At 35.0% G+C, this 136,220-nt stretch overlaps 19 protein-coding genes, 1 long non-coding RNA gene and 1 pseudogene across 33 annotated transcripts; 11 read left to right on the forward strand and 10 right to left on the reverse strand.

Annotated features, from left to right (window-relative positions):
• The first annotated feature begins 1,421 nt into the window (after positions 1 to 1,421).
• Positions 1,422 to 2,742, forward strand: MLP423 (MLP-like protein 423). The gene is made up of 2 exons (XM_012991134.2): positions 1,422 to 1,785; positions 2,326 to 2,742. Exons 1-2 carry the CDS (start codon positions 1,599 to 1,601, stop codon positions 2,595 to 2,597), a joined length of 459 nt encoding a protein of 152 aa, XP_012846588.2. The 5' UTR covers positions 1,422 to 1,598; the 3' UTR covers positions 2,598 to 2,742.
• A 1,804-nt stretch (positions 2,743 to 4,546) lies between these two features.
• Positions 4,547 to 6,899, reverse strand: LOC105966569 (Serine/threonine-protein kinase WNK (With No Lysine)-like protein). Its single transcript, XM_012991136.2, has 7 exons — positions 6,520 to 6,899; positions 6,370 to 6,423; positions 6,086 to 6,250; positions 5,883 to 5,988; positions 5,682 to 5,723; positions 5,518 to 5,574; positions 4,547 to 5,372 (listed from the first exon to the last, which is right to left on the reverse strand). Exons 1-7 carry the CDS (start codon positions 6,654 to 6,656, stop codon positions 4,731 to 4,733), a joined length of 1,203 nt encoding a protein of 400 aa, XP_012846590.2. The 5' UTR covers positions 6,657 to 6,899; the 3' UTR covers positions 4,547 to 4,730.
• A 12,869-nt stretch (positions 6,900 to 19,768) lies between these two features.
• On the forward strand, positions 19,769 to 21,939 carry LOC105966561 (WAT1-related protein At3g28050). Its single transcript, XM_012991125.2, has 7 exons — positions 19,769 to 20,149; positions 20,256 to 20,318; positions 20,428 to 20,541; positions 20,627 to 20,858; positions 20,949 to 21,107; positions 21,328 to 21,479; positions 21,570 to 21,939. The coding sequence occupies exons 1-7, from the start codon at positions 19,947 to 19,949 to the stop codon at positions 21,703 to 21,705; spliced, it is 1,059 nt and encodes a 352-aa protein (XP_012846579.1). The 5' UTR covers positions 19,769 to 19,946; the 3' UTR covers positions 21,706 to 21,939.
• Positions 21,940 to 22,318: 379 nt separating this feature from the next.
• Positions 22,319 to 24,476, forward strand: LOC105966539 (WAT1-related protein At3g28050). Its single transcript, XM_088826760.1, has 7 exons — positions 22,319 to 22,620; positions 22,770 to 22,832; positions 23,080 to 23,193; positions 23,288 to 23,522; positions 23,603 to 23,761; positions 23,856 to 24,007; positions 24,113 to 24,476. The coding sequence occupies exons 1-7, from the start codon at positions 22,418 to 22,420 to the stop codon at positions 24,255 to 24,257; spliced, it is 1,071 nt and encodes a 356-aa protein (XP_088682886.1). The 5' UTR covers positions 22,319 to 22,417; the 3' UTR covers positions 24,258 to 24,476.
• Positions 24,477 to 24,618: 142 nt separating this feature from the next.
• On the forward strand, positions 24,619 to 26,775 carry LOC105966545 (WAT1-related protein At3g28050). The gene is made up of 7 exons (XM_088826762.1): positions 24,619 to 24,954; positions 25,052 to 25,114; positions 25,205 to 25,318; positions 25,449 to 25,671; positions 25,769 to 25,927; positions 26,039 to 26,190; positions 26,330 to 26,775. Exons 1-7 carry the CDS (start codon positions 24,773 to 24,775, stop codon positions 26,493 to 26,495), a joined length of 1,059 nt encoding a protein of 352 aa, XP_088682888.1. The 5' UTR covers positions 24,619 to 24,772; the 3' UTR covers positions 26,496 to 26,775.
• Positions 26,776 to 26,836: 61 nt separating this feature from the next.
• On the reverse strand, positions 26,837 to 36,850 carry LOC105966543 (AP-1 complex subunit gamma-2). 2 transcript variants are annotated; one of them, XM_088826758.1, is made up of 18 exons: positions 36,478 to 36,807; positions 33,871 to 34,173; positions 33,545 to 33,686; positions 32,962 to 33,135; positions 32,667 to 32,846; positions 32,337 to 32,491; positions 31,851 to 31,941; positions 31,287 to 31,450; positions 30,771 to 30,825; positions 30,258 to 30,380; positions 30,071 to 30,166; positions 29,729 to 29,856; positions 29,286 to 29,390; positions 28,923 to 29,176; positions 28,424 to 28,672; positions 28,168 to 28,343; positions 27,690 to 27,794; positions 26,837 to 27,359 (listed from the first exon to the last, which is right to left on the reverse strand). In XM_088826758.1, exons 1-18 carry the CDS (start codon positions 36,507 to 36,509, stop codon positions 27,264 to 27,266), a joined length of 2,628 nt encoding a protein of 875 aa, XP_088682884.1. In that variant the 5' UTR covers positions 36,510 to 36,807; the 3' UTR covers positions 26,837 to 27,263. The 2 variants fall into 2 exon arrangements, with proteins under 2 accessions (XP_088682884.1, XP_088682885.1); XM_088826759.1 differs by lacking the exon at positions 27,690 to 27,794 and having other exon boundaries at positions 26,837 to 27,323; positions 28,217 to 28,343; positions 36,478 to 36,850.
• Positions 36,851 to 37,420: 570 nt separating this feature from the next.
• Positions 37,421 to 39,816, forward strand: LOC105966562 (NHL domain-containing protein). 2 transcript variants are annotated; one of them, XM_012991129.2, is made up of 6 exons: positions 37,421 to 37,583; positions 37,655 to 37,831; positions 38,128 to 38,292; positions 38,507 to 38,704; positions 38,870 to 38,967; positions 39,049 to 39,816. In XM_012991129.2, exons 1-6 carry the CDS (start codon positions 37,514 to 37,516, stop codon positions 39,154 to 39,156), a joined length of 816 nt encoding a protein of 271 aa, XP_012846583.2. In that variant the 5' UTR covers positions 37,421 to 37,513; the 3' UTR covers positions 39,157 to 39,816. The 2 variants fall into 2 exon arrangements, with proteins under 2 accessions (XP_012846583.2, XP_088683075.1); XM_088826949.1 differs by having other exon boundaries at positions 39,053 to 39,816.
• Positions 39,817 to 40,940: 1,124 nt separating this feature from the next.
• LOC105966559 (uncharacterized) lies at positions 40,941 to 43,799 on the reverse strand. Its single transcript, XM_012991123.2, has 7 exons — positions 43,325 to 43,799; positions 43,084 to 43,164; positions 42,811 to 42,987; positions 42,418 to 42,588; positions 42,129 to 42,344; positions 41,941 to 42,032; positions 40,941 to 41,850 (listed from the first exon to the last, which is right to left on the reverse strand). The coding sequence occupies exons 1-7, from the start codon at positions 43,410 to 43,412 to the stop codon at positions 41,185 to 41,187; spliced, it is 1,491 nt and encodes a 496-aa protein (XP_012846577.2). The 5' UTR covers positions 43,413 to 43,799; the 3' UTR covers positions 40,941 to 41,184.
• Positions 43,800 to 46,632: 2,833 nt separating this feature from the next.
• LOC105966555 (putative alpha,alpha-trehalose-phosphate synthase [UDP-forming] 8) lies at positions 46,633 to 55,117 on the reverse strand. Of its 2 annotated transcripts, none has more exons than XM_012991118.2 (5): positions 54,760 to 55,117; positions 54,447 to 54,493; positions 47,744 to 49,809; positions 47,398 to 47,665; positions 46,633 to 47,300 (listed from the first exon to the last, which is right to left on the reverse strand). In XM_012991118.2, exons 3-5 carry the CDS (start codon positions 49,699 to 49,701, stop codon positions 46,977 to 46,979), a joined length of 2,550 nt encoding a protein of 849 aa, XP_012846572.2. In that variant the 5' UTR covers positions 49,702 to 49,809; positions 54,447 to 54,493; positions 54,760 to 55,117; the 3' UTR covers positions 46,633 to 46,976. The 2 variants fall into 2 exon arrangements, with proteins under 2 accessions (XP_012846572.2, XP_012846573.2); XM_012991119.2 differs by having other exon boundaries at positions 54,435 to 54,493.
• Positions 55,118 to 57,686: 2,569 nt separating this feature from the next.
• On the forward strand, positions 57,687 to 58,250 carry LOC148766640 (uncharacterized). The gene is made up of 2 exons (XR_016034962.1): positions 57,687 to 57,822; positions 57,928 to 58,250. It is a non-coding gene; the product is annotated as an uncharacterized LOC148766640 (long non-coding RNA).
• A 4,064-nt stretch (positions 58,251 to 62,314) lies between these two features.
• Positions 62,315 to 66,150, reverse strand: LOC105964853 (potassium transporter 6). Its single transcript, XM_012989366.2, has 8 exons — positions 65,521 to 66,150; positions 64,950 to 65,436; positions 64,800 to 64,853; positions 64,429 to 64,689; positions 64,287 to 64,339; positions 64,070 to 64,193; positions 63,727 to 63,981; positions 62,315 to 63,540 (listed from the first exon to the last, which is right to left on the reverse strand). The coding sequence occupies exons 1-8, from the start codon at positions 65,557 to 65,559 to the stop codon at positions 62,477 to 62,479; spliced, it is 2,337 nt and encodes a 778-aa protein (XP_012844820.2). The 5' UTR covers positions 65,560 to 66,150; the 3' UTR covers positions 62,315 to 62,476.
• A 2,809-nt stretch (positions 66,151 to 68,959) lies between these two features.
• On the reverse strand, positions 68,960 to 72,994 carry LOC105964826 (Potassium transporter family protein). The gene is made up of 9 exons (XM_088827131.1): positions 72,298 to 72,994; positions 71,809 to 72,037; positions 71,478 to 71,726; positions 71,295 to 71,345; positions 70,939 to 71,199; positions 70,775 to 70,827; positions 70,594 to 70,708; positions 70,228 to 70,482; positions 68,960 to 70,127 (listed from the first exon to the last, which is right to left on the reverse strand). The coding sequence occupies exons 1-9, from the start codon at positions 72,577 to 72,579 to the stop codon at positions 69,109 to 69,111; spliced, it is 2,514 nt and encodes an 837-aa protein (XP_088683257.1). The 5' UTR covers positions 72,580 to 72,994; the 3' UTR covers positions 68,960 to 69,108.
• Positions 72,995 to 74,003: 1,009 nt separating this feature from the next.
• SPDS1 (spermidine synthase) lies at positions 74,004 to 77,158 on the reverse strand. The gene is made up of 9 exons (XM_012989364.2): positions 77,000 to 77,158; positions 76,147 to 76,223; positions 75,803 to 75,925; positions 75,279 to 75,383; positions 75,100 to 75,172; positions 74,940 to 75,011; positions 74,645 to 74,840; positions 74,427 to 74,556; positions 74,004 to 74,308 (listed from the first exon to the last, which is right to left on the reverse strand). The coding sequence occupies exons 1-9, from the start codon at positions 77,091 to 77,093 to the stop codon at positions 74,243 to 74,245; spliced, it is 936 nt and encodes a 311-aa protein (XP_012844818.2). The 5' UTR covers positions 77,094 to 77,158; the 3' UTR covers positions 74,004 to 74,242.
• Positions 77,159 to 78,991: 1,833 nt separating this feature from the next.
• On the forward strand, positions 78,992 to 82,621 carry LOC105951146 (Mitochondrial transcription termination factor family protein). 6 transcript variants are annotated; one of them, XM_088826955.1, is made up of 6 exons: positions 78,992 to 80,230; positions 80,601 to 80,681; positions 81,466 to 81,652; positions 81,901 to 82,052; positions 82,141 to 82,206; positions 82,317 to 82,621. In XM_088826955.1, exons 1-2 carry the CDS (start codon positions 79,234 to 79,236, stop codon positions 80,615 to 80,617), a joined length of 1,014 nt encoding a protein of 337 aa, XP_088683081.1. In that variant the 5' UTR covers positions 78,992 to 79,233; the 3' UTR covers positions 80,618 to 80,681; positions 81,466 to 81,652; positions 81,901 to 82,052; positions 82,141 to 82,206; positions 82,317 to 82,621. The 6 variants fall into 6 exon arrangements, with proteins under 6 accessions (XP_088683081.1, XP_088683080.1, XP_088683078.1 ...); XM_088826954.1 differs by having other exon boundaries at positions 79,031 to 80,230; positions 82,141 to 82,476; XM_088826952.1 differs by lacking the exon at positions 80,601 to 80,681 and having other exon boundaries at positions 79,051 to 80,230.
• A 4,475-nt stretch (positions 82,622 to 87,096) lies between these two features.
• On the reverse strand, positions 87,097 to 88,396 carry LOC105951181 (uncharacterized). Its single transcript, XM_012974571.2, has one exon. It carries the CDS (start codon positions 88,372 to 88,374, stop codon positions 87,295 to 87,297), a length of 1,080 nt encoding a protein of 359 aa, XP_012830025.1. The 5' UTR covers positions 88,375 to 88,396; the 3' UTR covers positions 87,097 to 87,294.
• A 2,180-nt stretch (positions 88,397 to 90,576) lies between these two features.
• On the forward strand, positions 90,577 to 93,189 carry FSD3 (Fe superoxide dismutase 3). Of its 2 annotated transcripts, none has more exons than XM_012989365.2 (9): positions 90,577 to 90,808; positions 90,932 to 91,067; positions 91,158 to 91,265; positions 91,387 to 91,578; positions 91,950 to 92,121; positions 92,384 to 92,457; positions 92,554 to 92,580; positions 92,718 to 92,741; positions 92,855 to 93,189. In XM_012989365.2, the coding sequence occupies exons 2-9, from the start codon at positions 90,957 to 90,959 to the stop codon at positions 92,978 to 92,980; spliced, it is 834 nt and encodes a 277-aa protein (XP_012844819.2). In that variant the 5' UTR covers positions 90,577 to 90,808; positions 90,932 to 90,956; the 3' UTR covers positions 92,981 to 93,189. The 2 variants fall into 2 exon arrangements, with proteins under 2 accessions (XP_012844819.2, XP_088683171.1); XM_088827045.1 differs by having other exon boundaries at positions 90,636 to 90,808; positions 91,146 to 91,265.
• A 2,325-nt stretch (positions 93,190 to 95,514) lies between these two features.
• STE14A (S-isoprenylcysteine O-methyltransferase) lies at positions 95,515 to 96,965 on the forward strand. 3 transcript variants are annotated; one of them, XM_088827046.1, is made up of 3 exons: positions 95,515 to 95,660; positions 96,157 to 96,240; positions 96,379 to 96,965. In XM_088827046.1, the coding sequence occupies exons 2-3, from the start codon at positions 96,159 to 96,161 to the stop codon at positions 96,963 to 96,965; spliced, it is 669 nt and encodes a 222-aa protein (XP_088683172.1). In that variant the 5' UTR covers positions 95,515 to 95,660; positions 96,157 to 96,158. The 3 variants fall into 3 exon arrangements, 1 of the variants encoding a protein (XP_088683172.1); XR_016035005.1 differs by lacking the exon at positions 96,157 to 96,240 and adding an exon at positions 96,241 to 96,295 and having other exon boundaries at positions 95,524 to 95,660; positions 96,389 to 96,528; XR_016035006.1 differs by lacking the exon at positions 96,157 to 96,240 and adding an exon at positions 96,241 to 96,295 and having other exon boundaries at positions 95,524 to 95,660; positions 96,379 to 96,471.
• An 8,221-nt stretch (positions 96,966 to 105,186) lies between these two features.
• Positions 105,187 to 108,676, forward strand: LOC105964845 (benzaldehyde dehydrogenase, mitochondrial). Of its 3 annotated transcripts, none has more exons than XM_088827044.1 (11): positions 105,187 to 105,359; positions 105,552 to 105,623; positions 106,209 to 106,346; positions 106,440 to 106,582; positions 106,662 to 107,045; positions 107,143 to 107,232; positions 107,344 to 107,517; positions 107,604 to 107,741; positions 107,843 to 107,980; positions 108,086 to 108,147; positions 108,239 to 108,676. In XM_088827044.1, exons 2-11 carry the CDS (start codon positions 105,563 to 105,565, stop codon positions 108,510 to 108,512), a joined length of 1,602 nt encoding a protein of 533 aa, XP_088683170.1. In that variant the 5' UTR covers positions 105,187 to 105,359; positions 105,552 to 105,562; the 3' UTR covers positions 108,513 to 108,676. The 3 variants fall into 3 exon arrangements, with proteins under 3 accessions (XP_088683170.1, XP_088683169.1, XP_012844814.2); XM_088827043.1 differs by having other exon boundaries at positions 105,352 to 105,410; XM_012989360.2 differs by lacking the exon at positions 105,187 to 105,359 and having other exon boundaries at positions 105,431 to 105,623.
• An 11,864-nt stretch (positions 108,677 to 120,540) lies between these two features.
• On the forward strand, positions 120,541 to 121,605 carry LOC148766641 (uncharacterized). Its single transcript, XM_088826718.1, has 2 exons — positions 120,541 to 120,587; positions 120,983 to 121,605. The coding sequence occupies exon 2, from the start codon at positions 120,997 to 120,999 to the stop codon at positions 121,501 to 121,503; it is 507 nt and encodes a 168-aa protein (XP_088682844.1). The 5' UTR covers positions 120,541 to 120,587; positions 120,983 to 120,996; the 3' UTR covers positions 121,504 to 121,605.
• Positions 121,606 to 123,345: 1,740 nt separating this feature from the next.
• On the reverse strand, positions 123,346 to 125,742 carry LOC148766642 (putative receptor-like protein kinase At1g30570; annotated as a pseudogene).
• Positions 125,743 to 133,148: 7,406 nt separating this feature from the next.
• LOC105964824 (putative LRR receptor-like serine/threonine-protein kinase At1g07650) lies at positions 133,149 to 135,615 on the reverse strand. The gene is given in 7 exon segments (XM_088827130.1): positions 133,149 to 133,457; positions 133,535 to 133,795; positions 133,869 to 133,984; positions 134,086 to 134,304; positions 134,386 to 134,499; positions 134,608 to 134,718; positions 134,842 to 135,615. Coding segments are annotated over 7 exon segments (1,764 nt in total). The 5' UTR covers positions 135,560 to 135,615; the 3' UTR covers positions 133,149 to 133,232.
• Positions 135,616 to 136,220: the final 605 nt, after the last annotated feature.

The raw sequence follows: 136,220 nt of genomic DNA on the forward strand, positions 1-136,220 counted from the left end.
AATAATAATAATAATAATAATAATAATAATAATAATAATAATAATAATAATAATAATAATAATAAATCATGAATCAAATTAATAATTTAGTGTACATTAAATGTGGTATTTTCAACATATATTGAATTATTGATATAACACTAAAATTTGTAAATAATAGATTTTCAATAATAAAACAAAAAAAGGATAACATATAATAATAGTGTAACTAGCTGAAATACAGTTTTTGTGCACGCCATTATAAGAAATATTTTAATAAATTGACTAATTATCCATTTTACATAATTTCTATAAAAAAATCAAATTACTTGAAATTGTTAATAAATTATAATAAATAGGTTGCATTTGTTATATTATTCTATATTTTTTATGGTTTCAAAATATAAAATAAATAGGGCCAGTTAGTGACATAATTGGGATTTTAACCAACATGTAAATAACTTTTTTTTTTTTGAGTAAATAAATAACATTTTTAAAGCGATATATATAGCGAACAAAGGTAGTGACAAACTATGAAGAAATTTAGATTGTGATGGATCTATGACTAATAAATATTAGTAAGTGATTAATGAAGAATTTAAAATATGACGGAATTGTGAATGGATAATACGTGACACATTTGTGACGAGAAGGATGTTGTGACGGATCAATGGCACAACTCAAGAATATGACGGATTTATGACTGAATTTTATGTGACGTGTTTGTGACAAAAAGGATGTCATGATGGATCAATGACATAACTTAGAATGTGATGGAGTTGTGACAAAAAAAATTGTGACGCATTTGTGATGAAAATGATGTTGTGACGGACCAGTGACAAAACTTAGAATATGACGGTATTCGTGACAGAATTACATGTGAAATATTTTTGACGAAAAAGATATTGTGACAGATTTGTAACTCATACTAATTAAATTACATATCCATAAACAAATTATGACAAATACTATGACGGAATAAATTTTTGTTACAAATTATGTGATTGAAATGTGACCGAATATTTATTGTCACAAAATTCGTCACATAATTCATAACAATTGCGTCAAAAGCAATTGTAAATTGGTTTTATAAGAATCGATCACAAATTTGTCACTAATTCAGTCATTCATTGTGACAAATTTAGCCTGTCACAAAATTTCTGTTACAAAAGCCTTGTTTTTTGGTAGTGATTGTTCAAATTTATTTGAATTAGCCACGGCTTTTCGAAATCATCATTCAACTAATTGGTTTAGTAAGGCAATCGAATCGAGTTCGAATGATATATTTAATCGAGTCGAATACGAATCGAGCAAGAGTAGCTGATAGATCGAGTAATTTAATTGAGTTTGAACGAGAGAGAGGGAGATGGTAGTTGGAATATAATTCTTTTCAATAAATGCTTACAGTACCATATATCATATATCTGACACATACATGATACATGGCTAATCGGAGCTGCCAGCTGTCAAAAAAAGAAAATAGAGAACAACCCTAGAAAGTATGCCTATATATACGTGCAGGGGTTCGTCTTCACTTCGACACAAACACAAACACAAACACAAACACAAACACAAACACACACTGTAGATTGTGTTTATATATATAATTAGTTTAAGAGATGTCGTCGAAGGTAGAAGTGGAAGTTGAGGTGAAATCGAGCGCAGAAAAGATTTGGGAAAGCATCAGAGAATCGACCACCGTCTTCCCCAAAGCGCTGCCCAATCAATACAACTCCGTCGAGGTTCTCGAAGGCGACGGAAAGTCCGCTGGCTCTGTTCGTTTGATGAAGTATCCACCCAATGCAGGTATATTTATATATATCATATAAAGGGTTTCTTGCAAGAATTACGTATGTGTAATCTCTAATTGTGTGTGTTGTACGCGCGGATTCCGCGACTCAGGGTATGTTTTTTTTTTTTAATCTGAAAAGACTGAAATATCCTTTAAAATATAAATTTAGAAAATTATAAATTCACCCCCGTGATTTTTGTATGATCCAAGATAAAAGTTTCATAATTTTGTTATACATTTAATATAAAAAAATCATTTTGTTTATTTAAATTGAAATATTTTTTTAAAAATTATTAGGGGTAACTTGGTCATTTTATCAAAAACCAATTTAATGTAAGTAGCTGTGTGCTTTGTAAAATGTATTATGTGTTTTGTAAAACGTAACATGGGGGTGGTGCTATATTTTTGCACAACGTGTTTTTTTGACAATTAGAGACTACATAGGGGGTCTTTGCTAATTACTCTAGATGAAAAATATATATATACACACACACACACACACACACACACACACACACACATACATACACGTGACGTTCGAGATGATGATGCAGGATCGACGGAAATAACGAGTTCGAAAGAGAAGATAGAAGCGGTGGATGAAGAGAAGAGAAGCCTGAGCTACATTGTGATCGACGGGGATGTGTTGAAATACTACAAGAACTTCAAGGCGAGCCTTGGTGTGAACGCGAAAGGTGATGGAAGTGTGGTGAAATGGTGCTGTGAATTCGACAAGGCAGACGAACAAGTTCCCGATCCAGATATCATCAAGGATTTTGCTATCAAGAGTTTCCAGGATTTGGATGCTTACTTACTTTCTCACTAATAATTTCAGTAATATATATAATAATAAATAAGAAGTGTTCTTGGTTTATTATATTGATTCTGCAGTCGAGTTTGTAATGTTTTTAATTCAATAACATATGCTTTTGCATATGAAATAAATTAATTAATACTAGTTATTTTCTCTATTGTTTGTATGACATCTACTAAGGTAGTTGACAATTATTGCAATTTCTTTTAAAATAAAAATTAGTGAAAAAAAAACAATTGGAATAAAAACAGTAGCGCAAATAAAATGCAGGCTTCTCATTTAGCCCATTCCAACACAATACTACTGGGCTTTAACCATGTAAATTATTTCTTGGGCTTGGAGCCTATATTTAAAATATTATTTTTTCCCGGCTTTAATAAACTTTTATTACTGAGGTAAATTACTAACACCCCCTCTGAAATAAAATTAAATGGGAAACTTACGGATTACAAAAAACATATTTGGTCCCTCATGATACCGTAATGTAGTACTTTTGGTTATTTACGCTAATTTACCGTTAATTCGTCAGTTAGTACAGTTAGGGGTGGGTTTTTTTTACCAAATTGCCCTACCAACCCGTTGCCCTACCGAGCCCTACCGATTCTCTACCGAAATATTTCTACCGAATTATTACCGTGCCCTACCGTACCCTACCGAAATATTTTGGTAGGGCAACGGCACTCAATATTATTACAATGGTATTGCCCTACCGTACCGAAATATTATTAATAAATAAAATTTTATTTTAACAATTAATTTATTATATATAAAAAGTTAATATAGTATCCTAATTCCTAACTAACTACTATAAGTTAAAATTAATTATACTCTTTATGTATATCAAAAACATTTTAAATTGCTTTCATTAATAATGATATAATTGATGTTAAAAGTTTTTATTTTTTAATTGTATTTATGAAATATTTCATATTAGGTAAAGAACATATATTTAGAATACTTATATCATAAAAAACTAGTTTGAACATTTTAAACACGTATTAATGTATATACCTTGAATGGTTTTGAAAAAAATGATATTGAATTTAGATTTAAATAATACTTCCTCCGTCCCAATTTAAATGTCGTTTTGGGTTATTTTGCACATATTAAGAAAATCAATAAATGTGCATAGATTATAGTAAAAAATAGATAAAATTACTAAAATATCCTTAATATTAATTGATTGTCAACTAATTAATTATGAGTGATGCAGGGTAAAATTGAAAATAATGCAATTAATGCTTCATTGAAAATCTAAAATGGCAAATAATTTGGGACAAAAAAAACTCTCTAAAAAGACATATAATATGGGACAGAGGGAGTAGATAATATAGATTGGTAATTACCATTACCATACCCTACCGTACCGAAATTTTGGTATGCCGAAATCGGTATACCAAAATTTTTGGTAGGGCAATGGTAATGGATTTCATAATACCGAAATTTCGGTAATGGTAGTGATTCGAAGGATTTGGTACGGCTGCCCTACCAAACCCACCCCTAAGTGCAGTGATGGGCACAAGCTTGATTCCGTTAGTACTAACGGAAATTTGACGAAAACGACTAGAAAAATTGAATTTTTAAAATATGAGGGATCAAATGTGTTTTTTATTAACATTGAGGGCCAAAAGTGAAATCAGTGCAAACTTGAGGGATGAAAACTGTATTTTTCTCAAAATTAAATTATGTCAAAAAAAGTAAAATTGTCTGTACAATTACATTTGCCCTTTAAAAAATCCTTCGTCTAATATTTTTCCTTAACAATATCATAAATAATATTCTTATTTAGATTCCAATAATATTCCTAAAATAAATCAATATTACTCATTTCCGTGGCCAGAGTAAATACTCTGGTGTCTGGTGTGTAATTGTAAGATTTTTTTATTTATTTATTAAGGGGCTTTTTAGATAATGTAAAATTTAACCAATTGTATAAAAAAAAATTATTAAAAAATAAAAAATTGAAATCATCATAATTATTGATTTAATTAATTATCCTCCCTTATTCTCAAACTACATCATCATCATCATCATAATCAAACAACCTTATAATAATTAAAGTACTACATACAACGTTAAACATACATACATATGATCATATATATAAATATATATAGGATATATATATCAATCATGAAAACATCATCAGCATCCATTGTTGTCCATGCTGCTACTTACATTCAAGTCATGGTGATAACTATACTGCTGCTGGTGGTGGTGGCGGAGGTGGTGGTGGTGATAGCCGCCGCCGCCGCCGCTAGTACTCTCTCCTCCTCCGGTGACACCATCATTCTCCTGCATACCACCCTCCTCCTCCTCCTCGTACTCTTCCTTAGCAACTTTCTCGATCCCCATTAATTCCAAAGACCTAGTTGCAGAAGATAAGTACAGCTGATTCTGAGCTTCGAAGTGGGCCCCACCAGAAGCAGCTGTTGTACTTCCTGGTACAACCGACGGCAGCTTCGACAGCAGTGCTTCCAGGCTGCTCATCGACGGCGCTATTTTCATCGCTGGATTATTATTATTATTGTTATTGTTATTTAAATTGGAGAAGTTATGCTCGTAGAATTGATGATGCTCATGATTTGGTGGCGGCATATGGTAGTTATTATTCCATGCCTCTAGCGGCGGCATTACTCCACCGCCGCCGCCGCCGTAGGGATCGCCGCCGCTCTTGTAATTGGGATATGCCGATGAAGATGGGTGCGGCAGTAAAACTCCTGGTATGCTTTCTATGTAGCTCAGTTTCTTTCTTAGCAGCACAACGTAGCTCAGATCTTCAATCACCTTTTTCATTTTTATTTTTTATTTTTTTTAAATATCAAAATTAGTACCAACAGTGTGTGTTTGTGCGTGAGAGAGAGAGAGAGAGAGAGAGAGAGAGAGAGAGAGAGAGAGAGAGAGAGAGAGAGAGAGAGAGAGATGTAAGAACCTTGTTAACAGCGCCTAACTGAATGACACCTTCTCTAACAGCAATCAAAGCAATGGTCTGCAGTTTGATTAAATTGAAATCAATATATAAAATTAATGGATTTTTGATTTGTATATATATATATTTATGCATTTATTGGATCGATTTAACCTAATTAGCAGTACCTTAATACCGGACTGAAACTGAGCTTCCCAAGTTCTAGGGTGCTGTTTGTAATTAATTGCAAAAAGGATTGGTTAATGAAATTACAGACAGTGATCTAATTAACTACTTTATTAATTAATTAGAGTAGAATATAATATTTTTATATATAAAAAAAAATAGTATGTATGTATGTGTGATATATAGTCATATGTATGACTTACTGAGTCAGCTGAGTTATGCCATGCAGACAAGAAGTTGATTTCTTGATCATTTGGTTCTTTGTGGATCCATTTGTGGCTGTGATCAGCAGCCACTTTTCCAATCAAACTGCCAAAATTCAATTCAATTCAATTCAATTAAATAACATTAAAAGGGTAAACCCCTTGATTATTTAAATAATATTAAATCCCTCTTAATTAATTACCCTTCACCATAATTGTAGATTTCATGGGACATTTTGAAGAAGAGCTCAGGCTGAAGCCCTTGATAGTGTTGATACTCGTATACCGACGAGTTTTCGCCCCCGCCGCCGCTAATCTCACCCGTTGAGGCAGCAAAATTGCAGAAACCATCTTCCCAAACCAATATCCTGCCCCCAAATTTAAATTAAAAAAAATTTAATAATAATAAAATCAAGAACTAAAATTTATTTTCATAAAGTGTTACAATATATACATATATGGACCCTAATAATTTATTTACACATACCAGTTCCTTCTAACCCCTCTTGACCTGTCATATACTCCTCCTTGGCTATCCCACCTATATATACACATACATATATGTGTATATACATATGAATTTAAAACCAAAAAATATAGAAAAACAAAAAAAAAAAGAATAATAAAAAATAATTACTTGGGAGGAGGATAATTTCTAGGCAAAATCCTCCAGAAAACAGCATACACCCATTGAGAGTTGTCATGAATACATAGGCTTCTAAGTGTGTGTTGAAGTAGATGCGTCACAGCCAGTGAGTTTAGCTGCTCCTCCATTTTCTTTTTCTTTTTTTAGCTGCTGCTGCTGAGCTTATTTAATTTCACTTGTTTTTTTTTTTTTGATGATGATGATGAAGATAGAGTACTTCTCACTCCTCTTTTATTTAATTTATTTATTTTCTATGTTGAGCGAAATATAAAAGAAGTAAAACCCCAACATCTCTTTACTCTCTTTATATAAGGCCACCACCAATCGAATCTCACATAATTAATTTTTACTCTCTCTCCTCTCTCTCTCTCTCTCATATTGAATTTTTGTGCTTTATTTATTATTTTACCAAAATTATTTCAAGAATGGCCCCACACTTTTTTCCCTGTCGCATTTCCTTTATTATTATTATTATTATTATTATTATATTTTTTTTAAATACCCTCAAATATTTAGATTGAAAACTATATTTTTTCAATAATGAATGATGAAAAGGACCGGAAAAATTACTTATATTATTCCACAGATTTAATCAGTAGATCCTCTGTGGTGAGCTTCTCCATTAATATCAACCCCTTCTTTTTTTCCCACTGTTCTGACAGTTTTACCACTCATTTCAGTCCCATGAAAATACATACACATGCATGTACATATACGCACACACACACACTATCCCGCGGTGTTTGACTGTAATTGTTTACGTGGCAGATGCTCGTTGGTGGTTGAGCCGTGAACGTTTGTATGCAATTAAAGAAATTAGGGCAAATCATACAACGATCCCTTCTTAAGGTAAGACCTAGTTACAAATTTCGTACGAGCACTTCCTGAAGTATTCTTTCTTCTAACAAATTTACCCTCACATAGCTAGTCAACAATGACGGAATCTAGATTCCATGGAATATCTATTTTATAATGACCATAATACCCTTAGGGGTCCAATTGTAAGGTTTAGATAACAATTGTAATTCTCTTTAACAATTCTTTAAAAAAATTTCTTTCACTATCGACTAGTCATTTTTGTGTCGGAAGGGTTTATGTGTAATCTTTTACATTGCATGAGGGGCCAAATGTAAAAAGAAATCAGATCTTTGAAGTTATGACCCTTTTTTTTCTCTTTCATTTAATTATTTGAACACATGATGGATATTTTAGACAGTTGGTACATTCTGTTAGAGTTTCGAGCGAGTGCTCGTAAACAAGAAGAGTGTTTTTGTAATTAGGTTTTATCTCAGGGATGTACTTATAATTAGGTCTTGCATCATGGACTTTCTTGCAATTTGTCCAAAAAAATAAATAAAATTAAACACTAACACAAATTGCCTTAACAAGTGAATCTGAAAGTGAGTGTACACTCTAGTATAGCTAATCCAAATGCATTATAAACACTAGTTTCTATCTAGCATTGATGAATGGCTACTACTAGATCAAAAAGATTGAGCAACAAAATAAAAAAAAAATCACGTGATCGATCATTGCTTCTTTCTCTCACTGAAATATGTTTCTTTTGTTGACCAATCCAACTTCCAATCTTGCCACCTAACTCATCATCAATATTTTTATATATATATATATATTGCAAAATTAACAAATAAAAAAATAAAAAATAAAATGAAGTACTAGAGAAGATGTTGAAGGATAAATAAATAAATAAATAAATAAATAAAAGTAGTCATGATCAGTACTAAAAATTAACAGTTTATACATCACTCTCAATCACACTGACCCATCGTGTGTACAATTTTATTTTATATTATTACACATCATCATCATCACAGTTTTATTATCAATAACGACTCGTCCAATTCCTTACTGTACTTTTCCTCTTTCCCTCTGTCTTTTTTATTACTGTTTTTTTCCCACATACTACTGCTGCCTGAAAATAACAGCTGATCATCGTGTATATATATATATATACATACACGCACATACGTGTGTGTATGTGTGTTATATGTCATCAACCAGAATGTGATGTTACTTTATTTAAAATATATATATTAAAAAAAAGAGAAGAATTCTTTGTCTTATGAATTATATATGATCATGAGTATAATATATGTATATACATATATGTGTGTGTGTGTGTGTGTGTGTGTGTGATGAGGAAGGAAAGCTAAATATGGTGAGAGTGATTTCATATATAGAGCAGAGGCTGACAAAACAAGGAAATTTTTGACAGCCTTTTTGACCATTCATCATTTTACGACCATATGTACTTGTTTCTTTTTTCTTTTTCATTTTACAGTACGTACACTATTTATTGAAAATTCATTCAATATATATATATAATAAAAAGAACAGGATTCTATTCTATTCTATTAATTTCTTGATTTTTTTTTTATTATATATATGTGAAAGCCTCTATTATTACCCCTAGCTCCTTGGCTTCTTCTCCTATATATGGATGGCAGCCCCCCGCGGCCCCCTTTCTCTCTCTCTCTCTCTCTCTCTCTCTCTCTCTCTCACACACACACTGTTGCCACACACACACACATAGAGATGCTAGAGAGAGAAAGAGAGAATAGGGTTGTTGTATAATTGTATACACACACAATATGATTTAGTGCATGAATGTAGGGACGAAGTCTGAGGAATGTGACGTAAGCAAAATGAAGTGAATAAACTTTTTCTTTTTTTTTTCTTTTTTTAATTGGTGTGGATACTGGATAGTGATGGTTCTACTGATATTGGATTTTGTTCTTAATAGTTTCTTATATTATTTATTTAACACAATATATAATTCCTTTTTTATTTATTTATTTATTTGGGGGTGGGGGGCATAGAGGAGTGGCAGAGAAAAAATGGGTGAAGATAACAAAGTGTGGAGGGGGGGAATGGCCCCCATCCTTTTCCCTCATCGAGTAAGTGGAATCTCTGCCCTTCCCATCCTTTTCAATGTTACTTGTCTCACATTTTTCTTTTTCTTTCTTTCATTTAATTAATTATTATTTCACTTAATTCCAATATTTATTTATTTATTTACACTACTTAATTTTCTATACATTATTAATAATAAAATCACTGTCGCCTCAGATGCAACGACCAATCATATGGCTTATGGCTACTAATATTGAAGTTTTTTTTTTCTATAGAGAAATTATTGGGTTTAAATACATAACTAAATAATTATTAGTTTTCAAAAATTATATAAGAATATATAATAAAATTGTTTTTTTACTTGATATACCCCCATTGGCCCATATTAATGGGCCCACAATATAACTCATTTACAACGAATTAGATTAATGGACCAAATTGATTACTTTATAGTTATAAGCCTACTGTTATACGGATTAATTTATAATCGAAAATTTTCCCACTGTACGGCCTGATTTACGCACTAAATCAGTTAGCCCACTTAACAATTCTTCACACAAAAGTATTGTACCATCGTTATATCAAATGAACAGCAACAATCACAAGTATGCAGTGGAAATAGAACAACACAAGCAATTTACGAGCAACGCTCAACCTTTATTGATTCACTCACGAATAATACAAGGAAAGCCCTTGAAGCACACAACAAATCCTCACAACAGATGCTTACAATTGCAATATGAGTTCCTCTATCTGAATGGGTTGGATTTGTGCACTCAAGGGCCTATAAATACAAGGTAAAATGCAGTTTACACACTAAACTGCCAAGGGACACATGGCGGCACGCAGGCCAGCCACTTGGCTCACTAATACAACATAAAAGGGACGGTTTCTAAGTCATTGCTGGTACCAACCGCTCCGCAATTGCCTTCCGAAACTTCCCAAGTCAATTAGCTGCCCGGCTTGCCCAATCGGCGCGCGCGTGCGCCCAAGGATCGATTCAGCCCGCACGCGTGCTATTCAGCCCGCTTGCCTTGCCCACATTTGCCATGCCTTTCTCGGCCAAGCACCTCAATGCTTGTCAATCACTCGAAACTCTTGCCTTGTTGTTCTCGGCCAAGCACCTCTATACTTGCCCATCTCTCGGCCACCGTTTGGCCCATGTGTAGTATGCCTTGTGCCAACATTTCTTGGCATCACTTCAACTATAACTCGGCCACACTCGAGTTATAGTCAATGTCTCCGTCTACGGGGGTAACACCTACTAAGGTGCTTTGCTCAATTTTTTGTAATAAAAAATTCTATTAATTCAGTTATAAATAACTCATCTAGCTTACTTTACAATGTACGTTATAATATATGATCCACTCGTTGAGATTATTTGGATTCCCTGAACAGGTCAACTGACTTAAGCGTCGGAAGGAGTTTCAGTCGGATTAATCTCGACTTAATTTATGTGTGTTCATCTCTCAGGTTTAAAACTTTGGTTCAACTGTTTCAGTCGAATTAATCTCGACTTAATTTATGTGTGTTCATCTCTCAGATTAAGACTTTGGTTTAGCTTTCACAACTCCCTACGAAATTACGCATTCAATATTACATGCTCGTGTGCAGCGAAATGACGCTTTGCGTTCAACGTTAGTTGCTCCAAATAAGTGATGCAACAACAAATTCATTTTTAAGATCCATTATAATTAACAAAGTACTTATAGACTAATATATTAGTCATTTTATAGGTGTAAAAAAATGTTAGTATAACTAGAATACACAAATTTAATTAATCTAATGTAACTAAGATATAAAAGGTCAAAGAAACGTTTTTATTTAAATTTAATTAATTTTATATAATATATTAATGAAAAAATAAAATGCCTCAACTCATCATTAAATTTATGCATATTTGACATAATAATAAAAACAAATAAAATAAATATTTATACCAGGTAGGAGACACGGTTGCTGTTTTTCCCTTGATTTCCGGTTGAAATCTTCCTAAAATGTAATTAATTAATGATGATGGTCTGACATGTTTCCATACTTTTCCTAAGTTTTTTTAAATACGATGAATTAGAATGTTCCATCGCAATTTGTTCTCATCTGATGTTGGATTTAACGAATTCATTAAGATCATACATCATTTCACTACCTAACTATAACGGTATTTTTATATCTAAGAGAAAAAAATACTTTGACATAAATTTCAGTGTTTTTTCTTGGGGTGATAAATTATAATCTCCCAAAAATAGTAGATAATTAAATAATTTCTACAATTTCCAATACGCCCTCTCTGAATCTTTTAACCTTCCAAAATTAAATAATATATCTTGTATTTATGTACAGATACAATTAATATACGACTGGTTAGGTTATTTCAGATTTTCTTTCAAAATTAAATATAATATTAAGCTCATTTTTTTTATTACTTCAAGACCTCCAATATAAAAATACTAATTTACCCTTAATGAAATTCAAAACCAAATAAAAAACATAAATCATAAAAAAAAATTAGCGTTACAACACCGATTTTAACTTGTAAAGTCGGTGTTGTGTTGCCGATTTGATTAACAAAAATCGGCATTGTGACGCCGATTTTTGTGTACAAAATCGACCTGGAAAAACCGATTTTGGAAACGAAAACACACAAAAAAATCAATTTCAATCTCAATTTTTTTCCAAAATCGGCTAAAGCATTGCAACCCAACAAGAAGTAAGCATAGATTAATGTTCATCCACGCATATTTATCAAAAATCAATGCTCGATTAATGTTTTTGAATTGACAAACAAAAGTTTAGTAAAAAGGACTTGTTGGTGGTGGTGGGGTGGTGGTTGTTGGCACCAAATTTCCGTTAGTGAAGATTGAAGAAATCCGCCATATGTGGAAATTAAAGATTGGCAAAGATTTGTTTTCCATGTTTATTTTGGAATTAATTAGAGTCCTATTTTTGTAATATTGTTATTAGGACTTAGATTTATTTCCATGTATTGTATTCTAGTTAGGTATCTTTTGTATTTATCTAGAATAGAAGTAGAAATCGACTAGGATTCTATTACCTAGTTAATCGATTTCTTAGGGCTCAAGTTAGGTTAAGGGTGGTGGATTTCGTGCCTATATAAGGCCCTCAACCTCATATGAGTCCGACGGAGCTTTACAAAGAAAAATCCCAGCATAAAGGCTTTGAAGGGTGCAGCCCGTGCTGCAGCCCTGTCTGCACGGCAGGTGTGGCAACAGAACAGGTTTCTTCTACCAGGCCATAAAGAAGATCGGCGTTTCGGGAGAAGTGCTTAAAAGATCTCGGGAGAGGTCGATCCGCCGTTTGAAGGAAGTTCAACATTGGAGGAAGTCCAAGAGTGCGGAGGAGGAATTGCTTTGATTATCAACAAGTTCGAGTCGTGTGCAAGAACGGCGTATCACATAAAGAGGGAGTCTTTAGTGTTTTATTAAGTCCTATTAATGTACACATAAATCTGAACTAGTTTTGCAAGTCCTCGTGGATGTAGGGTACGTTTGTATCCGAACCACATTAAATTCTTGTGTTTTTTATTCTGCTTTTAGTAGGTTAATTACTGTGATAACACAAGAATACTGTTGCCACTCCTAATGGCGTAACACGTAGTCTGTCTCAACAGATGAGTGGACTTTGATAGGCATTTAAATTTAACAATTGGCATCAGAGCGGGTCACTAGATATACTTAGTGTCCGATTTTGGGTTTTGATTTATTTGTTTTGCTTATTGGATGACGTGTGTTCACAAGGACGGTTGAGACGGTAGTCTGTCACGACATTCACCCAATTCCGCTGCGTTGTAACGTGCCCCGTGATGGGACACTCTGATAGAAGATCAAGACGGGTGAAGAAAAGTGACATCTTTGTTGCAGGGGGAGTAAATCTCATCTGCAGGGGGAGTTCTTGTTAAACATGGATTCTAACCAATCTATGCCAAAGGGGGAGATTGTTGGCACCAAATTTCCGTTAGTGAAGATTGAAGAAATCCGCCATATGTGGAAATTAAAGATTGGCAAAGATTTGTTTTCCATGTTTATTTTGGAATTAATTAGAGTCCTATTTTTGTAATATTGTTATTAGGACTTAGATTTATTTCCATGTATTGTATTCTAGTTAGGTATCTTTTGTATTTATCTAGAATAGAAGTAGAAATCGACTAGGATTCTATTACCTAGTTAATCGATTTCTTAGGGCTCAAGTTAGGTTAAGGGTGGTGGATTTCGTGCCTATATAAGGCCCTCAACCTCATATGAGTCCGACGGAGCTTTACAAAGAAAAATCCCAGCATAAAGGCTTTGAAGGGTGCAGCCCGTGCTGCAGCCCTGTCTGCACGGCAGGTGTGGCAACAGAACAGGTTTCTTCTACCAGGCCATAAAGAAGATCGGCGTTTCGGGAGAAGTGCTTAAAAGATCTCGGGAGAGGTCGATCCGCCGTTTGAAGGAAGTTCAACATTGGAGGAAGTCCAAGAGTGCGGAGGAGGAATTGCTTTGATTATCAACAAGTTCGAGTCGTGTGCAAGAACGGCGTATCACATAAAGAGGGAGTCTTTAGTGTTTTATTAAGTCCTATTAATGTACACATAAATCTGAACTAGTTTTGCAAGTCCTCGTGGATGTAGGGTACGTTTGTATCCGAACCACATTAAATTCTTGTGTTTTTTATTCTGCTTTTAGTAGGTTAATTACTGTGATAACACAAGAATACTGTTGTCACTCCTAATGGCGTAACACGTAGTCTGTCTCAACAGATGAGTGGACTTTGATAGGCATTTAAAATCAACAGTGGTGATGGTGCGGTGGAGGGGGTGCGGTGGGTGGGTCGCTAGTCGTCGCCGGCGCGGTGGAAGTCTCGCTGGTCGGTGTCTCGGCGGTCTGGTGTCGGCAGTTGTGAGTTTTTCTATTTCTTTTTTGTTTTTTCTTTTACTTTTTTATTTTTTATTTTTTGGTCTTGAACAAATTAAAAATAGAGTTTGTTTGTATTTCGGTATTATTTATTGATAAGAGTATATTTGTCTTGTTTGGTATTGATGTAATAAAATTAAATTAATTTACGGGCTTGAACTAATAAACTCCTTTATGTGGGTTTGAACTAATAAAAAAATAGACTTGCATATATCCACCGCCTAATATTATATCTTGTATTTTATTAGTAATAGTGTAATACATATCATATATGTAATAATCAAATCATTATCATATAGTACATGTGTTATGCATTAATGAAATAAAGTAGTAGCATATTTTTATGAAACAGAGCATCGGAACTGATAGTATCATTTATTAGTATCTTATTTGATCAAAAAAAAAAAAATTGCAATAATCATAATATTTTATTTATTATATATGAATAACAATATTACAACAATTGAATGATTGGATGCGGTGAAGGTTGTAGAGCACTTAGCATATGAGGACATGGTGCACTGTACAAAATTCTGGATTCCATTATCTATTTTATTAGTCAAAATCCACTTAATTAATTCATCTCCACCATTTCTCCAAACACCCCATCTAATCACACCAGAATATTCCTTCTTGTGTGTGTGTGTGTGTGGAATAAAGTATTGATGAGGCACTAAAAAGTCAAAGTAGTTGGGTTAGTGGGGAAGACTTGAAAGTAATTGCATATATATATATATATATATATATATATATATATATATATATATATATATATATATATATATATATATATATATAAATGGTGAATAATTTTGAAAAAGGGAGAGAAGAAAAACTTGGAAAATCCAGTGATGAAGGAGCTGTATGCCATGCATGTCTGCCCCTATCATTATTAATTAGAATAATAATAATAATATATAGTAGTTATTATTATTATTATTATTAGATTTTTTTTAATCATACATCTAAAACTTTTATGCATGTCATCATTTGTGATTGTACTCTCATATTGTACCCTAGCTAGCTACCAATTGTGTTTGTCTGGAATAGTATCTGCATTATCTTGCTTAATAACAATATACCATATTTGCTGTTTGATATGCCTAATTGGCCCAACCCAATGGGCCTACAAATTATTTACCTACTGGATCAAGAGCCCAATATCCAAAACCACTATCACCGAGGCCCAATCACCTTCAAGTAAGGTTTGAGCCCGACAATTTCAACTAAACTATAAATAAAGGTTTGAACTCATTCCTTTAAGGTACGTCCTATTATCTGAACAATACTATTAACTGTATTCTCTTGACGATTTCCACTATCCGCACGTCTGACTTGAGCGTTGGAGGGGTTTCTGCCGGATCAACCCCGACCTAGTTCACGTGTTCTATGATCGCAGGTATCTGTCGGAGGGGTTTCCGCCGGATCAACCCCCGGCCTAGTTCACGTGTTCTATGATCGCAGGTATCTCAAGGTTATCAAGCTTGTGAGCCAGTGATCCACTCTGCTCTTCCAGCTCATCAAACTTCAACTATCTAAGGTGATCTAACTTTAACATCATCACTATTAAATAAATAAATAAATAAAGGAAAAAAAGAACCATATTTTTGAATCACACGTAATTAAATTAAATTAATTATTTAATAAAACATCAAAATTCTATTCATTAAGATGAAGTTAATTAATTAAAGATGAAGAGATAATATAAATCAAAACATCAAGGTCAAATCTTATGTGATGTAAGAGCATCAGAATTCTTGAACTTTGTTATATATATATATATAGTATATATTTTATTAAATTCAAAAACATCCTTAAATAAGATCTTGAATTTATTACTGCAAAATATTATCGTACGGGGCCGGTTGGTTGGGTGAACAAAAAGATTAAAGCAATTCACGTGAATTATTGCATACATGTCTTCTTTAATCCTAGGTATTAACGACCATAATTAATCATTAATCCATGATTAATCAATATGATAAAGAAAAAGCGCATGAAAAGAAAAGACGCCTAGAGAAATCATTATCAATCCACTGCTTAATCTGTTAACTTATTAATCCAAGATTTGGTTTTATGGAAGTACTAAAGCAATCGTACGGACATGATTAAAATTTATGTAAGAACTTTTGGTCATTTCATGATTGCTTCCTTGTTACCTTAAAAAGAACTAAAAAGAGTGCTTATATTAATTAATCATATAATTAATTAATCATTTCCAAATTAAACTAATTAATTAATTAATTAATCATGTTTTGGAAAAAAGAGATATGATTGGATGAGTGAGGTGGGTGGGGACAAAAGATGACGTTAGCATGAATAGCAAACAGAGGATTGAGGAGGACTCGCAATCATGTAGAGATGGAATAGGCAATTAAAGCTTTGTGATTGAGAAAAGGACTTATTTATGTGGGGTTTTAATTAGTGATATTGGATGAGTTTTGTTACAGAAAAGTGGCCCGAATTTGAACCATTTTTTTATTATATATTATTCTAGAATAATGATTTTTATTTCCAATTTGAGATTTTTTTTTTTCTTTTTTTTTTTGAATTGGTGATTTGTGACAAGTGGTCTAGCTAGCTAGGTGTGATATGGAGAATTTGTGGAAAGTGTTGAAATACAATGCACTTTCTAGAATCGTTCAAATACATGTATATCTAGTATTAACAACGAATCTCATTTTAACAAGAGTAAAATATGAATAAGGAGATATGTACGAAATTCTCAATTATTTAACTCCTTGTTAATCTTGTTCACATCTCTCTGCAGAATCTCTAATAAAAAGATGATTTGAAAAATTAAAGATACTTCTTTTAATTTTATGTTGATGTAGAATCAAATCTAATTTGGCTTCATCTCCTTTGATTGAGATCATTTTGTTTAGTTTAAGTTAATCGAATGTTTAACCTTTCATTTTCGGTTAATCATTCAAAAACCTAAATAATATATACCGATTCATCGGGTGCCTCTTGCGGTAGTAATCGGGTACATTTTGCACAAAGTTATTCTGTTCGAAAATTCACCCGTGATTCAATGTCAAGAAAAAGAGCAGAAAATAAAGATGAATGTATATATATCCTTTAGCACAAGAAAAGATTTTTTTGATATTAAATGAAGAAGATGTGACTTGCATTGAAAATAATTTACTTAAAAAAAATGAGTGTATATATATCTATCTATATAGAAGAGAGAGAGAGAGAGAGAGAGAGAGAGAGAGAGAGAGAGAGAGAGAGAGAGTATGAATGGAATGAATGAGAAGGAAAAGGGATATTCCCCCAAACAACCAACAAATTAAAGAATTATAAAAAATGTGCAAAACTCAAAAAAGGTTTGTTGTCCCCAACAATGTCAATTCAGAGTGTCAATCGGCAACACCTGTACTTTGGTTTTGTTTGACAGTTTTTAGTATCTCTTCTCTTTACAGTACATATTGCACATGCCTCTCTTCCCACCATCTCTCTCTCTCTCTCTCTCTCTCTCTCTCTCTCTCTCTCTCTCTCTCTCTCTCTCTCTCATATTTAATAAACAAAGATGCTCTTTCTTTATTCGATAAACTAATAATAGATCAAGCCAAATTTTGGAGGTGGGCCCAGTAAAAAAATAATTGAATCAGCCCAATTTTGGAATAGGGTTCAGTAAACTAATAATTGAATCAGCCCAAATTTTGGAATTGGGCCCAGTAAAATAATAATAGATCAGCCCTAATTTTGGAATCGGGCCAGTAAGTAGCCAACTTAATCCCGATTGAAGTGGTTTGACTGATCTTGACCGATTAATTTAAACAGTCCAATCTTGGTCATCCATCTCTTGATTTATGAACCTAGGATCTAAAAAACACTTCTCTCTTCTCTCGGCCTTCCTCTCTCCATCTCTCCTCTTTTGTTGTACTTTTCTTGCTTTTTTCATGTTGTTTTACAGCGACTTCGTTCAACGCACGTCGCGTTGTAGGGGAAGAGCATTAATGAAAAGGAAACTTTGATGTTTTTGACCGTTGCTACATACATTTGGGCCGGGTTGAACCATATCAAATTTGGTTTCTAAATACATTTGGGCCGGGTTGAACCATATCAAATTTTAGTACCCAATCAAAGCATGTGCACTACAAATGAGGATAACTCTTCATTTTACATATAAAAAAAATTAAAAATTAAAATAGTGTTTTTTTTTTTTTTTTTTAAATAGAACGAAAACATTGTATTCAAGAAATTAGCACCACAAAAACGTGTTCATTGCATAGTGAGGGACCACAAATGTGTAGATAAAAATATAAATGTCTTGTGCTTACCTACCAACCATACGAGAGGATAACGAGACACTGAGATTCGAATTCCGGTCAATTAACACAAGCTCATTCGCTCCAATTGCTAGATCATCTTTACAGGACGACTGCGATTATATTTAAATTTACATGAAGGTTAAGTCCTCAAATATATAAAAATAGTCAATTAATATGTGCTCAATAATAATATAATCTACATAATTTTAGTTGGACCACCATAGATATATAGAATGTCAATTTTGTGCATGTCATCGAGCTCAACTAACCTTCAATTAAGTCCCCACCTACTATTCTTGCATTATTTTTCTTTCTAATTTTAAAATGGATGTTCATTAAACTATTTGTATAGAATCAATAAGATTCACATTAATTGTTGTCACGTTTTATTTTAATTATGAAAATAAACTAAATAAGTTTTATATAATTTTTCGATTAGTGACATGCCAGCGCCATGTATATTAATTAATTAAATACTTATTGTATGATTGCTTAATTCGGATTCTATTTATTCCTTATAAAATATTTGCTCCTACTTATGATATTCTTGAAAACTCATACAACTTGCAGTTTAAGTTGTTTTGCCGTGTCAGCAATCCATATCCAAAAAAATAAAAAAATATTAATAATAATAATAAATAAAGATTGATGAACAATAAATTTATAAAGTTATTATACTATATAGATTAAATATTATAAATTAATGGGTAAGTTACAATGTCAAATTACGAAAAATTCCCGCGTGTTTGGGTAATTACAACTACTACCATCAACTATGAATCTTCTTACAGATCCATTATTCCGGTGTCAAATTTAGTAGAATTTTTTAAAATGTATGAAATATTCTCAAGTTTGTACTCGTTTTATCCCATTCGAGCTCCACATTTTGAAGCAAGATGATCATAAGATGTATTTTTGGCTTGTATATATCCGATTTTGGTGCATCAGAAACTGCATTTTTGCACAAAACGAGTACAAACTAGAGAACATTTCACGGAATTTAAAAGATCATGTTGAATTTGATACCATATGGTGAACAGTGTTAGAAGATTCATAGTTAATTGGGTAATTGTAATTACCCAAACATAAGGGGTATTTCGTAATTTGACATTAGTCTTAGGTGGTTGTAAATTGTAATTTACCCTAAATTAAATTAAAAGAAAAACAAAATATTTATTTCATGAATGAGTCCAAGAGCCAATGCCAGCAATCCATTTTCATTTCCGGAGGTAGATTCACCGGCCATTATCCCCATCTCTGTACGGTGTACACCCACCCCACACAGGCATTAACACAAACACATAGCATGCATACATTTCTTCAGATCAAAATCCACACACAGTAGCACACACACGAAGAAATGGCGGAAACGAATTCGTGCTGTTCATGGCTGAAAGCCTCACTGCCCTTTCTGGGCATGGTGTCGGCGGTAACCGCTTTAGCAACCAACATGATCGTCAGCAAAATCGCCATGACCAACGGCACCAGCTTCTTCATTTTATCCGTCTACTCCAACGCTTTAGCCACACTCATTCTTTTCCCCTGCGGTTTCCTCTTGCACAGGTTCGGTTACCCTTTTTGACCTTCTGTAATTACCCGTTAATGGCAGTAATTAAATTTCTGGGATTAGGGTTTTTGATTTATATCAATGTATCTATATCATTCGCAGGTCAAAGCTTCCTCCCCTCACATTCAAGATACTCTGCAGGATCTTCTTGCTCGGTTGCTTTGGGTCAGTCGTCAATTTATGCCACGAATTCAATTAACATGAATTTTGATTTTATTTTTTTTTCATGTTTAATTTGGTTACTGTTGATTCATATTCATAAATTATGCACCAGTTGTTTAGCAGATATTGGTAGCTATGCTGGCATAAATAACAGCTCCGCCACGCTTGGGACGGAGTTGCTGAATCTTGTTCCGGGTTTTACTTACATACTTGCTGTCATATTCAGGTTTACGACACTTCTCTTTTCGAAATCTCGTCGTTTACGAATTTATTGCTGTTTTTTAAACGGTTTAGCGTAATATTATACGTAGGATGGAAAGATTGAATTTGAGAAAATCGAGTGGGATATCGAAGTCGTTGGGAACGATTATTTCGATCTTGGGTGCATCGATTGTGACTCTGTACAAAGGACCGGCGATCATGAATAAGGCACTGACGTTGAATTCTTCGGCAATTATTTCTTTGCCGGAGCAAAATTGGGTTCTCGGTGGAATTTTGCTAGCAATTGCCGCCTTTTCCACTGCAGCGTGGTCTATAGTTCAGGTTCGATTTATTGCATTTTTTTAGGGCATTTCGGATATATAAGAAAATGGCGAAACTGATATTATTATGCCCTTGGTTCGATAATTGCAGAGTTCGATTCTCAAGATATACCCTGCGGAGATGATTATAGTGGCTGTATATTGCCTCTTTGTGACTATGCAATCGACAGTAGTAGCTTTGATAGCTGAGAAAGATATGACAGCTTGGAAACTTCAAGCCGATATGGGATTAGTTGCTGTACTTTATGCGGTGAGCAAATTATTTCAAGATTAGTTTTTGGGATATTTTGTCGGGATAAAAATTCGCAGCCTAAGTTTAGATTCAATTTTTTGGGATTTAGACTGAATATATTTATTGCAATGCACGACTGTTTCTCGATTAGGGCAGTGATAACCATATAGAAGATTTAGTTAAATAAATGCAACTATTTATATCAATGGCAACTAAACGCAGAACTTGTTCAATGCAGGGAATAATCAACGTAACATATCGACTCTACATAATGTCATGGTGCCTTACGAGAACGGGCCCACTATTCGTATCTTTATTTAATCCATTGACGATCGTTATTTCTGTTGTCATTGGAGTCATCTTTCTTCACGAAGTTCTCTATTTCGGAAGGTACGGTGGCGCCTTGCTCGTTTTTTCATTCTTCTCAACTTTCTTGATTTTCATCGACAAAATCAATTAAAAAGATTTTGTTTTTTGCAGTGTGGCTGGGGCAGTTGTATTAGTTACCGGATTCTACGCAGTTATTTGGGGTAAGGCGAAAGAAAGGAAGATAAATGTAGAATCGACAAGCGAAGAAGAGGTCTCTTTATTGCAAGATGGTATTGAACAAGCCTAAGATAATGTCCTAGAAAAAAATACGGGAGTCGAATTTTTTCGATGTGTAGTATTAAGGAAAATTGTATTTCTTGAAGATGTATAGAGGTTATTTTTTTCTGTAAGTAGAGGCAGTGAACTTACAACTGTCAAATTGTATTTTCTCAAAAAAAATGACGGTTTGATTGTAGATTATTAAATGTAAAATTTCAGACATGGATTGCACTCTGATGTAATAAAATTTGGGTTGAGCACATGTTTATTTATTTCTGTTTCAATTAACTTCCATTTCGAGAGTGCTAATTTCAATCTGATTTATTTATTTATTTAATTACACATAAATTCAAACCGCTACAATTATATTATATGATACACAATATTCTTCAAAAGAAATTCCTTCAAAAAATAGGTTTATTTTTATTTTTATTTTTTATTTTTAATTTATAATTAAGCCGCCAGGGATTATTAGACTGCAACTCCCTGTACCCACAGCAATGAATACTAATATAGTAATATAGTTATTTATCAAAAAAAGGTAGAATACTATATATGGTCAACTTGTGCACAAATCATCTACATATATTAGATTATTATTATTTAATTCAATTTTTTAATCTTGACAAATATTTGGTTACTCATCCACATTTTTTTTTGGCAAGATTGAAACTTCTTCTGCAAAAACTATTGGAAAAAAATAAAAAAAATCCCTATTTCTGCAAAAGGGATAATCAAAGATGGCAACAAGGCAGCAGCAGCCGCCATGGATTCACAGCTCACTGCCATTCGTGGGCATGACGTCAGCAGTTGTTGCTTTAGCAGTAAACATGATTATAAGCAAAATGGCCATGTCTGAAGGGACAAGCTTTTACATCTTGTCTGTATATTCAAATGGGTTCGCCACTCTCATTCTTTTTCCTACTGCCTTTCTCTTTCACAGGTATGTTTGTTTGTTTGTATTTTTATTTTGTACCCTGCTTTATATTTCTTGTGGGCATCTCTAATTTTGCTCAATTGTGGTTAAAGATTTGATTTTTATTGTGGTTAAAGATTTGATTTTTATTGGGTAATTTGGTAATTTTGTGGCAGGTCAAAGCGTCCACCATTGTCGTTCCCTGTTCTTTGGAGGATTTTCTTGCTTTCTTCTTTTGGGTTAGTTTTAAAAATTCGATCTTTACTGTTTATTACCATTATTTAGAATCTTGCATTTTGCCTTTTTCCGTTTTAATTACTGAGATTACTCAGCTGATTGGGATTATGAGTCGAAAAGCGATAGCGTAGAATACATAATTCTCGATTTTTTACGAGCTTCCGAGGAAGCATTTCTTGAAGTTTATTGCTTAAAGAAAGTGAATAATAAGCAACAATGGTTATCGAGTTTTGTGAATTTTCGTGGTAGATGTTTTGCGGAGATTGGTAGTTATGCCGGAATAAACTATAGCTCTCCGACACTTGGTACAGCCATGTTGAATCTCGTTCCTGCGTTCACTTACATCCTCGCCATTATTTTCAGGTAGTAATAGTATTACATTTCTCGATTCCTTTAGTCATTGAAGGAAGATTGATTTGTGATTTAATTGGTAATAATAATAACAACTTGTTTTTAGGATGGAGGAAGTAAATTTGAGAACATTAACTACAATTTCAAAGTCTATCGGCACCGTAGTATCAATTTCCGGTGCATTTATCGTGACTTTCTACAAGGGCCCCGCTCTCCTCAATATTCCGTTAACTTCGGAACCTTCTACACAACTCTACTTGCCCGTCGCACAAAATTGGATCTTGGGAGGTTTCTTGCTTGCCTGTGCCTCGTTTTTGACTGCGTCGTGGTGCATACTACAGGTTTGACTTCAAAAAAGAAAAAGAAACGATGAACTTAATTAACTCGACATTTTATTTATTTTTCGTTAATAATGTTGTAGGCTTCGATACTGAAGATGTATCCTGTCGAGATGATTGTAGTCGCATTTTACTGCCTTTTTGTCACGATTCAATCTTCTTTGGTTACTCTGGTTGCAGAAAGAGATTTAAGTGCTTGGAAAATCGATACTAAGATTGGATTAATTGCTATATTCTATGCAGTGAGTAAATCATATATACCACCATCTATTATTATTTATTATGTGCATGATATATCAAATATATATATATATTAAGCACAAATTGTGAATGCAGGCTATTATGAACATAGCATTTAGGCTATATGTTACCGCATGGTGCATTTGGAGGAAAGGTCCGTTCTTTGCTTCACTTTTCAAGCCGTTGACGCTCGTTGTTGCTGTTGTTATCGGTGTTATCTTTATGAACGAAGTTCTCCACCTCGGAAGGTATTTCTCGTAATTCTATTATTATTATTATTCGCTTAATTATTTTTTTTTTTCAAAAATATCTATCGATCATTGTCTTGAATTTTTCTTTCTTCGTATTCTTAGTTTGGTGGGGGCATTTGTGTTGATTATCGGTTTCTACGCGGTGATGTGGGGAAAAGCTAAAGAAGGGAAGGTAGAAAAGGGTAGTGACGAATCATCGTCGAATTTTCAGGCACCGTTGTTGCAAGAGAATATCGAACACGTATAGGTTTTTTTGATGGATTTTTTCGGATAAATTAAACAGAAATTGTGTCATTCTTTATATATATAATGTATATAGGGCTCATCTTATGCCATTGTAATAACTCTCCCTTTTGTTTGGCTAATTTGGCTAATCAATTCAAGAAGTAATTAAAGAAGTGGAACTATTAAGTATTAACCACTACATTAGTATAATAATGTATGGTTAATCTAATAATTAAGTCTAGATCAAGTGGCTGATGTGATTTTTACTATTACATTAATGTAATATCTGCTGCATCAGATTCCTCGTCGTTGCCCTCTGCTGACGTGTCAACTGATGTTGAATCAATATTATATAAATAAAAAATTGTTAATCGAAGATTAATTATACTTCATTCTTGGATTTGTGTAGATAAGATCCTTTTAATTCACTAAAGCAAACCATGTGAAACCTCTCGATCAACGGGTCATTTACGCATTTTTCTGCAACACACACACAAACACACACACTCAGAGAGAGAGAGAGAGAGAGAGAGAGAGATGGGGATGGAGAATGCAGTAGTTCCATATGTGGGAATGGTGGTAGTGCAGATAGCACAGGTGGGATTAATGGTAGCAGGAAAAATCGCAATGTCGACTGGAATGACAACTTTCGCATTCATCTTCTATTCAAATGCATTAGCTTCCCTTATTCTACTTCCCATTACTTTCTTCATATACAGGTGAAAAAATGAATCTTCTACTCTATACTTCTAAGTTCTAAACTACTTCATCTTTGCTAATATTCGGTGTGTGCGCTTTATCTTTGATAACATGCAGATCTAATCGCCCTCCGTTTCTCCGCACTTTCCTTTGCGGGTTTTTCGTGCTTGGTTTTCTCGGGTACAAATCGATCTCTGTTATCCTCTGTATATAATATATATTTATATATACACTTTTCGGATGACTAATTGTATAAGGGTCAAGCAATAGGTTCTTGGTGCAGATATTAGGGTATACGGGAATTAAATATGCCTCTGCTTCACTCTCTACAACAATACTCAACCTCATTCCCGGTTTCACTTTCGTATTCGCTGTCCTTTTCAGGTTATTAATCTCTCTCTCTCTCTCTCTCTCTCTCTCTCTCTCTCTCTCTCTCTCTCTCTCTCTCTCTCTCTCTCTCTCTCTCTCTCTCTGATATTAAATTTATGAACTAACTGTGATGACTGATTATCAGGATGGAAAAGTTTAATTACACAAGTGCAACTAGTATAGCTAAATCTATTGGAACTCTAGTATCGGTTATTGGTGCACTTATCGTAACTCTATACCAAGGCCCTTCGATTCTTGGAATTTCATCACATTCGGACGAAACTCTAACGAGTTCATCAGCTTGGCTTATCGGTGGATTGCTTCTCACTATCGACAGTTTGGTGGCCTCCATATTTATCATTGCACAGGTACTGTATACAATTTAACTGGAGTGGAATTTCCTTACAGTCTTGAATCGTAAAACAAGTGACTGTAAAATATATATGTGTGTATGTAAATTTCCAGGCAATAGTGCTGAAGAAATGCCCAGCAGAGCTTGTTCTAATGCTATTCTACAGCTGCTTCGTCGCCATTTTATCAGCAGCAGCCTCTTTTATTGTCGAAAAAGACCTTAATGCCTGGAGCCTCAAGCATAGGATGAGGTTTATCCCTGTTATCTACTCGGTAAGAGATGATTTTATTTATTTTCATGATTTAAAAATACTATATGTTCTTAAGATAACGTCGCCGTTTTTTTTTATGCGGGTTTTTTTTTATTTTTGGATAAAAATGCAGGCGCTTTTCGGGAATGTATTCCAAGTATCGATTATAATGTGGTGTGTGAGAAGAAAGGGGCCTCTGTTTGCATCGGTATTCCATCCTTTAGGAGTCATTTTTGCCACTACGATGGGCATCGTCATTTTGGGAGAGGCCTTCTATCTCGGAAGGTATTTATTATGTCCGTAACTCGAAATAAGACAGCGTATTTTATTTTCTTTCCACAAACAGATAATCATTGTTCAATGATAATCGGCAGTGTTGGGAAAATGAAGGGGTAACTTGTTTAATTTGAATAATATGTGACAGCTTGCTCGGGTCGATAGTGGTCGTGATCGGGTTTTATTTCGTAATGTGGGGAAAAGCTAAGGAAGCAGAGACGATTGACGACGATGGATTGAAAGGCTTCGAGTCGAGAAATGAGAAGAAGATGCCTCTGTTGCTAAACAACACTGCTGAGAATGGCGTAGTTTAGTGGTGACAAACATGAAATATTGCAACACTTACCGTATTTCGCTCTTCTTTATTTGGCTGCTGTTTAATCTAGTGTTGTCATGGTAAACTAGGGTTGGCAATTTGGGATACGGTTCCATGGATCCGATCAAATTCGGTTCGATCCATATGTATCCGGTTAGCATTAAATCTAGTTAGAAATAAATCGGATCGGATCACATATGGATCCAATTCGTAAATTACAGAACTTGACAAAGTTTGTAAATTACAGATGCCACTATTAGTTACTTTTATTTTGCAAATATCTCGAGAGTTAGAGAGATAAAGCAATTTCAAATACGTGAGATGAGTGACAAATATCCAGGATCCAACACAAACTCTATGTTACAAATAAGCATTATGAAATCAAATACAAATGTTGTATAACAAATCTATACCTTACAAAACTACAAATCTAAACTCAGCAACACGGGAAAATCGACACAACAGCTCCTCGTATGCGTGCCTCAAAACGAGAAAAAAAATTGATTTAAACAATAGCTTACAGAAAATTTTAACATTTTCTTATAATGATGTACATAAACTGCTCTTTTAAGGGAGAAACGAAGAGTAAGAGGACATGCAAATGGTACTGGCTCGAGCCACTCAAATTCTAATCACGACGTCACATCACCAAAACAATTATCATTAAAAAAAAAAAAAAAGTTCACCTGAAACTGCAATAAACAAGAAGATGCTTCTCTGTCACCAGAATAACAAAAGCTCTTGCGCAATCGAGATTAGATCAACTTCACAAACCACGAGGGAAGTTACTGATTTGCCCTTCCTCCAAAACATCTTTGTTGTTCGCCTGATAGCTTATTCTCATCCGCATAACCAGGGATTTCTGAAAGACACATCATAATCATAAAATGCACATTAACTGACGAAATATATAAGAGTACATGTTCGATTATAAAATTGCATCTATACAAACATACTTCCAGTGGGGGTGGGCCGTGGGGGTGTACCAGAAACGAGTGCAAATAAATATATATCTATACTCATAGACCTATCAATTCTAAATATTGTATCCATCCTAGTCCCGTGTGTTGAAATCTTGCTTTCTATTTTACGTGATTAATATGCTACAATTCCTAAAATGTTGCTTGCTTTGATCTGAATTGGAAGAATATTACAAAAAAAAAAAAACGCATGCGCACAAAAATTCTATTACCTTGCCGTGCTGGCTGTTTGAAACTCGTAGCTTTTGCGAGATTGATCCATTACCGCTTGCTGGAAGTGTATTACTGCTAGCTGGATCCAAGTGCAGTTGAAGAAACTGTGGATTGGATACATAACAATTTATATAAATCAACATGGATAAAAGCCCATTCTAAGAAACAACAAAAGTATTATGTAGCAAATTCTACACTCAAATATAAAACAACAGCTGCTGCAATAAAAGGAAACCCTCAGGAGAGCACAATCAACAAAGACGAAGAAACTTGACTTAGAAACCGTTACATGATAAATTTTCAACAGCAGTGAATAAAAGCAAGGACTTACTTTTCTAATTCTCATTTTAATTAGTCAGAGATTGTTGTTAACATATGCAAAAGGGTACATATATCAATATTTAGTAGTCAGCACTCCAGCTCATGCAAAGAGAGAAAAATAAATGCTACTGTGAGCAGATAAAGACAGTGAATTACCTTCGGAACAGCGGCCTGGAATACAAAATTGGAGTAGATATCAGGCGACTTGTTCGAAAATTGAGCCTCGATCAGAGTAATCTGTGGATTTCCAGGTTCCTTTGAGAACTTGAAAGTTAATTGTAGGGTGCTGCTCTCAAATGCAACAATTGACGGATGGGTTGTGCCATTGGTTTCTGCATTTGAAAGCAATTATGTCAAATTACTAGGACAGATTAATTATGAGAAGTAGATCAAGTGATGGGATAAACGATACCAGGTGTTGATGAGGTGGGTCCAAAACCATCCAACAAATCCATCATTGAAGAACTTGAAATTGGGGAAGATGCTTGTGCTGAAGGTGCAGAAGGGGATGTTAATTTGTCCAAAATACCCTCTGAACTTTTATTATCTTGACCAAGTGAAAACATGTCAGCCACGGTCGAGTTACTTTGAGCTGGAGGAGTTCCAATTGACAAAAGGTCCAGCAAGACGTCTGTTCCGTTCTTTTGGGTCTGATTAGTCCCTGCATATTAGAGGCAAAAACAAACTGCTTATTAGATACTAAATTTGATTATAAATGTCTGCTTATTAGCTGTCCAAAGGACTTATACTAGAATGTGCCTCTTAAAACTCGTCAACTTTTGGAACTGTTCAACAGAGAAAAGTAATAAACCACTTTCTGAGGGAGCACATTTCAAAGAAGTTTAGACAAACATAAACTGCCACAAATCCAAATTAATTATTGGTGTCACTTCGCATAAGAAAAAATCAACCTTTTGAAGATGGGGACAGGTCAACCCCGAGAAGATCCTGAAGAAAATCTCCACCGGAAGGGCTGGGGGCTGGCATGTCATCTGAACTGAGATCAAGTAAATCAACAAGAGGAGCTGATGTGGGTTTTGCAAGACCATTTGGCATTTTTGGCAGACCTCCTTGTGAAGTTGAAACAACATCTGGAATGGAACCAGCCCTCCTACCATTATAAGTTGCCTCATCGAGCACTGGAATCCTTTCAACCAATGCAGATCTGAATAAAAGCATACAGTGTCATTCTAGATGTTGGAACCATGTAGTATAGAAGCAAAGAAAAGAATTTGCAAATATACGAATCAATGTCAAAAACCCTGTATCTTTACCTGATTTTCTCATGCTTCTCAATAATAGAGTTAAATTCGATGGCTCTTTGTTGCAGCTCAAGCACAAGACTTCCCTTTTGATGAAGGATGATTTCATTTATTCTCCTGTAATTTATCAGAAGTGATTCCTAACTTGACATAGGAAGCTGAAGCAGCAAACAACAATATCTGAACAAATGCCATGACATTATCCATACGATGGGTATAAGCACATGCCAAAAATTTTAGTATCTTTTTCCACCGGTAAATTGATGCAAAAAGATATTGGTTAAAATTGAAAAAGGTTTCATATGAGACGTGCAGAAGTGTTAAACAAAACCAAAAGAAAGTAGAAATGGAATGTAACATTAGATATATATTTATGTGGTGAACATTTTCATTAGTGATTACTGTATAACCTGGCAAAACAGACATAACATGTTGAAAAAGTAAAGATAACATACTTTGCACATGAAGGATAACGACTTGATAGCTTTAATAAGGAAACCAAACACATAGCTCGAGTAGTGAGATCCCAAGAATGACGTTTAATCGCAGTTTCAACAACACCCACAGCATCGGCCTCAGTTACCTGGCTCCATTCAACAAAGTTATCGAAGTTGTATATGGAAAAAGAAAACTTTGAAGCAAAATCACACGACTAATGGTACTGGTGATTTTAACAAAACAGAAAATCTCCATCGACATCCATAAAAGAATTCTGGACCACTTCAATTATAGGTACACCAATTTGATATTTAAAAAAAAGGTCATTATTAAAAATCTAAAAAAATACATGAACTCACAGTTATTGGGGCCTCCATGTCAAGCATACCAGCATTACCAACCAACATTTCCCCATATTCTCCAATGCACCAAACAGCAACTCGGACGAGAGATTCCTGGTGAAGATGCATAAAAGGTTAGGAAATGAATGGAAGCATACAAGAAAATTTAATCAAGTTTCTGGAAGAGTATGCCACAGTAGTATACCTGTTCACTTGATGCTTGTACAGCCTTGTATAGCGCTCTAACAGTATAGCCATGGAGGTTAGAAGTATTAGTAACAACAACAATAAGGCCATGCCACACATCATCCTTCACATAATTTCCAGCCTGTTACACTATCATAACAATCAATTCTCGCTTTAAGTGAGATAAGAAAACGAGATACAACAGGAAGCTGCAGCTCTGCCTAATCTACAGAGATTTAATCATATAGGATACTATTATAGAACTCGTGAATAACGGGATAAACTATGAATGGATAATTCAAACAGCAAATTAAATCACTAACTACAGTTACATTTTTTTTATCTGTTCTGAAACTTTGCTTGGGCAGGTGATATAAACAAGCATGTGTGAAAAATAAGTAGGAAAAGACAAAGAAATAAATTTTACGCCCCAGGCTAATACATGGGTATCTATGTCAATTATAAAGACAAAATTCCGCCTTACAGTAAACATATCAGTACAAATAGAAATTCCACAAAATACGAAAAATACCTCGGACAGAACTTTCACCATCTGATCAATATACCACTTTTTTTCAGGGGAAAACCTGGAGCACCACACAGCAGATGAATGAGGCTATAAAATACAGCAGTAAACTGGGAGATGCATCACAGTTCAAGTTCAACCAAGATATTTGTATGTAAAACATAGATATTGCATTTCATGCATGGACATTGAACAAATTTGAAGGGAAAAAAAAAGGAGAATGGGGTGGGCCCACCAATCACTTGTTTTTCAGACCCCTCATGGATGATCAGTCATTAGAGGGCATATGAATGAGTTCACAGAGCCCCAATCTCGTATGTATTTGGGGATGTGAAAATCAATCAACAATTAAGATTTCTAACAGCTTGCTAAGTGTGACACACACACAGCTTGAGTTGCTAAACACCCACACATTGTACGCACTTAGAAAAACCTAGCCAACATGTATTATCCTATTATAAGAGTGATTAGACTGGGAAGACAAGTAATCATTATTAATGAACTTAAGATAATTTAACTTACTTCTCCAAAATTGAGCAAATTTTGGCCGTGAGGTCCTCCTTAAATTCTGGGTCAGTTACTTCTAGATAGTCAATAAGCTCCTTTGTCAAAGCCTTCACATTGCTGTCATTTACAAGAAGATAAACAAGCTCCAGAGCCCTTTTACGGATTGAAGCATCTGAATCCTGGTATCAAATAAGCGTCCATAAGCAACTAAATCTATATCTTATCCAAGAATTTTAAGATAACTGGGCAAACCAACAGAGAAAAAGAAAGAAACATATAGTACAGCTGGTTTGCTCCGGAACTTTTGGGGACTGATCCTCGTTGATGTCAAATATGGAAATTAGCATAGAAACAACAAAGTGGACTTATCTGATTTCGTTACTGAATATCTGATATCTAACCAGGACATGAAACATACCAAAGAGCTAAAATCTTAAAGAACCCAATTCAATACTAAGGTAATTAGGTGCACAGTACTTCTCAGAAATAAATATCACACTGAAACAGACAAAACCAATGGAATAGGAAAAAATTACAAAACCTAATCAATTTGAGGGAAATAGAACAGAACGCAGATACCTTTACACATTCCACAATCGTAGCACGATGCCTCTGCACCGCTTGACTATCTAATGTAATAGCTCTCATGAGCATATTCAATGCTACATATCTGGAAAAAGAACAGTTTTCAACTTTACCAGATATTTCATGATCTAAAAAAAATGAAAACCAAAACTCTTCTAAAGAACAAATAAAGTAGTACTATGAGTCTAATTGCAGAACTCTAACAGAAGAACCGGTTTTAGATTTGATCCAATTCAATAAAACCTGATAACAGATACACAAATTACATGTGAAGTTTTATTGGATATCAGCACTTCATAGTTTAACGATATAGTGATCCAATTAATGTAAAGCTTTGAAATATTTTTACTAGATCTTGTAAGAAACAAATGTCTTCAATCGTGTAAATCATCAAAATAATCAAAAGGAAAAGAACCAGAAGAAACAGATTGCACTGCGACAAGTCATATAATGTGATCAAACCAAATTAATGAAAATTACCTACTATTGTTGTCACGGCTGGACAAAAACCTTCCCAAAATGTTGACAGCAAGTACCCGTAATCCACCATTATATTCAATGCTCATGATCGTAGCAACACATTCATAGAGGATGGCATTGCCTGCGTTTTTGTTTGACTCAGTTTTAGTTGCCACCTATAACATCACGAAAACAGAATAACCAACACTCAGTTGAAGTAGCTAATACCAACTTTGAAAGCATTGAATCGACAAATTCAAGGGTCAGAAACTGGTAAGAGACCGCTTGAGTTATTTATCCTCTCTCTTTGTTCTCGTTTACAGGAAGGTAGTGCACAGAATGATAGCTTACCTGGGCAAGAATATCATTCATGGTATCACTAGCATCGGCATCTCCTTGGCCCAACACATGCAAAAGCTTGATCAATCTAATATGAAGAAAAGGATCCGCGATCCCGGAAACATCATATTCAGGTGCATATGGACTGTTTGTGAGATCCTTTAGAACTTTGACCAAGCCATCTATGCATTTCTAGAAATATAAAAGAGAAAAAGGAAAGAAAATTAAAATCATTTCAAGTGCGTGGTCTCATAGTTTGCCCTGCTGGTTTCCCTCCAGGAACAAATAGAACTGGCATATCGATTACCTTTCTAAAATATTCAAGAGCCTCTGTACTGACTTTACACATATCTGTACAAAGCTGGACTCCAGTTAATAAAACTCCATGGTGTTTTTCTTTCAGTAAGGAAGCAGCAGGATTTATGAAGTTCTCTGCCAGGTCGGGAACTTTCTTTATTATCCTTATTGTGCATAACGCTGCCTGCATTATGACACAAAAAGTAAGGTCCACCATGAGCAATGAAATGTTTCCTTATACTCTGAGTAAGCAATTCTAAACATTCTGGAAGCAAGTGAATTGAAGGTTCAATTTCTCCCATAGCAATTATCTTTTCTACCTTCAGAGTTGGTGGTTGTCCATGGAGCATTGACAAGTCTATTAAATTACTACTAAAGATAAATTTCAGTTAATGGATAATGAATATGGCAAGTGTTTTAGGATTAATTTCAGCATTATAAATCATTACAGTACAACACTTAATGTTTTATAAGTAGTTCTGATAGCTAAAACACAAACTAAATGGCATATATAAGAGGTAGCTCTACGCAAAGATATTAAAATTCACGTTATACATAATTAATCAGCGTTCAAGAAAATTCAGAAAACTTACTTTCTTCCTAATGTTAGGGTCCCTAAATTGAAGTAGTCTTTCAACTTCTGGAGCAAGATCACGAGCCATTTCTGCAGAACATATATTACCCAAGGCACAAAGAGCAAGTCCAACGATATATTGGTTGGTATGATTTAAGTCTCTGTACACAAGTTAAGGTATATAAATGAACCATAAAAATGACTTCTCTAAAACATAAAACCACAGATCTGGTAACGCTTTCATTTGTATGCTAACTCACTCTTCTTTTGCTTGATGCGGATATGGACATGCTAAAAGTTACTCATTCTAACATTATATAAAGAGAATTAAGTGTAGATGGATACTGTTTTATTGAGTTGGTAACGAGCATCAAAACTTCCTGTCTTTCATCAAGAAGCAACATAAGGCCAAGATATCCTATCCTCTTCTCTGGGAATCCTGAAGATGCAATTGACTTCAGGCATTCCATTTGACCGAAATGTGTTGGGTAACCAAGCATGTGAATGAACATGAGCTTCGCCAAATTGCGATGCATATAATCTTGGCCATTTTCACTAATTGCATCTCGAATGGAAGCACATTCTTTTCTTATAACACCACGCTCCTCCGCAGCAGTCTTGCAGGCACGTATAGACCGAATCATGTCCCTATCAGAAAATAATAAGTTTAATGAAGTATATAACTCAATCGTAAAATCTTGAATGAATAATAAGCACAAAGAAAACAGAACTGAATGTATAAGGAGGCAGATAGGCTTTAAAATTGGAACTTATAAGTTATATATGTATGCTGGACAGTGTTCCCTACCCAACGACGAAAAGAGGATAGGTCCAATAACATTTATACTGCAGAAAAATCTAGGTATAGGATTTTAGTTTCAAGTTGCAGAGTGTGGTTCTTTGTAGACAAATAACACACATTTCCAGGAAACAAGAGGATACTTCAGAGGTTTAAAGGAAAATCCATATATATATATATATATATATATATATATATATATATATATATATATATATATATATATATATATATATATATATATATATATGGAAGTAATTCCCCAGACCAACATATTAAACGCCCACCATCCAGAAGCAGTTTATATGAACAAGTAAATCAAGTAAGGGAGCATCAAAGATTTATTATGATTAGACAAGCAAATACACTTTTAATAACTCTCAACTGCGAAGGCGGAGCATTTCCCATTCTTTCCAAACTATGAAGCCTAATAAGAAATCCTATTAGTATCATCACCCATATAATGATTTAGAGGCAAATGAGTTGGTGTTCAAGAAAGGTTTATAAAATCTAGACTTCAATAACTTCTACCATGTTATGTTCTCTTAGTTGGGTATTAGCAAAGACGCATAACGCAACCAAAAAGAGAATATGGTGTACGATGCTCAGTTGTGGATGGAAGGCATATGGACACTGTTTTGGAATGCAAAAGTGAATGTAATGCCTATTTGAATCCATTATTCTCCTTCTGGAGACAGCCATATTAGATGTATAAGTGAGCCAGTTCGAAGGTTCCGATAGTCAATGGTTCAGAAATTTTTACACAGCAAAATGACATTAGTTCTTATTTCTGTTTCTTGCCCTTGTGTACCAAATACAATACTTGAGGTTTTTGCTATAAATTTAAAGAACCAAATACTTTAAACAGAATTACTAGTAGAGACTGCTTATCTTCTTCACAACTTATATTTTAGGCATAATTAAACAAAATTGTGCACTATCAATCCATCCAAAACTTTGGGATGCCAAAAAGAGCACCGACATTTTAATTTTTCCCCTCCCCCCCCCCCCCCCCCCCCCAAAAAAAGATGAATCAATGAGTTATTAAATTTAACAACTGCTTCATGCTTTCTAACTCCTGTTTTCCCTCAGGCAATTTAGCTAGTCAAGCTTCTGAATTCTTAAGTTCCCAAACTTGGCTAAGAATTTTTTTTTTTAATTGTTAAAATGTTTCTTTCCCTTTTGCTCTCATGTACAAGTATTTTTCCTTCTATTAACTATGTAGTAGATCTCTTTCAACATAAGAATAACTTCCTCCCCACTACTACTCGCTCTCACTGTCACTTCCCTTGAAATTCCGAGACAATCTATCACAGCTCCATCCTACAATCCCCCTCAACCCCCGGCTCTTTAGAGAAAGAGTAATCACCCTGCTCTCGCGTATACATTACCATACCATAAGAATTATGTCCTTTTTCACAACAACCAGAAAATACTTTTCATAAGCATCAGAACATCTTTTGCCACAGTCCATCAAAAATTATCTTTTTTTCCATACTAACTTCATTTGTTTCTCATTATCACAGAATTATTAATTAATGTTCTAACATCCCCCTTTTTCAATTTCTTCATAACGCATTAGCAGGAAATGAACTTTAACTTCAGATGGATTCCGCGAAGTGGTCTATCTGCACGGATACCAACTAACTTCTCGCAGTTAACATAAAACAGTCGATGATACCACTGATCTAGTTGGGCAATATAGTATGAGAACCCAACTAATATATGGGTACGACTTACGAGAATCGGCAACACGGTATCAATTATAATTCCACAAATACACTTTTGCAAAGTTCGCATTTTATATTAATCTCGCAATGCCACTGTATTTCATCAATTCGTTTACAGCCATTTACCATCTTGTTGATCAGTTGTAGAATCACTCATAAAACTACCGTTTCCTCCCCCACCAACTTCCAGGCCAGGAAAATATTTACAAAAGAAATATCAATATTAATCAGATTACGAGTAACCCTACTAACCCCCCCTAAATTACATACAAGAGCAACATTAAACCCAGTTAAAATCAACAATTTCAAATCGTAACGATCTTAATTACGCACAATTGCCACATTTGATCCCTCAACAGTCGACTGAAGAGCTAATAAATTGAAGAATAAACAAAAAGGAAAACAAAGAAACAAATCACTAACCTGAGTCGGGTGCCGGAGGAAAAGGGATTCATGATTTGGTCCGTTTTGAAGCTCCGAGATAGGTCTACCAGATCCAGCTGCGATTCTTATCGAATTTTCAGTCACGCTAAAAAGCTCAATCGCCGCCGAGAAGCTCCTGAAAGCGGTAACGAGATCAGCGAAAATAGATGCAGAGATCTGGAGAAGGTGAAGATCAAACTTTGGATCTGGAATTTGATAATGGAGAAAAAAGAATGGCTGCTACAGAATTATTATATTTTATGTAATATAATTAATTAATTGAATTACAATCAATTTAATGGTGTCACAAATTAAATTATAATGCGAAGAGAAGTATCATTAGAGAGAATGCCAAAGTGAACTTCCACATGGTGGAATGGTGGTTTCAGCCCAATTATTTTTTTACTAGTATTTGAAAACATTTTTTTTTAAATCAAATTACGGAAAACACCCATCAAGAATCACCTCTCAACTATAAATTTTCTTACATGTTCACTCTTATGGTGTAAAATTCAACCTATGGAATGTTATTTAGTTTCTACTTGTTTTTGACAATCTGATATTTACAAACAAATAGACACATTTTATACTCATCTTGTTTCAAAAATGTGAAGTTCGAACAGGGTAAAACGGATACAAATTGAAGAATATTTCGTATAATCTAGAAGATTCTATTAAATTTAACACCAGAATGATGGACGTGTAAAAAGATTCGTAATTGAGGGAGATGATTAAAATTACCCAAACATGAAGTGTTTTTTCGTAATTTAACATTACCTCAAGGTTGTCCGTAATTTACCCAAATTATAAATATATCATTCAAAGTTCAAACAATTTGTTAAGAATTTTTTTATGGTAAAAAATGAAAAAGGAAAAAAGAAAGAAGGATCAAGTTGAAATATTTGATTCCATTTCACAGAATAAATTTAAATGAATAAACATTTACACTCACTGCCATTTTTACTTCTGTGTGAAGGCAAAAAAAAGCCCTAGTGTGTAGTCGGCGTCGGCGATCATTTCTCTCTCTAGATCGGCTATGGCTTCTCCCGTATTTTGCTCCGTCATCTTCCTTATGCTCGTCCTTCTACACCAGATTACAGCTCAAGGTAACAAAAATTTTTGGTACCTTTTTTTTTTTTTTTTGGTGATACTGCTGAATTTACAGCGGATGGTTCAGGTGGGGTCATTTTCGAAGACGGCTACACAGTCAGCACAGTCCTCGACGGCGACAAGTCAAACGTCAAAGTCAACCCTCACTCTATCCTCCACCAATCTCCGCCGTCCGATGCGTTTGTCCTCCTCGACTCCGTTGCCAGCACTTTCTACACTGTATCGCTGCCCACAACCTCCAACGGTGTGTACTTGGCATTTAATTTGTAGTTTAGGTTTTTTTTTTTTTTTGTAACTATAATTGAGCTAGGGTTTCTATAGTTGATCAGCTTATTTGGGGAAGGACATGTGAATTGGACGAAATTCAATGCTTTTAAGATTTGATTTCTTATTTTGCAGTCAATGGAATGTATGCGTACAGGCACCGTTTTTTTTTCGGCAATCACCTCGTTAATTACATGTTTTTTTTGTCGTTAAGTAAATGGAAACGATGGACATTGATTTTAGATAATGAGTATTAAATGCAATTTTGTGTTGTAGAGACTGTTATAAAGAGCTTGGCTGGAAATGGCAAGCCTGGGTTTATCGATGGTGACTTGGCTTCGGCAAGGTTTAACAAGCCAAGGAGTTTTGCAGTCGACTTCAACGGGAATGTGTATGTTGCAGACATGTTGAATCGTGCCGTTAGGAAGATCACGAAAACAGGTAAATAAATATATCCGTAACATTTTCAAACTGAATATGCATTCATTCATCCTTATAATTTGCTTGAATTTCACGTGCTTGTCTGTTGAGAGAGATGTTTTACTGCGAGCTTTTGACCATTTTTTTTCATTCTGCAATATAATATGATTGTATTATGATGAAAGTCTGTGTTCAACTTTCTTTTTTCTCTTGATTGATGACATTATTATTGTAGGTGTGACCACAATTGCTGGAGGTAATTCACAAAATTCTGGCCGTACAGATGGCCCTGCACGCGATGCAACGTTTTCAAATAACTTCGAGCTGACATTCATTCCCCAAAGATGTGCTTTGATGGTCTCCGACCATGGTAACAGATTAATCCGTCAAATAAATCTGAAAGCAGCAGATTGTAAACGGCAATCTGGATCTGGTAAGCATGTGATGTACTTGTATTTACATAATTAACACATGCCCATTTTCCAAATTGTTCTTCGTGGCATATTCCTCAAAAGTACGAGAACTTTAACTAGGCAGTGAATCGTAAAATATTTGATCTTGCTTATGAAGAATAATGTGTACTATTTTATCTATGCAGTTCTAGGAACCACTTCTGCATGGCTTCTTGGTTTGGGACTATCTTGCCTACTAAGCCTAATTCTTGGTTTTGTCATTCGGCCATACGTATTTCCCTATGTAAGTGTTTTTTCTCACATACATACTTGCCAGATATTTAACATGAGTTAAATTCTCGGATGTTCTAACAATACTTTATAGACAGGGAGGTTCCGATCCCCGTCACACGTCCAGCTGGACACAATGCCTAATGAATCTGGAGAAACAAACTTTGATGCTTTGCTCAGGCATCAGAAGCGTACTTGCTAAATCAACCGTGTATACGTTTTCTAAGTACATTGTCTTGTTGAGCCTCTCTCAGTTATCTCTCATGTTTAGACCTTTGATGGTGAAATCTCGTAGTACTACTAGTTGTGCGAAATCGGTGTCTTTGCTCGACGTGGATGAAGTGTATAGCGGTAGTGGTGATAGTAATATAATACCACCTTTGATGGTGGAATCTTGTTGTACTAGTTGTGCAAAATCGGTGTCTTTGCTGGACCTGGATGAAGTAAATAGCGGTAGTGGTAATAGTAATATAGGTATCTCGTCGGAGATGGATGACCAGTTAAAGGATATGATTAGTTTTGGTGGAGGTCTGGTTTTACCTGCGAATGGTAATAACGAAACGGTGGAGCGAAAAGAAGAAGAGAGAGAAAGCAGTGACGTTTGGATGAGTGAGAAGGAAAGGGTAGATTGTATGATAGTTGCGAATTTTGTGAAGTTCGAAGAGGAAGCTTCTAGAGATTATTCACCGGAGTCTCTGCAGTGCAGCTTGGGTTTGATCAAGAGGAGATGAAAATATTATGCTATGCATCTTTTCTAGTAAATATTTTTATTATCTTATTAGAGCTTTTGCCACTTTTTTTTTAGCTTTCATGTGTAATAATACACTTATCTGGGTGTGGAAATCGGAACGGGATTTTCTAATTTCGTCGTTTTCGATTTGTTTGGATCTTTTTGGAACGAACCGTTTTGGGTGCGTGTGTTGCGTTAACCAATTATAAGCCCAATTTTCTTTTTAATGTATAACAAATTGCAATTTGTTACACCACTTCATAGATAAATAATAGGCCTAATCATAAACCATGATTTCTATAACAATAGCAAAAGCTCTCAATAATTTTGCTGATTAATCGGTCACGTGCACATGTGCCTCAGATCCTTGGTTTGAGACAACAGTCTTCTGATCTAAAATAAACTAAACAAATGTTTCACAACAAGATGAAATATATATTTATATATATATATATATATATATATATATATATATATATATATATATATATATATATATATATATATATATATATATATATATATATATATATAAAATATCCGCAGACATTCTTTCTTGCACATATTATTTATAATACAACATGAATGTCTGTCTGTATCTGTATCTGCTTTTGTAGTGTGCTGTTGCATGCAGTAGTAGTAGCTCAGTGTCATGTTCATATTTATTTTATCAAATATTTAATTATTTAGCAACTTTGGATCTGTTGACTTTCTTGCACAACCTGTCTTAAAAAACAAATCTTTTTTTCTTTTTGTTTTTTGTCTTGGGCTAAGAGGTTTCAAGGAAATAGTGACTGCAGCCAATGTCTAAATCCCATCAATAAATATAGGGTAAATTACGACACCACCCTCGGAGTAAAATCAAATTACGAGAAAAAAAATCCATTTCATTTGGGTAATAACAACAAACCCTTCGCTATGAATCTTCTTATAAGTTTATCGTTATGGTGTCAAATTCAACATAATCTTTTATATTGCGTAGAATGTTTTCTAGTTTGTACTCGTTGCATATCTTATGATCATCTTGTTTCAAAATGTGGAGTTCGAATGAGGTAAAACGAATACAAACTGGAGAATATTCCACATAATCTAAAAGATTTTACTAAATTTAACACCGGAAGAGTGAACGTGTAAAAAAATTCATAATTGAGATGGTTATAATTACCCAAACATGAGTGATTTTTTCATAATTTGACCGTACGGGAAGTAGCCGTAATTTATCCATAAATATATATTCACAGAGTTAAGGAAGACAATAAAGAAAAAGACAGAATATATTGATCTGAATTAAGAGAGAAGAATTCAATTAGTTTCTTCCCAATAAACAAGATAAATTCCACTCTCCATATAAATATATATAATATATATACTAAAAACACTATCTTAATTTCCCACCTAGCTATACCCCAAAACCACTGAACTCAAAGCCAAATGAACAATTTCAAATCATAAACAAATCAAACAAAAAAAATAAACATTTTACTACACGCGCAAGACGAATCAACGCTCGTGCATGTAATTCCCTCTCGAACGAACATTCTTACGATCGTAAGGCGGTGGAGCAAATCCATAATCGAGAGGCTTTATAACCACAGCTTCTCTCTCCTTATCTTGCTCTTGCACAGCTCCAAAAACTATCTCGTTCGTCTTCTCAGAATCTTCCTCGTAGTAAGTTTGCGAGGCCGACGAACGGTACTGATTAAGATTCTGCTGCTGATGAACCTTCCGGAAGTTTCCGTCCAATCCGGAATAGAAGGCGCGGCTCTGTTTAAGCTGCTGCATTTTCTCGGAATCTTCCCTCATAAACGCGTACGTCTTTTTAGGAGTAGGGGTTCGTGTTTCGATCGAAGGTGGCATGTCATCGTCTGGTATAACGAAACTATCTTGCACCGGCCAATTATTCGAATACTTGATCTGCTGATGGTTATTGTTGTAATATTGGTAATTGTTTAGAGTTTGCTGTTTTTTCTTGAAAATCGGAAAAACCCCTCCTAGAATATCTGCAAAGGATTCCCCGGTTTGTGCCACGAGCCTGAATAAAGATCCCATAAAAGATTCTTCATGCTTTTCTTGATCTTCTTCGTTCGGGATTAGTGGGGGCCGCATCGAAGACTTCAATGGCTTCTGATTCTGATATATGCTCTCTTTCATGACTTCATTATCATCCTTCAAAAGCAAATAAGACTGAATTAAAAGAAAAAAAAATGGATCAAATTGGAGAATATAATCGAAAGTCGATTAATAAATTAAACTCACATTTTGAGAAGATACAATAATCGAACCAACTCTTCGTTGGAGCAAAGCTAGCATATAACCAAAGAAGCCAGCTGCTACAAGCACAGCAATTCCTGCAAAACGAAAAAAATAGAAAATATAAATATGCGAACTATAATATATATATTACGAAGATGTAAGTATAGTGTGACGATGCAATTTCTTATTACCAAGGGGAAAACCACTTCCGTACTGATAAGCACAGTCATCGAAATTAAGCTGTATTTCCCTAATCGCTTTATTTCCACGATCAATAACAAGAAGCGAACAGCTACTCCCGAGATACAAAACATCAAAATCGTTCGAGAATTTAGCGTCTTCACTCGGTCCGTCCACGTGTCCACCTCCTCGACCCCTTTGTTTGCCTCCAGCAATTGTCGTCACACCTAAATTCAAGAAAATTCTATTTAATTTTCAAGAACTATACATACATACATATATATAGATATATAGAATAACCTGTATCACTGATTTTTCGAATGGCCATGTTATCGGTGTCGGCAACGTAAATGTTTCCTCTGTCGTCAACTGTAAGACCCTTCGGATGATTCATTCTCGCTTCTCTGAATTTGCCGTCTACGTAACCGGAATATCCATCTGCAGACCCTGAAATCAACCTCGGCCTGCTATCTACATTTTATCCGAAAAATTACCGAAACTTAGCGCCCACAAAAAAACGGCAATCAATAACATAAACTAATCGAACAATCAGCCACCGATGTGAAGCAACATTAGTCACCAAGTTTAAGTCTATTCTGATTCGAGAAACACGAAATCAAGAAGCATATATAACATGACAAGATCTAAAAACATAAAATCGGTGATTAAAAGCCATGATCTAAAGAACTTTACACAAGGACAAAGCGGAGGATATTTTGTAGAGATTGCTGTTGGCAGAATCAAGAATGAGAAGGTCTCCGTCGGTCAAAACTTCAACGGAGTAAGGCTCGATCCCAAGTTTGCTGCCGTCGAACACCGTCTCCACATTGTACCCGCCTTCGAACTTCATCATCGGACGCCCCGACATAGCTGCAAGAAACCCCCCAACCGGAAACATAAATTCAAAAAAAATTAATTCAAAAAAAAAACAGAGCATCTAATCTAAATCTAGAAGTATTTATTTACCAGTTTTAGTAGTGGCCTTGAGCGACAAAATCCATTTCATCAGCATGGACAATGCGTTCGAGAAAAACCCATTTACAATTCCTGCCCCACAAAAATAGGAATTATATATATATGGAGATAACTTTTACAACAGATCAGATTAAAAAAAGAAACAAAAAAATAAAAAAATCTATAACGTCTGTAAAAGCATATATCTATATCTATGTATATATATAGAATGTGGGTGTTTTTGGATACTTACTGGCAGGGGAAGAAGGGGCGGAAACAGAGCAGACGCCGCCGAAGAGGAGGAGGAGGGTGAAGAGCAGCACAAACACGCTTTTTCCCATTTGAAAGATTCTGTGAAGAAAAAGAAGTGTTCAAAAATGGAGGTGGGAGCTCAGCATTGCCTGAAAAAATTGAAACCCTAGCGAATCGAAAAGGGTTGTTGTTGGGGTGAAAGGTTTTTGAGATTCTTGATGGAAAAAAATGAGCAAAAAGAAAAAGGGGAGGCGGAAAAGAAAGTGATGGGTTTTTTTAGGCGAGTGAGTGAAGGAGAGAGGAGAGTGTGTGAAATGAAAAAGGTTGATGAGAGAGAGAAAGGAAGACTGAAAGAGACAAAAGAGAGAGAGAGAGAGAGAGAGAGAGGAGAGAGAAAGGGGTTGGGTGTGTGGAGGAGGGAGGGAGGAGGGTGGGGGGCCACTGCCACTGGTGAATAAAAAAGAGTGCCTGCCAACAGAATCGTATGCTGATTACTGTGTGTGTGTGTAATAGTGTGTGTGTGTGTGTGAGGGAGGCAATCTTGCTGTATTAATTTGCAGCTTATTTCTGCAAATGACTGTGTTTATATGTGTGTGAGATTAATCTTGTTACTTGGATTGTGGTATTCTTTTCAAGTCTGGAAAATATATATATTGTCTTTTTTTGTTTTTTCAAAAAAAATTTTATTTTTTTTATTATGGGCATGTAAATGAATGATGGTATATAATAATTTCATAATTTCGATTTAGATTTCAATTTTCACCCAAGAAAATAAAAATGGTAAATTACGGTTACACCCCTAAAGTAAGATCAAATTATGAAAAAAAACCCCTCATGTTTGGGTAATTACGACCACTCTTCTCAACTATGAATCTTCTTACACGTCCACCCTAGCGGTGTCATACTTAGTGGAATCTTCTAGATTACGTGGAATATTCTCCAGTTTGTATCCGTTTTATCCAATTCGAGCTCTATATTTTGAAACATGATGATCATGAGATTGTGGCATTTGAAACTGCATTTTTTTGCACAAAACGAGTACATACTAAAGAATATTCCACGGAATCTAGAAGATATTGTTGACTTTGACACTATAAGGGTGGACGTATAAAGAGATTCATAATTGAGGAGTTAGTTGTAATTACATAAACATGAAAGGTTTTCGTAATTTGACCTGAACTAGTTCAGGGGTAAAAAACTAAATAGTGGTTTTTCACCTGCAAAGAGAAGGTACACTGTACAGTTGGATTATAGATTCTTTACCAAATGCAGGGTGTACCAATTTTATTTTATTTTCACTATTTTCATAAAAAGTCCTAATTTACAACCAAATTCAGGTGCTTTTAATAAGAAAATCTAAGCCAATAAGATTGGGGAGATTTTACAGAGCAGTAAATTTATAACGTTTGTAATATGTTGTCATAATTCATTAATTACTTTAAGTAGTAATTAGGAATAATCAATAATTATGTTGTCCGGGACCAATTCCTAGGATATAATTATGAGCAATTTTCCTTTAATTAATGATTATCTGCTAGAATCTAGTATGGGGTTTAGTCATTAGTGTTTCTTTGTCATACTAATCTGCAAATTATGATTATTTTTTTTTGAGTTTATTTATTTATTATTTTTTTTGCTTTTTGGGGGTGAATTTACTATTTAGGCCCCCACAGTCAAGTTTATAGAAAGATGGGGACATATAAATAGACAGCAAGTGGGCCTTCAAGATGGCCCAACTACTTTATTCTCTCCTTCCCTTTTTCTATTTTCTTTCTTCCTTTTCTTTTCTTTTAATAATTTAGCCATAGTCTTACAACACACGAGCATGTACAATTGGAATCGAACTCATTAACTATCTATTGTCTTAAACATCGATCCTTGCGACGTCAAATTTATTTACTGAATGAGGTATTTTTTTGTAAGACAATACATGGTTGAAGGGTTACAATTGTTCAAAAATAAAATTATTTTTGGTAATTCGAAGTTATCTCAGACGGTTGCCATAATTTACTCGTATAAAAATGAGAAAAGATCACTCAATCATGTTAACGGTAACTTTTCTTTTCTTTTTTAAATGGTCAACGATAAGGCCAATTTTATTGATGGAGTGGCTTTTTTTTCTAAATCTTTTGGCAATTGGCATGTATAGGAGGCCTAAAAAGAAGAAGTTGAAAAGTATGGCTTGCAAAATTTGCTTTTCCATTATTTTATGCTTATTAATATTTACCATGGCCGGTCAGACCGCAAACCGGTAGAATTACAGGCCGATTGGATATTAAAAACCGGTTAAGTCGAAAACCAGGGCCAATAGGCCGGAAACCAGTTAACCAGGGCCGGCCCAAGCCCAAGGCGAGCAAGGCCGTCGCCTTGGGCCTCGGAAAAATATTAGGGCCTCAAATTTTCGTAAATTATCTATATATAAATACATGTACATTTTCATTTATAAGTTTTCTTCAGCTCAGTTGGCAAAAGTAATGCTATTTGGTGGTGGAGGTCAAGCATTCGATCCCTAGTTAAGACAATAATTTTTTTTTTTCGTTTTTTTACTCTTATGGGCCAAGGTAATAAAGCCCAAAATATAAATAAGAAAAATATAGCCCAAAATATAAATAAGAAAAATATAGGGCTAAGCTAAATGGCCCAAAATGGTAAGTAAATAATTGAGTTTTTTAAAACAAAATTCTCATAAGCTAAAGGGCCCAAAATGGTAAGTATAACTGAGTTTTTTAAAACAAAATTCTCATATTTTGAAACTTTTTAACATAGCATAATACACCACAAAAGACGAATATAATTTGTACGATTGTCGTAAATCTCGATAATTAATTAAATTTGTCTATAATTATCTCTGTTCTTTCATTTTATTCCTAGATTTTTTTTATTGTCTATTTGAATTTAATAATTTGGCTCTTTAGTATTATACTGTACATTTTTTTTAATTTTATAGGTTGAGTATCTCTAACAAAAGTTTGAGTCGGGATATTAAAAAAAAGGAAATAATCACAAAAATAGTTTTATGCTTAAAAAAAAATCTTGCAAAAAATTTGTTGAAAATGAAGTTATGGACTCGTGGTTGAAGAATGAGTTGATAAGTTACAACAAGGTTGGTAATTAAGGGGCCCTCGTTTTCGATTTTCGCCTCGGGCCTCCAGGACCCTGGGACCGGCCCTGCAGTTAACGACCCCCTTTTTTGTCAAAATCGAGGCCACCATGTATCAATTTAACCAAATATATTAATAAATCTAACATGGAAAAATACCATAACTAATAATAAAAGCATAATAAAAAAGAAATAAAAGCCAAAATATGGAGTCAAATTGAAGATTACATTTAAAAAGTTTCAACTGTTGACTATACAAAAGAAACGGTGTCGTCTAACCAAATTAGGGGAAAAGCCTTTTTTTATAAACATTCTGCATCACTAAACCATTTGCTTTTTCTACACCTAAGTATTTTCATTCACAGCCAACCATTCACAGTAAAAGAGAGAGAGGGACCTATCAATTCCCCCAACAGTTAATACTATAATTTAAGTTTCTTTACTTTCCAAATCCTATTTAATTAAGTTAATATTATTTAAGTTTTTTCTTTTTCCTTTTTTTTTTTCTCTCCCCCACTCAGAAAGAAGAGAAAATTTACACAAACCTGCCCCCCTATATATTATCATCGAACGAAAGCTGGAACTGTGCACTGCACCGAGGGGGCTTTGGATTCGAAGCATTAGCAAGACCTCCAAGAAGTTTCACAACATCCACCGTGTCGTCGAGGTAATATCTAGCCTTGCTCGGTTTCTGTCCAACGGTGCAAGCAAATATCTCCGGAACTGCAGGGACAGCTGAAGTAGAGAACGCGTTTATGCTCGCAAACATGTCTTCGTCCGACCTGTCATCCCCAATACACACCACGAAATCCGGTGCATTCCCATCTTTGGCCATCACTGAGAGCACCTTCTCCGCAACTACGCCTTTAGTCACTCCCTATCGAAAAAAAAAGGAAAATGAATTTTCGATGAAAATATTAACTTAGTGTGAGTGATTAGTAGTGTAATGGGGTAAAAGGGAACAATATACATACTTGTGGTTTTACTTCGACAATATGTTGTCCCCTCCGAACAACAGCAGGTTCGTTAGCAAGAACATTTTCTAAGTGGTCCAAAAGTTCCTTAGCCTGGCAGGAGCCGAAGTCAGGGTCAGCATCTTGATGGTGCCACACCAATGCACTCTCTTTCACTTCCATAAACGAACCATCCGTCGCCTCTGTGTACAGTTTCATAATCGGCTGCACCATTTCTTTCCAATCAAGATCAGCTGCTAACGATTCCCACTCGCCGTTTTTGTCCCACCTAAAATAAAACAAAATAATTATTGCAGCAGAAACCAGTACATCAGTCGGACAAAAAAAATATTATTTTTTTAATTACCTCAGAAAATACCCATGTTCAGCAGCCAATCCCAATTTATCACACGGAGCAAGCCAATCGTTCAGTGAAGACCTTCCTCTCCCACTAACTATAAAAACCGTATTATTAGGATCACTGCACAAGCCATTGAGCACCTCCACCAATTCATCGCTGGGGGATCTAACCATGGAGGACTGAGAAACAACAGTACCATCATAGTCCAAAAATATAGCCCTTCTGCTAGTCCTTTTATACGCCGACACAATGTGGTCAACTGTCAGCTTCCTAAAACTCGGAGAAAGAGATATGACTCTAAAGCCAAGGCCTAACCCGATGCCCCAACAACGGTTGTTATAGTGGTCCTTGCAAGCTCTCTCCATGTCCTGCATGAAGCTTCGAGCCCAATAAGCTACATCGTGAGAGCTAACATACCTGTAGTGCTTCTCATGCCGAAGCTGCTTTTCTGAATCTTTCATGGTGATCCCCACATTCATGGCCTCAGCTACAGCGTCAATATCCCATGGATTCACCCTAATAGCTCCGCTTAAAGACGGTGAGCAACCGATAAACTCCGACACGACAAGCATGCTAGTTCTTGGAGAATCTGATTTATTAGAGCCATCCCTGCAAACTATATATTTATAAGGGATCAAGTTCATTCCATCCCTCACTGCATTGACTATGCAACAATCCGCCAGAGCATAATAGGCAGTCTTCTCGTAGAGGGGAGCAGGGCGGTCAATCAGAACCACGGGTTCGTAGTCAAGGGACCCGTAAACCTCGTTGATTCTATTAGCGGTTGTGTACGTCTCCCTTTTCGCTTCCTGGACATCTTTTCCGGTGCTCCTAGCAGGGTTGACTATTTGGACCAAAACCACTTTTCCGTGCAACTCCTTGTGCTGAATCAAGAGCTGTTCAAAGGCGAGCAACTTCAGGCTGATGCCTTTGAATATGTCCATGTCGTCAACTCCGAGAATCAGTTTTTTGCCCTTGAACTGTTCTTGTATCTCTTTGACTTTATTGCATGTAGAAGGCAGGTTCAACACAGATTTCAGCCTACCCATGTGGATACCTACTGGGAGGATTTTTATATACACCGTGCGACCAAAGTAATCCAGCCCGATGTGCCCTCTCTTGGATTCGTAGTCCAGGCCCAGCATTCTGCCACAGCAAGAGAGGAAATGACGAGCATAGTCAAATGTATGGAAACCTATTAGATCGGAATTCAGTAGCCCTTTCAGAATTTCGTCTCGAACAGGCAGTGTTCTGTAGATTTCCGAAGAAGGAAATGGGCTGTGAAGGAAAAACCCAAGCTTGACTCGATTATAGCGCTTCCTTAAAAATGTAGGAAGTACCATAAGATGGTAGTCATGAATCCAGATGAAATCATCCTCGGGATTGGCTACTTCCATGACCTTGTCAGCAAAAATCATATTTACAGACACATAAGCCTGCCACTGCTGTCTGTCGAAGCGATCTCCATGATCCGGGCACATAGGTAGCATGTAATGAAATAGAGGCCAGAGCTGCTGCTTACAGAAACCATGATAGAACTTTTTCTGGATATCTTGAGGAACAAAAGTTGGCACGCATTTGAACTCATCTAGAAGCCTCTGTGCAACTTCATCCTGCTCATTGGCTTCTATTTCGACTTTGAGAGATCCCACATACAGAACCTCCGCCTCAGGTGAAAATCCATCCTTCAATTGTAACAACAGTGAATCTTCATCGAAGCTAAAGCGCCATTTACCAGTTGCATAATCCTTTTGAGCATGCAAAGGCAACATGTTTGCCACAATGATTTTCCGGTCACGGCAAACAGATGTTGTGCTGTCTGTGTCGGCATCACTGCTCCTATTACCATCAGATATAACTCCCGGAATAGTCATCACTCTAGGAAGACCTCGGGGAGTGTGAGGTGCATTCATCAAGTCTCCAGAAGCCAAGTCGAAGAAATTTCCACATGATTTCGATGCCATCACAGTAAGTGTTCTGTTCTACCCAGCGAATTCTAGAAGTGGTGGTTCTTAGCAACTGCACTTTAGGGAAATAAATGAAGAGGCTGACAGCGAAATCTATCCACAAGCCTGCATAACAAACAGAGAATTTCAACAACACCATTTGGCGAAAGTACAAAACAGACAAGCTAATTAAAACAGTAGACAATTCTATCACAGAGTTATGATGCGATGCACAGAGTTATAGTTGTCGACAAGGCAACATATGATGCCATGCACAGAGTCATGATGCAAGCACACATATGAAAAACACAAAGAGGCACTGAACATACACGTAAAATAACTAGAAACAATAGATAATCAAAATTGCGACGGAGTGAATAGATAAAACTATCCATAGCTACAGTGTACTAGTTTTGCAACCTAAAGTGTCATCAGAGAACTAAAGTCCACGTGACTACGAGACAAAAGCTAAAAGTTAAATCATTATATACAGATAAGAATATGATCTAAACATCAGACAGATATATATATAGAAAGAGTAAATAGAAAGATTTACAAGAAAGTAGATGCAACTCAAATATGAGATAAGAGTGATTATTAGTAAGATATGTATTTCTACATTTCATTTATGGTAGCATTCTTGGACAACAATGTAAGAAATGCGACTTGACTTACAAAAGTGTGACATTAAAGACGTAAAGTTAAATCATTATATACAGATAAGAATATGATCTAAACATCAGACAGATATATATATAGAAAGAGTAAATAGAAAGATTTACAAGAAAGTAGATGCAACTCAAATATGAGATAAGAGTGATTATTAGTAAGATATGTATTTCTACATTTCATTTATGGTAGCATTCTTGGACAACAATGTAAGAAATGCGACTTGACTTACAAAAGTGTGACATTAAAGACGTAAAGTTAACCGTCCCAAAAGAAACATGAGTAAAAGGATTAGACACAAATATACAGGTGTTTAATATTCATGTATAAAAGTAAAGAATGTGATTAGAGACATTAAGCGCATTGAGTTGAAATGAGAGATTCATGCTCATGATAAAGTTATAAAAGATCCTTGTGGATAAGGAAGCCACTCTATCCAAAACTTCGTATAGCTCATCGGCTGGCTAAGCAGTTTGGTTCATGGAGTTTGAAATGAGAAAAATGAAAATGCAAAACGGAAAAACAAAACATATGAAATTTTCTAGTATGTTAGGTTCTTAAGGAAAACGGTGATGAAATTGATTTTGTGGAAAATTATTTTCTTTCCAAGAATTTACCCAATAAGATGTGTTCGTTGAGTTTCATAATTGGGTGTTTTGTAAGACGGAGAGGAATTGGACTTGCGGAACATAGAAAACCTAATGGCGATATGGTGTTTTACGTGTAGTTCTCACTTTTTTGCGGCGACGAAATAATGTCACCTTTAAGATCCAAATCATTTTAATCTCCTTACCAAAATAAAATCTATTTTACCTAGTCCTTTCATCTTTTTACTTAACATTTTCCTTGATCCAAGGAGAGCCTAAAAGTATCTATACAAACGACAAATGTGCAAAACTAGCTATTAATTCAAAAAACTTGATTAAATACAATTACTTTTTCTCGGCTAAAACACTTATAGCACGACATGTTTCAAAGCAAATATGAGATCCAAATCTTTCCGAGACTATAACATCCGAATTTAATATTGTCGTATTAATAAATTCTTGTTAAAGTTGCTATGTCGAGTAATGATAATCTAAGTGAAATGGAAATATCTTGAACCATTTTTTGGGCCATATTCCATGTAATTTTGAAAGGAGAGTGTTTTAAGAAAAAAAAATGTTTACAAATGAAGTATTTTTTGTTTGAATTGGAATGAGACGATTTTTACTGCGGTAGTTAAATCATGTTTGGAAGTGTTTGGAAATGTACTCTTGAAGAAGAGTTTGAGAAATGAAGCAAGGAGAATCCCAAATTTAGTGGATGGGATATATCCTTCAAGTCCTCGAATTTTAAGAATTTAATTGGAATTTTAACTGCTAAATTCAAGCAATAAATAGATACTTTATCGAGCCTTGTGATCTTCAAACTCTATGGACACTTCGCCTCGCAAAATCTAGCATTTTATTCTCTTCATGTGAGCGCTCTTCCAAACCTTTGGAAAAGCATAAATGCATGCGCTCCAATAGTGCGAATCCACCAACACCTCTAAATTCCATATTGAAGTCATGATAAATGCCACGATTATAACCAAACCCGTCCCACACTATCATGCTTATTTGGAGTCTATTCCATGTAACACCCGGTGAACTTCTCCGGGTTAATATCACCTTTTATTTACACATATTCACACACACATATGTGGTGTATGTAACATGGACATGGATCTCTTCCAAGATCAACTTAAATTAGTTAAGGATTCACTCGATGCAAAAAGAATATCAACATAGCCCTTGATTCCATTAATGACAAGGATTTGAAATGCTATACATCAATCAAAGAGAGAGAACGATTAAATGAAAAGAGTGGTCTTGTGGGACAGAATTTGATAAATGAGGTCGCACAAGATCGAAAAAAAAATCTTCAGTGATTTTTATCGCTTTTTAATGACGATAACTTATTTATCCAATAAGATAAGGATTTGTCCGATTTACGTTGATCATTTTTTCCATGGTATGATCCTCTCGGATAGGATTGTACATTGCGAAGAAGAATTTTATTGTATAATCTCCATCCAACACCATAGAGTTGTAGTTTAGAAGCACAAAACTATGCGCATGAATGACCTTATACAATTTATCTATGAAGAGCTCTTGTTCTTCTCAAGTACTTCAAATTTCGATCTACGCGCTTCATATAGAAGTCTATATTCCATCTGCAAAAACAAAAAGAACAAAAGAAAAGACAAAAGTCTTTTCGCGAAAGAAATCAAAACGCGCACGTTTAGTAAAACCTTCCAATGAGATTGAAAGTACCTCCACGATATTTCAAACCCCTTTGGTTTTTCATCCAAACATAATGTTAAACCAAATAAAGGAACTATTCCAATTTCTTCTATGAATTATGTTCAATTGAGCCCCTTCTCATTAATGGTCTCTCGTCGAATCCAAAATAATTCAATAATTTGGATATTATGTGCCAAACGAATTGTCATTAAGGTGCACAAGATTGGTTATACCGACCAAAGCGTACCAAAACTAAAAATTAAGTTTGTAATACAATCGAGCCAGACGTTTTTGTTTGGTACTTGGATTGGATATTTCCAAAGTTTCCATATTCAAATTAAGAGCAATATAACAGTGTGGTTCATAGTGAACCGAATATGGAATTATCTTTTAGTTTTTTGTTTTAGCTTTGACTAAGGGCTTCATTTTCCTTTGATTGTGACGAAGAGTGACCACAAATCACGCCCACTATAATGATATTGATGTTCCATTCCCGTTTCACTCACTAACGAAGAGAGCTCCGACCACACCAAGCAGTGTCCTTGCTCCATGCAATCTCTTCCTTGCTCCATGTAACCTCGTCCTTGCTCCGCCATAAGATCCATCAACAACTTCAACCTCATGGAAAATACTTTTAAAGAAGTAAACATTGGAGGAAGCTAGCTTGTACTAGGGATCACCGTGAAGCGGTTGGCGAGAAAAACTGCAACACACTCCGACGGGTGCCAAAGTTTTTCTTCATGTGACAAATTTCATTAAATGAAATTGATCTATAGAAATTTAGTTTAAACATTTCGGTTCTACTAAAGAACCGAATTACCAAAAATAGGTAAGCATCACCGAATCGATTTGGTAAAACCATCCACCAAAATTTCGGTAAGCTCCGGTGCGGTTGTACAATGCACATGCCCTAACTCTTATCATGGTCAAAGTTATACTTCAACCAAATTCTTGGTTTATAACTTGAACAGCATGGAACTCACTTGCATCATGGCACCAAAACGCTAATGCCTTGTGCCAAAACACAAAGCAAAAGTTGATTAAAAGAAATGATATGTGCCTATGCTACAATGTCATCGCAAGAGAAAATGGTCGATGAAAAACATTGAAAATGGTTTTGGCAGTAGACTCCATTCGTATGTGTTGTAAAGTTCAAGATCGAGGCAGAAACTTATAACTTTCCAAAAGCCTCTCAAGATATCATACTTACGACCAAATATGAGGACCCTAACCAATCACATTATTCAGCATACAGCTGAAATCTTCAGATAAATCGTTAACAATCGCATCTTCTTTTTCATATTCATAAATCAGGCAAGCCCAAAAGTCAATTGTGGACTGAAGTGATGCATAGAACCAAACAAAAGCACACAACCATTGATAGTAAAAAATGTGATGACATGCTTCGGCAAAGGGCCGACCACTCAAAAATGCATGAGCCGTGAAACAGAATCATAATAGTCGATGGGGATTTTGATGACATGCTTCGGCATTTATACTTTTAAACAAAAAAAAATGAACATAATATCGCGCCTTCAGCATGCAGTTATAACACATGAATGAAGCTACAAATTAAAGCTTTTGACAAAAAAAATTGATTAGATAAGAAGTTCTACAGCTACATTGCCCTGTGTGTGTGCGCGCGCGCGCGCGCAACAAATTCCTCGGATAATTCAATTTTGAACATGATTGATTGCACACAATTAATGACAAGATTTTAGCATAAATCACAGGCTTAATGACAGGTGATAAAAGCAATTATGAATTTAAAATTGTATCAAAAAGTAAGCAGATTAGTGTACGTTAACAACAAACCAGTATGATTACCAATCAATCCGCTGTCGTTTCTCCCGAAAGCTTAAACCACCAAACACCTACAAAAACAGGCAAAATAAGCATTTAGTCATTAATAAAAAAATAAAAATTTTCCAAAATTCACTCCGCCATTAAAATACAAACACACAAACACACAATGGTAGAATCGCAGAAAACTCCAGTTCTTCAATAAAGCTGCTTAAATTTTGAAACACACAAACACACAATGGAAGACGAAAATCTTCATTTAATCTTCTATCAATCCGAATTAACTCACCGGAAATCAACTCGCAGGAATTCGAAAAGCAAACGCAGAAACACTCACCGGAGATCCGAATACGCGTCCGCCTCAGCACCGAAGAGCCGTTTCGCAATTGCTTCACTGAACAGAGTTTTAGAGAGAGAAAAAAAAGAAGAGAAGAGAAGAGAAGGAAAATGACAAAGAGCACCGAACCGAGAGACAGGAAAATGAGAGAGAAAAAGTGAAATTTCTGCAGATGGATATAGTTTTTCTAGAGAGAGAGAGTGCGGTGTAGAGATTATGTGCATCTAGAGAGAGAAAGAGAAAATAAATGAAAGAGTAATTAATGCGGCGAAATGGATAAAATGTACAACGCTCGAATAGCGCAAGGTACAAGTTCCCGAAGCGTCGCCGGACTTTGCACTGAAAAATAAATGGGAATGAGGTGGAAATTAGTGGGGACCCCTCACTGTAGTCCCGGTATTTTGAACTAACCATGGTTTGAACCCCAGTTCCTTCCGAGCTTTTTATTCCATATAATTGCCCTCTGATTACTCGTTTTATTACAATATTGCCATTATCACCCGTTTTCATTCGGATATCATTTCCTTTTCTTATCCTCTTTCAGGGTCAAACAAGTCTTTTTTTTATTTCCCTTTTCCTTCTTTTTATTTTTTCGGGTGGGGTGGGTGGATGGGGGTGGGGTGGTGGGGTGGGGTGTGGAATTGGGGGTGGATTATTCATTTATTTGTATAGATTCATCATATCAATTTATGTAATCCACAACAAAGTTGGTAAGCTTTTTCTTGGTAATTTACCTTTAACAATCCGATTTCATCAAATCTGTAACATAATTACGTTATTCGGAAAATAAATCCTTATATTACTTGTACTTATCCACAAAAATCAATAAATATAGACCTTGTTTGGTTCAGGAAATTAGTCATTATTAACTAAACAATTGGATTATATTTGATGTTTGATATTACAATAATACATCGATCGACCAACAAATTACGATAATTTTCATTAAATTATTTATTTTTTATTGACAACCAAACAAGGGAGTAGTATACCACGTAAATCAAGTCAACAAAACTTATTTGTAAGTTGTTTTAAATTGTGTAATTTTATCTTGACTCACCTTTTTACTTTCTTGTTTTAAAACAAAATAGGAGTGTAACTAATTGGCAAATTGTAATTACAATCGAGGGTACTTTGGTACTTTAACTTTAATAGGTCTTGATAAAAGAAAATGTTATCCTTTAAGCATATATATCATTTTCACACCTTGTTTTTATTGAAGATGTGCAAGTAGTCATTTCAAATACTTTAATTGGATAATATTAGGTCAAATGTGGATAAGCAAATCACTAACTTATTCCAAATTGTTGCTTGTAATTTAACTCCAGGACAAAAGGGTAAATTATTATAAAAGTAAGCACTTTATGCTGCAAAATCTTGAATAATCATGGGTGTGGATGAAAATAAAATAATAAAGCATTTGTTTTTATTTAATTACCAAATAATAATTGCTAGGTAATTAAATACAAATATAAATAAATATTATGTGGGCTTCGACTCGGGCCAATTGATTCAAATCTTACTGAATTTGGGTCCGACGACGTCTATTCGTATCGTATATGTCAAGTGCTGGTAGCTATCCCGATACAAAGGAAAGTCAATGATTTTCTAATAATATCCACTATTAACCTTTAGTAAATGTAATTTTTCACTTAGGAAATAAATAAATAATAAAAATTGTAATGATCATAAGTAGATAGATAAATCATTTCATTATCATATGCTATTTGTGTGATTCGAACTACCTCTGTGGATGTCTAATTTGGCAAAAGGACAGTGACAGTTTTGCAAATGTAAAGTGGAAAGAAAATGACAGAGCTGTTTTTTTTTCCCTTTTTTTTTAAATATAAGAAATGACACGTGTCGTGATACTGCGTGCATGATTCTTTGGTACACATCACCTATTTCATTTATACACGTGTCAAGCTGCACGCGCCACTAATCCACTGTATTACGTGGAGGGAGGAGGGAGCGCACGTGTATTTCATTTTATTTGTAACGCTGTGTAACGGCATGTGTAACGCCGTTAAAAAACAAGTGTAGAGAATTGTTGCATGAAATTGCACTCAATTAAATACAACATTATCCACTTATCCGTTTCCCAATTTTCGTTGTGCAATTAATGCATATTTCATTGAAATTAGTTGCATATATTAATTTTATTAATATAAATATAATAAATTGGTCCTACGTGGAAATTGTTATTTTTTTTGGTGAGTGACGTGGCATGAGCAAACGCAGCACGCCGCTACTCGACAGTCAGCCCCACCACATTCTTTAATTTTCAGCTTTTAAATACTAATAATTAAATAATGTTTTATTTTGATAGTATAATTTTTTTAATCTAGATATTTAAAAATATCATAATAAAATTTATGCCTATCTAAAATATTGTATGTTCTATTCATATTCCTATTTTCAAGTAGGGTCTCACAAATAATAAAATAAAATTCGAGAAAAAACATACCGTAAATAAATATTATTTTTTGTATTATTGAATATTTATATAACTCTACTTATTATTATAATCGCCCTGAATCTATACGATGAATTGATGAAATCTTGACCAAGTCAGATGTCGGTTGGAACTTATTGTCTTGCAATAGTCAATACTTGCTACTTTAATTACTCTATAAAATAATAAAAATGGGATTTAATTACTTTAATTACGTATGTAACAGTATTTTGAATTTGTAGTAAATTGTTTCAATGGGAAAATACATTATTGCGCTAATATTAATAGAGATTTAAGAAATACGATCGAATTCATGCTGAATTCGAGAAATCTATTCTCTACTGCAATCGATTACAAATATATCGCCCGTTTTTTTACTTTTTATAGAAAATATTACACTCGACGCAGGAATATTTTGCAAATATTTTCTGCTATAGATAATCTAAATTAATCATATAAATTGCAATATAATCCATGCAACTTCGTACAATTATTTTAAACAAAAAAAAAAAAAAAAAACCAAAAAACTCAGAAATTTTGAAATATGACGCAGATAATGAAATATAGTAGTCTTCTTGGGCTTATACTAATTATTTCTCTTGTATCAGGTATATAATTAATTAATACACATATATATTACACTTGATGAAATTCATTCTAGTGAAATTATTTAAATACATAAATAACAAATGTGTAATTTCAAAAAAATGCAGAAAGTTGGGGTGCTGGGAATTATTGTGCAGTAGATTTGGATGCCGATTGTGTGGAGGAAACCGAAGGGTGGTGCAACAAAGCCTGCACATTTCTATTGAAAGAAAAGTTTGCGTTTTCGTTGTGTCAACGAGGCCCTCCCTATGTCGGCGATGTCAAATATTGTCGATGTTTTTATAAATGTTAATACAATTGAACCTCGACAATAATAATCCTTAAATAAATTAAAAACACCCGACATCTTTGTATTCGGTGTATTATCTACAAGACATTATAAAAATCGAGACGTTTGTTCGTGGCGCGTGTAGATAATTTATTTTTCATATATCGGGCAAATAGTTTCAAAAATTTCCCCCCCTTTTTTTCGATCATAATTATCATTGAAAATAAATCAGAGGTATTTTTTTCGAAAAAGTCATTAAATCATTGTCACTAAACCCTGCCATTATGTATAAAATAATTAGGCAATAATTATCAACTGATAATTTGAGATCATACATTAAAATACACTTAATTATAAATTAGTAATTCATCTCATATTTTAATTTCGAAGAATACATGCATATATATATATATAATATATGCATACATTAATAATGCCACGTTATGAACATGAAAAAAATAAATTTTATTTTAATCATGCAAGAGAGAATCAGATGATATTATTTGAAATTGGCTGTTATTGAAGATCCAGAGTGCGCCGTCGAATTCCAGATGCATTGTTTATCGGAAATCCCGTCATGGTGCGACTATCCGTGCATAGGATTGCATTGGTGGGCGACGATTTCGTATCTTCGAGGTGTCGAGAAGGCTACCCCTATCCCGAGAATTATTTATATTGCCTATGTTTCACCAATTGTAATAAAAAGACTTGGTATATATGTTGTTAAGTATATTACTCCCACAATTTAGTAATAATTATATGTACCATATCGGGGTTGATGGACATGTATTAATAAAATTAATAAATATGCGTGACTTTTTGAAGAAGAAAAAAACCCTTTAGTGTGACTGAAATACGCTTCTCGTTAATTTTTATTTGCGCTCGTTTGCAATGGATTGATTAAACGTAACAAGGGCAAATTTGAGAAGAAAAAAAATTAATTATATTATATATTATTATTGTTTAAGTAATCTCAAACGAAATAGAGATTTAATAAATACTAGTGAAGTATACTATTAATTGAATTCATGCAGATTTTAAGGAATCCGTTACGTCTGATTATTAATGATAATATATATATTCCAGATTTTAATTACCAACTTTGGGGTATCAGTAATTTAAATTCTATAAAATGCTCTCCCAACAAAGTCTATATATATATCTCTGTATATATAATATATATTATATAACATCAATATTTACAATAATGATGAAGACTTTGAAATTTAGTCTTCTTGGCCTTATCCTCGTTTCTTTCATAGCAGGTAATTAAATCTTTTTTTTTATTAACAATATTATGAAATGTACTAATTTTGCTTCAGTAAAATCGATTTATTTATCTTTCCTTTAATTTTTTGCCCGTTTAATAATAAAATGACACCGTGTGGATAAAATGCAGTGAGTTTGGGAGAAACTCTATACTGCGCTGTGGATTTAACGACCAAATGTAATAAGGATATCGCGGGGTGGTGCGACGCCCGGTGCAAGGGCTTGTTGGGAAACGACGTCAAATTTACGAGGTGCCAGCAAGGATTACCCTATGCTGGTGACGTTTTATATTGCAGATGTTTTGTACTATGTAATAAAAAGACTTGATGAATCTATAATTATCCTCATCTTCTAATTAAAATAGAAGATATAATAACAATTTAGATATTTATTTGTCGTATCGTTCGTATAATTGTTCGTTACAAATTTCGTGTCTGTGAAAATATTTTTAAAAAAACATGGACAAATGAATTTATTAAACAATTATAAAATTATTGATACCAAAAAGGGTTTTGCTATTTGCAGCGGGACTTTTACTGAAATTGGCTTATTTGCAGCGGTACCTTTTTCATTTAATTTTTTTTTTCAATTTCTCTCTCCTATTCCAAACACTCTCTAGAAATTCGAATTTCGTAAAAAAATTTGAATCTCCCGTTTTCTGGAGCACGGAAACTCGAAGAAAATTCAAGTTTCCGTACTCTGCAGAACGGGAGATTCAAACGGCTTGAATCCTCCGTTCTGCAGAGCACGGGAACTTGAATTTTCTTCGAGTTTCCGTGCTCCAGAAAACGGGAGATTCAAATTTTCGTGCTCCAGAAAACGGGACCTTCAGATTTTCGAAAAAAAAAAAAATATGAATCACCCGTGCTGTAGAACACGGGAACTTGAATAATCTCCATGTTCCCGTGCTCTGCAGAATGGAGGACTCAAAAAACATGAGGTTCCCGTTCAGCAGAACACAAGAACTTGAAGATTATTCAAGTTCCCGTGTTCTGCAGAACGGGAACTTAAAGTTTTAATATATTTTTTTTTCTTAATATTTTTTTTTCTAAAAATCGAATTTTGTAATTATTTGAGAAACATGATAACAAATATTCGGATTATTGTACTCGTTGTACATTCATCGTCAATTTTTTTTGTCAAAGTCACCATCATCACCCTACCAAATTATAAAAATTAATAATACAAAGGAATAAAAAAAAAAAAAAAAAAGAAATTGCAAATTAATGCCCAAGTTCCCGTGCTGTACAGCACGGGTAACGCCAATTTTTTTTCTTTTTTTTGATACTTTTCGTGTTGTATAGCACGATTACACCAACTTTTAGTTTTTTTTTTTTTTTTTTTTTTTACCATATAAAAGTTATCCGGATTACCCATCGAAGAAGTTGTTGTTCGTTTTTGAATTTGTCGAACGAGCTTCAAATTCTAAGTTTTCGACTTTTTTTAGTTGAGAGAGTTTCGGTTTTTTTAGAAAGTTAGAAAATTGACAAATGAGACTACTGCTGCAAATAAGCCAATTTCAGTAAAAGTCCCGCTACAATCAGCATTTCAGTACCAAAAAATGTGGACAAAATGAAATTGATATCAAAATTAATAAACAATTATATGAGGATTTATCTCAAAATTTGGATGTTAGAAATAATATAAAATGTTCGGGACATATAAAATCAAGAAATGATAGTGGCATAAGCGTAAATAAAAGGCTTACGGGGCCTTATTTGACGATACAGTTTCTCAAAGTGGATAATTATCAGACGCCGACAAGGATATTTTTTGACTACTGGCAATTTCTTTTTTCCTCGTACGTACACACCCATCACCCAACCAGTCAACGACACGTCACCAAATTAGTTGATCCTTTTTTTGATAATAAATTAGTTGATCCTTGGTACAGCCAAATATCAACCAAATGTCTACGTCAGCACCAGCGGGCACGTGAGTTTCACGTGGTGTGAGGTGGGGCCGGAATTTATGCATAAAAGCCATCTGGAAAATCGCTGAGGAATTGTGGGGCCCATGGTATTTCTGTTTCGAGGGAATATTCGAAAAGCATCTTCCTGGGTAGCCTTGACTTTTGGCTCATTACTTTCTCACTCCTTACCGAGGTCCAAATTTCTCTCATCGGTCCTTCAATTTAAAAAGATTTATAATTTCCACGAAACTTGGTACTATTTGGCTATTTGGTCCACCTAACGAATAAATAATTAAATCTGACTTTATTACGTTTTTCTCTATTTGATCAATCCAAGTTCTAACATTCAAACCCTTGTGAATTATGATCATTAATTTATTGAAAATCTTACGCTTGATTAAATCAAATAGTGAATAAATTACAATAACTTTGTCTAATTACACTTAAACCCCCTCATATTTAAAAATTATTGGTTCCATTGAAATAAGAAACTAATTGGGTGATTAGGGTATTACCGGATATGTACATGTCATTGACTTACATAAAGGTGTGGAAAATGATATTGTCGTGGAATAGACAAACTTCATTCCCTTTTTCTCCATTTTATTCAAATTTCAAATGTTTTGAAGATATATATATATATATATATATATATATATATATATGCATGCGTGCAAGGTAGATCATAAGATATTTTGTTAATTGTAACAGTCACACAACCTATATAAGCGATGCTTAATTTGGGCCCTTTTTTTATCCAGCATTTTAAAATATGATTTTTAAGTTAAATATTTTTTCAATTAGTACTTTTAAAACGGATTAACTTGTCCAACTCGTCATTTTCGATTCTTCGAATCAATTTATTTGTACAAACAAATGGACAACGACGAGCAACAAAAATAACATTTCACTTATTTAATATTTTTCGTGTGCTCAATCAAAGCCCAGAAATTACTAAATGTAGGCCCAACACAAAAGGATTATATCCTACATAAATTTCAGCCCAATACCCAAACAAAAAAAAGCAACAGTAGGCCCATATCAGTTATCACTGTAATTTTTTCTTTCCACCAATTTACATCAGTAAGTAAAAGTAAAACTTTCTCTATCTTGATGAAATTACAAAAAGAAAAATAAAATAAAATATACAAAATACAAATATATACAATATACTTTAAACAATTTCTTCAAAAAAAAAAAAAAAAGGTCAAACATGGTACACCATTCCAACTTCCAAAGTAGAAGCATGAGGTGAACCCAAAGCATAAGTAGGATCTCTACAATTCCTCCTCAAAAAATCATACCCAAAATTAACCACCACCTTTTTTATAAAACTTGATCCCCCTTTTGCCCTTACATATGAATGCCCCAATATATAAGCCATCCCACATTCTCTAGCTTCCATCACTTCTCTCAACTCCTCCCTCGTACTCCGATCCATCCTCGGACTCTCCGGAATCACGAATCTAACCTTCTTCCTCGTCTTAATCACCGCCGACGACGTCCCCGCCGCGTCATCACCCTCCTCGTACAATCGGACCCCACTTGAATTGCTCGCAGAAGTGGCGGACCCCACCACAACCATATCTTCCTTATGATTGTCGTCATCATCTTCATCACCACCCGCTGCTCCGTTTCTCGACCCCGTTTCTTCCTCTCCCCCACCCGTCCGTATGTACTCCGCGATGCTACACACGAGCTCGTCTTCGAACTCGAAGTCGTCCTTGTGGTTGTCACGGTACCCGTAGCGGACGACGCACCGGTAGATACGGTGCGCCCTCGGCCCGATTCGCCCAACGAGGAACCGCTCCTCGTTTCTGACGTGCGGGATCGGTACTGATTTTACGCACAGGAAAACGAGCACTTGATGAAAGGCGGGGAGGTTCGCCACAAAGTGTGAGAAGATGGCCGGGATTCCGGAGACGAGCTCCGTATGGATGAGGCCGATGCCGCGGACCCTGACGAGGCCCAGCGTGGGGCCCGCGCCGAGGAGCCAGTCGACGGGGACCTTGTTCTGGACGTCGAACTCGTACTTCTTGAGGGTCCCGTAGTGCCACATGGACATGACGGCCATGAAGAAGAGCGAGAGGGCGACCGGGACCCACGCACCTTCTAGAAACTTGATGAGGGAGGCGGAGAAGTACAACGCCTCCAACGACCCGAAGAAGAGGACGAACGATATTGCTAGGAGCACGTTCTTGTGCCAGCATAGGACGATCACGAGTGACATCAAGCAAGTCGTCACTAGCATCACCGTTATAACCGCCAAACCTAATTTCCAAAAAAAAAATATCTTTCTTTTATTATTTATTATAAGTAACTTTTGGTACCGTTTTGACTTTAAATGTCAAAACGGTAATTTTTTTGTTCGAGTTTCGCCAAATTCAGTTGGTACCAGTAAAATTGTAACGACATTTAGCATTTCAGTTTTTAAAGGCTACTCTTTTATTTTTTTACCTGAGGCATTACCGAGACGTTTGGTGTCTCTAAAGCCGATAGTGACAGCCAAGCAAAGAAGCATCAAAATCCAGTTAATTTCGGGAATATAAATCTGGCCGTGGATTTTCGACGACGTGTGGACGATTTTGACCCTCGGGAAGCAACCTAGAGCGGAACACTGGTTAATGATGGAAAAAGTTCCGGTGATAATGGCTTGGCTTCCGACTACTGCCGCCATAATAGCAATCACCAGCACCGGCCATCTTAATTTCTCTTTAACACAAGAAAAAATTCAATTAATAAAATAGCATCTAAATTTTACTACTTTCGAAAATCAAGAAAGCACTAAAAATGTACTCACCAGGTACGGAAACGTAAAATCCAATACGGTAATCATCCTCAATAACATGATGCTGAGAAAGATACGCAGCTTGCCCCATATACGCCAGGATCAAAGACGGATATACGATCGATGTGAATGCTATCTGCATTTTTTCCACGATGCCAAATATAAATCAATTAAGTCTTTCACGAAAAAAAAAAACGAGCTTTTTTTTTAAATAACCAGTAGCTATTACCTGTATTGAAAGCTGGGAAAAATGTCCCAGATCAGCAAACATTGCTTCTGAACCTGGAAATTTTGAACTAACCGATAAGTTTAACAAAACCCTATGTGCATGTATATATGTGTATATATAGGGGGTTATAAATTATAATTACCTGTGATGCAGAGCAGGATACCGCCCAAGGACATCCAACCGCCACGTTGGGTTTTCTTGAGGAATTTGTACATGTAATAAGGAGAAAGAGCTTGATATACATGAGGGTTCCAGTGGAAAATATTGTATATACCGATGGCGCTGATGCAGAAAAGCCATGTTATTACAACGGGTGCGAACAAGAATCCGACCCTGTGGGTCCCGTAATGTTGAAGGGCAAATAGTCCTATCAGTACCATACATGCAACCGGCACTTCTATGTCTGCACAGTTAGATACGAATATTTTACTAATAGCAAAATCGTAAACAATTTACTTTTTTCTTGAAGAGATTCGACTAACTAAAACGAGCGAAAAATTCTACTAGTCTTACATTTGTGATGCTCCTTTGCCGTGGCAAGTTCGACACCCGAAACCGCAGAGAAAACTGAAACGAGAACGTAAACATTACTATGGAGCTAAAAAAACATCTCGATTATTTAAAGCTCGACATATAAAAAATAAAAATTAAATAAATAATTACCAGAAATTGCTGGAGTCAAGATACCATCACCAATAACCATACAAGCACCAAGCAAAGCCAAAACGAGCAAAAACCTCTGCAACACTCTGTATTTTTCGAGGCTCGATTTAAGCCTTGCCCCGAAAGTCGAAGGTGCGGGGCTTCTTATATCCTTCTTGTAACTCGACAAATCCTCGTCGGCCGATTGGAAACTAGGCAATGAGTTGACTTTGGCATGTCTGCACAAGAGTGAATACAGAGCAAATGTGCCTCCTTCACCATTATCATCAGCTCTAAGCACAATGAACACATACTTGAGAAGAGGGATTAAGGTTAGTGTCCAAAAGATGAATGACAGAACACCGAAGATTTCCTCGTTCGTCTCCGAATGTTCGATGTCTTCGGCGAATGTATTCTTGAATACATACAATGGTGATGTACTCAAATCCCCATACACCACACCCAAACTTTGATAAGCCAATGTAAATACTGTTTTCCAAGAATCTTTCTGCACAACCCCAATACAAAAAACCCATAAATCAAAAATGCTCAAATTCTTCAAAGATTGCAACTTTATAGCAAAAGAACTCACCTTTATCTGATTGTGATGAACCCCACTTTCAATCTCCATTGAAAACTGCTGTCAGAAATTGCAAATTCAAGAATTTCAACCATGACCCTTTGGCCAAACCACCCACCCCAGTAAAGAACTTTCAAGAACACACATACTGACACATACACAGAGAGAGAGAGAGAGAGAGAGAGAGAGAGAGAGAGAGAGAGAGAGAGACCAGAAAATGGATAATTTTATTTGGACAGTACCTAAAAAATATGCCACTAAAATAAGCAGTTCAACAACCTCCACAGATAAGGAACAAACAAGAAAAGATAAAAAAAAATATATATATATATATATATCAGAGACAAGTGATGTTAAAAAAGAAAGAAAGATATAAACACACAAATCAACAATGGTTGGCAATTGGTTGGAACCGGAGCATAAAAAAGATTGTGGAATATTTTGCTTGTGACAATGTTAAAAATAGACGTCTCCCCCTTTTTAATTTAATCCCTAATTAAAACTATCTGCTTGATGAAATGTGAGCTAGGGTTTTTATACACTGCGAGTAGGTGGTTTTTTCCGTTTCTTTCTGAGTGGGTTCTTTGTGTTTGATTTAGTTTGGTTGGACTTTAGTTTACTTGTAGAGGGTGTTCTCTCTCTCTCTCTCTCTCTCTCTCTCTCTCTCTCTCTCTCTCTCTCTCTCACTCTCTCACACACAGTATTACACACTCGTTCTTGGCTAGTGTGTGAGAGAGAAATTTCAGGGGACGTGTAAGCTTGTGCTCACAAAGGAGGAGAGATTAAGATTAAGATTTGGATTATTTGAAAAGTAATTTTTCTGTTTTTCTGTTTTTTCTTTTTTTTTTTTTTAGAAATTATTAAAATTAACTTATTACATAAATTTGACAGTGATGGTCAGAGTTAGTGCGCCTATCTCTCTTTAAAAAGGAATATTCTTTTGTTAAATGAAGCTGCTTTTTAGTAGTAAATTGTAATGTTTTTGTAATAATATTAAAATAAGAATTTCATAAAAATAAATTAATATTGGAATATAATTTTATTACATCGAAATTATTAGAATAGACTAATGATGAAATATCACCTTGTCTTATTGAGGGGGGACCTAACATATAAATTAATATTTGTGATAAAATATCGCTTTCCAAATAATTACAAAATACATATGGAATGATTATAGAGATAATATATATAATATAATAATTTATTTTATATTTTGGATTTTGTAGAGTTTATATCTGCTGAAAAACACTCGTGTGTGTGTATGCGTGCTTAGTGAAGAGTTGTTTTGTAGATTGAACTTTCGATTGCGTGTAACGTGAATTGATATTAGGTCAAATATTTAAATGTATTATATTACCTATTTAAAGAATAATTTGGGTAGCTTTTTTACTTTAGATCAAAAGTTGAATTAAAGGGTTTCACATGGCCAAATTTCCAACATTTTTCATGGGACAATAAAAACAGTCAAATTTTCAAAAAGGGGCCTAAAAGAAAAGGGAAAAGACAATGTGGTCCGAATTGTGTTCAAACTCCATCATCATGCATCAATTGAGTTGGTGAAATCGAGAGCTGTGCGCGGAAATTGGAACAAAATTTTTGAACTTGTCGATTTCAATTCTAAGAAAAATAATCTGATTTTATGTGGACGTGTGAGATTGCGATTAAATTTTAATTTATGAAAAAAATTAGTGTGAAAATGTATTTTATAACAGTAATATTAATACGTAGATTTTTTGAATTCTATTGATTTCGACACAATTTTTTTCAATTTTGAAACAAAATTGATGTGTATTGATGTCGAAATAATTTATTTATTCAAATAAATTTATACTATAAAAAGATATTTATAGGATTTCATATCCCTTTTTTTCCAACTTTATATGCACTCTCACTAATCACAATTTAAGAGAAGTGACCCCAATTTTCCAAAGTAGTTGCTCTTTGCTACTTATCACTCTAATTGAAATCGCTTTTTCAAACAGCTTTTGCTTTTGCCAAACTTATTTAAAGACTTATAGCAAGAAAGAATAAGGGCCCCCTTCTTGATTTTCACATTTAATTTTCTCCTACGAAAAAAATAGAGTATAATAATTAAATAACTAAATCATTTAAATTACTTATGTCTAACACCTAAGTTATTATTACCATTACCATTACCATTACGATTTAAAATTATATTAATTTATAAAAAAAAAAAAAACAATGATCTTATGATATAAATAATTAAACAATTACATAAATAATAAATATCAACAAATTAGGTAAAACATCAAAATCGGCGAACAGAAAATTCATTGGGTCATAAAAGGGGAAAATGGGATAACATAAAAGTTGGCCCCTCCCACTTTTGGACCCATTTTCTGATTGGAAAAAAAAATTATATATTTAGATATTTAAATATAAAATAAAATAAAATATAATAATTATTTGTCAATAAATCATTAAGAAAGTGGCCCTTTGGGGCAGAAGAGTTGGTTGTAATTGAAACAGCTGACAACGATACTAATTAATATACACCATGCAATTTGAAAATGCAATGCAATGAGTCAAACTCGGAGACCACTAATGGGAGCCATGCAAGTCAAATGAATCGAATCGAGTCGAATTGAATTATAATATTTTTTTTCAAATTTATTTGAATTCCCATCGAACTTTAAATGCTACGTTGAGTATGTTTTGTTTTGATCAACAAATGACGAGCTTTTAACGACTGCTCTTGAAAACGAAAAATCGAGCAACTTTTAGGATAAAAAAACCTCGTTGTGGAAGTTAAACGTGAATCATGCATGATGTCATGTCAATGAATATTAATATCTCAATAATTGTCCATCTTTATTTTCTTAATGAATAATTAATTATGTGTATCTAATCTTCTAGTAGTAGTTCAATTCAACCCAAATTATTTAATTTCAAACAATCACCATCTATAAAATGTCATAATTCCTTAACTAAAGATAAAAAGTCACTGATCTTTTAATTATTCTATAATTTACACTACTTTATATTGGAATATCATCTAATATATATTTACCCCCACTTGGCCCAATTCAAATTCCCATAACAACATAAGTTAATTAATTAATTAGACTTAGGTGCACGTACACCTAATTTATTTATTTTGTTTATTTAATTTCATGACCTAATTCTTTGAGTGCAACATGATGCTGGAAAATTGAACTAGTCAATATTTTTAATGATGCTCAGAAAATTGACACCACTAGGGGAGATTTTGTTAACATGTTGATAAATAATTTGGTATAAGTTCATCACACGTGGCAACTTTGTCTGAAATTTGACCCTACCCATAAGAAAAAGTGGTCCAAATTTAATGATTTGGACCAATTCAATTTTGTCACCTGTATTCAAGAAAATTGGGATAGGCCCTTTATTTCAATAATTCACTAAGTTCAACCTAAAAAATATTATCGAATTACAAAATATGATCGAATTTCATTCGTCTATTGAATCTTGTAAATATCAAGATCCATAATTAAATTCAAAACATAACTTATAAATCATATGTCTCATACAATGTAGCACTAATTTTCCCACCAAATATTTAATGATTTAAAAAAAATTAAAAAAAAAAAAAAAAATTCAAACCATGTAAGTCATTTCTACTCTCATTACATTCATATGAGGAACCCTCATTGTAGCAGCACCCCCTCTACAATTCCTCCTCAGAAAAGCATAAAAATAATTCACCACCAATTTCTTCACGAAAAACGAACTCTTCGCCGCCCTCACGTCACCATGCCCAAGCAAATACGTAAAACCCGAACCACTCGCCTCCCTCAATGCCGCCAGCTCGTACTCCAAACCGGGGTCCACATCACCACCACTCATACTACTCTCCGGCAACTCCAAGGGCATTGTCATCTTTTCCCCATCCCTCAATAACGGCATCTTTATCTCGTCCGCGACATCCTCATCCCTCGATCTCACAGAAACACTATCGAGATTATCGGAAATGTCCAAATCGCCCTCGAGAGCAAGATCTTGAGACTCCCTCCTCAAAAACCTCTCCAAGCTCTCGACCAATAGCTGTTCGAACGCCCGATGATCCTCTTTTCTTACATCCTTATAACCGTATCTCGCAATACAACGGAACATATGGTAGTCTTTTGGGCAAACCCTTCGAAACAAAAACCGTTCTTCTTGAGGTACAAAGGGTATCGGTACGTATTTTATGCAGACAAAGACAATAGTCGAATGAATTGCGGGTAAATCCAACATGAACTGTCCTAAAACGGAGGGTATACCTTGTACGAGCTCGTTGTAGAGCAACCCTATTCCGGGTACACGTACGGTACCTAAGGTAGACCCTAGCTCGAGCATCAAGTCCATGGAGATTTTACCACGCACCTCGCTTTGGTATTTTAAGACACTACCGTAATTCCACGTGTACATTACTGCGAGGAAGAACGAAGCGAAGGCTAGTGGGACCCACCCACCTTCCATTATTTTGGATAAAACAGCCGATAAGTAGATTAGTTCTATCGACCCGAATATAATTGGGAATGCAAGAGCTAGGAGTAAATTCGTTTGCCATATTAGAAGCATTACGAGTGTAACTAAGGTGGTGCTCACTATCATAACTCCCACTTCAGCAATGCCTGCGAAAAATGGGATTTTCTTAAAAAAAAAATTCAAGATTGAATCTTTTCTTTCTTTTTTGTATCAAGAAAATGGGTAAAATGAAGAAATAATACTAACCGTAAGCGTTTGCGATTTCGGTGGTGCTTCGGAAGACTGCAACGATTATAATGCACATGACCATTAGAAAGTAGTTGATAACGGGTACGTAAATTTGGCCCATCATTTTTCTTGAAGTGTGGATGATTTTAAGCCTAGGGAAGCAACCAAGTGCCATTGCTTGTTTTACGCAAGAAAACGAAGCGGAGATCATAGCTTGGCTAGCAATTATGGCAGCAATTGTGGCTGTCGCGAATACTGGCCAGAATAGACCCTCTGTAATATTTTATTTTTTTACGACTTATAAATGTCAAAACGAGGCTCGCAATATGGATTTTGACGAGGGAATTAAAATTAAGATATGGCGGGAAAAAAAATAATTATCACCTGGAACGGATTCGTAGAATATTCTGTCGGCTGTTTGAGGTTGTTTGATAAGGTAGGCTGCTTGTCCCATGTATGCTAAGAGGAGGCAGGGGAAGACTACTGTAGTGAAAGCAATCTGCAGAAATTGGACTACTAAAATAAATATATAAACTAATTAATTAAAAAAAAAAAAAAAAAAAACCTGTATGGATGGAACTGAGAAATGGCCTAAATCAGCAAACATTGCTTCTGCACCTGCAAAATGTGATTTTTATAATAAAGAAGACATTTTTAACACCTTCGTCCCAAAGTCCAATTTCGTTTTCTTGAATTTTCGGATAATCGGTAGCAAATTCAACAGCTTACCCGTGATGCATAAAACACAACCACCGAGTGCTGACCAACCCTTAGTGCCGTTTTTCTTGAAGAAAAGGTATATGTAGGCAGGATTTAGTGCCTTTACGACAGTTATGTCGTACTTCAAAAGGTTGTAAATTCCGATGCATCCAAGGCTAATAAACCATAACGCAAGTGCAGGAGCAAACATGAACCCTACTTTACTTGTCCCAAATCTTTGTATGCTAAACAGTCCGACTAGGATAACAATTGAAGTAACAACAAGTGCATCTGATAAAAAGAAAAAAATAAATTAATTGATGTTTTTATTTATTTGCTTCAAAAATATTCGATATAACGGTTAAAATTAAGGCATATTAATTCACCTGTGCCAAATCCCGGTACACGACCCTGCAGACCACTAACTGCAGACATAACTGAAAACAAGAAAGGTGCAATTTTTCGCTATAAAATTGAGATAAAATGAAAATCGAAAATCCGAAACAAAACTAAAGACGACAAATACATCCGTACAGCATGTTATATACGACCATATTTTATATATATACCTGAGATTGCGGGAGTAAGAATACCATCCCCGATAATCATAGATGTTCCCATAAGAACAAGCAGTAAAAGAAATTTCTTTAAATACGAATTACGTTCCAACTTGTCTTTTATACTCAAAGCCCTTTCTAGTTCAGGAGCGGGCAGCTTAAGCTTGTAGCTCGAAATGCATTCATCGGCAGGCTGACTATTTGGGAGAAGATTGACTTTTGCATACCTACAGATTAACGAGTACAATGCAAATGTTCCGCCTGTAATTACGAATCAACGAGACGAGTCAATACATTGCAAAAAGATTGCATTTTCAAAATAAAGACGAGATTTTTTTTGTACCTTCCCCATTATCGTTTGCCTTGAGCACGACAAAAACGTATTTGATTAAAGGGATGAGTGCGATTGTGTAGATAACTAGTGAGAGAGTTCCTAAGACGTCGATTTCGGAAGTAATTGGGACTTTGCTGAATACATCGGAGAATACGTAGAGTGGGCTTGTGCCCATGTCACCGTACACTACACCGAGTGTTTGAAATGCTAATGCCATTGTTCTCCAAACAGAGTCATCCTGTTTTCAGTAAAACCCTAGGATTATAAAAAAAAAAAGCCCTAAAAGAAAAATATGTTGCCTTACATTCAGTCAAATGATGTAAGAAAACAGAATAGACCAACAGCAATTGCAACAACTCAATATTCTTCTAAGTTCTAACAAACTAAACCCAAATGTAAAGAAATTAAAACTGATTGAAAAAACAGAGGAAATTGGATTCAAGACATGATTTTTTTTTTAAGATTGAATTTTTATTTTATTTTTAGTTTCAATTTAACCTTGTGGTGGTGGCCATGAGAGCCAGCAATCTCCATAGCTTCAACATCAAAAGAATCAAGTCTTTTGGGTTTCTTGATTAGCCTTCTTCGGACAGTTGCACCATACCCTTGTCTACTTTCATTATCATCACCGACCAAAGACCAAGGGGGTGACTCAGAGTCAACCTCACTCCCATCCACCCATCTCGACGACTCTCCGGCAGCGCCGCCGCCTCCTCCTCCGCCGCTGGCGCTGCTACCAAGCAACCTCACGCTGCTCTCTTCAATCCCATCTCTTTCCATTTTTTTTCTTTTATGTTCCACCAAGAATGACTGGTCTACACTACACCTTGAAAAAATAGTTCAAGAATCAAGAATCAAAAATCACCACCTAATCATTTTTTTCCGACCAATCCCAGAAAACCCATCCTGGGATTTGAAAATCTTTAGTGGGGAGAGTGTGATTACAGCAGGGATTGTGTGATTTAACACGAAATAAACGTGAGAAAGATCGTCTTTTTATGACTGTTAAATTTATTGAAAAGCGGTATGGGGGGGATAGCTCAGATTTTTATTGGCTTGCTTAATGAGTGACCAATCTCTAACAAGTGATTTGTCAGCATGAGAACATCTTAGTCACAAACAGACAAAATTGCAATAATAATGCGAATTTGGACAAAGAAAAAAGGGCAATACTCATTACAGAATTTCCTTATTTATTTGTATTAACTTTTTTTTTTTCTTTTTCAGTTGGATTGGTCCGAAGAATGAGAATTGAATGGACTAATTTAGAATTACTTTTAAATCCTCAACTACAGCATTTGATTTGTTATTATGAATTAAATCCACTTTTCTCGTACATAAAATCATTTGAAATACTTTTTTCATTTTTTTTCTAAATTCGGACCGTTAAATTAAAATACAATCTACCTAATACATTTTCAAGTCTTCTTGTTGGGTACTCAGTTTGAATATAGCATAGGTTCTTACAACACTAAAATGGAATAAACTATTACAGTGAATAATATATGGGAATGCCGCTTAAGGATTACATATATATACTAATTTATATATAAGAGATAAGAGACAAAATATAGTAACAATTTCAACCCTCCATACTGTATTTATAGAGTTAAACGGTTATCGGTGGAGAAGCCACCTGAGAGTTAAGATCAGCCATAGTAGGTTGTGTTTGACTCAGAAGTCACCGAAAGAAGACAGAGAGAAAACACGGAGGTACAAAAAGACTGAAAATGGGCGGTTAAGATGAAAGTCTAGAAGCGTCTTTGTTAAATCGAACTTAGTAAATGAGTGTGACGTGACGAAATCAAGATTGGGCCGAAATTCAATGAATAAATCATTTGGGCCCAACTACAGACACTATCTTTTGTTGTTGTTTTTGTTTATTTTCGCTTATGGTCAAATATCACGTTACGTTTGCGTAAAAAAAAAATGATCAGATTACTCAGAGCCCCACACACATGCTTTTCAACTTTTCTGGGAAAAGAATATGCCGTTTCATGCTTCTCAATTTCCCATGACTCCTCTGCACTCTGCAATATATATATACTGTATACATATATATATATATATATATATATATATATATATATATATATATATATATATATATATATATATTAAATTGATCTTTACAACTAATGTGATTATATATAATTAAAACACATTCAATAGTAATAACTGATGTTACCAAATACAAGATTGCATTTATCTCTAGACAAAGGAAAGGAACCAAAATCATATCACAAAAAAACATTTGAAGTTCAGACAAATTTCATCTCAAGACAAAAATAAAGGTTCATCTCTAGTCTTGTGAACCACCAAATAAAAAATCTTCCAATTCTAACAAAAAATAGAGGCTTGTACTCAATGCATGGAAATTGGTACTTCAATTAAGTAACTAAAACAAACAAAGCTTAAATTCCACATAAGCACCAGAATCACTTCAATTAGCTTTAGACTCAATCACCTTTCTGGCAAATGAAGGCAAACAGAAAGCTGCAGAATGAATCTGCAAGAAAAATACACACAGCAAAATGACAGCGGCGGTTATCACTTATCACAACACACGTAAAACGCGAAAGTGCAAAAAAAAAAAAATGAAATTTACTATAAAAGACGGTGTGTACCTCGGAGTTGTAGAATTTCAACGGTCCGTTTGTTTTGACGTGACTTTCATCGTCATCTATTCTGTTAATCGGGTTCTTGAAGTCAACCGCGGGGCCCTCGGTCGAACAAAGCATGAATCCAATAACACCGCTGCAAAAATTACAATTGTTCGGTTCATTATAAAAAAAAGTTGAAAAAACGCACACGGTGGAGGAGAAGTTGTTATAATGATACATACCTAGGGTATGTGGGAACAGTGGTCCAAGCGTAATTAACGGAGCCTTTGAAGATCTGGCGGCAGTTCGAGACTATGTCTTCGATTATGTGCATGTGAAGCCAAATGCTTTCGGCTTGAGTGCAGATAACTCCACCCGGGCGGAGAGCTTTGGCTACCGACTGAAAGAAGGGTTTTTCAAACAGCTCTTGTGCTGGACCTGAGTTATTGTTGCAATATACGAAACATTTCAAAATTTTGAAATCGAACTATAAAAGTAGTTGAAACTGCAATTCTATTGAGGTTAGATATGTTATACCTATTGGGTCAGAAGAATCTACGATAACTGCATCGTAAGTTCCCTCGGGCACAGCCTTGAGAAACGCAACTCCTGCAAAAATGAAATTCGAATTGCACGATTTAGTAAACGAGAATAAAAGATTTAAAATAAATAAAGAAAGAGTATTAGTAGATTATACCATCTCCAATGTGTAGTGTCACTCGAGGGTCTTCATACCCAACAGCTACCTTTGGGAAGAATTCCTTAGAAACCTGGAAAAAAGACTCGACGCGATTAGTTATCCAAGCTTTAAATGTATCTTAAAAAAAATGAAAAAAAGAGGGTTTGTATGTATATGTAAGTATTGGAATAACTCACGTCAACAACCATCTTATCGATCTCACAAATGTCTATCTTCTCAACAGAGGCGTGACGTGAAACTTCACGCAACACACCACCGTCTCCACCTCCAATTACCAAAACCTGAAAAAATATATTTCGAAATTCAGACCTCACACTAAGGTACGATAATTAACCGACAAATAAAAAATTCCTTTGCATTATACAGAACCAGACTTTCTAAAAGTGAGTGCATAAGCAATTTACAGAAAGTGGCAAATGTAGAAAAAATCCAAAAGGCCAGTTTCTCTCGATTATGATTCTTATCTCTGACCGTCGTACAGTTAAACATACGATAAGTGATAGTTCAATGGCTGGTGTTTCCTCACATCCCGACCATACGGAAAAACAAAGAACTTATTACGGATCGAGATACGAACTTCTTTTATTCGGTTCGCTTAAATTGTGCCTATATATTTTCTTTTGACTTCTATTATTCTGTAGAATCGGGGTTCGGAAGATGTCCTAAATTGTTTTTGGGATGTTCACTTAGTGAAAGATACCTTTTTTGGGTTAGGAATCGAGCAGAGTGGGAGGTGAGTGATCATTTCTTGATAAGCACATTCATCCCTCTCTGTGAGTTGAATTACACCATCCAAGACAAGAACCTTCCCGTAAGTAGATGACTGCAGCAGAAAAAATAGCAGAGAAGTTACGCTTTCAGCGCACACACACACACACACACACACACACCCACACCCACACCCACACCCACACACACACCCACACCCACACCCACACCCACACCCACACCCACACCCACACCCACACCCACACCCACACACAGTGGCTACAGAGGAAAAAAAACTGACGATGAAGATAATTTACTATCGAAAGCATCACGGACCTGAAAAACTATGACATTCTGGTAATCGGATTTTCCCTGAAATAATATTTTCTCTACTTTCAACGAGTGTGCTTCTCCTGCATGATTTCCGAAAAACAATTGTAATAAATAATCTCACATAGTTCCTGAACTGAGCCAGATAATGCAAACAACGAGAACCGGAAACATCTCTATATAAAAAACCATATAGCTAAGAGGAATTGCTTAATCAACTTCCGATTATGAAAATTGAAACGAAAAACAAGCAGATTGATGATGATTAGATAACAACAACTGCAACAAGTTTTTCCATTGGAAGTGATATATACACACATTGCCCTGTTTTGGAACTAACACGAGTATATCTAATTTCACATACACAAACTCTGCACTTATCAGGAAAAATAACGAAAAATCGTTACGGGTGAAAAGTTGATTCCAATTTGTTTATTCATTTCTTGATAACGTATATCTATAGACACAAATAAACAGAAAGAGCTCTTTCATTCTGATCTGTCAGGAAATAGCATTATATATAAATATATATATAAAGTGTATTTTATATAATACGTCATTCGTACTCTAAATAAAAATCTTTTCTTGAAAACATGCCACAAATTTAAGCTTAAAATTGAAGAGGAAAAAACCTCCCACCGTTTAAACCCTAGATTTCTATTAAATTCATCCACGAACACCAAAGAAAATATTGAAACAATCAACATATATATAGAAGTTCACACACAGAACCAAAAAATAAAATTAATTAACCAAAACCAAAAAATAAAAATAAAACATATATAAAAGTTTACACACAGAGACGAATCAGTTTCTCTACGTGCACAAAAAATGTGAAGGAAAAAAAAAAACTAATTACCAGGCCACATTGGACTGATTTCCGAAAACCATCCGGGAAGAACAGAGGACATGGATTCCGGTAGCTCCGCCGCCGCGCCGTTGTTCAATTCCATCTCGACTGAAACGCCGTCGTATTGGTGTATCTTCACTAACACAGACGGACTCCTCCCCTCTGCGAAACCCTCTTGCTGACTACTTATACGAGTGGATATCTTCACGCAGTGAGGGTGTATGTGCGTGATTAATTGATTGATTGGAGAATCTGCTTACCAATGCAAATAAACCACTGTCAAGATTTTTTTTATTTTTTTTTATTGTCACTTTTGTCCTTTTATTATTTCATGAATATCTGTGCCACCCCTCAATCAAAACACTTGATTTACTAATTGATTAACTAAAATTAAAATAATTCAATTTTAGTCTTGGTAGGTGAGATTTTTAGATTATTTACTTAAATATTTGAATTTTTTTAAATATATATATATTTTAATGTAGGGTTATTGACTAACAATTTGTCCCATAAACTAGTACTCTCTTTATTCTATAATATCTGTCATTTGAAAAAAAAATTGTCACTTTACAATATTAATTTAACATTTTTTTTAAAATCAAGATATATAAATTAACATTTTAAAAAATCATGTAATTGAAAGCTGATAAACGACACTTAATTAGATACCAATGGAGTATTAATTTTTTAGATTATTTGAATCTAAAGAATTTGAAGTGAATGATTTCAAAATTACAAATTTCAAGAATATTTTTGATTAACTTATTTGATTAATTATGAATTTGTAATGATTAAATAATCATGGATGCATTTTAAAATTAGTAATTTAGTAATAGGTGGGATTGGAAAAGGCGGATTCCCATTGAGCAGCGCAATAGGGATATGATTGCGGCTCCTGATTAGGGTTTTCTTTTGAGGGGTTGATTTGTAAATTCGTCAAAGTGGGGGACCCCTGCAGAATATATATATTCATATATTGTATGTGGTTCGTATCTTTGTGAACAAAAACCGAGATAATAATACTTTTAATATCTCGACAGTGATGAGTGTCCAATTATGTAAATTAGTATAACCATCAACTTGCTTAACTAAACATGTGTATCATTTCGTATTTCGTAGGTTTACCCAGTGCACCTATATGGTTGGCTGCGGATTCCTGCATTACCAAAAAAAATAAAAAATAAACATGTGTATCATTTTATATATATATTTTTTTTTTTTTTGCCACCACTATCATAAATATCTCATTATAAAATATTTAAAAAATAGTCTTGAAATAGTTAAAGAGATTACATCCAATTTAAAAAAAAGTTAGAAACGTCGAAATCAAATGCTGAAAGTTGCCGAAAGCCTAGTTGGTGTTGGCCCATAATGGGCCCATTTGAAATACCGATTAGAAATATTCAGTGCCAGAATCGGGCTGGGCATTGGTCGGTTTTATCGATTAACCGACCTATTTATTTTCGTCGATAAGTGATAATTAACTGACCAATATAGTTGGGTTGATAATTTTGACCCACATGTATACAGTGGTGGAACCAGGAATTTATGATTGGGGGTCGAAGGTTTAAATGATATACTAAACGTTTACAAGGGGTCGAGCTCGAGGATAGTGCGTTTGAATTCTTTTATCGATATTTATAGAGAATATCACTAAATAATTAAATAGTTATTGACTTTAATAAGTGAAATACCATAAATATTGCTACAATGAATTCATTTTTGTTAAGTTTTAAAGAAAAAAATCCAAAAAAAAATGTTTTATTTATTTCTTTCGAACGTGATTCGATTGCTACAACAAACAATATTTTCACTAAAAGACAAATATCACTATACATTTCGAATTCTTCTCACTCATAGAATACTTTATTTATGTTACATAAATGATTTTTCATTAAAATAAATTAGATGGGCCTAGAAAAGTTATTGGGCTGGGCTTCATATAATTTGGTCAAAGAGGTACTATTATTTAATTTATTTTCTAAATTAATTAGAAGAAAAAAAAAAAAAAAAAAAACACAGCCATCATTTTGGGGGTGCGATTAGCAGTGCCAGCTGAAGGGCGAAGAAGAAGACGATCCCTGTATAATTCGAAAAACAGGTGAGAAAATCGCCCCCAAAAGGCCCCTAATGGAGAATTAAAGGATCAATTATCTCCCTTGATTTTGAAAATTAGGTCTTCTCTCTTCGAAGTTGTGGCTAATTGGGAATTATAAAGCTGCGAAGCAATCGTCGAGTGTGGAATGGCAATTAGGAATATTCTCGAAACTTCCAGGAAATTTGGGGTAAAGCCGGACGATGTTTTCAGGTACGTGAGCAATTTCAAGGGTTTAGGGTTTACCGAGGGCACAATTTCTAGGGTTTTAGAAACCTCACCTAGGTCAATCATATTAAACGAGGCCGAAATTCGAAACAAAGTCGATTTGTTGACGAAAATTGGAGTTCACAGAGGAGAAATCGACAGAATATTCTGTTCATTTCCCGGAATTCTAGCATCTGGGGTGCAAAACAGATTGAAACCCTTACTCGACGAATTTCGACATTTGGGCTTTTCGCCGAATGAGGTTAGAAGAGAGGTTGTCAGAGAACCGAAAGTTCTTGGGCTCGAAAACGGGGAGCTCTCACATTGTGTAGAAATGCTAAGGACTTTAAAATGCAGGGCAGCGATTAAAGATCAAATTTTTCGAAACGGGGAATTTAGGGCAGGGTACGAAGCGAAGCTGAGAATCAATTGCTTGAGAAAACACGGGCTGATATATAGAGACGCGTTCACGGTGTTGTGGAAGGAGCCAAGGGTGATTCTTTACGAAGTGGGTGATATCGAGAAAAAGATTGCGTTTTTGGTTAATACGATGAAGTTTGACATTCGATGCATTGTTGAAGTTCCGGAGTATTTAGGGGTGAATTTCGAAAAACAGATTGTTCCTCGGTTTAATGTGATTGAATATTTGAGGTCGAGCGACGGGCTTGGAGATGAAGTAGGTTTGAGAAACTTGGTTAAGATGAGTAGATTGAGGTTTTATAATATGTATGTGAAGCCGTATCCGGAATGTGAGAGGATGTACGGGAGGTTTTGTGGAGACGTTGTAGTTGGGAACGGGAATCGGAATCGGAGTCGACATCCCATTGGAATGTGGAAGCTCTTCAAACCGGAACCTTATCCGGAATCGGATGACGATGTTGGGAATATCAAGTTGTATATGGAATCATTGCATCAAGAGAATATGGAACATTGTCAAGGTGTAAAGAAAGTTGAGAAGAAGTGAAACAATATATATATGAAATTACTTTGCGACTTTCTTTTTGAGTTTTGGTCTTTGGGTGTGGTGATTCTAATTTCTACATTCTTGAATTACTTTTAATTTTTTTAATTTACCAGAAAATTACTTTTGAAATCGTACATATACATATATATATATATATATATATATATATATATATATATATATATATATATATATATATATATATATATATATATATATATATATATATATATATATATATCAAGTAGCTGTGTATTTTGTTCTTGATAACATTTAAGTCTGTGCATTTCTCCCCCTTTCTCGTGCGTGTGACATAAAGGTTTTATTTTTTTTGAATGAAATAGGAAGTTGTCGTGTTTGAACTCTTTATTTTCCTTTCCTCGGTTGATACAGACCACACGAGGATTTCCGGGAGAAGCACATAGGTAAGAAGAAAGCGGGAGTATCAACGATCTTTTAGAACATTATTTTATGTATTTTTCCATTTTATGTAATACCTCTTGTTCTTTCATTAAATTTTTGCAATCCATTATTTAGGGTTGCTCCGTTTACGAAGAAGGATTGGTATGACGATAAAGCTTCATCTGTTATTTATAATTATGTACTTGCTTTTATCATTATAGTTTTATTTTCATTAGTGGAATGGTCATGTCTTGTTCAGCTTATGTAAGTGCTTTTATGTGTTGTCTCTTTCTGGAATGAAACTTCGGCATAAGTTATTTGAGTTAATGAGGTAACAACGGCACCACGCCACGCATGGTGCTGTATGAAAATCTGAAAGCAATCTTCGATATTTAATCTGAAGTTTCATTTTCCGCGCCAGGATTTTTCCCTTCAGTTTATGATTTGTTGATTTTAGGCATCGCATTTGTTTTTCTTGTGATATTCGGAAGATTTTATTTCAATGGTACTGCTCTGTTTTTCCTACCTGGTTTGTCATTCGTGTGTGGCTCCGATTCACATTTTCTTTTCCCTTTTTTTTTTTTTTTTTTTTTTTTCCTTTCTGCTTCTTTCGAGTCCCATTATATGTAACGGACTATACTTCCGGACTTAACCTCGCTCCATACATTATTGTTGTGGGTGATATATGGGGAAGATGAAATTGGCTGTTGTTTCTCTTCGGTTTACAGAAACGTTTATCATTTTCTTTTCTTGCAGTAATTTTCAACTAAATTTTCTTATTACTTAGTGGAAATACATTGACTGCAGATCTGCTCATGTTGTCGTGTTCTATGATGACATGGAAATCTTGTCCGATAATCAAACTGGGATTGCCGTAAAAGAGAATTGACTTGTTCAATTTGAGGCGATGAATAATACGAAAGTGAAAAACGTGCAGGATTTGGAGGATTTGCAGAATGCCTTAGCAATTCTTTATCAGAAAAGGCAACAACTGGTAATGTTTTTTTTCTTTTTTTTTCAGTTTAAATGGATTAAATTTATAATGTAATAAGTATCGTGTCGTAATTTATATTTGTCGCGGCAGTGTTCTCAAATCTGCACTATGGAAGATGAGTATGCGTTATATGAAGATCACATTAAACGAATAAGGGGCCATACGCCATTTTTTCACAGTCTCTTTTATCTTTTGTCGATTTTCATTTTTTTTTAAATAAATAAATTGAAATTTGTATATTTCGATAGGTGGTGAAGTTGGTTTAGCTCGTAAATGTATTGAATCAATCCTAACTGGGAAGAGTCATTTGCTGCTGAAGAATGAAAATCACGACAACCGTAAATCCACAAAGCAAACAAAATCAGCTGACATTTTTCTCCCCGGTAGATCTTCATGTCAAGTAAGTTATTATGTTCCAATAAAAATTTGTTTATTTTTTTTTAAATAAATAAATAATTAAATTAAAACAACGTGTATTATATTCTCAGGACTTGGAGTATATATGCGTGAAGAATTATTGGAGGCTGACGAAATATTTTGTCGCACATCAAATGGTAACACGATAAATTTCGTTCCTTCTCAAAAAAACTAAGCTGATGAATTCGTGTGATATATATTATATCGATTTTTAGGGTGCATTTTTTTATCTTTTTTTTACGATTAGGTAAAATTTGTGTCGAATGTGGCAATGGGAAGTGACGATTTGAAGTTGTCTATGGAGGGTGGTGTGGGGTCCACTCCCTTAGAAACAAGGGAATTCGCTGGTGCACAAATGATTGTCAAAATACAAACTCCTTTCTGTGTTAAAGAAAGCTGATTAATTAGGATTTAATTTTCTTTCTTCCGTTAAAGGCTACCTGAATGACAGCGCGTGCGATGCAAAATAGGGACCAAAAATCGTAAAAATTGATCGATTTGTTGATATTTAAGATTTATTTTAACATTTGAATCGACGTAGATATGAATGAATTGAATCGTATCGTAAATCATAAGGTTTTGGATATTGAAAGAGTGATGCACTTTGGGGTCAAATTTGCAATTTGAGTTGAGGGGTAGAAAGATGGAATAAGTATAGGGGTGATTCTGCAATTTTCAGAACTGTTGGAGCCTAGGGAGGTGGATTTTCAGATATTACAAATTGACCTCCACTTGGGGGCATTTCCAGTTTAAGGACCAAAATAAAAAATGGTATATAATATTGGGACAAAAACTGTAATTATCACAAGTTTATCATAAATAATATAATAAATTAAAGTTTTCTCTAAATCGTAAATTTTACGATTTACGATTTAGGATTTAGGAAAACTTTAAATTTAGGAAAATGTTATAAAGTAAATCGAAGATATATATATGTGTATATAAACGAAATATATTATGTATATTGTAATTATGCAAACTACAAAATATATATTATACGAAAGCTACAGATGAAATTGAAAGATGTAAAGTGTGTATTTACTGTAAGGACTTTAGCTACTGTATTTTGGAAGAAGTGTGTTTCTTCATTGAATTAATCATCTATTTATATACATCATTAGGGAGTATAAAACTTCCACGTATACAAATACATGTACTAATCTAATTTGCTAAAATGCTACGGACATATCTAGAAGTCCCATGTATGCACATCATGCAATCACGTGCAAAGCCATTGTATCACATGCAAAGGAGCCATTTTATTGGTTGCTTGAGTCCATGTAGATATAACACTCCCCCTTGGACGTAGCATAATTGTATCGTCTCAAATACAAGTCGTGTGCATAAGCTGCCTCGTTAAAAACCTTTGCTGGAAAAACCCTGTGGGACAAAACCAGTCATAAGGGAAAAAGAGTGCAGTGCACCATTGCTCCCCCTGAAATGAGCAATATAATTTGTGAGGTGGGACGTCAATCTTGCTTCATATTGGCTCTTCGCATTCCAATATTGTATACCAATTTCTCAAATGTAGAAGTCGGTAAGGACTTTGTAAATAAATCAGCAAGATTGTCACACGAGCAAATTTGTTGGACATCAATTTCTCCATTCTTCTGAAGCTCGTGTGTATGAAAGAACTTTGGTGATATGTGTTTGGTCCTATCACCCTTTATATATCCGCCTCTTGTTTGTGCTATACAAGCAGCATTATCTTCATAAATGATAGTGGGCGTATTTGTAACTGGATTTAATTGGCAGGAATTTCGTATATGTGATATGACCGATCTTAACCAAACACATTCTCTGCCAGCCTCATATAGTGCTATTATTTCAGAATGATTTGAGGAGGTGGCCACCAATGTCTGTTTGGTAGATCGCCAAGATATACCCGCACCATTATAACAAAACAAATATCCAGTTTGTGAGCGAGCTTTGTGCGGGTCAGATCTATATCCCGCATCGGCATAACCAACTAACCCTTGGTTAGTTTTATTTTTCGAATAGAATAATCCCAAATCCGCAGTACCACGGAGATAACGAAAAATATGTTTAACACCATTCCAGTGTCTCCGGGTTGGCTCAGAACTGTATCTTGCAAGCACATTTACCGCAAAAGCGATATCAGGTCGAGTGCATTGTGCTAAATACATTAACGCTCCGATAGCATTTAGATACGGCACTTCTGGGCCAAGTATCTCTTCATTAAATTCTTTAGGTCGGAACGGATCCTTTTCAGGATCTAAATTGCGCACAACCATAGGGGTGCTCAATGAATTAGAATTTTCCATATTAAACCTTTTGAGCACTCGTTTAGTATATGCAGATTGGTGTATAAGTATGCCGTTATTTTTATGCTCAAGCTCAATACCAAGACAGAGTTTGGTTTTTCCAAGGTCTTTGACCTCAAACTCTTTCTTTAAATATTCAGCTGCATTGGCCAACTCTTCAGGAGTGCCAATGAGGTTCATGTCATCTACATAAACCGCAATAATAGCAAATCCGGTTTCTGATCGTTTAATAAAAACGCATGGGCAAATAGGATCATTTTTATAACCTTCCCTGATAAGGTATTCACTCAATTTATGATACCACATGCGACCAGATTGCTTTAGACCATACAATGATCTTTGCAGTTTAATTGAGTGCAGCTCACGAGGAGCGCCAGAGTTTGGCATTTTAAATCCATCGGGAATTTTCATATAAATATCAGAATCTAGTGAACCGTATAGATATGCCGTTACAACGTCCATTAGACGCATGTCCAGTCCCTCTTGGACGACCATATTGATAAGAAAACGGAAAGTGATCGTATCCATCACTGGTGAATACGTCTCATCATAATCAATCCCAGGTCGCTGGGAGAAACCTTGAGCTACAAGGCGAGCTTTATATCGTACAATTTCATTGTTCTCGTTTCTCTTACGGACAAATACCCATTTATACCCAACGGGCTTTACATTATCCGGAGTTTGAACGATTTGCCCGAATACTTTCCGTTTTTCTAGGGAAGCCAGTTCAGATTTTATTGCTTCCTCCCACTTAGGCCAATCATTTCTTTGGCGGCATTCCATTATGGAACGCGGTTCACTATCATAATCATCGTACATTATTTCTTGTGCAACTGAGAATGCAAAGATATTATCGATGATTATCTCATTTCTATCCCATATTTCATTGCAATAACTTATGGGATTCTCGGTATTCCCGGGATTTGATATCGTTTTTTCGATATCAGGCTCAACAGATTCATCTGAAGCATTCTCACTAGGAACCACTAGGTTTGAGGGTTCATCGATTTTCCCTTTTCTTTTTCTAGGAATAACATCCTTTGATCCAATAGGTCTACCCCGTTTTTGTCGTGGGGGATCATCATTCATTTTCGCATGTTCTTGAGGAACATCGATCCTAGCTGGAACATTCACAGCTGGAATATAAGACTTCGTAACTTTACTGGCATCATTAAATGCATCAGGAAGTCTATTGGCAATATTTTGTAAATGAATGATTCTATGGATCTCATTTTCACATTCAGAGGTACGTGGGTCTAGATGAGATAAATGTTGCTCACACCATGTGAGATTCTCGATTGGTTTTTGTTTATCATTATCACGGATATTCTGAATATCCTTTCCAATCGGTATAAATATTGTCTCATCAAAATGACAATCCGCAAATCTAGCGGTAAATAAATCACCCGTCATTGGTTCCAAGAACCTAATAATCGATGGTGAATCAAACCCAACGTATATGCCAAGTCGGCGTTGGGGACCCATTTTAGTCCTCTGAGGAGGAGGAATTGGCACTTGCACAGCGCAACCAAATGTGCGAAGGTGCGAAATATCGGGCTCAAAGCCTAATGCCAATTGCATTGGGGAATGCATATGATAAGCAGTGGGGCGTAATTTAATCAGTGCTGATGCATGCAATACTGCATGGCCCCATGCTGCACTAGTGAGTTTCGATCTCATCAGCAAAGTACGAGCAATTATTTGGACGCGTTTAATCAGAGATTCCGCCAGTCCATTTTGAGTGTGAACGTATGCTACTGGGTGCTCGACAGTTATTCCCAGTGCTGCACAATACTCATCAAAACTTTTTGATGTAAATTCTCCGGCATTATCCATTCTTATATTTTTAATGGGATAATCAGGGAAATGTGCTCGGAGTTTAATAATTTGTGCTAGCAAACGCGCAAATGCAACATTTCGCGTAGATAATAAGCATACGTGAGACCATCTACAAGATGCATCCACCAAAACCATAAAATATCTAAATGGCCCACTTGGAGGGTGTATTGGTCCACAAATATCACCATGAATACGTTGTAAAAACGATGGTGATTCATAACCGACTTTTTCAATGGAAGGTTTTATAATGAGCTTTCCTTGTGAACATGATTCACAGAAATATTCATTGGACATCAAGATTTTTGTATCTTTTAATGGGTGTCCTTTAGTGTGTTGTACAATCCTACGCATCATAGTCGTTCCTGGGTGACCCAGTCGATCATGCCATAATCCGTGTATATTGGGATTAACAAGTTTCCATGGCATAGTGGCGTAGGATTCGAAAGCTCTAATTTGGAAACAATACACTCCAGAAGCTGTCGCTTCGAGTTTTTCATGAACAATTCTTTTGTCCATAACATATGATGTGATGCAGAGACACTCCACGGTATTTTCAACCAGTGTCTCTAAATGATATCCATTACGTCTCACATCTTTAAAACTCAGTAGATTCTTATTTGATCTACCTGATATCAATGCATTTTCAATATGCAAAGTGGTACCATTAGGCAACACGATTGTTGCGTTCCCAGAGCCATCTATTATTTCCGCGGAACCTGCTATGGTTTTAACTTGTGCCTTGCACAAAGTCACACTCGAGAAATATATTTTGTTGTTGAATATTGAGTGTGTAGTTGCACTATCGAGTAGGCAATTTTCTCTTTTGTCGATGTTCTCCATGTTTGCCTATAAATTAAATAACATAAAATTAATATTGAATCGTAGTATAGTTTGTAAATGATATAATAACAAACTCATAATTTTATACATAGTCAAAATATCAGCTCGACCTCGGGAACATAACTTCCAAGGGAGATATGTACATGGATACATCAAAAGACAAACTAGCTCAATCTCGGGTACTACATCATCCGAGAGAGATATATACAAAGTATACATAGTGAGTACAAAATAACCCAAAAGAGATGCTCATTTGGCAATTTACACAAGAGGGTCAAGATCTGTAAAGAAATCTGATAACTCAAGAGAGGCTCCATCTTGAGCAGGATCTTGATCAAGCATGCTCCCAGATGTGCTGGCTTCAAGAACAGCAAGTGGCATTTCTGCCTCAGTGACATTTGCCTGGACATTTTTTCCTTTGTCTCTTTTTGAATCCTGGTACAGATTTACCAGATGTTGGGCGGTTCTACAAACTTTGGCCCAATGTCCAGTCATTCCACATCTAATACACATATTTTCTGGAATTCTTTCCGCGGGCATTTTGCCTTTATCGCGTTTTGCCTGAAATGGTTGTCTCTGCCAGACCGTATTATTATTTCGACGGGGATATTCATATCCACCACGGTCATTATTTCGGGCATCTTGAGGGGGACCACGTCCACCACCTCTGCGTGCACCACGCCAGAATCTACGCCCACGGCCTCTAAATCGGCCCATATTTCTGTTTTGATTAGCATGTGCTTCAGGCACAGCTTGGGACCCACATGGTCGCAAATCATGATTTTTCAACAGCAATTCATTTGTTTTTTCTGCTGTGAGGAGTACAGAGATCAACTCCGAATATGTTTTAAACTGGCGCTGCCTATATTGCTGTTGGAGCACCAAGTTCGAGGCATGCATAGTAGAGAAAGTTTTTTCCAATTTATCATACTCAGATATTTTAACTCCACACAAGGCTAATCGGGACTCAAGTTTAAACAGTGCCGAATTATAGTCGGCAACAGATTTGAAGTCCTGCAGCCTTAGGTGCTGCCAATTGTATTGGGCCTGTGGGAGAATCACGGTTTTTGTGTGATCAAACCGTTCTTTAAGTTTTTGCCATATCTCTGATGGCCTTTCAAGTTGTATATATTCGTCTTTCAAATCCTCGGAAAGATGATGACGGATAAAAATCATAGCATTTGCCTCATCTTTCCTGTTTGCCTCCTTGATATCTACACAATCCAAGGCTTTTACAAGATCTAGCCCTTGGAGGTGTAATTTGATATCTAAGCACCAGGATAAGAAGTTATTGCCGGTAACATCAAGGATTTGAAATTTTTGTTTTTCGATTCCGGCCATCGTAAAATAAAATAAGTAGAAAACAGTACAACAGAAAGAAATTTAAATTTACAAACCTATAATTTTGTAGAGCGAAAGCTCGTGCTGATAACGTGTTATAAAGTAAATCGAAGATATATATATGTGTATATAAACGAAATATATTATGTATATTGTAATTATGCAAACTACAAAATATATATTATACGAAAGCTACAGATGAAATTGAAAGATGTAAAGTGTGTATTTACTGTAAGGACTTTAGCTACTGTATTTTGGAAGAAGTGTGTTTCTTCATTGAATTAATCATCTATTTATATACATCATTAGGGAGTATAAAACTTCCACGTATACAAATACATGTACTAATCTAATTTGCTAAAATGCTACGGACATATCTAGAAGTCCCATGTATGCACATCATGCAATCACGTGCAAAGCCATTGTATCACATGCAAAGGAGCCATTTTATTGGTTGCTTGAGTCCATGTAGATATAACAGAAAACAAATTTTACGATTTACGATTTAGGAAAACTTTAAATTATTATATTATTTATAATAAACTTGTGATAATTACACTTTTTGTCTTCATATTATGTACCATTTTTAACTTAATAATATACCATTTTTTAATTTAGTTCTTAAACTGGAAATGCCCCCAAGTGGGGGTCAATTTGTAATTTACACCTCCCTGACTGATACAATTTTTGAAAATTGCAGAATCATCCCTATACTTACTCCATCTTCCCAGCCGCACTACCCAAATTGCAAATTTGACCCCATCTTGGATCTCTATTGCAATATCTGAAATATTCACCACCAATACAGTATGCTTAGACTCCTCCTCAGCTATAATCGTGTGTGACTCATTTACGAAAATTCCCAATACCGAGTATAAAATCATATGATTTACGATTCAAATCTTACGATTCAATTTGTTCATACCTAAGTGGATTCAAAAGTTAAAAAAAAAATTTAAATGTCAACAAATCGATCAAATTTTACGATTTAGAAACTTTAATTTATTATATTATTTATAATAAACTTGTGATAATTACAGTTTTTGTCTCTATATTATATACCATTTTTTATTTTGGTCCTTAAACCGGAAATGCCCCCAAGTGGAGGTCAATTTGTAATCTCTGAAAATCCACCTCCCTGCCTCAAACAGTTTTGAAAATTGCAGAATCACCCATATACTTACTCCATCTTCCTACCCGCTCCACCCGAATTGCAAATTTGACCCCAAAGTGGATCTCCCTTTCAATCCAAAATACCTGCCACGTTTACGAGAATTCGCAATACCGAGCATAAAACCTTATGATTTACGATTTAAATCTTATGATTCAATTCATTCATATCTATATAGACTCAAATGTTAAAATAAATCTTAAATATCAACAAATCAATCAAATTTTACGATTACTGGTCCATATATATATATATATATATATGAAATTACTTTGTGGCTTTTCTACATTCTTGAATTACATTTAATTTACCAGAAAATTACTTTTGAAATATTGGAAATATGGCTAATTCATTTAAGAATTTGTTGTTATATTATCGGGGAAATTACTTTATAGTAAACGATAATTTTTTTTTTCATGTGATGCATGGTGTATGATTTAAAAAAATGATTAATTTAATAATTGCATGACAATTAAAATTATAATAAGAAATATATTGGGAAAAATACAGTTTTTTGTCCCAAAAATTAGTATCGATTTCACATTTGGTACATTATGTTCACAAATCACATTTGGTCCCTTATGTTTTATACTTTGAGTTATTTTCATTAATTTGCCATTAAAACTAACGAAATGAAGTGTTTCATCAATGACTTAACTGACAGACTAAAGGAAAATTGACGGAAATGACCAAAACCGTTACATTATTGAAACATATGAGACCAAATATATTTTTTTGTGAACATAGAAGACCGAATGTGAAATATGTGTAAACTTGAGGGGTGAAAACTGTAATTATTCTGACATATATTCTACTATCAAATTAAAGTATTAATTAAAATAAATTGCAAATATAGGAGATTATGGCCGAAAATTGGAGCTAAATTTTTTAGCATGATAAAAAAAAATAAAAAAAAATTACAAAAATGCAACTACGGGTTTTTCGGTTGAGGGGTTAGGTGCTATTTACCTTTGGGAATTTGATCTACACCGAAATATAGGAAGCCCAAATGTAACGAGGTACAAGTGGTCAAGGCCCAAAAACAAATGAGGCCCAAATATAATAAGGTACAAGTGCTCAAAGCGCGACTGTGCTTCCATTATCTTCTTCACCTCTCCCAAGTTTTTGAAAAGAGGCGAACTCAGAAGTACTGCCAACAGTAAAAAAAAAGAAAAAAAGGAAGGAAGGGCAACCTGAAACTAACAAAGCACAACCTATATTGAGAGAGAAAGAATCTGACAAGCTGCTGCTTATCCAACTCAGGTAACTGGGCTTTCAAATAGTTCCTAGATGTGTTCGAGAAAATGCCTCAGAGAATTTTTCTTCAAGTGTTTCACTTTTCTGTGCGATTTCCCAACTTAATTTGAGCTCACGTATTTGTCTCAGGTGCTCGCTTTCGGTGTATCAAGAAATGATTTTGCTTTCTTGTAGTAGTAATCACTGCTCTTTGAGCTCCAATGTTATGGCTTCCGCCGCCGCACCCTCAACGATTTTGAAGAGTTCGTCCACCTTCCCGCATCTGGTGAGTTTTGTTATGTGAACAAAATTTGGATTTCCATTTCAATTTTCTTCGTGTCTGGAATCGCGTGATTGTTGTCAGTACTTGTTACAGGGATGGGGAAGAAGAAGAAGAAAAAGCTGCAATTTGCCTAGTATTAATCGCAGTGTATCGAAAACCACCGTTGCTTATTACGGCCTGAGAAGCCCACCGTACAAACTTGTGAGATTGCTCTCCTCGTTGACTTCTTTATTGCATACGTATTTTTTATAGTTGATGAACTGAAATTCTCGAAGAAAATAGAATGTGAAGTTGTTCACTTTCTTTCGCTTGTTCGTTTTAGGATGCACTAGAACCGTACATGAGCCAGAAAACACTCGAAGTGCATTGGGGTGCTCACCATCGTAATTACGTAGAAGCCCTTAACAAACAGCTCGAGAAAAATGATATACTCTACGGATGTACGCTCGATGAGCTGATCAGACTGACGTATAACAATGGCAACCCGTTACCTGAATTCAATAATGCAGCTCAGGTAATCGTTGCTCGTATATATATATATATTTGTCAAGTAGGTCTGTATTTTGTTCTTGATAACATTTAAGATAACAAGGAATCAATGTTATGAATTCCGATATTTACAGGACATTCTTTCTGAAACACGAGTATCTATTGTAACACGTTCCAGATTATACTTGAGCCATATTGCATAATAAGCTTCAGACTTCAAAGATATTTATTATTAATTTTTTTTTTGCAACATAGCTGTTTTTGGGAGAGAAATCTCGTTTCTAGAAAGTAGCGTTTGCATTTTTTGAAATCGTGTAAATATTTTAACTTTAATTCACGATATAGCATTTCTAAAGGGTTTGTTCTGCCATCTTATATACACGCTCGTGTTTTCAGGTCTGGAATCATGACTTCTTTTGGGAATCAATGCAACCGGGAGGCGGTGAAATGCCGAAATTAGGTCTACTTGAGCAGATAGAAAAGGATTTTGGTTCGTTTGACAACTTCAAAGACAAATTCATTGAAGCAGCTCTCACTTCATTCGGATCCGGCTGGGTTTGGTTGGTCTGTAAGTCATCTCTGCCCGTTGAAATGTTTTAAAATTTCAAACAGGATTTTGATTGATTTAAAACTTCACACAATTTTAAGTGCCTTTTGCGAGAGTAAGCACACTTAATAAATTACCCTTCGAACTTGTCAATTTCTTTTAGCTCGATTCATGTTACTTTTCGTTGTTGTGAATGTTTTGCGAAAGATTAAATAAGGAATTACTGGGCGACACAAAATGGTTATGAACTGTCACTAATTTCTGTATTTTGAAATTGTTACAGTGAAGAGGGAGAAAAGATGCCTTGCGATTGTTAAAACATCCAATGCAATCAATCCTCTCGTGTGGAACGATATCGTAAGAAGCTTCTATATTTCTCTACTCTTTTTTATCCCCATTGGCACCACGACTTTCTTCCTTTTCGACGTTTTAACCATCTCCTAATTATTGCAGCCAATAATCAGTTTGGATTTGTGGGAGGTATTCTCTCTCTCTCTCTCTCTCTCTCTCTCTCTCTCTCTCTCTCTCTCTCTCTCTCTCTCACACACACACACACACACAGTGCTCAAATTTTTGTATCTAGCCGAGTTGATTGATTGTTCTTGTTGGTTTTGCAGCACGCGTATTATTTGGATTACAAGGTGGTAGCTCGGCATTGTTCATTTTTCGTACTTATTACATATCCTTCCATTATCACATCCATGTTTTCATAAATTCGTTTATTATTATTAATGGCTGTCGTTTGATACTACAGAACGATAGAGCAAAGTACGTGAACACGTATATGAACCACCTCGTATCGTGGAACGCAGCAGCAGCACGCATGGCTCGTGCGCAGGCTTTTGTCAACTTAGGCGAACCCAAAATCCCAGTTGCTTGATCAGATATAGATAGTCAGTTACTACAAGCAAGAAAAATCTCACACTTGGTAGTACAAAAAGAAATGGAAGATAGTAGTAAGGGTGTAGTTGTAATTTAGTATTCCCTTTTCTTTTTAAATTGTTATTAAGTATTTAACCAATTTATGTACTTGAATGTTTGTTTCAATTTTGCTGCTCTTTAATTTTGAATATTAATATTAATTTTGAATGTTATTTTTGAATATTATTGAAATAGGGTATAAAAATCATTTTTTTACATCTTATATATAAAAGAAAGAAACGCTAGGGCAACCCTAAGAAACCCTAATGTCATATTTGTAATTTTTTTTCAATTATTATCAAATTTTTATCTCCTTAATATTATTTTAAATATTATTTTCGAATTTTATCATATTTGTATCCCCTAAATATTATTTTTTATTTTTATCAGATTTTTGTCTCCTAAATATTATTTTTTATTTTTATCAAATTTTTATCTCCTAAATATTATTATAAATAATATTTTTATAATTTTATCAATTTTATATCTCCTAACTATAATTTTAAATATAATTTTCAACTTTTAGCAGATTTTTATCTCATAAATATTATTTTCGAATTTTATCAAAGTTATATCTCCTAAATAATATTTTAAATATTTTTTTCGAGTTTTATCATGTTTTTATTAGTTTTTTTATCTCCTAAATATTAATTTTGTTTTTTATCAGATTATTGTCTCCTAAATATTATTTTTGATTTTTATTAAATTTTTATCTCCTAAATATTATTTTAAATAATAATTTTGATTTTAATCATATTTTATCTCCTAAATATTATTCTAATTATTATTTTCGTATTTTATCAACTTTTATCTCATTAACATTATTTGAAATATTATTTTCGATTTTTATCAAATTTTTATCTCCTAACTATTATTAAATTTTATTTTCGATTTTTATCAGATTTTTATCTCCTAAATATTATTTTTTGATTTTTTATCAAATTTTTATCTCCTAAATATTATTTTAAATATTATTATCGATTTTCATCATTTTTTTATCTCCTAGATATCTTACATATAAAAGAAAGAAACGCTAGGGCAACCCTAAGAAACCCTAATGTCATATTTATAATTTTTTTTCAATTTTTATCAAATTTTTATCTCCTTAATATTTTTTTAAATATTATTTTCGAATTTTATCATATTTGTATCCCCTAAATATTATTTTTTATTTTTATCAGATTTTTGTCTCCTAAATATTATTTTTTATTTTTATCAAATTTTTATCTCCTAAATATTATTATAAATAATATTTTTTTTTTAATTTTATCAATTTTATATCTCCTAACTATAATTTTAAATATAATTTTCAACTTTTAGCAGATTTTTTTCTCCTAAATATTATTTTCAAATTTTATCAAAGTTATATCTCCTAAATAATATTTTAAATATTTTTTTCGAGTTTTATCATGTTTTTATTAGTTTTTTTATCTCCTAAATATTAATTTTGTTTTTTTATCAGATTATTGTCTCCAAAACATTATTTTCGATTTTTATCAAATTTAATCTCCTAAATATTATTTTAAATAATAATTTTGATTTTAATCATATTTTATCTCCTAAATATTATTCTAATTATTATTTTCGTATTTTATTAACTTTTATCTCATTTACATTATTTGAAATATTATTTTCGATTTTTATCAAATTTTTATCTTCTAACTATTATTTTAAATTTTATTTTCGATTTTTATCATATTTTTATCTTTTAAATATTATTTTTTTATTTTTTTTATCGAATTTTTATCTCCTAAATATTATTTTAAATATTATTATCGATTTTCATCAAATTCTCCTAGATATTATTTATAATAATCTGATTTTCGATTTTTACAGATAAGGGTAAATAAATCTGATTTTCATCCCTAGCGAATTTTGTGACATCGTTTTACATAATGTCTGCAACATTTGAATTTTATTTCTTCCCTACCTAAGGCTTCTTCTTTTGGTAACCCGACATTAGATTTTGTTTTTTATCTTCTTCATCCTATTGATTGTGTGGCAATTTTTTTTTTGAAACAGCCTGAAAATGAGGCAGTGGAGAAGGGCTTAGTTCCGATGCAAGATGTATAGATGGCCTTTTATGTTGTCGATAGTTTAGTTTTGATTATGTTAACTAAGTTATTAAATCTAATTACTTTTAAGCTCAACATGAAAGACATAGTTGATGATTTTTTTCCTAGTTCAAATTTTCAATCTACTGGTATTAGCTGATTCAATTCATTTGGAAAATTATTCAATAGTAAAGTTATTTCCTTTTTTTTGTGTGTAGTATACTTAATAATGTTCCAGTATAATAGAATTTTGATCATACGATACATCAAACGTTTGTTTATATTCTTACAACATCAAAACAATGCAATTTGTTGTCCCGTGCATCGCACGGGTACAATTACTAGTTCATATATAAGTGAAAGTTACTTTTAATACTTTATAATAAATAAAGAAATAAAGAAATAAACTCACAGAGGAGCACCCTAATATTTTAATATTTTTGTTCCGACCCACCGGTGTAAGTCATACAGTCACCGCCGCAAACTTGGAAGTTGCTGCTGGCAGCTGCCTACTCCGCCGCACTGGGCTGTTCGCATACTTTCGCCCCACCGCCACCGCGCTGCTGCCGCAGTACCCATCTTCAGGTGATATTTATATTTGAAGCAGAAAAAATTATGTTCATTTGGCAGCAACAACCTTTTTTCTGGGTAATTGATGTTCATGCGTCGGGGTGTGTGTGTGTGTGTGTGTGTTCTTCTCTGTAAATTGGATTAGGGTTTTGATTTAATAATCGCTTCTGAATTTCGACTCTGCTGGTTTTGGTACTATTTGAAACTGTGTTCGCGTTGTAAGCCAAATGTTTTCCCTAAATTAAAACGTCATCGTATTGCAGCAATTTAAAATGGAGTTCTGTACGGATAAGTTTTGAGTACATATCCAGGTTAGTTTACTTTTGGAATGCACAACGAATTAGGGTTTATCCTTGATGGAAAAATTGGGAAATTAGAAGAACAAGCTCTGCTTTTTATTGACAAAGGAAAACCCTACTTGCATGATGCTATTCGGTATCGAAACGTTTCGATTCTAATCGAACTTCCGTAATGTTTTCGATCCATCGTTTCTAACTTGTGCTATCTCCAGGAATGTCATTTCCAATGCATCTCTACGCTGAACTGGCGCCTTGTCTTTCGTCACTAATATTTCGCTCCTCTGCAATTACTTCAGGTCTGAAGTAAATTCCACCGTAACTTATCCAAGTTTGCTTCTTCGAGACGACTCAGTAAACACCCGAGGCTCGATTAATTTTTTTTTTTTTTCTGAGGAAGGCCTTTGTTTCATTTTACTTCTCTAAAAAAATGACAGAAATCTTCAGCTTCACAGCATGCAGACAGCTTCTGCAACTGTTGTTTGCTGTACTCTTTTTCCACTGCTCCGAATACATCCTCGCAATTTCCGTTCACGGCAAAAACAGCGTCGACCTCAAATCTCTACTAATCAGCCAAAAGTACGTATTCGCAATGGTCTGTTCCTTGATCGAGTACCTCATCGAAATCTATTTCTTCCCGGAGATAAAAGAACACTGGTTACTGAGCAACACCGGCCTCGCACTAGTGGTGGTCGGAGAAATTATTCGGAAATTGGCGATAATAACAGCTGGCAGATCCTTCACTCATCTTATAAAAAGATTCCACGAGGAGCATCACGTATTGGTTACTAACGGAGTTTACAAGTACATTCGACATCCGAGTTACTGTGGCTTCTTCGTCTGGTCTGTGGGTACTCAAATAATGCTCTGTAATCCAGTTTCTGCAGTTGCGTTTGCGGTAGTCGTTTGGAATTTTTTTGGAACGAGGATTCCGTACGAGGAGTTTTACTTGAGGCAGTTTTTCGGTTCCGAGTACGAGGAATACGCTAGACGGGCTGCTTCCGGAATCCCGTTTATCAGGTGATGTCACCTTTGTAATCTTGAAATGGTGTTCTGAGAGAAGATGCCTTTTTTAAAACATGGTTTGTGATTGCAAGTGGTGGATTCTATTCTCTCTGTTACTAATTCTATGCATACAAATATTTTATTATTATTAATAAAATAATAATTTATTTTATTTTATTATTATTATTTTTCTTTTGAGGAGGATAAGATAATTGTTTAAGCTAAAATTAAAATGAGTGAAGTACAATTAAACAGCTAAGCTAGTTCACGTGGTTGTAATCTTTAGCTATCTTCATAATCGTTTAAGATCTTTTTTTAAAGAAATCGGATTATCCGATTCTGGATTAACTCATTAAGATATTTTAATGTTTAATATTTAATATTTAACTAGTCACTCACCCGTGCGATGCACGGGGATTAATTCAAAAACATAGAATGAGTTAATGTAGAAAACTAACGAATAAAAAATATGTCGAGAATGTAAAGAATACAATTGAACAATAAATAACAAATTCGTATCTTAATTTATCAATCAAAAGTCTCTATAAAAAATAAACGGACAATGTTCTAAGCACCATACACGTTGAAATGTAGCAAGTAACTCCAAGACCGAAATTAAAGTAATGCATCAGTCTTGCACATTAATGTGAATGTTGTTAAAGAAGACCACAGAACTACAATTAGATCTACGACCTGATGACGAATAACCTGTTATTTTTCATCATTTTCAATATATAAGTCAAAGACATTACGTAGATAAAGAATATATATACAAACTTAAATTGATCCAACAATAAATAAAACAATTGCATTTCATTTTATCACAAAAAATCTACATAAATACAAACTGACAATGTTAGAACAGTCAAACTAAATGCCACAAGCAACTCCACGAGTGGAGATTGATTCAGAACACCACTCTTACACATTAATCTGAATCTTGATATAGTAACACAGGAAACTTTTGTCAAATCAACCATTATCAGATGAATAAGATGTAATTATTTATTAGTGTCATTATTTAAGTTCAACGCGTTATCTAAAGAAAACAATATATATATATATATATATATATATATATATATGTATATATATATATATATGTATATATATATATATGTATATATATATATATATGTATATATATATATATATGTATATATATATATATATATATATATATATATATATATATATATATATATATATATATATATATATATATATATATATATATATATATGTATATATATATCAAATGAAGAATGTGTGCATAGAATTACCTTACCCAAAAAAGGGAATAATCGAATATCCCATTAAAAAATACTATTCACTGAAAATAAATCTGAACGCACATTGAATATACACGTATGAGTCAACGAAAAATATGTGTATGCATATAATATATAAATGATGTTTCTTAAAGTGTATCTTCATATTCCCTGAAACACAACACTTGAAATACTTCTTAGTACACAATATTGCAAGTAGCATAAAACAATGCACCATATTTTTAATTGATGAAAATTATTATTTAAAATATACTCTTAACTCTAGACAATGTTACGTACAATAATAATATTAATTTAATATTGATACTAATATTAAATCTAATACTAATAGTAATGGTTAATACAAATACTAATAATAATAGTAACAGTACTAATAATGATTAATATAAATACTAATACTAAGATATATTGATATTTATGTTAATATTGATACTGATACTGATACTGATACTGATACTGATACTGATACTGATATTGATATTGATACTGATATTGATACTGATACTGATACTCATACTGATATTGATACTGATACTTATACTAATACTAATTATGATACATATATTAATAATGATATTGATATTGATACTAAACTGATACATATATGGATAGCAATAGTGATACTCATACTCATATTGATACCGATGTCGATACCGCTATCGCTACCAATACCGATATCGAGATTGATACCGATACTGATACCGATACAGATACCGATACCGATACGCATACCGATATCGATACCGATTCCGATACCCATACCCATACTGATAATACCTATACGAATACTGATACAATACTAATACTAATACCAATATTAATACCAATAACAGTACCAGTATCAATGCAAATACTAATACTCATACTGATACTGATACTATTAATATTGATATTGATACTGATATGAATACTAATACGAATATGAATACTGATAATGATATTAATACTAATATTAATATTAATATATATTTGAATATCGCCGAAAATTATTATTTACTAAAAATAAATCTGAACGCATATTAAATGTACACGTATGAGTCAACGAAAAACATGCGCATGCATATAATATATAAATGATGTTTGTTAAAGTGTATCTTCATATTCCCTGAAATACAACTCTAGAAATACTTCTTTGTATACGATATTGCAAGTAGCATAGGACAATCACCGGATTCTTAATTGATGAAAATCGTTATTTAAAATATACTCTTAACTCTAGACAATGTTACGTACAATACTAATATTAATTTAATACTGATATTAATACTAAATCCAATACAAATATTAATACTAATACTAATACTAATACTAATATTAATACTAATACTAACATTAATAGTAATGTTAATACAAATACTAATACTAATACATATATTGATATTGATATTGATATTGATACTGATACATATATTGATATTGATAATGATATTGATACTGATACTGATACTGATATTGATATTGATATTGATACTGATACTTATACTGATATTGATGTTAATATTGATAATGATACTGATACTGATACTAATACTGCTAATGATACATATACTTAGGGGTGCAAGTTGGAACGGAAATTCCAATTTCCGCCGATTCCGATCCGAAAAGTTCCGATTTTGGAACAACTTTTTTCATTCCGACTTCCGAAATTCCGATTTCCGAATTTTTCCGATTTTTTTGGATTGGAATTGGAATTATATAAAATAAATTTGGAATTTCCGATTTCCGATCCGATTTGATTTCCGAAATTATTTCCGAAAAATTCCGATTTTTTTCCGAAAATACACCTATAAATAATAAATATTATACAATATTTATTTTTCCGAAAAATACACCTATAAATTTTGTTTTAGGATTTTGACATAATGAATTATTGTTAGAAGTTTTATTAGATACTATGTTGTCTTCACTTTTATTTATTTTTTCAACTAAATTTTAGTAGTTATTAGTTTTACTTTTATCGACGTGAACGTTTTTAGTTTTGGAAAATTGTGAACATTTTAGAAAATTTTCGCTATGTTTTGAAAATTTTAAGCTAATGTGATTTCCGATTTTTTTCCGAAATTCCGAAATTTCCGGGCCTTTTGGAATTGGAATTAATTTTTAGATTCCGAAAATTTTGGAATTGGAATTGGAACTGATTTTGTACTTCCGAAACGTTTTGGAAATTTTCCGAAAAGGCTAATTCCGATCCGATCCATCCGACTTTCACCCCTACATATACTAATAATGATATTGATATTGATACAAAACTGATAACGATACTGATAGCAATAGTGATACTCATACTCATATAGATACCGATGTCGATACCGATACCGCTACAGGTACCGATACCGATATTGATACTGATACTCTGACTGATATTGATACCAATACGGATACCCACACTCATATTGATATCGATATCGATACCGACACCGATACTGATACCGATACCAATACTAATACAATACTAATACCAATACCAATATTAGTACCCATACCATTACCAGTACCCAAGGTTGTAAAAATCGGTAATCGGGTCCGAGTCGGTCAGGCACCGACTCACGATTAATCGGTACGGCGGTGATTAATCGGTGATAAATCGGAAATAAATCGATTTTTAAAATTTAATATAATATATTTTTAAATATTATTTATAAATACTCCAAACATATGTAAAAAGATATTTAAACATAATTATATCTCCATCATGTATATATTCTTAATAAAAGTTTAATAATCATAAGATCATAATACATAAATATCCTTATAAAATATAAATAAAAAAACATTTTTTTTGAATTTACATTTATTCTTGAACATTCGTTAACAATAACAATTAACATAAACAAAATAAGGCATAAACTCATATTTTCTTTTATTAAAATCCTACTTTTATATTGAATTATAAAATAAAAAAATAAAAAAATAATAAATAAATAAAAAAACCGATTTTTTGCCACCGAGTTTGACCCGCCTTAAAGGTTTGACCGCCTCAGACCGCCTCGGACCGACTCAGACCGCCTCGAACTGACTCAGACCACCTAAAACCGCCTCACAGGCAAAAAATCAATTTTTCAAACCTTTACACTACAATCGTAAAGGTTTTGGACCGCCTCGACCGATTTTTAGAACACTGCCAGTACCAATACCAATACCAATACTAACACTAATAATTATATTTATACTGATACTATTAATATTGATATTGATACTGATACGAATACTAATACGAATACGAATACAAATACGAATACTGATAGTGATACTAATATTATTACTAATACTAATATTAATACTAATATTAACACTAATAGTAACACTAATACTAACACTAATACTAATATTAATAATACTGATATGCTAAATCCCACACTAATTTTACCAAATCCTACACACAACACAATTGAAATTTTTTCTCTCTCTAAAATCTCATCTTCTCCTTCTCCACCCTTCTTCTTTTTCCTATTTTTTTTAATAAAATCACACACTAAAAACGTCCATATCATTCCAAGTTCGAATTTGAGAAAAATCTTCATGTGTTCAAACTAAAATAAAGTTCGAATTTGAGAAAGAAATTCGAATTGATATGAATTTAAATAATTAAAAAGGCATAATGAAATTGAAAAATATTAAATAAGCCTAAACTCACTTTTTATGATTATTCACGTGAAAGATTAACGAATTTTGAGTGACTTGGAAAAAATCATCATAGAAAAAAATTAGAGAGAATATAAGTAGATAGAGAAATTTTTTTTTTTAATTTATGTGTGGGATTTAGTAAATTTTAGTGTGGGAATTAGTATGTCCCTTAATAATAATACTAACATTAATATAAATGGTTAATACAAATACGAATACTAATGTTGATACTGATACAGATAATGATATTAATACTGATACTGATAGTGATACTTTTATTGTTACTAATACTAAACTAATACCGATACCGATATCAATACCGGTGCCGATGCCGATACCAATATCGATACCAGTACAGATACCGATACCGATAATTAAAAAAATATGAATAATCCAATCATACTCCAGTGATTAAAATTTTAGATAAAAAAATGTAAATAATTCACAAAATGATATTATTTAGTATTCAAAGTGATTAAAAACATGGATTAAATAAAAAGCTATAAATATTAGAACAATAATGTTCTTTTTTTTTTTATCAATTAAGTTATAAATATTACCGTAATATTGTTAAAAAAACTATAAGGAATAAAAGTAGCAACAAATATTTTATTTTTTCTAAACTCTATTAGAACTCATTTGAATTATATAACATAGAAATAGAAAGAGAATGATAATTTTTTTCCTAAAATTTATTTATTTGTTCCAAACCTTACGGAACGATAATGGTGATCTCTTATTAAAATATCACATATATTATTTAGTATTTTATATTTTTATATGGTTAAGAAAAAGTCTTGTGCATATATACCAAAATAATGAATTGAAGTTTAATAATATATTACAGCTTAGTAAAAAGAACAAAAGGTAAAAATGAATAAATAAATAAATAAATAAATAATAATAATAATAATAATAATAATAATAATAATAATAATAATAATAATAATAACAATAACAATAATAATACTAATAATAATAATAATAATAATAATAATAATAATAACAATAACAATAACAATAATAATAATAATAACAATAATAATAATAATAATAATAATAATAATAATAATAATAATAATAATAATAATAATAATAATAATAATAATAATAATAATAATAATAATAATAATAATAATAATAATAATAATAATAATAATAATAATAATAACAATAATAATAATAATAATTGCGAATGGAGAATGATGAACCTGTTGCATGTTCTATATGTTACGTAGAAGTAAGGATAATTCAATTTATTCAAAAGAGTAATTGCAAGAAAAACAATATTAATGGACGAACAAATTAATATCGTTACAAAAATCTATAAATATAAAATAAAATTTATTCAAATATATGCAATGAAACATATATGAATCTCTATTACAAATTAAGAAATGTACGAATTATTTTGTTTCTATTGTATGCCCAATTGCATTAACCTCAACCTCTTCTTCATTGAAACCAAGCTTACAATCATATCAAGTATAATCAAAATATGGAGTAGTAGAAGTAAAAATTTGTGAAAATCAATCCATACAATAATGTTGGATCATATCGTGCATGCTACACAATATCGCAAGACTTTTCACTTGCGGATGTCGACGCATATGGCACATACGATGTTATTTATTAATCTAAAAAAACAAAAACCAAAATATAAGTTAGATTCTTATATAAATAAACAATAAACAACAAATAACATGCTTAGAAAAAAGTATACAATTACAAAACATAAAGACAAAAAACCAAAATATTAGGGTGAGAACCGTGATTTTGTGTGATTATAACAAAATGTATGAAAAAAGAATGAGATGAATGAGTTGGGGTTGAAGGTATTTATACTTAACTTTTACATTCTAAATAAGTAAATAATTTTTTTTAAGGAAAACATATATTTTATGTATTAATGAGCTAAACCAAATTATGGAATTAAGGTATTGATGTTATTTTTACTCCTAATATCATGGACCGGTTATTTAGTCCTAAATTCCTTAATAAAGTCAAACAAATCAACATCTATTAAAAATGAAATCATGAAATTTAAATTTAATCAATTTTGTAACTTATATATATATATATATATATATATATATATATATATATATATATATATATATATATATATATATATATATATATATATATATATATATATTATTTCCATGTATAATGATATTTGCATATATTAATAAAATATTAATTTTATTATATTTCATTTGATTAATTAAAAAATACTAAATTCGATTATATATACATATATATATTATTTCCATGTATAAAGATATTTTGCATATATTAATAAAATATAAATTTTATTATATATTTTATTTGATTAATTAAAAATAATAAATTCGAATATATATATATATATATATATATATTATTTCCATGTATAACGATATTTGCATATATTAATAAAATATTAATTTTATTATATTTCATTTGATTAATTAAAAAATAAATTCGATTATATATACATATATATATATTATTTCCATGTATAAAGATATTTTGCATATATTAATAAAATATAAATTTTATTATATTTTATTTGATTAATTAAAAAATAATAAATTCGAATATACATATACATATATATATATATATACATATATATATATATTAGTTTATATATATATTAAATTTATAGATTCAAATGAAAAATTATGAAATATATTTTAATTTATTAATATTTTCATTTTATACAGATATCCCAATTTTTTTTTATTGAATGGATATTCGAATATTCCAAACTATTGAAAATTAAAAAAAAAAAAAACCGTATTCCTTTATTTTAATATTTTAATATTAAAAAAATGTTTTTTCTGAAAATTATTTGAATATTCGTAAAAAAAATTGAGTTTCATGATTTTTTTTCAATAAATATATTTTGAAATACTGAAAATATAAATAAAAAAATTTTATTTCGAATTTATGAAATATTAACTTTGGAAATAATATATATACATGTGGTAATTATTTAATGATTGTGTAAATGTAAAATAGGAAAAAACTTAAAAACATCCATAAATAAAAATGCCACCTAATCAATTGAAGAATCCACCTCATCAATTGAACTCCAACTAAGCAATTTTGACAAATGACATCATCATTTGCCACATGTCAATCATTGAGGGCATAGATCCTCTTTTTATATTATATATAGATATTTAATACGTGAAAAGCATCATTTTCAATAAATAGGGGCTGATTGATATTTTATCAATAATACAAGGGGGTACAGTGATAGGCTCATAGCTATCAATTACAACTTAAAAGTAGAAGGGGCTAAAGTAAGATTAACTTAGAGTAGAAGGGGTTGTTAATTACAATTTATCCAAAAAAAAGAAAATAATATTTTGAAATTCACAATCAAATCATGTGACGTGTCAACGTAACTCCAAGAAAAATTGGAATATCTTATAATAATAATTCAATCCTACCACCTTTTTATGTACAACTTTTTCTCCTACCTTGTTCACATACTTTTTTTGGTGCTCTCTCTCTCCTCTCTCTCTCTCTCTCTCTCACACTAAGCACACTGTGTATCCATCCATATCTACTACACACTTACTTTGACATTTACACCCTTATCCATTTTTATACTTTGTTCTCTTATATATAATATATACTTATATGGTAGTGATTCATTAGTGATTGTTTTTGTCACCATTTTTGTACTGTAGTGAAATTTCCGATGGCTGCTCGCAGAATTTCATCTCTTCTTTCTCGCTCCGCTCCTTTGCTTTCTCGTGGAGGTATTTTTTTTTTTTTATTAAACCAATAATATTTTCAGTGATTTGATTTATCCAGTGATTGATTTATGTAGCAGAAGCCACAGATTCGCAAGAACAGAGTTTCTTGATTTTTCCCCATTTTTTAATTTGAAAAATAAATTAATTTTTAATATCATGTGTTTTTGCACCTGAGTTTTGAAAAGATACCATTTTTATGTATGTACTGTGATTCTTTATTTAAGTAAGCATGCACAGGTCTCTGGATATGTTTATCTTTTATGAATCCTTTTTTTTTTACGAAATTAATTTCTGATCTGTTGCATTAATTGCTCCTGTTTTCTCTTACCAGCAGCCCCCAATTTTCTTGGAACTGAGTGATCTCTGTGTAGAATTTATTGTGTTGCAATTTGCAAAAGTTCAAATCTTTAATCAGTTTTCTCTTGTCGTAATCGATTCTATTCGTCTCGATTTAATCGAATCGAGCTACACGATGATGTGTTGTATTTAAAAAAAAAATTGAGATTTTGGAGATTAGTATTCAGAAGCCCTATGTATTGATTAAACAAGATGTGATTTAGTACCTAATTTTGCAATAAATTTGTATAGGAAAACAATCTTACACGAGCAGAGGAATCTTCCGGTACACCACGGCGGCAGCAGCTCTCGAGGAACCGATCAAGCCACCAGTCAACGTGAAGTACGATAAGCTTCTAATCAACGGACAATTCGTGGACGCTGCATCAGGTAAAATTTTCCACCATTTCTTTTTTTCGTACATATTCGAGAAAATTTAAATTCCCTGTCCTAACTCGTAAAAAATCGCATTTGTTTAATCAGGAAAAACTTTCCCAACTTTGGATCCAAGAACTGGAGAAGTAATCACACACGTTCCCGAAGGCGATGCAGAAGATATCAACCGAGCAGTATCAGCTGCTCGTAAAGCTTTTGACGAAGGACCGTGGCCCAAAATGACTGCCTATGTAACTAACCATAATACATTTATAAATAACTACATAGCGGTTAATTATTTATAATTATTTATACAATACTTACTTGCAGGAGAGGCAGAGAATATTGCTTCGATTTGCGGATTTGGTCGAAAAGCATAACGATGAAATAGCAGCATTAGAGACGTGGGATAGTGGGAAGCTGTTTGAGCAGTGTGCTAAAATCGAAGTGCCTATGTTTGTTCGGCTTTTTCGATACTACGCAGGTTGGACAGATAAGATTCATGGGATGACTATTCCAGGCGATGGACCACATCATGTTCAAACTTTGCACGAGCCGATCGGTGTTTGTGGTCAGATTATACCGTGGAATTTTCCTCTTGTGATGTTTGCTTGGAAAGTGGGGCCCGCACTTGCGTGTGGTAATACCATCGTTCTCAAAACGGCAGAGCAGACTCCTTTGTCTGCACTTCTTGTATCGAAGCTATTGCACGAGGTTTAATTAATTATTATTTTTTTTTTTAATTTAATCTGGTAAGTGCAGACGTTGGATTTGAATTTTTTTTTTTTTTAAATAAAATGGATTTTGACAGGCTGGACTTCCGGATGGTGTTCTGAATATTGTTTCGGGATTCGGTCCGACAGCTGGCGCCGCCCTTTGCAGCCATATGGATGTGGACAAGGTAGTTCTTTCGTGGCTTTTTATGTTTATAACGAGATTTTGTACAAACTAGTAAACGGTGTATGATTAGACTGCACATTACATGTTGATTAATCTGATCTTGTAATTGCAGATTGCTTTCACTGGTTCAACCGAAACCGGCAAAATTGTTCTCGAGTTGTCTGCCAAAAGCAATCTGAAGCCAGTTACTTTGGAACTCGGAGGAAAATCGCCTTTTATCGTCTGTGAGGATGCTGACGTGGACAAAGCTGTTGAGCTAGCACACTTCGCTCTGTTTTTCAACCAGGTTACTACTCCCTCTCCATCAGTTAAACCCAATTTCCGGATTAATCTTATTAACATCTTCACAATATTCATACGCCACTTGTGTAGGGACAATGCTGCTGTGCTGGCTCAAGAACATACGTGCACGAAAAGGTTTACGATGAGTTTTTGGAGAAAGCAAAAGCACGGGCCTTGCAACGGGCCGTGGGCGACCCGTTTAAGTCGGGTATGGAGCAAGGCCCTCAGGTACTTTACCTTCACTGAAATAAACATTTTTCAGCAAAGAATTATGATTTCTACTACACTGTAAATTTGATGTGTGAATTTTTTTTTCTTCTGAATTTTAGATTGATTCTGAACAATTCGAAAAGATCCTTAAGTATATTAGATCCGGTACGGAATCTGGAGCCACCCTCGAAACTGGAGGCGATAGGTTAGGTACAAAGGGCTATTATGTTCAGCCAACTGTATTCTCTAATGTCAAGGTAAAGACTCAATTTTGTTTTTATTATATTTTTACTTTATATTACTTTTTTTGTAAATCTTCTCTTGCTAATGCAGTAGTTTATTGATTTTTTGTTTTTTTACAGGATGACATGCTTATTGCAAAGGACGAGATCTTCGGCCCCGTGCAGACTATCCTAAAATTCAAGTACGCCTGCAAAAATTCTTGCGCATATGCTATCGAAACTGATATATTTTTTTTTTATAATTTAGTAATAACTTTAATTTGCTAAATGCAGTGAGCTTAACGATGTGATTAAGAGGGCGAACAACACAAGGTACGGTCTTGCAGCGGGAGTATTCACTAGTAATCTCGACACGGCCAATACGTTGACGAGAGCATTGAGAGCTGGTACAGTATGGATTAATTGCTTCGATACTTTCGACGCCACAATTCCTTTCGGTGGATATAAAATGAGCGGAATCGGAAGGGAAAAGGGAGAATACAGTCTCAAGAACTACTTACAAGTCAAAGCCGTCGTCACTGCTCTAAAAAATCCAGCTTGGCTGTGAATTTCTGCTTCAATAAATCGGATTGCAAAAGTTTCGTGAATTAGATATATGATGACGAACGACGAATAAAATAATTTCACCCTTTTTTTTTTTCCTGTACTTGATAATATCAACTATTTCGCAATGTATGCATTTGAATGTTGAAATCATATTCGGACGGAAAATCGGTTCTTTCTTTCTTACACAGCCTGAAATGAAAAATCAAGAGACCTAACTCTTTGCGAAATACGGTGAGCTTTCTCCAACGCCGCCACGACTCTACCCATAGACAGCCGGTGTTGCTTAAGCCCACTACACGACAAAGCCACCTTAAACACCAACTCAAACGACTCAACGGAATATTCTCCGTTCAGTTTTCCGTCGGCAAATTCCGTTATAACCCCTCCTTTTCTCAGATTCTTTACCTAAAAACAAAATCAACAAAATAAAAAAAACGATTTTTTTTTTTAACTAACTAAAAATTTGCCTACCATTTTACTCAAAAGGCATTGGTTTGTTGACATTCATATTAATAACCCTCTGCCCAGATAAAAGCTGCAGAAGCACTATTCCGAAGCTGTAAACATTGGTCGAAGGATGTACGCGTCAGTTCTTTTGGTATTCCGGGTCCACATAACCGAATGTTCCTCTTACCTCAGAGCTCACGTACGAATTTCCCATGCAAATCACTTTCGATAATCCGAAATCCGATAGCTTTGCTTCGAAGTTCGTTCCGAGAAGTATGTTTGTCGGCTACCAAAAAAAAAAAAAACCACTGGAAATTTTCATCTAGTCTCGTATTTCTTTTAATCTTCACTTAGGAAAATAGTTACCTTGATATTGCGATGCACGATGCAGCCTTCGGTGTACGTGTGGAGAAACCAGAGTCCTCTTGCGCAGTCGATTGCAATTTCGAGTCTTTGGATCCAATTCAGAAACTTATGTTTACCTTTTTCATCCGAAAAAAAAGTAGTTATCATATCAAATAGTTTTTTAACATTGTATGTATATATAATTGATATGCCTAATTGGGCCAACCCAATGGGCCTACAATTTCTTTACCTACTGGGCTACGAGTCCAATATCGAAGACTAATATCACCGAGGCCCAAACACCTTCAAGTAAGGCTTGGGCCCAACAAAGCAAACCCAACCCAATAAACGACATATAAATAGAGGTTTTCCTCATTTTATTAAGGTACGTCCTATTAACTGAGCAATACGATCAACTGTATTCTCTGGACTATTTCTATGATCAGCACGTCTGACTTGAGCGTCGGAGGGGTTTCCGCCGGATCAACCCCCGGCTTAGTTCATGTGTTCTATGATCGCAGGTACCTCAGGATCATCAAGTTGTCAAGCTACTGATTCGCTTTGCTCTCCCAGCTTATTTTCTATACCACCCTAGGTGAGCTATATTTTAGCATCATCATTTTGGCGCCGTCTGTGGGAACGATGCAAACCAGATCACGTAGCCAACAAGATCCTCCTGAGGCGTCTGCTCGGAGAGAAAATGACACAGCTAACGACCTCCCACCTCGTGGAGGCTCTGGCTTGCCACCTCCTCCACGTCCCATGGATCCGCCTCGCGAGGTTCAGGTGATCCCCCTCGGGACCCACCACTCGCCGATCCACCACTCTCTGCTCCTCGAATGGTTCAAATAACTGAGGATGCGCTTCAACGCATGACAGCAGAAGCTTCAACTCGCGTTGCCACAAAGGCCGTGATCCAATATATCGCCACGATGGGAGCAAATGCTCCCAATGCGATACCAGCACCTGCTCCACATGTGGAGCCACCTATGGCACCACCGCCATCGACTCCCTGGGGGCTTACATCTGCCCCCAAAATATTTCGCTCGCCGAGGGTTATCGACTCCCTAAGGGCTTACATCGCCCCCAAAATATTTCGTTCGCCAAGGGTTATCGACTCCCTGGGGGCTTACATCTGCCCCCAAAAAATTTTGCTCGCCAAGGGTTATCGACTCCCTGGGGCTTACATCGCCCCCAAAATATTTCGTTCGCCAAGGGTTATCGACTCCCTGGGGGTTCACATCGCCCCCAAAACATTTCATTCGTCATAGCAGAAGCCAACGCTCCTCCTCGTGAGGCCCCACTGGGTCCTCAACATGGTCAATTTCTACTTACTTCTCGAACGGTTCAGATAACCGAAGAAGACCTTCAGCGTATGATCACGGAAGATTCAACTCGTGCTGCCACTGAATCAGTGGCACCATATATCGCCAAGGTTGGGCATCTCACCCCAGTGGTTCGTGATCGCCTCATCCTAAATGGGGGGCTATCCCATCCTAAAGTTGGGCATCTCATCTCAAGGGTGGTACATCCACTTACGTTTCAACCCCAAGGGGTTTCACATCCCATCAAGTGTTTCACGTCCCTACTTCAAAAACAGAAAAAATGGTTTGACGCGCACGCGCGAACCAACGGCACAACCATGCGCATCCACCTCAGACCATAGGTCTCGAGCGCCTCATCCTACAGTGGGCAGTTATCCCCATCCTAAGGTTGGGCATCACCCTTACCTTTCAACCCTAAGTGGGTTCACATCACATCTCAAGAGACGAGTATAATCTCCCTACTCAAAAAATAGAACATCCCATCTCAAGGAACGAGGATAATCTCCCTACTCAAAAAATAGAAAACCCCCAAGGGGGTGCACATCCGATCTCAAGGAACGAGGATAATCTCCCTACTCAAAAAATATAACATCCCCAATGGAGCGCACATCCGATCTCAAGGAACGAGGATAATCTCCCTACTCAAAAAATAGAACATCCCCAAGGGGGTGCACATTCCATCTCAAGGAACGAGGGTAATATCCTATTCAAAAAATAAAACATCCCCAAGGAGGTGAATATCAACCAAATAAAAAAAAAATAGAAGAAAAAAGAAGAGAATGAAAAAAGAGAAGAAGAAAGAAGAAGAAAAAAGACACAAGAAAAAGAAGAAGAAAAAAGAGAAGAAGAAAGAAGAAGAAAAAGAAGGAGATAAAATAAAAAAATAAAAAATATATATATATATATATATATATTTTAGCCAAGCCGCGCGCCCCCCGAGCCGGCCAAGCCGCCGCGCGCGCGCCCCTCCAAGCCAGCTGTGCGCGCGCGCACCGAGAGAAAAAAAAAAAAAAAAAAAAAAAAAAAAAAGGAGGCGCGCGTGCACCGCACGCGCGCGTGGCAGACACGCGTGACGCGCGCGCGTGCACAGCACGCGCGCTTCAGCAAAAAAAAAAAAAAAAAAAAAGAGAGAGAGAGAAGAGGCGCGCGTGCACCGCACGCGCGCGTGGCCGACACGCGCCTGACGCGCGCGCGTGCACAGCACGCGCGCATCAGCAGTAAATAAAAAAAAAAAAAAAAAAAAAAAAAAAAAAAAAAATTGGAGCGCGCGCAAGCACGCGCGCGCGCTTTCCAAGGAGCCCTTGGACTGCGTGCTCCCATCAAATCGCGCTCAACTTTCACCGTCCTCCACCAAATTGCGCGTAGATTTTGACTCGCTTCTCCAAATCGCACGAGAATTTCAACGCGCTCCACCAAATTGCGCGAGCTCTTTAACGCACCTACCAAATTGCGTTCGCTATCAAATAAAAAAAAAAAAAAAATTATTTCTCCACACCATGCCAACGATTAACGCAAGACTACAACACCGATCTACTCTCGACAAGATCCGGTACCCTTTTCAACGTGGCTCCCACATCCTCTCGAGAGTGGGGGGCTTGCGAGACAACTCCCACGAGGAGCCAACTCGCGCAGTAATACAACCCGCAGCGAGACAACTCCCACGAGGAGACAGCTCGCTCGGTCCTACAACCTCTTACAAGGAAACTCCCACGAGGAGCCAACTCCCTACGAAACCATAGCGAGTTAACTCCCACGAGGAGACTACTCGCTCTGTCCTATAACCCGTTGCGAGGCAACTCCCACGAGGAGCCAACTCCCTCGGGTCTCAACGCCATAGCGAGATAACTCCCACGAGGAGCAAACTCGCTCGGCCCTACACACTCGTTGCGAGACAACTCCCACGAGGAGCCAACTCGCTCGGAACTACAACCCGTAGCGAGACAACTCCCACGAGGAGATAACTCGCTCCGTCCTACAACCCGCAGCGAGACAACTCCCACGAGGAGCCAACTCCCTCGGGTCTACGAAACCATAGCGAGATAACTCCCACGAGGAGACCATTCGCTCCGTCCTATAGCCCGTTGTGGGACAACTCCCACGAGGAGCTAACCCCCTCTAGTCTCAAAACTACAGCGAGACAACTCCCACGAGGAGTCCACTCGCTCAATCCTACAGCCCGTTGCGAGGCAACTCCCACGAGGAGCCAACTCGCTCGGTCCTACGAACTCACAGCGAGATAACTCCTACGAGGAGACCACTCGCTCCATCCTATGATCCGCAGCGAGATTACTCCCACGAGGAGCCAACTCGCTCGGTACTACAACCTACAGCGAGATAACTCCCACGAGGAGACAACTCGCTCGGTATCCCAACCCGCAGCGGGACAACTCCCACGAGGAGCTAACTCGCTCGATATTACAAATCCGTTGCAAGGCAACTCCCACGTGCAACCACCTCGCTCGATAATAAGACTCGCTGCGAAACAACTCCCACGAGGAGACAACTCGCTCAGAGCAACCTCAATCCACACGCGCCTAAATCGCGCATCATCCAATGCTCCTACAACTTCGCTCAAGACAACTCCCATGAGGAGACAACTCGCCCGAAATTCACCATATAATCGCAAGCTCAAGTTAGCACGATTACAATCCTAGAAGCACTTAGAGATATTATGAGAATCTATATAGCCTGGCCAGCTTGATTACTCAAATTTATCTACTTGTTTTCGATGGGTCATTCATTAAAACGTGGCCACGGTCCAAACATACTTAAGACCCACGAGGTCTAACAAGGGGCACGACCCCCATATAAAAAAAATCTTGAGAGCCTGATCCCCTCCTCAAGTACATCACGCAGAAAGCTATATGTAAACACATACAAGCAACGCGTCAAAACATTGAAAATGTCGAATAACAACTCCCACGAGGAGAATACTAGCTCCGTGCTACTACATTATCGTGAGACAACTTCCACGAAGACGTAACTCGATCAACTCGATTACCCCAGAGACAACTCCCACGAGGAGATTACTTGATCCGTGCTACTACATTATCGCGAGACAACTCCCACGAGGAGATAACTCGATCAACACTATTACCTCGCGACAAGATAGCTCCCACGAGGAGATAAATCGCTACTACATCGTCGCGGGACAAAACCGACGACTCGATTAATTTATATTGCGGCAACTTTGTCGCGCTATGCGCCAACGCGCATTCACACCCCTCCGACACACGCTCCAACGCGTTTTCGCATACCATTAGGCCATACGCCAATGATCGACTTCTCCAATTTTTACTCTCGACACGATTTGAGACCCACCACAACATGGCCCCCACATCGACTCGAGAGTGGGGGGCTTAATGATATGCCTAATTGGGCCAACCCAATGGGCCTACAATTTCTTTACCTACTGGGCTACGAGTCCAATATCGAAGACTAATATCACCGAGGCCCAAACACCTTCAAGTAAGGCTTGGGCCCAACAAAGCAAACCCAACCCAATAAACGACATATAAATAGAGGTTTTCCTCATTTTATTAAGGTACGTCCTATTAACTGAGCAATACGATCAACTGTATTCTCTGGACTATTTCTATGATCAGCACGTCTCATTTGAGCGTCGGAGGGGTTTCCGCCGGATCAACCCCCGGCTTAGTTCATGTGTTCTATGATCGAAGGTACCTCAGGATCATCAAGTTGTCAAGCTACTGATTCGCTTTGCTCTCCCAGCTTATTTTCTATACCACCCTAGGTGAGCTATATTTTAGCATCATCATAATATATACATATATCATATATGTGTATGCATATGAGGATATACATACCGAATAGCCATTCTGAGAGGTTTCCATTGTTGCAAAGCTCGTAAACAACAAGGCTTTCATCTTCACCATCACAATTGCCTAACAATTCGACGGGATTTGGATGCTTGACATGCGATAGGTGATAAGTGTTCGTTTTGCACGATTTTTGCTTATCAATTCTTCGAATTTTGGTCTTCGTTCGTCTGAGTTTTCGGCTTTATTTGTATATATTATGTTTTTTTTGTTTTATTTATATTTTAGGTAAAGAGAAGCTATTTTTGCCGATTCGAAACGATTTTGGAAGCGAAGCCCAAAATCAAACCAAACACGTGCAAAAGTGCATTATCGCGGGTGTGACACTGTTTCGTATTTCAAGCATAACTGTTGCATACGACCTCCGATTGAGCTGATTCAAGTGGCCTTAGAAAGCTAACTTCAAGATCTACAACTTTTGAGAAATGCAAAATTGTCAAATTCGGGCTAGAAAAGGGTCAAAACAGTGTTTGAAGTTGGCGCAGAAGACCAGATCGCGATCCAGCCTTTCTGGATCGCGATCTGGGGGGTCTTACAGAGAGCAAATTGGGGTCAGACTCAGATCGCGATCCAGCCTTCCTGGATCGCGATTTGGGGGGTCTCACAGTACATTTTTTTTGATGAAGAACCAGATCGCGATCCACCATTCCGTATCGCGATCTGGAAAGGCGGTGCGCAGTTTCCAAGGCTGCCAGATCGCGATCCAAGAATCCCAGATCGCGATCTGGGCACATAATTCGAGACGAGATAATGTTCAATGATTTCTTACTATAAATAGGAGGCCTCTTATTCATTTTAAATAATCTCGACCAACTCTCAATTATCTCTCGACTTGTTCTTCGGTTTTCTCTTCGGTTCTCGCCAGTTCTTCGCGGGAAGCTTCGACGAGGGTTTCGACTCGGGTTTTTCATAAGCTTTTCTTTACGTTTAGTTTATAATTTCTCGTGTTCTTCATTTTGATGATATGTTTGTAATGAACTGAGCATTTTTTTAGGGAAATGAAACCTTGTATATATTGATTTTGATTTCCAGATCTGTGATCTATTTGTCGTTCTTTGATTATGTTTATGTTTTCCTGTATTAAATGCTTTCGATTGTTTGGCCAACAGTTGAATTGATTCTAAATGGGAATGAACTCGAGAGAGGATTTCTTGTTTGATTTTATGAAAGCATAGCTCGGGTTGTGGAAACGGAGACGTGATGCACCTCGGGTAGCCATTAAGGACTTGACCTAAATGCTCTCTTAATATCAGGTTCTGAACGGAGACGTCGGACCTGTGGGTAAACTCTAACTACACTGGTGACGGGGGTTAGGGTACTTTAGTGTCTGGGTTAGCGAACATAGAATTGACAATAGATTCGGATTTGTGGATCTTTATCGATAGTATACTGGTGGATTTTACCCTAGAAGCCATCGCACGTCGGAATTCCTTGCTTGTCCTGGCGGACCGTTGTTTTTATTTATTGTTTCTTTTTGGCTTCATGTCATCTCCCATCTTTTTCTCCCGTCTAGATAAAGTTTATGATAGTATAATTACGGTACTTGGTAGATTTAGGAACTTAATTCCCTGTGGATCGATATCTGGAATTCATTATTCTGCAAAACGCGATATTGTACACTTGCGGTTTTTTATACGTATGTTTTACGCGTATCAATAGGCTCGTGACTTCTCTTACTGATGTGCTAAGCTTAGTCACATACAATTATAGGAGTTTCCCATTTTTATTTTATTCAGTAAATTACTAGATTTGGTCATGGGTTTGAATATTCATACCTTGTGTGTATATGAGGTCACTTAATAATGTAACTAAGATAGATTTTGTTTAGATTTTTTTTCCCTGTTTCTTACCCTTGTTTGAAACATCGGAAACCACGTAAACCCGAAAACCGAAACTTTCTAATTTTTCTTCGGTCTTTGAATGTTTTTGTACTGCTTGTAAGCCAAAATTTGATTTCCTCGTTCGTTTTTTTCCCTGTTTCTTACCCTTGTTTGAAACATCGGAGTAAACCCGAAAACCGAAACTTTCTAATTTTTCTTCGGTCTTTGAATGTTTTTTCATTTTTTGTACTGCTTGTAAGCCAAAATTTGATTTCCTCGTTCGTTTTTTTCCCTGTTTCTTACCCTTGTTTGAAACATCGGAAACCACGTAAACCCGAAAACCGAAACTTTCTAATTTTTCTTCGGTCTTTGAATGTTTTTTCATTTTTTGTACTGCTTGTAAGCCAAAATTTGATTTCCTCGTTCGTTTTTTTCCCTATTTCTTAAATCGATCTTTTTCAGCCTATTCAGTCTAATAATGATGAGCTGGATATCGTGTTTGATATGAACTTTCTCAACATTAATTTAATTAGGGATTTTTTATGTTGTAATTTTTGAACTTATTATTTCACTTTTTTATTTCGTTTCGTGATATTTTTTTTCAGGCTGATTACATCGAGCCTACTCCATCGTAGGCTACTCCGATGGAATATTTTCCGGAAGGGCTCGTGGTACTTGTTTTTTAAGTTTTTGCAACTATTTACTTTTTCGATACAAAAGGAAAAATTATCGTAACTTGTTTTTATTTTTGCCCATATTTGCAGAATTTTTTTCTTAATGAAGACTGATTTTTTAATTCTTGGATGATTAAAAATGACTTGAGGCTATCCTATTTACACAACTCCACATCCTTAAGGAACGGTGGTGATCATCTTAATCTAACGACTAAGAATTACTACGATTTCCTACCAAATATATACAACTTAAAGAAGGATTCTAGAAGATCTTCTACAATCTTCTAAGGATCTCTACATATAAAGAAAGATTCTAGAAGATCTTCTAAAATATCATCCAAAAATTTCTGCACTTGCGCGTAACTGGATCATCTTCCATTTGACTTGCTTGAGGATTAACTTTAATTCTTCACTCTATGAAAAAATAAGCAGATCGTAACAATGGACTGAAGTGGGGACTACTAACAATCCTTCAAAAATATTAACTCTATAAAACAATAAATACTTCATGTTGGTAATTGAATCATACTCCATTTATCATATTTTTAGTTGCATGCAAATTATCTCAATATATATATATATATTATGCTCTTAATCTATATACATATATATGTCAATGGCATAACAATATCTAAATTATGTCAAGCTTTTTTTAGTTGAAAACCACTTTTAAGTATATAGGATAACAACAAACAGTTTGTATGCATTATGCATATGGAAATTTCCATAATGTAAGAGTCGATAAAATATATCTTCCAGCATATATTCTTCAAATTAGAATGCTCATGTTTAGAAAATAACCGTGATTATGTAATTTGCTGCGTAATAATCAATGTTTTTAGAATTGGATCGGTTATAGAACCGGACGACCATTTGGGTCATAGGTTTATAGGGTACAACCGGTTCAACCGAGTTTTCGATTTTTTTTAATTGTCATTACTTTATTAATTTTAATGTTTTAAAAATATTATTTTCTTTATATTTTTAGTCTCCCAGTTATTATTTTCACTTTTATCTACATCATCTCATTTTTTACTAAATTTTATTGCTTATATACTTTATATTTTTCTATTTTTTGTTCTTCAAATCCGGTAATCGGCCACCCCTATTCAATCACCCATGATCATATCCCACAATCCTTCGACCACTCATGACTAGATCCGGTCATTCACTACTAAGTTTGTGAAGGTTTGCTCAAATCTAGCCACAAATAACCAACTCAATGGGGATGTTCTATTTTTTGGGGATGTTCTATTTTTTGAGTAGGGAGATTATCCTCGTTCCTTGAGATGGGATTTGCGCCCCCTTGGGGATGTTCTATTTTTTTTAGTAGGGAGATTATCCTCGTTCCTTGAGATGGGATGTGCATCCCCTTGGGGATGTTCTATTTTTTTAGTAGGGAGATTATTCTCGTTCCTTGAGATGGGATGTGCACCCCCTTGGGGATGTTCTATTTTTTGAGTAGGGAGATTATACTCGTCTCTTGAGATGTGATGTGAACCCACTTAGCGTTGAAAGGTAAGGGTGATGCCCAACCTTAGGATGGGGATAACTGCCCACTGTAGAATGAGGCGCTCGAGACCTATGGTCTGATGTGGATGCGCACGGTTGTGCCATTTGTTCGCGCGTGCGCATCAGACCATTTTTTCTGTTTTTGAAGTAGGGACGTGAAACACTTGATGGAATGTGAAACCCCTTGGGGTTGAAAGGTAAGTGGATGTACCACCCTTGAGATGAGATGCCCAACTTTAGGATGGGATAGCCCCCATTTAGGATGAGGCGATCACGAACCACTGGGGTGAGATGCCCAACCTTGGCGATATATGGTGTCACTGATTCAGTGGCAGCACGAGTTGAATCTTCCGTGATCATACGCTGAAGGTCTTCTTCGGTTATCTGAACCGTTCGAGAAGTAAGTAGAAATTGATCATGTTAAGGACCCAGTGGGGCCTCACGAGGAGGAGCGTTGACTCCTGCTATGACGATGTATGGTGCCACTGCTTCAGTGGTAGCACAAGTTGAAGCTTTCGCGATTATACGCTGAAGGTCCTTATCGGTTATCTGAACCGTTAGAGGAGTAAGTAGAAGTTGATCTTGTTGAAGGTTCGGCGATCATATGCTGAAGGTCCTCTTCGGTTATCTGAACCGTTCGAAGGGGGCGGAAGTAGACCCCCAGAGAGTCGATGACCCATGGCGAACGAAATGTTTTGGGGGCACTGCGAACCCCCAGGGAGTCGATAACCCTTGGCGAACGAAATATTTTGGGGGCAGATGTAAGCCCCCAGGGAGTCGATAACCATTGACGAGCAAAATATTTCGGGGCACTATAAACCCCCAGGGAGTCGATAACCCTTGGCGAGCAAAATATTTTGGGGGCGATGTAAGCCCCAAGGAGTCGATAACCCTTGGCGAACGAAATATTTTGGGGGCGATGTAAGCCCCCAGGGAGTCGATAACCCTTGGCGAGTAAAATATTTCGGGGGCACTATAAACCCCCAGGGAGTCGATAACCCTTGGCGAGCAAAATATTTTGGGGGCACTATAAACCCCCACGGAGTCGATGGCGGTGGTGCCATAGGTGGCTCCACATGTGGAACAGGTGCTGGTATCGCGTTGGGAGCATTTGCTCCCATCGTGGCGATATATTGGGTCACGGCCTCTGTGGCAGCGCGAGTTGAAGCTTCTGCTATCATGCGTTGAAGCGCATCCTCGGTTATTTGAACCATTCGAGGAGCAGGGAGTGGTGGATCGGCGAGTGGTGGGTCCCGAGGGAGGATCACCTGAACATCGCGAGGTGGATCTGCAGTACGTGGAGGAGCTGGTTTCGCGGCACGTGGAGGAAGTGGCTCCGCGGCACGTGGAGGATGTGGCATGCCAGATCCTCCACGGACTGGGAGGTTATTAGCTGTGTCATTTTCTCTCCGAGCTGACGCCTCAGGAGGATCTTGACTAGCTGTGTCATTTTCTCTCCGAGCTGACGCCTCAGGAGGATCTTGATTAGCTGTGTTATTTTCTCTCCGAGCTGACGCCTCAGGAGGATCTTGATTAGCTGTGTTATTTTCTCTCCGAGCTGACGCCTCTGGAGGATCTTGATTAGCTGTGTTATTTTCTCTCCGAGCTGACGCCTCAGGAGGATCTTGTTGGCTACGTGATCTGGTTTGCATCGTTCCCACAGACGGCGCCAAAATGATGATGCTAATATGTAGCTCACCTAGGGTGGTGTAGAAAACGAACAGGGAGAGCAAAGCAGATCAGTAGCTTGACAACTTGATGATCCTGAGGTACCTGCGATCATAGAACACATGAACTAAGCTGGGGGTTGATCCGGCGGAAACCCCTCCGACGCTCAAGTCAGACGTGCTGATAGTAAAAATAGTCCAGAGAATACGTATTGTAGTATTGCTCAGTTAATAGGACGTACCTTAAGGAATGAGTTCAAACATTTATTTATAGCTTAGTTGAGATTGTCGGGCCCAAACCTTACTTGAAGGTGATTGGGCCTCGGTGATAGTGGTCTTCGATATTGAGCTCGTAGCCCAGTAGGTAAGTAATTTGTAGGCCCATTGGGTTGGCCCAATTTTCAACTTCAAGAGAATTTCAACTTCAAGATATATAATTTTAACAAGGTGAGTTTGCGTTATTTTCTTATTACTATTGATTTATGGTTATTCTGTTATTATTGATTTAGGGTTATTCTCTTATTATTGATTTAGGGTTGTTGATTTAGGGTTTTCTTGTGATTATTATGGGAGTTTTGAATGTGAATTCCGAAATTAGGGTTATTAATTAGTCGGCGATGGGGTGTATGTGTGGTGAATTTCTTTGGTCTAAGAGAGAAATTGCTGCTCTAGGAACGAAATTAGGGTTACTATATGTTTCTTCTTGTAAAGAAAATTGAATTAAGGATAGTAATTGCTAAGTGGTTGAAAACATGGAATTAAAGATCTGGTTTTTATTTTTATTTTTGTACATGTTCAATTTATTTAATAATCCGAGTTTTGATTGATGTATGCATGTTCAGGAGGAAGATCGAAGATGGAGCTCGACATGGACACACGCATAAACATAGGTTGCTCCGCCGGAGTGTACATGTCTGCAGCGAAAGAGCTAATCGAGAAACTGCAAAACGCAATAGCCGAAGCGAAAACAGAATTGGAAAAATATTTTAATGTTTCAGCCCTACTGAAGCATATGCCTACGCAGCCGCCGCAGCCGGTGAAATATATGATCGAAAAAGGAAATTACGGCGATGAAAAGACGCTAACCGTTGAGAAGATGTTCATGTACATGGAAATTGATCGAATACTTGCGGCTATGTATACTCAGCATAAGGAACAGGTTGCGAAAGTCCACCAGATGACAAATCTGGCTAACTACCTCTTGGTAAGGTGTATCAAAGGCTATGGCTTTGGCTACGGTTATCACAAGCTTCTTTCTATTAAACTCCGGTATGTCGCCCGAGTCGACAAGGCTATCGAAACTTATAAAATTCAAACAGCAGTACCAGCACCACCATCTTCAACCACCAACGAGTACGAGTAAATTATTTATTCGTATTCTAGTATTGTTTCCCATGATTCTTCGTTATTTTTTCGTAAATTATTGGTTGAGACTTGAGAATAATGATTTATTGCATTATTTATTAAATTATTATAGTTTAAACTTGTCTTTACCAATTTTTTTTTAAGACTTGTAGCTATGAGTTTATATTGGGCTTATTTTTTCAGCTTCAAATTATTCTTCAAGATTGTCAATGTTGCACATTCTTTATAAAGGTCAATTTAATAAAAATATATATAAAATATCAATTCGGATGGGTTGAAAGTCGGAATTTAAGAAAAAAAATTGGAGATCACATAAGTTTTAAAATATCAAGTCTTAGCGAAAAATTTCTGAAAATTTCATAATTTTCCCAAAATAAAAACATTCACGTCGATAAAAATAATTAATAACTTCTAAATTTCAATTAAAAAAACAAAAAAAAACAAAAAGAAAATAATATCCAATAAAATTTAAGAATAATTCAACATGTCAAAATCCTACAACAAATAAGTATTATATAATATATATTATTTATAGGTGTGTTTTTTATAAAAAACACATGGAATTTTTTGAAATCAATTTCGGAAATTAAATCGGATCGGAAATTAGAAATTCTAATATTTTTTATATAATCCCAATTACAATCCAAAAAACTCTGAAAATTCGAACATCAGAATTTCGGAAGTGAAAAAGAATTCTTGTCTATGGAGTATTGTTCCCAAGTTTTTGTCAGATATTTTGACACCTCACCACCATCATGCAGGAATAGCTAATATAAATAGTCTTAGCAGAACAAATCCAATGTGAAACATGAATTTAGCCGCCATGATAATATATAATTAAAAAAAAAATTAAGTGGCCACTGGCCAGATTGGATTTAATTAGCAAACCATTACCCTTAATCCCCTTCCCCATAATCAGTCTTTGATTTTAGCGGTACTGATTTGGACAATTTCATTGAGTTGTTGCATGTGTATTTTAATACAACACGTTACGAATATAAACCCCCAATCAAAGTTTTTTTTTTTATTTTTCTTACTATTTTTTAGTTCCTTCTGCGGTTTAAGATATATATGGAATAATTGAGAATATATTTATATATGGCATCCATTCTTTATAAATGAAAATTTCGAACGTTTAACCCGAAGTTGTACTACACTTACGGTTTGAATTGAACGTTTCCAATTGTTGAGAACTCTGAAATCAGAATCAATTTTCAGTGTTCGAGACTTTTCGAATCAGTGTTGTAATCGAGTTTTCACTTTTGAAAATTAAAATTCCATATAAGAAGTGCCAGAATTATCACTGCTTTTCACATAATTAATATCCAAACATGCCGTTAAACACTTGACCGGATTATTGTGCCCTTCAAAAACAGACAAACAGGAATAACTATTACCACTCCCAGAATTACTATTATTGTGCGCGTTCTGTACGGACTCCAGGCACTTGAAATCCGACGTCCGCCACACTTTGAACGTGCGGTCCCACGAGGCGGAGTACAGCAGGGTGGCGTTTTTGTGTCGGCAACACAATAATCATGGATATGTTCTGGGTCAGAATTACTAAAACTCGAAAAATAAATTAGGACCGTAAATAATTGAGGCCATAAGACATGGTTGATTACCATAACGAGTTTGTTTCGACTTCGAGACAAAAGGTCGTATATCGAACATAGAGGTTTATATAGTCGGAAAAACAATGTCAGCATTTCAAGTGGTAGCAACTATAATGTAATATCCACTTGAGAGCATTTTTATGAGGAAAAATTAAGGCAAAGTGATTGAAGACCAAAAACTAAAGTGAAAATGAGTTTCAATTGACGAATAAAATAATTTCAATTTCACCCTCTTTTTTTTTTCCTGTACTCAGTGTATGCATTTGAATGTTGGAAATCATATTCAGATGGAAAATCGGTTCTTTCTTTCTTACACAGACTGAAATGAGAAATTAAGTGACCTAACTCGTTGCGAAATACGGTGAGCTTTCTCCAACACCGCCACGACTCTTCCCATAGACGGCCGCTGTTGCTTAAGCCCAGTACACGACAAAGCCACCTTAAACACCAACTCAAACGACTCAACGGAATATTCTCCATTCAGTTTTCCGTCAGCAAATTCCGTTATATCCCCTCCTTTTGTCAGATTTTTTGCCTAAAAATAAAATCAACAAAATAAAAAAAAATAAAAAAAAACAATTTTTTTTTGAACTAATTAAAAATTTGCCCTACCATTTTACTCAGAGGCATTGGTTTGTTGACATTCATATTAATAACCCTCTGCCCAGATAAAAGCTGCAGAAGCACTATTCCGAAGCTGTAAACATCGGCCGAAGGATGTACGCGTCTGTTCTTTTAGTATTCGGGGTCCACAAAACCAAACGTTCCTCTTACCTCGGAGCTCACTTACGAATTTCCCATGCAAATCACTTTCGATAATTCGAAGTCCGATAGCTTTGCTTCCAAGTTTGTTCCGAGAAGTATGTTCGTTGGCTACAAAAAAGACAACTTCGAAAAATTTCATCTGTTATTTAGTAATCCTCACTTAGGTAAATATTTAATTTATTTACCTTAATATCGCGATGCACAATGCAGCCCTCGGTATAAGTGTGGAGAAACCAGAGGCTTCTTGCGCAGTCGATTGCAATTTCAAGTCTTTGGATCCAATTTAGAAACTTATGTTTACCTTTTTCATGCAAAAAAAAAGAAAAAAGAAATAGTTATCATATCCAATATGTGTATGTATATGAGTATATACGTACCGAATAGCCATTCTGAGAGGTTTCCATTGTGGCAAAGCTCGTAAACGAGAAAGCTTTCATCTTCTCCATCACAATTGCCTAACAATTCGACGAGATTCGGATGCTTGACATGTGATAGGCTCGTGACTTCTCGTACAAATGTTTCCATTTGTCCGTCGTTTATAATGTGCTTCACCGCCACTAGCTGCCCGTTCGATAGAACCCCCTTGTACACTTTCCCTAAAGAAAATTAACCACATAATTGCAGCATTTTATATTTCTTTAGTTTCATTAATTTGGCGGAATTTGGCGGTTTTTACCTGCTACACCTTGACCGATGAAGTTCGATGCGCTTAAATTATCTGTGGCTAAATGAACTTCTCTGAGAGAGATCTTTACACTGCTGGATTCTACAGAAAACGAGGCGTCTCGGGCTGTAAGAAAAACACGAAAAATGAATTATTTTTTACAACAGTAAATCTAATGCACCAACCACAACAGAATTTACATGTATGTATATATAGATATATATATTCATTACCATCCCTTTCTATTGGAGGTTTTCTTCTGGTTCTGTATGTATACAAGATCAGCCACACAATAGCTAGAATTACCAAAATAACCCCGACGCCACCGGCCACGATTTCCGCACCTGTAAGCACCAAATATGTTTGATCATTTCTTCTATTCATAACAGGCCAATTACTATATATATATATATATATATATATATATATATATATATATATATATATATATATATATATATATATATATACCTGTAATGAATGTAATCTTCTTTCCTTGTTCTGCTTTATCATCTGCATGCCAAACAGTACCTTAGGAATAAACATTTGAAAAAAAACAATGTTCTTTTATAGTATTTCGATATTTATGCTAATTGGCTATACCGATAGGAGTTTCATTTCCAAGGCAAGTATAGATTGATTCGATCCACCCCGTTTCGTTAATTCTTCGACTGGTCAATAAAACGAGCACCGAAAACCGACAGGTGTCTCCTTCTCCAGCCATCTTCTCCCACACCCCGAAACAAGAATTGCACCCTACTTCATCTGATTCCGATCCTAAACTCTTGCAATTTCGATCGAGTTTCCGCAACCCGTTTTCTTGCTCGACAGCAACGTCTTTTACCGAGTAATCGGAGCAGCCTCCGTTTCCACTTGTCAGCTTCTCGATACCACAGATGAAAGCATCTTTCTCAGTTGTGTTCAGTCTGCTCAAACAATACTTCTGCTGTGTGATGTTCGGAAATATTTCTCCACTTGCGTCGGCTTTTTTCGCCGGGCTGTATAAATATCTTTCGAACGGTAATCCACAGCTTTTACTGCTCAGAAATCCACCCCAGTCACCTTCAGAGCCATTCCAAGACAACGGAATTTCCGTATCGAGTAAACAATTATCGGCTAGAGTTTGCAGAAACGAGAAACGAAAAACGATCGATACGGCTAGAATGTATCTAACGTAGCAGCGATGATTCATTTTCTTGAAAAGATGAAACGGTTAGTACACGAAACAGTCTATGTTTTACGGGAAGACGAAACAGAGACAGAAAGAAAGTCGATTTACGACCAAATGGAGCGGTCATACAATTTGGATTCATTTATTAAAAATGATTTTGAACAAGTCTAATGCCGACTCTTTCTCTAGTAAACGACAAGGTGCAAGAACAAGGCAAACTGCAAAGACAATAAACTTTGTCTTATGAACTCTCTCAACTTACAAAGATGAACTCTTTCAATTACAAAGATGAACTCTCTCAACTCAGTAGACGAAATGAAAAAAGAACGATATTAATTGAGTCTTTTGATGATTAAGTATTCGCAAGTTTTTGTTTTTAACTCAATAAAATAAAGAAAGAGAGATTTATGATAAAATAAAGAAAGAGAGATTTAGGATACAATAGATGTTGGCCCGTGTAAAGTGAAAAATAAATAATGGGCCGGACCGGACCAGGCCCATCTTTCAGCTGACAGTCTTTCAGCTGAGGACATTCTACTGTCAGCAGTAGCTAGTGTAAAGTGAAAAATAAATAATGGGCCGGACCGGACCAGGCCCATCTTTCAGCTGACAGTCTTTCAGCTGAGGACATTCTACTGTCAGCAGTAGCTAGCTGCCTGGTCGAAAACCTCGTAAGATCCATAAATTGAAGATCTCTCTTCATTAATTTAAAACAAACAACGGTTCACTGACCTCTGAATTAGTTATTCATATTCTACATCTATGAATCAGTTATTTGTATACTCAAAAATCAGTCCAATTTGCATTTATTCATTTTCATATTTTCTTTATTTTTTCTACTTTAGTTTTCTTCTCCAAAATTTTTTTTCCCTCTTTAGAAAAACTCTCCAAAAAACTCAGACTCATCAACGTATAGTTTTGTAATAAAATACTTGTATTGCTTGGATTTGTTGGATTCTTGTTGGATGATTACAAATGATGACCCTTTCCCTATTTATACTAGGCCACCTCCTTAATGAACGGTTTGATCTAATTGCTAGGAGTGGTTCACTAGAATACTCCAAAGTATTCCTACAAAATATCTACAAAGGGAAAGTTCTAAAAAGTTTTTTAGAATCCTCCAAGAACCTCTATATATTTAGGCCTCAGACACTTTTTTGTATTTTTATTTTTAGGGATTTAATTTTGTGGAGAGAGTTTTTAGGGATTTGATTTGAATTGAGAAGGATATTTGTGGCACAATAGAATGATAGATACACATAAATTATTATTTTTTGTATTTTTATTTTTAGGGATTTAATTTTGTGGAGAGAGTTTTTAGGGATTTGATTTGAATTGAGAAGGATATTTGTGGCACAATAGAATGATAGATACACATAAATTATTAAGAAATGGAAATTTTAACTTGAATTTGTACACATGGACCTACCCTTAAAAGAGAGAGGAGATCCTCTCCTACACTAATTTGAGTAATTTTCCAATTTTTTTTTTTATAATTTTATTTACTATTTCTGAATTAGAGTTTTTTCCTTATAGGTTTAAGATTATATGGAAAATTTAAATTATGGTATTATTGTTTATTAAGGTTTCCTAGAGTAGAGACACCGCTCCGCTTGACTCTTACGCCAAGTTTCTGGTTCCCTCGCTCGCGTTTTTTCTTCTTCTTCTTCAACTTCAAGATATATAATTTGAACTAATTACACATAACCCCCCATGTGTAATCTTTTTTTTCTTCTTCTTCAACTTCAAGATATATAATTTGAGCTAATTACACATAACCCCATGTGTAATCTTGAATGGTTAAAAAGACCCATGTGTTAAAAATATTAGGGATAATTTGACAAAACTCCCTCATTACACAAGTGTCATTACAATGAGCCCAATTTTATTTTACATTTTTAGGATAAATCCAAAACAATTTTTATTAATTAATAAAACTTAATTATCACCATTGTACCCCTAACTAAGAAATAATATATATATTTAATTTATAATTAAAAGATATAAAATATATTTTCCATATATTAGGGCTAGTTATATGGCAACTGCCATTATTTTCCATTATTTCATATACGTCTCTCTCTTTTGCACACACGTACACACACAACTATTATTATTTTCACGCACACACACACACAATTGTTATTATTTTCACACATACGCACAAGTTTCTCCATTGTTGTGGCGTCAAAAAATATAGATTAAAACCGAAGGGGCAGGAGCATACGTGACTATTCAAGGAGACACCATTAGTACATGAACCAATCTTCTCACAAACGAATGGAATTCGACATGTATCGATAGCTAAACAAACTCGTGTTTTTGTGCAAAATGAGTCCCCATTTATCAAGAAGTCGAATTTGTAATTACAAAGTGGTTTTCATTAATTATTGGGTGGATTTTCGTAATGGAATTCGTTAATTATACAGTGGTTTTCGTTAATTACAGAGTGGTTTTCATTAATTATTAAGTGGTTTTTGTTAATTGATAAGTTTTTAGTGAATTTTTGTACTGAAATTTGTTAATTACGTAGTAATTTTCGTTAATTACAGAGTGGTTTTCATTAATTACAGAGTGGATTGCGTTAATATTAATGTGGATTATGCTTATTTTATAGTAATTTTTACTTTAATTTCATAGTGGTTTTCGATAAATTTAGTGGTTTTCGATGTGCATGTAGTAGATTTCAATTTTTTTTAAATATAAACCATTTAAAAAAGTGAAGAAAAAAAAACCAGAGTTTGTTTTAAATTTATAAAAAAAAAAACTATTTAAAAAATTAAAAAAAAATAGTAAAACTTAATGCGTGAGAGGGGAGATAATTGGGGATTATGTGGGGAGAAAATAGGGGGATTTGCATATCTACCAAAAAAATAATGGCTTTTTTAAAATAATATAATATAGTAATTTTTAGTAATATTAAATAGGGACATTTTGGATAATTCCAAACAATTGGATTTATAACAAATATCAATTAAAAAAATGGATTTATTAAGAAGTCAAAATTGAATGAGGGGTGTTTGTCATATAGCCCCAAAATATTAGCAAGAAATCTCTTATGTTATTTTTAAAAAAAGCATACCGCCCCTTATTTTAAAATTAGTTGTTGACCCATGTGAAATCACTAAACTACCCCTAATTAAAAATAAATAATAAAGTAAAATATCCAAATCACAAAAACGTATCCACCGTCGGTCCATTTTGTGGATTGGATTCTTGTTTCCGATCATCTTCTCCGGCAGGAATTTTTTTTTTCTCTTGTTTTTTTTTTCTCCATCTCCTTCCTCCTTTTGTCGTTGTACCCCCTCCCCCTCCACTAATACCCTCTTCTCTGTCCCCTCCTTCACATCTAGGGGTGAGTTCGGGACGGGATTTCGGGAATTCGGGATTTTCGGGATTGGGATTTCGGGATTCGGGATAGAAATTTTAAATCCCAATCCCGTCCCATATTATTAAATCCCGGTAAATCGGTATCCCGAAATATTTCGGGAATTCGGGATTGGGATCGGGAAATCCCATATTTTTGCCTAAAAAGTGAGAAAATTTGCATTTTTTTTCCATTAGTATGATTTTATCCACTAAACCAACTTAATATTATATATATATATATATATATATATATATATATATATATATATATATATATATATATATATGTGTGTGTGTGTGTGTGTGTGTGTGTGTGTGTTTGTGTTTTTTATTAGTTTTTTTTTTTCTTTTTTTTCCTAATTCGGGATTAAAATATCCCGATCGGGATTGAACCAACTCCCGAATCCCGATCCCGTATTTGTTCCTAATCCCGATCCCGAATCCCGTAATCCCGAATTCCCGAAGTTTTAGTCCCAAATAGTAAAATTTCGTTCGGGACGGGACGGGATCCCGAATCCCGATCCCAAATGCCCAGCCCTATTCACATCTTCCCAAAAAACTAACAAAATTCCAACAATCTTCTTTGTTCCCTAATATAAGGACAACAGACCGACGGAGGTTCAAACCGGCGGCGGATTCCATGGTGGAGCTATACTCACAAATTAACACTCTGCCTCGAAGGTTAGGACATACATCTATGGCTGCCCTTTTGAAAATCGAATCTTGGCCCTCCTCTTTCTCTATGTTGAAGAAAACCCAAAATCTCAAACCCTAAAGTAGGGCTTTCAGACTTGAATTCACTTTTGATGAATATTCCGATACAATTCTGGAGCACCGATAGTCGTCGATGTGGCGGCGGCATTAAAGTGAGAATGGGTCAGTATTGGAATGATGGTTTGATGGTGACGATGAAATGGTGTTGGAAGAGCTGTGTAGAGAATTTTTTTAAATTGCAATTTCATCCAAAAAGTTGGATTTATTTATTTTTAAATCCAAATGAATTTATGTTTAGTTATAGAATAATTTTAGAGGGTATTTAGGACTTTTCATGACAAAAATATAACAAAGAGTCGCACAATCCGCGCGTGTAACACAACAATTACCCCGCAAGGACCTTTCTGACTTTGACTAATTTTCACATGGAGGTTTTTGCTAATATTTTTAACACGGGGACTTTTTTAGCCATTTGAGATTTTACGGGGGTGGGTTTTGCTTATATAATTTTCTTACTTTATAATCTGAATTTCTTTGGTCTAAGAGAGAATTTGCTGCTCTAGGAAGGAAATCAGGAAGTTATTAGTCGTAAAGAAAATTGAACAATGATAGTAATTGCTAATTAGTTGAAAACATGGAATTAAAGATCTGATTTTTATTTTTGTACATGTTCAATTTATTTAATAATCTAAGTTTTGATTGATGTGTATGTTCAGAAGGATCGAAAGAAGATGGAGCTTGACATGGACACGCCCATAAACAGAGGCTGCTCCGCCGGAGTGTACATGTCTGCAACGAAAGAGCTAATCGACAAACTGCACAACGCAATAGACGAAGCGAAAACAGAATTGGATAAATATTTTGATGTTTCAGCCCTAATGAAGCAGCGGCGGTGAAAATTTTCAAATTTTAGCGAAAAATTTCAAATAATTTCACAATATTCCCAAAATAAGAACATTCACGTCGATAAAAGTAAAATTAATAACTACTAAATTTTAATTAAAAAAACAAAAAACAAAAAAAACACCATAATATCCAACAAAATTTCTAACAACTGTTAGAATCCGAGAGGATTCTAATTTCGGTTTTTCAGCACGTGTGTGAAAACCGTGTATAAAAACTAGGGAAGTTTCCTTAGTTCGTTTAAACTCTTATTTTGTCATTAATTTATTAAATTGCCTAAGTGTTTTGATTAACAAGGAACTTTCTTGACAAAAGACTTTCCTTTGTTTCACAACTCTTCTTCCTTACGTGAGAATAAAAATAACCTAATGGGCTATACATTTGCACAGGGCTCTACTATTCAAAAGGAAGTATAAAAGGAGGAGCATCAACGTCTTTGGAGGCCGTCCCTTTTATTTTGAGAGAAAAATTATTTTCTGCTCTTACGTTGCTGCTCCAGATCTTTTGATCTTAATCGAGAGAAGAATTCAGAGAAAATATATTTTTTTCCTCTTGTTTTTATTGCTCCATCGTGATACGTGATTTTCATAGAAAATATATCGGCTTCAAGGCTTTGTGGTGAAGACACCAAGATTCAACGAGTATCACAAGTTTGCTTCGTCTACATAAAAAGAAGATCGGTTCTTCGGGAGAGGGGCTTAAACAGATCTCGGGAGGAGATCGATCCGCCGACTGAGGGATTCAGCGTTGAAGGGAGTTCAACCGTGCGGAGCAAGGGACGTGCTGCAAATTGAAGATTTATAATTCAGCGTAGTATACAAGAACGGCGTCAACAAAGAGGGAGTCTTTGTATTTTGATTAAGTCCTATTATTGTATTCGTAAAACTAAAAATTAGTAAATTTCATTTGCAGGTCCCCGTGGATGTAGGGTACAATTGTATCCGAACCACATTAAAATTTGTGTCTCGTTTATTTCTGTTTTTACGAACTGCTTCACGAACTGTTGCAACACTTCACGCAACAGTAACGAAAAACTGAATCTGGCACAAATAATTTATATCTGCACGAAATAAATTCTAACAATTGGTATCAGAGCCTGTCACTAGATACACTTAGTGAGATTTTGGGATTTAATTCTTTATTTGTTTTGTGCAGATATGCTTCATCGTGAAGGAGCGTCTACAGTACGACCACCTCTCTTGGATGGATCAAATTACTCTTACTGGAAATCGAAGATGAAGATGTTCATCAAGTCCGTTGATGAACGAGCTTGGCGTGCTATCGTGACTGGTTGGACCCCGCCCATGGCTAAAGGAAAAGATGGTATGCAAACGGTAAAACCAGAAGAAGCATGGACTAATGAAGAGATATTACTTGCCAATTACAACTCAAGGGCGATAAACTCAATTTTCAGTGGCGTTGGTGACAATCAGTTCAAACTGATAGCATCGTGTGAATCAGCAAAAAGGGCATGGGAGATCCTACAAGTGACGTATGAAGGCACATCAACTGTTAAAAAATCTAAGCTGCAGATGCTAGCCACAAGATTTGAGAGTCTTCATATGGAGGAGGACGAGACGATTGCTGATTTCCACGCTAAGCTGTGTGATATTTCAAATGAATCGTATGCACTAGGTGAACAATACTCGGAAACAAAGTTGGTAAGAAAGGCACTACGTTCATTACCAGAAAGATTCGCTTACAGAGTTGCAGCAATCGAAGAAGTGAGAGATATCAATACGCTAAAGCTAGATGAACTCATGGGTAAACTGCAAACCCAAGAAATGAATTTTAGAGCAAATATTCGAGAAAAGAAAAAGGTGAAGAATGTGGCATTCCAGGCTGAAGCTTCCCATGGCATCTCACAAGGCCAAACATTTCATGAGTGTGACATTGATGTTGAAGAATCCTTAGCAATTATGTCAAATAACCTCGAAAGTCTGCGTCAAAAATTTGAGAATAGAGGAAATTCCTCTCAATCAGGTAAGTCTGTTAACCCTAACAAATTTAAAAAGTTTTCTAATAATGGTTATTCTGGTGATGCAAAGTCTAGGAGAATGCAATGTCGAGAGTGTGGTGCGGTCCCACGAGGCGGAGTACAGCAGGGTGGCGTTTTTGTGTCGGCAACACAATAATCATGGATATGTTCTGGATCAGAATTACTAAAACTCGAAAAATAAATTAGGACCGTAAATAATTGAGGCCATAAGACATGGTTGATTACCATGATGAGTTTGTTTCGACTTCGAGACAAAAGGTTGTATATCGAACATAGAGGTTTATATAGTCGGAAAAACAATGTCAGCATTTCAAGTGGTAGCAACTATAATGTAATATCCACTTGAGAGCATTTTTATGAGGAAAAATTAAGGCAAAGTGATTGAAGACCAAAAACTAAAGTGAAAATGAGTTTCAATTGACGAATAAAATAATTTCAATTTCACCCTCTTTTTTTTTTCCTGTACTCAGTGTATGCATTTGAATGTTGGAAATCATATTCAGATGGAAAATCGGTTCTTTCTTTCTTACACAGACTGAAATGAGAAATTAAGTGACCTAACTCGTTGCGAAATACGGTGAGCTTTCTCCAACACCGCCACGACTCTTCCCATAGACGGCCGCTGTTGCTTAAGCCCAGTACACGACAAAGCCACCTTAAACACCAACTCAAACGACTCAACGGAATATTCTCCATTCAGTTTTCCGTCAGCAAATTCCGTTATATCCCCTCCTTTTGTCAGATTTTTTGCCTAAAAATAAAATCAACAAAATAAAAAAAAATAAAAAAAAACAATTTTTTTTTGAACTAATTAAAAATTTGCCCTACCATTTTACTCAGAGGCATTGGTTTGTTGACATTCATATTAATAACCCTCTGCCCTGATAAAAGCTGCAGAAGCACTATTCCGAAGCTGTAAACATCGGTCGAAGGATGTACGCGTCTGTTCTTTTGGTATTCCGGGTCCACATAACCGAATGTTCCTCTTACCTCGGAGCTCACGTACGAATTTCCCATGCAAATCACTTTCGATAATCCGAAATCCGATAGCTTTGCTTCGAAGTTTGTTCCGAGAAGTATGTTTGTCGGCTACAAAAAAGACCACTGAAAATTTTCATCTATTTTTTGTTTTTTTTTAATCTTCACTTAGTAAAATAGTTACCTTAATATCGCGATGGACGATGCAGCCTTCCGTGTACGTGTGGAGAAACCAGAGTCCTCTTGCGCAGTCGATTGCAATTTCGAGTCTTTGGATCCAATTCAGAAACTTATGTTTACCTTTTTCATGCAAAAAAAAATGTAGTTATCATATCAAATAGTGTTTTAACATTGTATGTATATATATATACATATATGTGTACGTATATGAGTATACATACCGAATAGCCATTCTGAGAGGTTTCCATTGTGGCAAAGCTCGTAAACGAGAAAGCTTTCATCTTCTCCATCACAATTGCCTAACAGTTCGACGAGATTCGGATGCTTGACATGTGATAGGCTCGTGACTTCTCTTACAAACGTTTCCATTTGGCCGTCGTTTATAATGTGCTTCACCGCCACCAGCTGCCCGTTCGATAGAATGCCCTTGTACACTTTCCCTAAAGAAAATTAACCACATAATTGCAGCATTTTATATTTCTTTAGTTTAATTAATTTGTCGGAATTCGGTGGCTTTTTACCTGCTACTCCTTGACCGATGAAGTTCGATGCGCTTAAATTATCTGTGGCTAAATGAACTTCTCTTAGAGAGATCGTTACACTGCTGGATTCTACAGAAAACGAGGCGTCTCGGGCTGTAGAAAAACACGGGAAATTAAATAAATTATTTTTACGATAGTAAATCTAATGCACCAACCACAACAGAATTTACATGTATGTATATATACATATATATTCATTACCATCCCTTTCTATTGGAGGTTTTCTTCTGGTTCTGTATGTATACAAGATCAGCCACACAATAGCTAGAATTACCAAAATAACCCCGACGCCACCGGCCACGATTTCCACACCTGTAAGCACCAAATATGTTTGATTATTTCTTCTATTCATAACAGGCAAATTAATTTATATATATATATATATATATATATATATATATATATATATATATATATATATATATATATATATACCTGTAATGAATGTAATTTTCTTTCCTTGTTCTGCTTTATCATCTGCATGCCAAACAGTACCTTAGGAATAAACATTTGAAAAAAAAAAAACAATGTTCTTTTATAGTATTTCAAGATTTATGCTAACTATACCTATAGGAGTTCCATTTCCAAGGCAAGTATAGATCGATTCGATCCACCCCGTTTCGTTAATTCTTCGACTGGTCAATAAAACGAGCACCGAAAATCGGCAGGTGTCGCCTTCTCCAGCCATCTTCTCCCACACCCCTAAACAAGAATTGCACCCTTCATCTGATTCTGATCGTAAATTCTTGCAACTTTGATCGAGGTTCCGCAACCCGTTTTCTTGCTCGACCGCAACGTCTTTTACCGAGTAATCGGAGCAGCCTTCGTTTCCACTCGTCAGCTTCTCAATACCACAGATGAAAGCATCTTTCTCAGATGTGTTCAGTCTGCTCAAACAATACTTCTGCTGTGTGATGTTCGGAAATATTTCTCCACTCGCGTCGGCTTTTTTCGCCAGGCTGTATAAATATCTTTCGAATGGTATTCCACAGCTTTTACTGCTTAGAAATCCACCCCAGTTACCTTCAGAGCCATTCCAAGACAAGGGAATTCCCGTATCTAGTAAACAATTATCGGCTAGAGTTTGCAGAAACGAGAAACGAAAAACGATCGATACGGCTAGAATGTATCTAACGTAGCAGCGGTGATTCATTTTCTTGAAAAGATGAAACGATTACACGAAACTGTTTATGTTTTACGGGAGGACGAACTGCTATATAAAACAGAGACGAAAGAAAGTGGTTTTACGACAAATGGAGCGGTCATACATCGTTGCATTTGGATTCATTTATTAAAAATGATTTTGAATAAGTCTAATGCAACATTTTGAACCTGTCTTTGTTTAGTAAAAGACAAGTCCAAGAACAAGGCAAACTGCAAAGTATGATGACTAAGAATCAGGAGTGGAAATTAGAACGAAACTTCCGATTCCACCGATTCCGATCCAAAATTTTCCGATTTTGGAACAATATTTTTAATCTGAATTCCGAAATTCCGAAATTCCGACTTCCATTTTTTCCTAAATTATTTGGATCGGAATTGGAATATATATGAGATTATAATTTCCGATTCAATTAAAATTCCGAAAAAAAATCCAAAAAAAAAATCGGAATATTACAAAAAAAATTCACTAAGGAATATTACAATTAAAATATTAATATTATTATGTATTTTATATTTAAGGTGAGCAAAAATTGGAAATTTCCGAATTCCACCGAGATTCCAGTCCGAATTTTTCCGATATCGGGACAAGTTTTTTCCTTTCAATTTCCGAAATTCCGATTTTTTAGGAACGGAATTGGAACTAATTTTTA

This window comes from Erythranthe guttata, chromosome 12 (assembly GCF_056151865.1).
Source record: "Erythranthe guttata isolate IM_541 chromosome 12, IM_541, whole genome shotgun sequence".
NCBI lineage: Eukaryota > Viridiplantae > Streptophyta > Magnoliopsida > Lamiales > Phrymaceae > Erythranthe > Erythranthe guttata.

Excerpts from the sequence above, each read along its gene's own strand:
- LOC105964853 (XM_012989366.2), bottom strand. The coding sequence starts at position 65,559 with ATGGAGATTGAAAGTGGGGTTCATCACAATCAGATAAAG. Across the intron at positions 64,340-64,428 it reads TATCCTGCTCTGCATCACAG|GTTCAGAAGCAATGTTTGCT; the intron begins GTAATTATAATT and ends CAAAATTTCCAG. Across the intron at positions 64,194-64,286 it reads TTTCCCAGCTTTCAATACAG|ATAGCATTCACATCGATCGT; the intron begins GTAATAGCTACT and ends GAAAAAATGCAG.
- STE14A (XM_088827046.1), top strand. The coding sequence starts at position 96,159 with ATGTCATTTCCAATGCATCTCTACGCTGAACTGGCGCCTTGTCTTTCG. Across the intron at positions 96,241-96,378 it reads CTCCTCTGCAATTACTTCAG|AAATCTTCAGCTTCACAGCA; the intron begins GTCTGAAGTAAA and ends AAAAAATGACAG.
- LOC105966545 (XM_088826762.1), top strand. The coding sequence starts at position 24,773 with ATGGGGATGGAGAATGCAGTAGTTCCATATGTGGGAATGGTGGTAGTG. Across the intron at positions 25,928-26,038 it reads TTATCCCTGTTATCTACTCG|GCGCTTTTCGGGAATGTATT; the intron begins GTAAGAGATGAT and ends ATAAAAATGCAG. Across the intron at positions 26,191-26,329 it reads GAGGCCTTCTATCTCGGAAG|CTTGCTCGGGTCGATAGTGG; the intron begins GTATTTATTATG and ends AATATGTGACAG.
- LOC105964826 (XM_088827131.1), bottom strand. The coding sequence starts at position 72,579 with ATGGAAAGAGATGGGATTGAAGAGAGCAGCGTGAGGTTGCTTGGTAGC. Across the intron at positions 72,038-72,297 it reads CTCATGGCCACCACCACAAG|GATGACTCTGTTTGGAGAAC; the intron begins GTTAAATTGAAA and ends TACTGAAAACAG. Across the intron at positions 70,709-70,774 it reads TCTCAGTTCCATCCATACAG|ATTGCTTTCACTACAGTAGT; the intron begins GTTTTTTTTTTT and ends CAATTTCTGCAG.
- MLP423 (XM_012991134.2), top strand. The coding sequence starts at position 1,599 with ATGTCGTCGAAGGTAGAAGTGGAAGTTGAGGTGAAATCGAGCGCAGAA. Across the intron at positions 1,786-2,325 it reads GAAGTATCCACCCAATGCAG|GATCGACGGAAATAACGAGT; the intron begins GTATATTTATAT and ends ATGATGATGCAG.
- FSD3 (XM_088827045.1), top strand. The coding sequence starts at position 90,957 with ATGATTTTGCTTTCTTGTAGTAGTAATCACTGCTCTTTGAGCTCCAAT. Across the intron at positions 91,068-91,145 it reads CGTCCACCTTCCCGCATCTG|TACTTGTTACAGGGATGGGG; the intron begins GTGAGTTTTGTT and ends GATTGTTGTCAG. Across the intron at positions 92,122-92,383 it reads CGGCTGGGTTTGGTTGGTCT|TGAAGAGGGAGAAAAGATGC; the intron begins GTAAGTCATCTC and ends AAATTGTTACAG.
- LOC105966539 (XM_088826760.1), top strand. The coding sequence starts at position 22,418 with ATGGCAACAAGGCAGCAGCAGCCGCCATGGATTCACAGCTCACTGCCA. Across the intron at positions 22,833-23,079 it reads TTCTTGCTTTCTTCTTTTGG|ATGTTTTGCGGAGATTGGTA; the intron begins GTTAGTTTTAAA and ends TTTTCGTGGTAG. Across the intron at positions 23,762-23,855 it reads TAATTGCTATATTCTATGCA|GCTATTATGAACATAGCATT; the intron begins GTGAGTAAATCA and ends TTGTGAATGCAG.
- LOC105951181 (XM_012974571.2), bottom strand. The coding sequence starts at position 88,374 with ATGGCCGGAATCGAAAAACAAAAATTTCAAATCCTTGATGTTACCGGC.
- LOC105964845 (XM_088827044.1), top strand. The coding sequence starts at position 105,563 with ATGGCTGCTCGCAGAATTTCATCTCTTCTTTCTCGCTCCGCTCCTTTG. Across the intron at positions 107,742-107,842 it reads GTATGGAGCAAGGCCCTCAG|ATTGATTCTGAACAATTCGA; the intron begins GTACTTTACCTT and ends TCTGAATTTTAG. Across the intron at positions 107,981-108,085 it reads CTGTATTCTCTAATGTCAAG|GATGACATGCTTATTGCAAA; the intron begins GTAAAGACTCAA and ends GTTTTTTTACAG.
- LOC105966562 (XM_088826949.1), top strand. The coding sequence starts at position 37,514 with ATGGCTTCTCCCGTATTTTGCTCCGTCATCTTCCTTATGCTCGTCCTT. Across the intron at positions 37,584-37,654 it reads ACACCAGATTACAGCTCAAG|GTGGGGTCATTTTCGAAGAC; the intron begins GTAACAAAAATT and ends CGGATGGTTCAG. Across the intron at positions 38,968-39,052 it reads GGCCATACGTATTTCCCTAT|GGAGGTTCCGATCCCCGTCA; the intron begins GTAAGTGTTTTT and ends CTTTATAGACAG.
- LOC105951146 (XM_088826952.1), top strand. The coding sequence starts at position 79,234 with ATGGCAATTAGGAATATTCTCGAAACTTCCAGGAAATTTGGGGTAAAG. Across the intron at positions 80,231-81,465 it reads GAATATGGAACATTGTCAAG|ATCTGCTCATGTTGTCGTGT; the intron begins GTGTAAAGAAAG and ends CATTGACTGCAG.
- LOC105966559 (XM_012991123.2), bottom strand. The coding sequence starts at position 43,412 with ATGGGAAAAAGCGTGTTTGTGCTGCTCTTCACCCTCCTCCTCCTCTTC. Across the intron at positions 43,165-43,324 it reads CGCCCCTTCTTCCCCTGCCA|GAATTGTAAATGGGTTTTTC; the intron begins GTAAGTATCCAA and ends TTTGTGGGGCAG. Across the intron at positions 42,345-42,417 it reads TCGAAAAATCAGTGATACAG|GTGTGACGACAATTGCTGGA; the intron begins GTTATTCTATAT and ends TCTTGAATTTAG.
- LOC105966561 (XM_012991125.2), top strand. The coding sequence starts at position 19,947 with ATGGCGGAAACGAATTCGTGCTGTTCATGGCTGAAAGCCTCACTGCCC. Across the intron at positions 20,150-20,255 it reads TGCGGTTTCCTCTTGCACAG|GTCAAAGCTTCCTCCCCTCA; the intron begins GTTCGGTTACCC and ends TATCATTCGCAG. Across the intron at positions 20,319-20,427 it reads TTCTTGCTCGGTTGCTTTGG|TTGTTTAGCAGATATTGGTA; the intron begins GTCAGTCGTCAA and ends ATTATGCACCAG.
- SPDS1 (XM_012989364.2), bottom strand. The coding sequence starts at position 77,093 with ATGGAATTGAACAACGGCGCGGCGGCGGAGCTACCGGAATCCATGTCC. Across the intron at positions 75,926-76,146 it reads AGAATGTCATAGTTTTTCAG|TCATCTACTTACGGGAAGGT; the intron begins GTCCGTGATGCT and ends TTTCTGCTGCAG. Across the intron at positions 74,841-74,939 it reads AGATTCTTCTGACCCAATAG|GTCCAGCACAAGAGCTGTTT; the intron begins GTATAACATATC and ends ACAATAACTCAG.
- LOC148766641 (XM_088826718.1), top strand. The coding sequence starts at position 120,997 with ATGGAGCTCGACATGGACACACGCATAAACATAGGTTGCTCCGCCGGA.
- LOC105966543 (XM_088826758.1), bottom strand. The coding sequence starts at position 36,509 with ATGAATCCCTTTTCCTCCGGCACCCGACTCAG. Across the intron at positions 31,451-31,850 it reads CGATTGTGGAATGTGTAAAG|GATTCAGATGCTTCAATCCG; the intron begins GTATCTGCGTTC and ends ATTTGATACCAG. Across the intron at positions 27,360-27,689 it reads CAAACAGCCAGCACGGCAAG|AAATCCCTGGTTATGCGGAT; the intron begins GTAATAGAATTT and ends TGTGTCTTTCAG.
- LOC105966555 (XM_012991118.2), bottom strand. The coding sequence starts at position 49,701 with ATGGCATCGAAATCATGTGGAAATTTCTTCGACTTGGCTTCTGGAGAC. Across the intron at positions 47,666-47,743 it reads GAACATGGGTATTTTCTGAG|GTGGGACAAAAACGGCGAGT; the intron begins GTAATTAAAAAA and ends GTTTTATTTTAG. Across the intron at positions 47,301-47,397 it reads TTGTCGAAGTAAAACCACAA|GGAGTGACTAAAGGCGTAGT; the intron begins GTATGTATATTG and ends TTTTTTCGATAG.
- LOC105966569 (XM_012991136.2), bottom strand. The coding sequence starts at position 6,656 with ATGGAGGAGCAGCTAAACTCACTGGCTGTGACGCATCTACTTCAACAC. Across the intron at positions 6,424-6,519 it reads AGAAATTATCCTCCTCCCAA|GTGGGATAGCCAAGGAGGAG; the intron begins GTAATTATTTTT and ends GTGTATATATAG. Across the intron at positions 5,724-5,882 it reads GGCATAACTCAGCTGACTCA|CACCCTAGAACTTGGGAAGC; the intron begins GTAAGTCATACA and ends AATTACAAACAG.